The 144,179-nt window shown below is 40.9% G+C and overlaps 2 protein-coding genes across 2 annotated transcripts; both read right to left on the minus strand.

Moving 5' to 3' along the window:
* Positions 1-1,666: 1,666 nt before the first annotated feature.
* Positions 1,667-51,545, minus strand: STK24 (serine/threonine kinase 24). The gene is made up of 10 exons (XM_054399949.1): positions 51,318-51,545; positions 29,932-29,988; positions 25,713-25,821; positions 25,448-25,605; positions 18,820-19,005; positions 18,402-18,547; positions 15,274-15,397; positions 13,971-14,039; positions 5,751-5,887; positions 1,667-1,703 (listed from the first exon to the last, which is right to left on the minus strand). Exons 2-10 carry the CDS (start codon positions 29,965-29,967, stop codon positions 1,667-1,669), a joined length of 1,002 nt encoding a protein of 333 aa, XP_054255924.1. The 5' UTR covers positions 29,968-29,988; positions 51,318-51,545.
* Positions 51,546-82,056: 30,511 nt separating this feature from the next.
* Positions 82,057-107,986, minus strand: SLC15A1 (solute carrier family 15 member 1; the record flags this gene model as incomplete). Its single annotated transcript, XM_054382695.1, has 22 exons — positions 82,057-82,242; positions 83,506-83,613; positions 84,596-84,742; positions 85,214-85,310; positions 85,416-85,526; positions 86,133-86,182; positions 86,607-86,756; positions 89,220-89,345; positions 90,315-90,396; positions 93,106-93,194; positions 93,320-93,352; positions 93,454-93,498; positions 94,753-94,842; positions 95,782-95,868; positions 97,957-98,039; positions 99,130-99,213; positions 101,673-101,763; positions 102,006-102,105; positions 102,254-102,373; positions 105,072-105,213; positions 105,305-105,384; positions 107,967-107,986. Coding segments are annotated over 22 exons (2,121 nt in total), but the record flags the coding sequence as incomplete, so codon positions are not given.
* Between the last annotated feature and the right edge of the window lie 36,193 nt (positions 107,987-144,179).

Below are 144,179 nucleotides of genomic sequence, written 5' to 3' on the forward strand. Positions count from 1 at the left end.
TTGCAACTGCTGTTTCAGCCTGCTCAGAATTTTCATAGCTCTGTTAGCATGACAGTGACCTCTAACAATAATTAAGGCTGTTAATATGCATAGAATAATAAGGGCTACCATGGTAATACAAAGTCCTGGCAAGATGACTACACCGGTTTCCATAATGTTTAGAGAACCTGGGTCTTTTCATTCCAAACCTCTTATATTTATTTCCTATAAAAAAATTAAACCAGTAAATTCTCCCACTGTCATGCAAAACATAAAATCATTGATTTCTTTATTAAAAACAAGGCCAAAATCTCCTCTAAGACACCAGAATAAGAAGCACCTGAACATAGCCTTGGTGAAACAAGCCAAGGTAAATCTCAAAGTAATACTGTGGAAAAAAACCCAAACAGTTACCTTTTGAAGTGTGTGTAACTAATGTTACATTTAAGAACTCTGAAACCTTAAAGACAGCTATCAAGGAGCACTCAGAGGAGCAGGGGAAATTTCAGAATTTCCAAGAAGTAACCTCTTTGGAGTCAAGCAACATGACAGAAAACAACACTTGGGCTCAGTTTTCAAGTCATTCTGTCTGATGTCTATTACTTTTAGTAAAGAGATGCAGCAAGACCAAATGTTGAATCTGTGGATATTTTTTTCTCTTGCACTGCAAGACATTCATTTTAATGATAAAAACAGGCATGATGAAGAAACACTTGCCACTGCTTTAGAGCCAGCATCAGAATAAATAAAAGTAAATAAAGATTTGTGCGAGCATTCAAATGTGTTCAGGTGAAAAAAGATAGATTGTATCTGAACTTCACTACAAGCTTCACAAATAGATATCTCTTCCTAAAACTGAACAATTTGCATTGGCACAATTTAAAACTGAACATCTGAAAGAGCTCATTCTTTAGGGAATTCTTCCCTAAGGAATGATTGGGGAACCAAATCATTCAAATGTAGAGCTCTGAGAGACAAGGTCTATTAAAACAACCAGAAGTAGTACCATAATTAGAAAGTCACGCTCAGAATATAGATTAAAAGGAAGAGATACTGGAGAAACAATAAATTGTGTCTTTGCCAAGGTACAAACAGAACATTCCATAGTACCGGATTGACTCTTTCAATGGCAAATCCTTAACCTATAAAAATCAAACCAAGTTTCACTTACCACATAATTCAAAATTTACATGTAATAAAGGCAAGGCAATACTCAGTTATGGCCTGTCAAATATTTACCCCACTAACATTATCTACAAAAGCACTTTACCATTTTGTACACAGTGATTCCTTATGCACGTTGAAAGGCTTTCAGTTATAAAAGACATTATATACAGGTCTGTACACAGTTCCAACAAACATACTCCATCTCCAGTGGAATTCTTAAAGCAAGATACCTGAGGTTTCTCAATATCTCCAATTTCTCTATCACAAACCTAAATATACGTTTCAGATTTTACAAAAAGACACCTTCCTGGAATATGTGCATTATCATAAAAAAAAATAAAATTATAGCTTTAAGGAGTTGAAAAATGCTGTCTCCATCCAAGAGGCTTTGTTTTCACTCCTGCACATCTGGGAATGTCCTTCCACTAAAGAACATTCCCACAACTGAGAGGCAGAAGCATGCCTTCGGTGCAGATGCCATGGGATCTCTGTTGTCTTATAAAAAGCCAGGAACGCCACATCAGTAGGATGAAGTGCTTCCTCCAGCTAATGAATATCTGAAAAGGAGAAGAAATAGTTACTGTTGTGGCTTTCAGAAAGGTGATCTGCAGCAGTGATGTTCCAGCCTTCTTTCTTGCAGAATTTTACCCACCACTGCTGTCACAAAGAAAGAGGCCACAGAGCTGCACACCCTGTAAAACACAGCCTGTTGGAACTGTGCTGTTTTTCTCAATGATAGCAGCAACCTGTGTTCAAGTGTGTTACTGGGAAGTGTAGGAATTCCATATACTGGGGGCAACGTGCAGTGATTCCAGCTTCCCTACTTGCCAACTTTACATCATAATCTTTCCAGAGTATTATTGGGGCAAGAAACCTGTATTTCTTGGTCTAAGCAGATTCTTAAACCACCCAAAGAAAGAAGCACACACTAAAATCATGTTAAGCCTTTCATAAACTTGATCAAAACTGGAGGGGGAAGGTAAATGGATTCACTCAAGTTACTGGACAGCTCCTCCAAGAGTAATTCAGACAAACTTGGCAAACTCAGTTTTAACCAGTTGCAAGGGCAATGGAAAGCTCATTAGAAACACATTGTTGAAGAGCCATCTTTGATAATTAGCTTTCAGATTGAGAGGACATTGAAAGTGGATACAATGAATGACTTAATGCTGTAACAGAACACATTTCTGGTAGTACTCAAACAAGAAGGAAATACTTATTTTAGAAGTTCAGCATCCTCAAAAACAGCTCTATCCATGAGGGATACCTACTAAGGTCTGGAATGGTTCAAACTTCTTTTTAGGGGAGGATCCTGCTATTAATTACTTTCACTTGTTTTCTGGAAGGAGTGCTAGTCATGATCATGTACTAGCTGAGTATCATCCCTGGAATAAGAGAAAGTTCACCCAGAAATGACCCATCAGCAAACATTCTCTGTAAGTTTTTCTTGCTCTCCTTCAAAGTAAATTAAGAGCCTGCCCCCACTGTGACAAGACGTGATGACCCAGAAAAGTGGCAGTAGTCCATGGAAGCAGAACAGAAGGAAAACAAAAATGCTGAATCTGTAGATAAAGGTTTTGAAATCTGTCTCCTAGGACAAAAATGATGACTGTTGCTGTTGTGACAGGAACAAGGAAGATCATCTCCAGTACCCACAAAAGAAGTGCCCAGTGGAAAGGCTGTCTCAGTGGGTCATTTTCAGCTTTGATTGCAGCATCAGTAATTAAGCACATCAGTAGGAAAAGGAGCACCAAGCAAAATGTGGGCCTGCTGCTAGATGAGGTGGGTGACCTGGTGACAGAGGATACAGGGAAGATATAGTTACTGAATTCCTCCTGTGCTTCAGTCTTTACTGCTAAGACTGATTCTCAGGAATTCCAGTTCCTGGAGGTAAGAAAGCAAGCCTGGAGGAAGGAAAACTCCCTTAGTCAAGAAGGACTGGGTTAGAGATCATCTAGACAAACTGGTCACCAACAAATCCGTGGAAGGCACCCACAGGTGCTGAAGGAGCTGGCTGAGGTTATTGCTAAGCCACTCTCCATCATTTTTGGAAGGTCATGGAGAACAGGGAAGGTGCCTGAGGACTGGAGGACGGCCAGTGTCACTCCAATCTTCAAAAAGGGCAAGGAGGAGGAATCAGGAAACTATAGGTCAGTCAGCCTCACCTCCATCCCTGGAAAGGTGACGAAATAGCTCATTCTGGAGGTCATCTCTAAGCATATGGAGGCAAAACAGACTATCAGGAGTACTCAACATGGATTCATGAAGGGGAAATCATGCTTGACCAATATGATCACCTTCTGTGATGGTGTAACCAGCTGGGTAGATGAGGGGAGAGCAGGGGATGTTGTCTACCTCAACTTTAGCAAGGCTTCTGACACTGCCTCCTGTAACATCCTCATAAATAAGCTTATGAAGTGTGGTTAGATGAGTGGAGAGTGAGGTGGATTGAGAACTGTCTGAGTAACAGAGCTCAGAGGGTGGTGATCAATGGTGCAGGGTCTGGATTAGGGCCTGTGGCTAGTGGTGTTCCTCAGAGTTCAGTACAGGGGCCAGTGTTGTTCAACACATTCATCAATGGCTTGGGAGAAGGGACAGAGTAATCACTCAGCAAGTTTGCCAATGATACAAAACGGGGAAGAGTGGCTGACACACCAGAACACTGTGCTGCCATTCAGAGAGACCTGGACAGGCTGGAGAGTTAGGCAGAGGGGAAACTCACAAAATTCAGCAAGGGCAAGAGTCCTGCATCATACATCAGCACAGGCTAGGGTTGACCTACTGGAAAGCAGCTTTGTGGAGAACGACCTGGGAGTGCTGGTGGACAGCAAGTTAGCCATGAGCCAGCAATGTGTGCTCGGGGCCAAGAAAGCCAATGGTGTCCTGGGGTGCATTAAGAAGAGTGGCCAGCAGGTTCTCCTTCCACTCTGCTTTGCCCTTCTGAGGCTGCACCTCAAGTATTGTGTCCATTTCTGGGCTTCCCAGTTTAAGAGGGGCAAGGAACTACTGGTGAGAGTCCAGCAGAGGGCCATGAAGATAATTAGGGAACTGGAGCATCTCTTTTATGAGGAGAGGCTGAGAGACTTGGTGCTCTTTGGCCTGAAGAAGAGAGGACTGAGAGGGGATCTTATCAATGTATATAAATATCTAAAGGGTGGTCATGAGGATGGGGCTGAGCTCATTTCAGTGGTGCCCAGCAATAGGACAAGGGGCAACAGGTACAAACAGGAGCATGGGAGGTTTCACTTGAACTTAAGGAGAAATTTCTTTACTTTGAGGGTGACAGAGCACTGCAACAGACTGCTGGAGAGGTGGTAGAGTCTCCTGCTCTAGAGGCTTTCAAAACCCACCTGGAAGTATTCCTGTGCAATGTGATCTAGGCATACCTGCTTCAGCAGGGGTGTTGGACTAGGTCCAATCTAGTCCTGCCCTGGAGAAGGTCCTTCTTCCAAACCCTAGCATTCTGTGATCAAAACTCACTGAGATTCCCAGTTCCAGGAAGGTCTTATGCCTGGCTGATAAAAACGTGACACAGAAATATTTGACTGATAAAAAAATGGGATCACTTTTGGAACACATAACAGAAACTGAGATGGAAGCTCCAGGAACTCTTTCAAGCCTACCAGGATCAATAGAAAGGAGAATCAAGGAATGACGTTTTAATACCAGAGATGCTTACCAGCCCAGACAGCAAGAAATAATCATTGCTTGCAGGTTTCTGAGCACTGACTGAATGACAAAGTGTTAACTTAGCCATCCCCTGCTTTAACAACAGAGATGTGAATTCATAAACTTTAACAAGCTGTGATTAGAGATACTGTAAGAGAGATACCAGCTCAAGGTCATCTTTTCCAAGATAGGATTCTAAGATTAATCATTGACACAGTTTTTTTCTTGTACCAAGCAATCCAACCTGTATGGTGTAGATTCAGGAGAGCTGTGGGCTCCATTCAAGGATGCATTTAAAATTTCTTCAAGCAGTAATTCTAAAATGTACAGCCCTGATCTGTTCTTGTGCAGCATTTAAAAGAACAGCAAACTGAGTGTTGGTAAGAATCTATTCCTAATCTAGGCAGTCAGAAAATCTCTTATGAGAGTGGGCCTTTTGAAGTAATAGAAAATGTAGAGTTTCAAGGTACAACCAAGAGGCCATAGAGACTATCTCTAATGAATGAACAATGAACCACTTACTAGGTGACTGCAAGAAACACAAACTAAGTGAACAGTCCATTTATCACAGTGGGTGAAGAAATGAAGAGTGGCATAAGGCATCCTCTGCAACATACACCCAAGATACAAAAAAGAGCATGAATGTCCCTTACAGGAACTGCAAAAGGAAAAGGCTGCCCAGCCTCATCTGACACGCAGTGTGCATAGCAACAGGATGAACATACCTATGGGGGGCTGTCACCTGCAGCCAGGCATCAGAACTGCTAACAGGATTATCTTTTTTTCTACTAAGCAAATACAATTGTACCAACTTTAAGCACAGGTGGTATGTTTCCTCTCTTTCAAGTAGAAATTCTTTCAATTTAACCATAGTCAAATATTTGTAGACTCAGATCTGCACAGCTCTGTAGGTCTTTGTGAAACAGCTTCATTACCTCTGAAGCCTCTGCAGGAGGTGTGACACCATGTTATCTGCAATGCCTGGGCAAGCCTCTTCAGCTAAATAAATAGCCTTTCTCAGTTCTTCTATGGAATCTGTGTTACCACCACACATTTCACTCTTCTCTTTCAACTGAAAGAAAAGCAGGAAGAGATATATTAATAAGATATTCATACATATTACAGTATAATGCAGAAGCTTGTTAGGAAGTGGCCAACAGTGCTCACAATGTCAAGATTTGGCTTTCATTATTCACCTACACATCCTGAAGACCTTTGATCCTGAACTTAATCTTTGCAGTAGTTATCAGGGTGGCATTCATCTTTGTAAGTCTTCGATTGTTCACATACCCTTTTTAGTGTGCCTACATCCAAAGCTATGACAAATGCACTGTTTACCTATAGCTCCCCAGTTTCAAGATGTGCTGTTTATACATACTCACATATAGCTTTTATATATATATATATATACACACACACACACTGCAGGTGCACTTGTGAAAGCACAGTTAGAAAAAGTTTTCATCCTGACAGCTCTACCAACAGACTACCCTGAGCACCCTCTCACCTCCCCACTGAAGCGAAGGATCCCATGATTAGGCAAGAACTGAGGGCTGAGAGTGAAGGTCTCACTTTGTAAGAGCTGGCATAAGATGCTGAGTATGACTGGCAAAATGCTTTCTCAGAACTCACTACAGAGCATTCAAAAATCTCAGCTGGGTCTGAGCTGCTTTGGAAGAAAGCATCATGTCACTTGTAGTAAGAGTGAATGAAGGCATGGTCTTCTTTCAGGGACTGGACTTTCCCAGCAGGGTGGATGTCTGTATTTACAAGTTGTACTTATCACTACAGCTGTTGTCAAGAGCTGCTTTGCAGCATCCTCTGAATAAAGATGGAATCAAAAGTTACTTGTCCAGGAAAAAAATAAAATCAAAACCAACCAAAACAAAAAACCCACTGATGGAAAAAAAATACTCAAGTTGAAAGCTGATGTGGCTTAAAAATGCTTTTTGGACCAAAGCTGAGTTATTTATACAGAATTGAAGAACAGTGAAATACTTTTTTTTTTCTTTTTAAATACTTCTCTATGAATTATTCAACAGAGTCATCTCTGAATGCTGGACCTATAGCCAGTCTGTCTTTATGTCGTTACAGCCAGCAATGAAGAAAGCTTAGCCTGAACAAATAGAAAGTTTGTGCCACTTTCTGGGCTATAATGTGGGCATGTATACACTTTTGGCCCTGCTTAAGTATAGCACAGACAACTGTCACATGGAATAAACATGACCCCTAGAAGGCAGCCAAAATTAATAGATCAAGACAATTTTGAGTTCACGTGTAGTACAAGACATTCCAAAGGGAACAAAGTGGCAGTGAAGTTCTTCTGAGACGTGCAAGCACTACAGCAGCCTTTCAGAACTTTCTGAAGTGGATTTTCAACAGGTGTCAGGAACTACAGGAGTTGATATCAGCACTGATGAAAGATTTTTCTTTAAAAAGGAAGAGCTTTGTAAGGAAAAAAACCCACATTGGGAAGCACTGGGAAACAAAGGGGGAAAAAAACCCATATTGTTGTAGTTCCACATTTAGTGGTGGCTTTTAGGTATATTAGAGGACCCTCCTGAGAGTAACTCAGCTCTCAGCAAAAATAAAAAAATTGAGAGAGCTCTGTGTGTGTACAACAGCTGAGGTACAACCACAGCAGTATGAGAGCCTCTGTACTCTTTGGCTGCTCGTTCTCTCTTCACTGCATCCAGGATGCTTAAGAGCAAGATGTTGAAAGGGCTTTAAACTAGGCTTGAAGGACGAGGGGGTTAAACACAGCAGTACTAGAGATGAACCAAAGGAGGCTGAGGGTGGTAAGCCACAGACAGGGGCAAGACCAGCAGCCCAGCTGAAGTGTGTGTACACTAATGCACACAGAATGGGTAACAAACAAGAGGAGCTGGAAGTCTTGGTACAGGAGGAAAACTATGATGTTGTTGCCATCACAGAAACATGGTGGGATGACACTCACAACTGGAGTGCTGTAATCAAGGGCTACAGACTCTTCAGGAGAGACAGGAGAGGGAGAAGGGGTGGAGGAGTGGCCCTGTATATTAGGGAGGCCCTGGACATCATGGAGGTTGAGACTAAGGATGATCAGGTTGAGTCCCTACAGGTAAGAATTAGGGGGAAGGCCAACAAGCCCGACATCCTGGTTGGAGTCTGTCATACACCACCCAACCAGGAAGAAGAGGTTGATTTAATTTTCTTCAAGCAGCTGGAGGCTGCCTCAAGATCTCCTGCCAATGTTCTTGTGGGTGACTTTAACCTTCCAGACATCTGCTGGGAATTGAACACTGCAGAGAAGAGGCAGTCTAGAAGGTTCCTGGAGTGTATGGAGGATAGCTTCTTATCCCAGCTCTTACATGAGCCTACCAGGGGTGCAGCCCTGCCTGGCTTGCTGTTCACAAATAGAGAAGGAAGGGCTGGTGGGAGATGTGGTGGTGGGAGGCTGCCTGGGGTCCAGTGACCATGAGATGATTGAGTTTTCAATATATGGTGAAACCAGCAGGGGCAGCACCAAAACCTCCACCCTGGCCTCCGAAGGGCAGACTTTGGCTTATTGAAGGAACTAACTGGGAAAGTTCCTTGGGAAGCAGCCCTTAAAAACAAAGGGGTCCAGGAGGGCTGGACCTACTTCAAGAAAGAACTCCTGAAGGCACAGGAACAGGCTGTGCCCATGTGCTGGAAGAGGAGCCGATGAGGGAGACAACCAGACTGGATGGGCAAGGAGCTTCTAAAGGAATTAAGGGAAAAAAAGAGGGTGTATCACCTTTGGAAAAAAGGGGAGGTATCCCAGGATGAGTTTAAGGACATTGCTAAGTCTTGTAGGAAAAAAAATAGAAAGGCAAAAGCCCATTTAGAACTTAGACTGGCCACGGCTGTAAAGGAGAATAAAAAATATTTCTATAAATATATGAATGGCAAAAGAAGAGGCAAGGACAACCTCCACTCCTTATTGGCTAGGGAGGGGAATATAGTAACAAAAGACAAGGAAAAGGCAGAGGTACTTAACACCTTCTTTGCCTCAGTCTTCAATAGTGGGACAGGTTGTCTTCAGGACAACTTCAGGACAACTGAACTGCCTCCTGAACTGGCAGATGGAGTTGGGGACCAGTACAGTCTCTTGTAATCCAGGAGGAAGCAGTAAGGGACCTGCTGACCCACTTGGATCCTCACAAGTCCATGGGACCATCCTAGGGTGCTGAGAGAGCTGGCAGGTGAGCTGGCCAAGCCACTCTCCATCATTTATCAGCAGTCCTGGCTCACAGGTGAGGTCCCTGATGACTGGAGACTGGCCAGTGTGATGCCCATCCACAAAAAGGGCCTGAAAGAGGAACCAGGAAATTACAGACTTGTCAGCCTGACCTCGGTGCCAGGCAAGGTTATGGAACAGGTGGTCCTGAGTACAATCACACAGAACCTACAAGATGGTCAGGGAGTCAGGCACAGCCAGCATGGATTCAGGAGGGGCAGGTCCTGCCTGACCAACCTGATCTCCTTTTATGATCAGGTTACCCACCTGGTGCATGTGGGGAAGGCTGTGGATGTAGTCTGCCTGGACTTCAGCGAAGCCTTTGACACTGTCTGCCTCAACAAGCTCCTGGCAAAGCTGGCAGCTCGTGGCTTGGACAGATTCACTCTGAAATGGGACAAGAACTGGCTGGAGGGCTGGGCCCAGAGAGTGGTGGTGAATGGTGCCACATCCAGCTGGCAGCCAGTCACTAGTGGTGTCCCCCAGGAATCAGTACTGGGCCCATCCTGTTCAATATCTTTATTGATGATCTGGATGAGGGAATTGAGTCCATCATCAGTAAGTTTGCAGATGACACCAAGTTAGGAGCAGGTGTTGATCTGTTGGAGGGTAGGAGGGCCCTGCAGAGGGACCTTGACAGGCTGGATGGGTGGGCAGAGGCCAATGGGATGAGATTTAACAAGGCTAAGTTCAGGGTTCTACACATTAGCCACAACAACCCCAAGCAGCACTACAGGCTGGGGACAGAGTGGCTGGAGAGCAGCCAGGCAGAAAGGGACCTGGGGGTGCTGATTGATAGTAGGCTGAACATGAGCCAGCAGTGTGCCCAGGTGGCCAGGAGAGCCAATGGCATCCTGGCCTGCATCAGGAATAGTGTGGCCAGCAGGAGCAGGGAGGTCATTGTACCCCTGTACTCAGCACTGGTCAGGCCACACCTTGAGTACCGTGTCCAGTTCTGGGCCCCTCAATTCAAGAGAGATGTTGAGGTACTGGAACGTGTCCAGAGAAGGGCAATGAAGCTGGTGAGGGGTCTGGAGCACAAACCCTATGAGGAGAGGCTGAGGGAGCTGGGGTTGTTTAGCCTGGAGAAGAGGAGGCTCAGGGATGACCTCACTGCTGTCTACAACTACCTCAAAGTAGGCTGTAGCCAGGTGGGGGTTGGTCTCTTCTCCCAGGCAACCAGCAACAGAATGAGGGGACAGAGTCTCAAGCAGTGCCAGGGGAGGCATAGGCTGGATGTTAGGAGGAAGTTCTTCACAGAGAGAGTGATTGCCCATTGGAATAGGCTGCCCAGGGAGGTGGTGGAGTTGCCATCACTGGAGGTGTTCAAGACAAGACTGGATGAGGCACTTAGTGCCATGGTCTAGTTGATTGGATAGGGCTGGGTGATCAGTTGGACTGGATGATCTTGGAGGTCTCTTTCAACCTGGTTGATTCTATGATCCTAAGATCCTGTATACAAAGCATAGGTAAGAGGAAGACACAAATACCTTTTTTACCAGTAATGACTAAACCTTTCTTAGTCTAAACTGGCAAGTCACAGCTTGAGGACAAAGATGATGGAAGCAAACAACAATTGGAACAAAGGACACCTCTGGATCTCCTGCCTTCAAAAAAAGGAACCCAGAATGAGTCACTGCACACAGTACTCAGCTAGTGTCCTTCCATAATGAAAAAAAACACATCAAGGTGATAGCTGGTAACTGAAGACCATAAACAGAATCATAGAATCATAGAATCAAGAAGGCTGGAAGAGACCTCAAGGATCATCGAGTCCAACCTGTCACCCTACACCTCATGCCTATCTAAACCATGTCACCAAGTGCCACGTCCAATCCCCTCTTGAACGCCTCCAGGGATGGTGACTCCACCACCTCCCTGGGCAGCACATTCCAATGGCCAACCACTCTCTCTGTGAAGAACTTTCTCCTCACCTCCACCCTAAACCTCCCCTGGCACAGCTTGAGACTGTGTCCTCTTGTTCTGCTGCTGGTTGCCTGGGAGAAGAGACCAAACCCCTCCTGGCTACAACCTCCCTTCAGGTAGTTGTAGACAGCAATGAGGTCTCCCCTGAGCCTCCTCTTCTCTAGGCTAAACAGTCCCAGCTCCCTCAGCCTCTCCTCATAGGGCTTGTGCTCAAGGCCTCTCACCAGCCTCGTTGCCCTTCTCTGGACATGCCCCAGCAATTCAACATCTTTCCTAAACTGAGGGGCCCAGAACTGGACACAGTACTCAAGGTGTGGCCTAACCAGTGCTGTGTACAGGGGTACAATGACCTCCCTGCTCCTGCTGGCCACACTATTCCTGATGCAGGCCAGGATGCCATTGGCTCTCTTGGCCACCTGGGCACACTGCTGGCTCATGTTCAGGTGGCTGTCAACCAGTACCCCCAGGTCCCTCTCTGCCTGGCTGCTCTCCAGCCACTCTGACCCCAGCCTGTAGCTCTGCATGGGGTTGTTGTGGCCAAAGTGCAGCACCTGGCACTTGGACTTGTTGAATGCCATCCTGTTGGACTCTGCCCATCTGTCCAGCCTGTCAAGGTCCCTCTGCAGAGCCCTTCTACCTTCTAACAGATCAACATCTGCTCCCAGCTTGGTGTCATCTGCAAATTTACTGATGATGGACTCAATCCCCTCATCCAGGTCATCAATAAAGATATTGAACAGGATGGGGCCCAGCACTGATCCCTGGGGGACACCACTAGTGACAGGCTGCCAGCTGGATGTGGCACCCTTCACCACCACTCTCTGGGCTCTGCCCTCCAGCCAGTTCCTAACCCAGCGCAGAGTGCTGCTGTCCAAGCCACAGGCTGACAGCTTAGCCAGGAGCTTGCTGTGGGGGACAGTGTCAAAGGCCTTGCTGAAGTCCAGGTAGACTACATCCACAGCCTTTCCCACATGCACCAGGCGGGTCACCTGATCATAGAAGGAGATCAGGTTGGTGAGCACAACCATTCAGTTCGTTTTCAGGGCGTTGTCTTGTTTTCTGTTGTTTGGAGAGTTTGTCTGAGGTTAGGCATTTTGTTTGTCTGTTCTCTTAAATTGTTTTGCTGAACTGCACCAAGATTCAGATTACTGACAGCAACACAGAGTGGCAGCTCTTTAGGTAAGACTCCTAAATTGTATCAGAGCTCAACTGGAAAAGAAGGATGCAAAGCACAACCTTCCCCTGTGAGATTACATAAAAACAGCAGCTGTTTTTATACACCTGTCTTCTGTGCCAAAAGCTGTGAAGCCCCTGGTCCGATTGATCAGTTTTGTTCTTTTTGGATGAGTTCCATGGATTAATTCACTAATTTAGCTAGCAATAATTCCTAATGTTGCAGATATCAGCAGCTTGAATGTTGAATGAATGGAACACTGAAAATATAAGGCTTCCTCTAGACAGCAGAGACAATCGCTATGCTCATCAGAAAAAACAAAACTTTGCATTGATACTCTAGAACAGATTGGGAAAGTTGTGGCTATCTGCTAGAAGTTGCATGGAAGAAGAGTCTAAAGCATAGACCCAACAGAAGGTATCAGACCAAGAGGCTTCTTCAAAGTATGAAGATACAACAAACAAGTGCATGAAGAATAAATTTTCTGTAGCCTCTACACACTACAGAGATGAAAGTAAATGGCAATTTTAATAGGGGACTGCAGTAAAATCACATATACTTACAGGGATCAGCAAGTGGAAATTAAAAGAATTGCCTTGAAGATGAAAAGCAAGAAAAGCAACGAATGACACAGCAACTAGTTCACAATACCATGGGAAGAAAGAAACCCAGAGCAGAGGTATGTAGAAGACAGACAATAAAGGGCACGGTGGAGAGAAAACTAAAAATAAAGAAAGGGTAAAAATGGAGGATGGAGAATGAAAGACAGTGGATGGATGCTGGACCTATATCATGTGTGGTGCTGGAAGAAGAGAAGGAAGACCTAAAGGAGATGCACAGCAACCAGAAAACTCTTTGGGAGATGAAGGGTAGGTAATTCAAATGGGTAATACATAAAGAACTGTAAAAGAAAGTCTAAAAAAAAAACACAACAAAAAAACAACCCAAACAAAACAAAAAATGAACACAACATCCCTGTTTGGAGTTTTTATCTACTTTACATAGAAGAATGACAGGCTGACTGAATACTGGAGTCTGAATGACCAAAACAGAGATTGTCTCCTTTAAATAAGTTTAATTTCTTTTCTGCACTTAATACTTGCAGCATGCAAAATTTGATGATAATCCCCCGAAGCAGGATTTCATTCATTAGAACACAATTAAGACAACATCCTCTTAAGAGAAAAAATTCTCTAAATTAATTTTTGTAACAATAATTATGATTGAAATCATTATTTAAATAAATTTTCATACCAAAGCTAGGGTGAGAGGGGAGTTTTTGCTTCATGGAGTTCTATCAACTTTTTTAAATAATCACATCATATATATCTAGCTTCCCCTTTTTTTTAAGTATTTGAAAAAATATTTAAAAAAAAGGAGAATTCAGAATGGGAACAAAATACAGCTTTCAACACTGGAATTCAAAAAAGTTAAGTTCTTGCTGCTCTGGTCCACAGCCATACCACTGTGGAACACTAACAATCTTGAGATTTGTTACAGATAAAATAACAAAGGGATAAAGCTGTGTCAAAAAATGGAATACTGCAATCTAAACGTTTGCATACTTTTGTGGTTTTCATGCTCATTGCTCCAGGCAAGCATGGTTGATGTTCCTACCATGCATATTAAGTACTGTTAGAAGCAAAATGAAGATCTCAAAAGCAGATATGCACAAAATCAAAGAACACAGCTAAGACCATAATACATCAAGATCCAAAGGGGTTGTAGAAATCTATAGGTGCAAGTCATCATGTTTTTTTCTATTTTTCAGAGACATAAATCCTGGAATCATTAAGTTTAAAAGCAATAACTTACCTCTACAAATAGAGGGGATATAACTGTAGACAGACATTGTGATACAGGCCTCTTTGGGGTATCCTTTTCCTTTAAAGAAAATAAAAATTCTGACCAATTTTTTCTCTGAAAAATACATCTTCATTATATTCTGTTTCTAATCAATGAAAATCTGTTTCTATGTTGTCACAGTTTAACCCCCACCAGCAATTAAACACCACGCAGCTATGTGCTCACTCTTTGCCCTTCCCAGTGGCATCAGGTGGAGAACTGGAAAAAGTAAACTTTGTGGGTTGAGCTAATGACAGTTTAATAACTAAAATAATACTTTTAAAAGCAGAACAATAATAAATAATAAATAAATAGTAGTTATGATGATGAAAATAATTGAACAAAAAGTGAAAAAACTAAAACCCAAGAAAGACAGCTGATACACAGTACAACTGCTCACTACCTGCTGAGCACTGCTCAGCCTGTTCCCAAGCAGTGATCAGCCCCAGCCCAGCCAGCTCCCCCCATGACATCCTGCGGTTCTGAACATCCCTCTGGCCAGGTCAGGTCATCTGTCCGGGCTGTGTTCCCCACCCCCAGCTTCTTGTGCACCCACCTGCTGGCAGAGCTTGGCAAACTGGAAAACCCTTAACTTCAGATTTTAGCAACAACTGAAACATCAGTGTGTTATCAGCATTGTTCACATACTAAATCCAAAACACAACACTGTGCCAGCTGCTAGTAAGAAAATTAACTCTACCCCAGCTGAAACCAGGACACACGTATATGCAAAAATGTAAAGTGTTCTACAACAGATTGTTCCAAAGCACTGTGGAAAACAGAGGCTGGATTAAAATTTGAGGTTGTAGCATGTCAAATACATGCAAGCTCAAAAGTAAAACAAACAAACAAAATAACAACAAAATCCAACCCCCCCAATTCTACTGAGCAGCTTCAAAGCCACTTGTATGCTGGTATTTACGAGGTCACTCCCACATGGTACAGTATTTCACTTGTATTTCTCCAGTTCATCTACCTTTTTACTGTTGCAGTTTATTTACAAAAAGATTTTAAAATAAAATATTGCCAGATCTTCCAGTGGTAGTATTTCAGAAACTACAGAAATATTTTGTTACATATGTCATGAACTACAAAGGACATAGTTAGAGAATATCCAGACTTAAAGACTTACTCAAGACATTTTGTGAAAGGCAAATATTCATTTTTAGCAGAAGTTCTGAAAGTTTTACCATTTAAAGATACAAAAATTACCCCACTAAATTATTATAGCAAGAATTATCTCCTTGTAAAATACAATCAGTATTTTGAGCACCTCTTTTCTTTGAAGCTCCAAAGACTGGGCTGCTCCATTCTCTAGATTCTTGGGGTCTTTTTCTCTTATTGTAAAGATCCACTCTCCTGAATCACTCCCACCTGAAGCCTGGCCATCTGGTTCACTTAAAGGGAGGGGGAAAAGAAGAGAAGTTCTATTACCTACACCTTATTGCCCATGTTCATCCAATTTACATGCTAAACATAAAAATCTAGAAACAAGACCAAAATCAAGATTCTGTTGTGCAAGCCAGTAAGTATAACCACAAATATGAAAAGTAAATATAATTTATCTTCTGGGGAAGTTCAAAAACTAAATTCAAGATACTTCACTACACATTAGCTTCTAAAAGAAAGAGAGGCATTACAGACTGAAAACATTTTCTCAAGTCACAGAAACAAGTAACATGAAGTGTTTTATTACTATCTGAAAACTGGCTTTAATCAGAGTACCTCAAATCATTATAGAAAGTAGAAAAAAATAGAAGACTTAGCAGTTAAGATATTAGCTTAGAATACTTTTGAGGAAGACAATTTATCCCCAGCCTGTTAAAAAGGCAAATTTACCTCCTAAAAAAAAAAAAAAGGTGAAAAAACACAGTTACAGCTTGACTTTATCAAACTACATCACTATAAAACAATCTGTTGCTTCATTTTTTTAAGGGATTGCATAGTAATTTCTTTATAAGTCCTGCTAAGTTAAAAGAACAAAAATATGCTGACCCTAATCAGTCACTGCATTACATGTCTCCTCTCACTACCATAAAGATCATTCTCTAAGTTAATTTCTTTCTGATCTGTGAGTTAAGAGTGATTTGCAGGAAAGTCCTCAATTAAAACCACCAATCTAGAGGCCATTGTACAAAAGGCATTTAGGACAGCCTACCAAGTCAAAAAGCGTATCAGCAGTGTGAGAAAGTTCTCAAGGATTTCTGCTTGACGTCACATAGAACTCACATCTGTCACTGAAAGAGGCAGCTATACACTAGCAGCTGGGAATGATCAAGTGGGAATTAGGCCTTTTTCCTCCAAAAAAGGTATGGAATGTCCAGCTGGAGTGCATCTACACCAGTGCATGCAGCGTGGGCAATAAACAGGAGATGCTGGAAGCCACAGGACAGCAGGAAAACTGATCTAGTTGCCATCATGGAAATGTGGTGGGATGATTCACACAGCTGGAGTACTCTCTTGGATGGCTGCAAGCTCTTCAGAAAAAATAGGTGGTAGGGTAGATCTGTATGCTAGGGAGTGTTTGTCTTGAGCATAATGACAGCAATGAAAGGGTTGAGTGTTTATGGGTAAGAATGAGGAGGAAGGAAGGCCAACAGGACAGACATCATGGCAACAGTCTGTTACTGACCACCCACCCAGGATGAAGAGGCACACAAAATATTCTACAAGCAGCTGAGGGAAGTCTCACAATCACTAACCCTTATTCTTGTGAGGGATTTCAACTTATCAAATGTCTACTGGAACACAACACAGCAAAGAATAAACAATCTAGGAGGTTCCTAGAGTGTGTGGAAGCTAACATCTTGACACAACTAGCTGGTACATGAGCCAACCAGGGAAGGCTTGCTGCTAGACCTGCTCATGAACAGAGGAATTCTGGGTGATGTGATGGTTGGAGGCCATCTTGGGCATGGTGATCATAAAATAGTAGAGTTTTCGATTCTTGGGAAACTAAGGAAAGGGGTCAGTAAAACTGCCACCTTGGACTACCTGAGGGCAGACTTTGATCAGTTCAGAAGACTAACTTACAGAGTCCTTTGGGAGGCAGTCCTGTAGGGCACAGGACTCCATAAAAGGCTGGACATTGTGCAGGCAAAAATCTTTAAGGCACAAGAGCAAGTGATTTTTGTGAGACTTAAGATGTGCCAATGCAGAAGAAAGCTGGCACAGCTAAACAGAGCTTTGGCTGGAACTCAGGAAGAAAAGGCTATGGCCTGTGGAAGAAGGGGCAGGCCACTCAGGAAGACAAAGCTTTTGTAAGGTTATACAGGGAGAACATTAGAAAGGCCAAAGCCCAGCTAGAACTTAATCTGGCTACCATGCAAAAACAATTAAAAATATTTCTGTAAGTACATTAAGAGCAAAATGAGGACTGAAGATAATCTCCATCTTTTATTGAACACAGATGGAAACACAGTGACATTGGTTGATAGCTGACTCAATACTATCCAGCAGTGTGCCCAGGTGGCCAAGATCAACAGCATTCTGGTTTGTGTCAGAAATAGTGTGGCAAGCAGAACTAGGGAAGTGATCTGTCACCCTGCACTTGGCACTAGCAAGGCCACACCTCCAACACTGTGTTCAGTTTGGGTTCCTCAGTACAAAAGGACATTGAGGTCCTGCAGCATGTCCAGAGAAGGGCAAAAAATCTATTGTGAGGTCTAGAGAAAACATCTTACAAGGAGCAGCTGAGGAACTTCATTCTTCGAACCTGGAAAAACGAAGGCTCAGGGGAAACCTTATGGCTCTCTACAACTATCTGAAAGAAGGTTTTAGTAAGGTGGGGTTCAGTTTGTTCTCCAAAGTAACATATGATAGGACAAAAGAAAACTGACCCAAGTTGTGCCAGGGGAGGTTTAAGTTAGGATATTAGGAAAAACTTCTCCACTAAAAGAACTGTAAAACACTGGAGCAGGCTGCCCTGGGAAGTCATGGATTCGTCATCCCTGGAAGAATTTAAAAGATGTGTAGATGTAGTGCTTAAGGGCATGGTTTAGTGCTGACCTAGCAGTGTTGGGTTAATGGTTGGACTTGATCTTAAAGGTTTCTTTCAGCCAAAATGATTCCATGATTCCATAATGGGCTCTAGTAAATTGGTCCAGCATAAAAACATTCCTTGATTTGTAAAGTTGGTCTTCCAGCAAGCCACATCAACTCACCCTTTTATGAATGTAATAAAAAGGCTGCTGTGGAAGCAGAAGAGGGGAAAGCAGGCTCAGACATAACATTAAATTGTCTCACAAGCACCCCTTTGCAGTTCTGACAGCAAGATTTCATTAGTTTACCAAGGCTGCTAAGCTTAAAAGCTGTAAATCATAGAAGACTCATATATGTGCTGAAAATAGCTACTTGGCACCTACAGTTACAGAGGATATTTTAAAAACTCATCAAACTTACGTATCTGAATCATCAGAACTGGAGTCGTCATGACTTTGTTCAGACTTCCATCTCTTGTGCCTATCAATAAGGTCAGTCAGGTAGGAAGTTTTCTTTGAGTTTCGTAAAATAAATTTGTGTTTTAAGAGTTCTTTCGCGGTAGGTCTCTTAAAAAAAATTTTAAAAAATTACTGTTTTAGAGAGTGTTCAGTGACTCACTGTAAAAAGGTTAAGAAATTCAGACTTCAGTCTTGATACAAATGAGATCTTAAATATATACAGTATCTAGAAAAGAAAAAAAAGACAAAAAAACCCCAAACCCTTAAACTCAACATGCTGGTGGTGAATGTACCACTCCATATTAGAAAAGCAGAACTGCACTCATTCAAGTAACCCAGTCAAGTTCTCTACTATACATTGACAAACAGATGAAACTCACAAAGCTTGGGTCCTTGTTTAAGCAGGCCTCAACAAATTCTTTGAGGGATTTACTGAAATTTCCTTCCAGTGTTGGTGGATTGTTCTTTGGAATGAGGAACAAGACCTTCATTGGATGTAATTCTGAATGAGGTGGCTCTCCTTTTGCAAGTTCTATGGCTGTTATGCCTAACGACCAGATATCTGCCTGCAAGAAACCGTGCTTTTAAGATTAAGTTGGAGAAAGAGAAATAACAGTGTTGCTTGCTGTCATGGTCTAACCTCAGCTGACAACTAAGTACCACACAGCCACTCACTCACTCCCCCCACCCTTCCCCAGCAGGAATTAGAAGAGTAAAAGAAAGAAAACTCATGGGTTGAGATAAGAACAGTTAGTAATTGCAATAAAATCCATTATTATTATTACAAGCATAAATCGTTTTCTAAGTAATGGTAAAGCTGTTATGAACTAGCATTTTATCCACCATATTCAAGTGTAATATGTAAACATGGGGTAAAACTCAAATATTGGCATAAAGGTAAATATAACATGCACAAGATTTTCCCTCAACAAGCATCAGCTAGTACAACCATTAGAAATTTATTATATGAGACTCTAATTTTCCTGGGGTTTAACTCTGTCTTATAGATCATTATTATTTACAGATCAGAGAAATGTGGTCTACAACAGTGTTATTCAACTTTTTTAACTAAAAACGTTGACTAAAACAAGTTAAGTATTTGGTCCAAGTAGCTTCTGAAATGTTGACAGTAGTTTTCTACCACATATGCTTTGCAGACCTTCTCCTGTGAGCCCTGTCTTGCAGGCCAAGAAGATCTGACCTGAAGCAAACTTCAGATCACCTGCAGAGATAAGTCTTTGTGGTAACAATGGGGCATTATTAGTTCCAATTTTTCTGAATTTCAGTTTCTCAAGAGGAACATATTAAGGTGATGTAAATGGACAGACTTTTTTTCTGCTAGACTTTCTGTCACAGGTGGAGCATGTGTATATGTAAGAATAAAAATCAAATTTATGTGTACATGGGCATAGATATCCACATGCATACACAGAGGTATATAAACACTTTTTCCCCCCTTCATTCATTTATAGCTTTCTACTTCTAGTGATCTTCCTCTTCAAAAAATGCACACTGCAGCTGCACACTCAACTCTCTGAAGTCCAAGATGGGTTCTGGAAGCCCATTCCTGTTGGAAGCAACAAGAATAAACTTCCCGAATTCACCTGGCACTGTAATGTCTCCATTCACAGATAGGAAAGGATCTCAAAATAGGGATTAAGTACTAATTCCATGTGTATCTGACCAGACATTTCTAGGATGTGCTTCTCTGTGGCAATGAAACACCAGAACAAGCACAAACCGGTTCTCCAAATGGGGATGGAGGAGCATACTTTAAAAGACAATGATACTGTATCACCACTGTTTTACAAGATATTACAATTTTTACAATTTCAAATCTTGAACAGAAATTACTCTTCCAAGTTCAGTTAAGAGCCAGCAAATTACTGGTAACTACTATTTATTGCAGTGCTGCCATAAGGTTTTCCTCTTCCATTCTAGGGAGTAAAAATTTAGCTTGACCCTGAAGCTCCTATAAGGATCTTTCTGTAAGAGGCTACATGCAAGAGAAAAATATTTTTAAATTAAGAATTTACTTCTTTTGTTAGAAGTTAGAGTAGAAAGGATAGAGAATTAGATATGGGAAAACTGAAGTAGGAAAAAAAAAATATTTCATATGGAAAAAAATAATCAAAATAGGAGGAAGAGGTAAGAATGACTGCCAAAACAATAGGAAGGAAATAGAAGGAAAAGTTCCTATGAGGACATTGTATCAACAAACAAATAGCTCATAGAGAAGGAAATAAATGGTACAGGAAAATATAAACAAACAAATACAAAAACAGGAAAATAAATTAAAAAGAGCTGATAGATTTAATATAACTAGTAAAGTAATGTTTTGACACTTCACTATTTTTCCTCATGGTTGATAGTTTCTTCAGCAGCTAGATTTTATCAACCCCTTAAATTACTGGGGCTAAAACAGAAAACCAAAGTTGAAATTTTTGGTATCAAATACCCCTCACAGATTAGCTACTGACCACATTCAAATGGAGAATTACAGCTAACTTTTTCACACAAACCACCTGGAAAACCTATGTTCTCAAATACGTCAGTTTGAATTATTTGCTAAAGTCTGACAGAATCATAGAAGCACAGAATGGTAGCAGTTGGAAAGGACCCCTGGAGACTGAGTCCAAACACCTTGCCAAAGGAGGATCACCCAGGGCAGGTCTCACAAGAACGCATTCAGATGGGTCTTGAAACTCTATAGAGAAGGAGACTTCACCTCTGGGCAGCCTTACAGAAAAGAATATTTTCCTTCTGTTGAGGTAAAGCTGTTGAAATTTTCCATATCTATGTCAAAAATCACAAACCTTGATAATTTCTGAGGCAACAAAGACAAGTGTTGGAATGCCTTGCAAATATGCCTTGCAATAAATGTTCTAAGAAAGAATATCTTAAAGACATTAACCTGTTTGGGAGCTGGACTGAACAAAGCAAGAATGGAATGGACAAAATCTCTGTGGAAGCAAAAGAACACAGAGCTCACATATGCATAAAGTAGTCCAAAAAGCTTCACATAATTTTGAGAACACAGTACTGGGAACCTAAATTTGGACTTTTTTTGACATTGTTATGCTTTTTAGAAGAAATAAATGCACAAAATGTATGCATTTGTCAAATCCTGAAATAAACCAGCACGCTTCAAAAATGCATGATTTTTTATCTCTGAGCCTTAACAAAAAAGAAAAGATAATAATTATTTATGTTCCCATAACATACATTTCGGGAAAAAATAAAGACTATAATGAAAATCAGCAACTTCTGCTAAATATTCATTACTTTCACGTAATTTTAAAAGACATTAATGTGAATGTTACAATATCATAAAGTAATGCAACAAAAATACACTGTTTTAACCAAAAGCATTTTAAGTGCTTCACAGGGGGAAATCTCTCAAAAGTTTGTCTCTTCAATTCTGAAATCTGTGTTTGACAGAATAGATAACTCAGGTGCACAGCTGAGGTGTAACCTGTATATCTTAATATCCAAAACGGCTTCAAATGGAAATAATATACCTGAATAATAGTTCTTGCGTGAGTTACGTAGATAATACAGTGTAAACCATGGTCAGGAAACCCACCAACTAGCCATAATATTAAGGCAGCTGATAATAGTACTGAATCAACAGGAGAACTCAAGCTTTATGGCAGTAACTAGCAATGTTAGACCTCAGAGTGCACCTATCTTCCTTTACCCTGGTTAACAGTTTTGTGTTGTAACACAGGTTTTGCTTTGCCTTGCACAGCTGTGCTTTTCAGCAGTCAGCAGGAGCAAAGATACCAGTACAATCAGAAAAGCAGCAACTAACAATTTAACAGTTGGTGTGAGGCATACAGAACATGAAGAAAGATGCTGATGAACTGCATGGAAGAAGCAGATGACCTGTGTCCAAGGTGGTGTCAACAGGACACTTTCAAGCTTTTACCAGGAAGCCATCAGCAGGTAGGAAGTAAGAGGATTCAGTAGGGCAAAAAACAAAACTGTTCAACACAGCAACTACGTAATAGAAATTCCTTGCAGCTCACTAGGACAGAATCACAGAATCAATCAGATTGGAAGAGACATCCAAGATCATCAAGTCAAACCGATCACCCAACCCTAACTAATCAACTAGACCGTGGTACTAAGTGCCTGATCCAGCCACGTCATAAACACCTCCAGGGATGCTGACCCCACCAGCTTCCTGGGCAGTCCATTCCAATGGGCAATCACTCTTTCTGTGAAGAACAACTAAGATCAAGCCTAAACTTCCCCCTACACAGCTTGAGACTGTGTCCTCTTGTTCTGTTGCTGTTTGCCTGGGAGAAGAGACCAATCCCCACCAGGCTACAACCTCCCTTCAGGTAGTTGTAGAGAGCAAGAAGGTCTCCCCTGAGCCTCCTCTTCTCCAGGCTAAACAACCCCAGCTTCCTCAGCCTCTCCTCATAGGGTTTGTGTTCCAGACCCCTCACCAGCTTTGTCACCCTCCTCTGGACACGTTCCAGTACCTCAGCATCTCTCTTGAATTGAGGGGCCCAGAACTGGACACAGTACTCAAGGTGTGGCCTGACCAGTGCTGAGTACAGGGGAAGAATAACCTCCCTTGTCCTGCTGGCCACACTATTCCTGATCCAGGCCAGGATGCCATTGGCTCTCTTGGCCACCTGGGCACACTGCTGGCTCATGTTCAGGCGCCTGTCAACCAGTACCCCCAGGTCCCTTTCTGCCTGGCTGCTCTCCAGCCACTCTGACCCCAGCCTGTAACGCTGCATGGGGTTGTGGCCAATGTGTAGAACCTGGCACTTAGATGTGTTAAATCTCATGCTGTTGGACTCTGTCCATCTGACCAGCCTGTCCAGGTCCCTCTGCAGAGCCCTTCTACCTTCTAACAGATCAACATCTGCTCCCAGCTTGATGTCATCTGCAAATTTACTGATGATTGACTCGATCCCCTCATCCAGGTCATCAATAAAGATACTGAACAGGATGGGGCCCAGCACTGATCCCTGGGGGACACCACCAGTGACTGGCTGCCAAATGGAAGTGGCACCATTCACCACCACTCTCTGGGCACAGCCCTCCAGCCAGTTCCTAACCCAGTGCTGAGGGTACCTGTCCAAGCCGTGGGCTGCCATCTTTGCCAGGAGTTTGCTATAGGGAACAGTGTTAAAGGCCTTGCTGAAGTCCAGGCAGACTACATCCACAGCCTTCCCCACATCCACCAGGCGGTCACCTGATCATAGAAGGAGATCAGGTTGGTCAGGCAGGACCTGCTCCTCCTAAATCCATGCTGGCTGGGCCTGATCCCTTGGCCATCCCGTAGGTGCTATGTGATTGCACACCTCTCAAGCATAGCCAGCTTATGTAAGGAAAACGAGGCTAGATTTCGTTGTCTGTGTTCTCACATATGCATGTGTATCTTAAAATAAACAGGCTTTCTCAAGTGGTTGCTGTGCAACAACAGCAAAACTATTGTCTGTGCAATTCAGTCTGGTATCTAAATGCCAAAAGGTTCACAGACACAAATAAGCATCTCTAGTTCATTCAAATTTTGAGACCTGGCCCTCTAGGGAACAGGATCAAATGTCCAAGTCCTTTTTATGGGCACATAGCATTGTGGACTGAAATAACAAGAATTCAAAACCTGAGGGCTGAATTATGCTTTGCCCAAGTGAAGATCATGCCCAGAAACCAAACCTCAAAAAACCTCCAACCACCAGCATCCAAAACAAACAAAAATTATTAACAAAAAACACTATCCACAAAAAAAAAAAAAAATTACTCATTCTTCAAACTGGGAATTTACAGTCATTTAAGCTCTAGAGAGCTCTGATCATTATTTTTAAATAGTATCTCTAAAAAAAGGTATCAAATAGTAAAGGAAGTAATACTAATAACAGTTTAGGCCAAAGTCAGTACTGGCAAGTTGCTTACATGGATGAGAGTGGAAACAGACCACCCTGTCTCATTGTGAGAGACGTGAGCAGTCAACAAATCCCTACAAGGGAATCAGAGAAGATGGGCAAGGAAGATGAGCTCAAGGAAGAACATGAAGAATGACTGCTAATTATTGTAAAGAAAGGTGATCTTATCTCAACACAAATGAGGGTGACAGATGCACAGCTGCAACAGTGGGTCATCAGTTTGTGCAAACAGCCTTCCTTAATACAACCAGGAGGGGGAAGAGTGGGGCAGCAAGGAGCTGTATTATGTAGCCATGCTTAACAGAAGTATAAAAACTGACTAACCAACTAGATGAACTTTGAAAAGAGCAATGGGCTTGAGTTGGAGTCAGTAAACATATTCCTTCCTGGCAACTGGGAATACCCAGTGTCATGCTGGTGAGCATATGGAGACCAGTCACAGTAATCACATTTCTATTGTGATGCAATTGCATATTACAACTGATAGACTGTGTTAGTGCTGCGGTCTCAGTACCACTGTACTGCTGCTGTACCACTCTGCGAAATCAAAATCCTGTGTAATGTGAATCTGATATTAAACATTAAACATTAAACCCTCCCTGTATGGACTACCTAAAAGAAGATGGTCAGAGAGTAGCACAGATTTATGCAGCACATTCTTCCACAGATGAGTAACAGCACTTCCAAACAGCACTTTCACACCTACCAAATCTATGCTCTTCAGCAGTGTTGCTGACTATTTTTTTCCTAAAAAACAAGTGGAACTATATTAATATTTTTATGTATTTCCTATCTTCTTCTTCTTTTAAACAACCATAAAAAATACTCCTCAACAAAGTGGGATAACAGGTGACAGGATGCACTTCTCAATATTGTAACATTTCTTGCCATCTGGGTGGGCCTAATACACTAGGAAACTTCAGACAGATATAAATGAGGAAAGCTTCTTTCCTTGCCAACAGTTCTTAGCTGCTTGGTATCACCTAAACGTGCACCTGTCTAAACACAGCCAAAATTACTGGCCACATTCTGAAGACCAACCTATGCAATTCAAGTCAAAAAAGGAAAGGACTTTGGCTAATGCCTGCAAATACTTTACCTTTGAGTCATATGCTGACTGCTTTATTACTTCAGGTGCCATCCAAAATGGTGTTCCCACAAAGGTATTCCTCTTTATCTGTGTATCTGTCAGTTGTCCTGCTACTCCAAAATCTGCTAGTTTTACTTCTCCTTGTTCAGATAGCAATACATTGGCAGCTGGAATAAAGAGGAAACAGGAAATTATGACATTTAACACTGGAAGGGTGCTCGTTCATATTGCATGAGCTCTTCTAATATTATTACAATACAAATAAAAAAATTACCTTTAATATCTCTGTGTATTTTCTTTTCTGAATGCAAATAATCAAGTCCTTTGAGTATCTCCCTCAGTATCGTAGCAATCTGGGTTTCATCGAGTGAGCCAGGTTCTAACTACAAGACACAAAATGTTTTAATGTATAAATTATATATATAATATTATATATATATATAAAATTTATATATGTAAATATATATATATGTGTGTGTATAAAGGGGAAACAGAACACAAATAGCACTGTTACTATAAACAGACTATAAAACTCCTTCAGTCACACCTCAAAACCTCCAATCTGCTAACTTTGTGACATGAGACACAACTCAGAATATTCTTTTTTTAAAAAAAATACATAGTTCCAAACTAAGCTGCCTTATGAACAATAGGCAAATAAATGTTTTATTTACATAAAACACTTTTAAAAGTTTGGTCAAGGCTCCATAAAGACAGTTTCAAGTTACTGCTTTGCTTTGTGGTCAGGTCATAGACATATACACTGCGTTTGAAAAGCATATACACTCTGATTATGAGCATTATACTGAATTTAGATGTCCAACTCCACCAGCCCTATATAGACCCAGCCCTTGAAGCCTGACAAAGAAATTAAGGCATACAAGGTACCACATCAGCCACACAGCCTATTACTATATACTACAAGGAATTTTGTGAAGCTGTTTAAATACAACTGAAACTGCTAGTCTGACAGAGCATTGCATATTTTAAAAGTTAATTTTTCTCATCTAAGCCTGAAAATTGTTCGAACTAAAGGTTCCAAAACATTTAATTCTTATGAGAAGAAATAGCAGTGGTAAAAGATCTCAGAGCTCCTTTCAACTGATATAAATTCCAAATGTGTGTACACCACTAAATCCAAAGGTGCAGGGGAAAGGACACTACCCAGAGAGGTTCCTTAACCAGTAAGAACCTGTAACTCACTTGACAACAGCAGTCACTGAAACACAAAACAAAAAGTTGTATCTCTGAAGCTTCACTATGTGACAAAAAAAGCAGTTCAGGTAAAAAATTTTCAGGTAAAAATTTAAATATCACATTAGTCAGAAACCCTCAACTAACATGGAGAAACAGAAGTAAAATTCCATGTAATGCAGACATCATACTTGTTTTACCTGTGCAGCTTTTCTTGCAGTCTTTTTTACTTTTCTTTAGCTTTGAGAATATACATGATATTGCCACACTCTCTGAAATCCACTAAGACTTTCTCAAGGCTTGGCTCCAGCTAGGCTGCAAGCACCAGTTCAAGAACTGGTAGTGTGATACAGCACATCTAATGAGGTAAAACCTCTTTTTGTCAGATGTTAGCTCATCTTCGTGGGGAAGAAGTTGGTGAAAAGAGACTAAGGCTGAGAATTTTAGCAGTTGGTTCCTCAGCCACAAAGCTAGATTGTTGTGGCAGTTTAGGCTGGGTGCCCCCCTGCCACTGCTGCATGAGATACACCTCTGGTGTCCTGGGTGCCCACCCACAGAGGTGGACACAGGAAACGACGTATTTCTACCCATAAATCCTGCACCCTATAAGGCCATCTGCAAAGTCATTCTTTTCCTCTTTCTTCCCTCTCTGCTCCCACGGGAGATGTCCTCTCTTATCGGGTAATGCCGGGGGAGTATCCTCAAGGCCTCTTAGGCCTGTCTAGGCCTAATGCCAGGAGGAGAATGGAGGGGGGGGCAGTCTCAGACCTGGCCAGCCTGAGACTTGCCTAGCAGCGGGAGAGGGAAGAAAGAACCCTGGGGGGTTTGGGTTTACCCTCAGGTGGGAAGAAGGGAAGGATTGGGAAGCTTTGGGAATTAATGTAACGGGCTCTGTACGCTTTGGGATACTCTTTGTCACTATGCTTTGTAGTTGTAGTTCTCTGTAGCTTCACCAATTGCTTTTTCCATTTAAACTTTCCATCACTCTCCAATCCGTTTGTGTGAGTCTCATTCTTTTGTCCCTTTCGGGGCAAGAGACGATCTGTCTGGCCCCAAACCAGCACAATTGTACTTAAAGATGAACAACAATGTCACATTTAATGCAACTACTTGGCCTTTCTCTTGTGAGGCATGATTTTCAAAGCAGCCAGTGCAAATTCAAGTACAGAAAACACCAGACTAACATGGTATGTATACACTTCAAACACGGAATTCCTGGTTCCTATTCAGTCTTGCCTTGAGTACATGAGAAAGTGTGCCAGCTGACCAGCAGATTACAGCTGAGAACCATAATGTGGACATTAGAACTAGGAAAACATGCAGCAGAATGTAACTGGAAAATTAACGAAGCACACCCAAGATGCTTAATACAGAGTTACACGATGATTTCAGACCTGGGGCACAATTTCTTCATTAACATTTTAGGATATGACCAAAGATTTAGTACTATTTGTAGGCAACAAACTTAGGGAATAAATACACTGTCATCATGCAAGTGAAATGTGTGTGATTAAAAAATAATAATAATTTTTAAAAAACCACAAAGACAAGAAAACATGATAACATCTGTTTTCTTCCTGCTCTTTTATATCTTTTTGAAGCTGAAGACAGTAATAACTAATTTATGAAAGCAAACTCGGTTTCTAATTGCACTTCTGTCAGGAAAAAACTATCACAATAATAAACTTTTCTTCAGCAGATCTTTATGGGAAGTATTATCAATTCCTACAGAACCATAGAACTCCTTCTAACAGGATGTGGAAAATAAACGGATTCCAAAAAGTAATTACAATTAAAATATGGCAGCACAACTACAGAAAATCCACATTTACTGCCCTTTCCCGTCCTCTGGATGTCAGCAGCAGAATTCCTCTAGACTGGCATTTTTCCTTTCACTCTTTGATCAAGCATTTATTAGTTGCTCCAGCTGAGAACAGCCAACTATGCTACACAGACATTCCATTTCAGTTGGCATGACAATTCTCACATATTTAAAATATCCATTTGTATGTATTTTTAAGCCCTCACAATAAGTAAGACAGTGCGTGGGGTTTGCTGGCTTTTTTAAAATAGCTCAAGTGACTGGACAGTATCCAGGCACAGCAAACAATCTGCACAGAACCTTCTGAATTTTGATTCAAACCTGGATACTCCAACCCAGGTGCAGAATGTGGCCCTTGTTCATGTTGAACTTCATACAGTTGGTGACTGCCCAGCTTCCTAGTCTATTCAGGTCACTCTCTAAGACCTCTCTCCCTTCATCAGAGTACACAACTCCTCCTATTTCTTTGAAACATAATTTTTAATACCAATCTAAATTGTGTTTCTGTCTATTTAGACTTCAATGAGACTTCAAACGGAAACTTTTGTTTGTTTGGTGGTGGGGAAGACACATTAACGTGTATACAACTTGAGAAGTTGTGGTGGCAGAATTAAGAGAATTTTTAAAAAACACACAACTATTTGCAGCCGCTAGAGCTCGCTGGCTGACTAAAGATGAGCATTCTATATTCTGCTTCCAATATTACGTTGCTTAGTGCCCCGTCCATCTTGTCGTGGGTTGAGGCCTATGTCCTAACCATAGAGAGGATTCCTCCGTACAAGGAGCTGAACCATCCAGCCCAGTGGGTGGCCACAGTAAATGATGTTATTCCATCCCAGAATGCCTGCATCTCCCCTTCCTCTATACAGGAAGAACACAAGCTGTCCATCCTCCTGCTTCTTCCTCACTCTCTCTCCCCTCCCAGAGGGCTCCCTTAACTTTGCGATGCGGGGGAGCGGGGCCTGGAGCTGGCAAGCTGAATTTGAGCTGCATCACTTGGGTCTGGTATGGGGACATAGAGTGGCATGGCGGGGTGGGCATCTGAGCCCTGGATTTTTGACCTGGTTTGGAGAGAGGTTTTATAAAGCTTTGGACTAAGGAGGTCTTTGGAGAGCTGTGGCCTAAGTGGACTACGGATTTTGTGTATTTTATATGCTTTGCACTGTAGTATGTAGTTATGAATAGCATTTCCATTTAAACTTTGTGATTCTATCCAATCCTGTGTGGAGCGTTTTCTTTAACTCTTTTGAGAGGGGTTAAGGAGCTCTGCCTCGCTCCTTAAACCAGGACAGATCTATACAAATAATCAGCCTTGTCTCTTAGAAAACAACATTTTCCTGGCATTGACAAATGCTTTTCTCCTTTACTAGAAGCAAACTTTGTCATGGCCAAACAACATACTATAGTTTCCAAAATTATAACATAGGAGAATAATTAACCGAGGTAAAATGACAAAAATCATACATAATTTACTTACTAGATCAAGTGCAGAGCCTCCACCTAGATATTCCATTATTATCCATAATTTTGTATCCTGCAAAACAAAAACAAGCAAAAAAATATTGTTTAAAAAAAATACATCAATTATTAAGTTAATGAAACCTGTTCCATTTTTCTTGCTCAAGAAAGAATTTAGAGTTCCGAAAGACAACCAAAGTTTAGCTGCTCCTCCAAAATATCTTTGGATTTGTGTGCGTCTGAGAAAACTTACATTTTAAAACTCTTATTATAGACATTCAGAGTACCAAATAATAATTACAAGAAATATATTTCCTTTCCTTAGAAAAATATGTCCTTCTTTTGTTGATTATTTGTACAGATACTGCAAAATATTTTCTTTAGACTGAATCCTGTCTAGGTCAAATTACATTTAACATTTATTCTTCACATCTCTGCAATTTTTCATTTCCTTGAACAGTCATCTATCTCTGAGCTGAGGAAAAATACTGGTAAATTTTCTCCACTAATGCTTACCTATCAGATATATGGTACAGAATTTTGGAAGATCTTGTTCAAGAAAGATAAAGCAAACTAGTAATAGACATTATTTAAGATGACTAGAGCAATTTGCCAGCCTTATCAAATTGCATGGTAAATCTTGATACATACAGGCACATTTAGCACAAGATATTCAAGACAGGATCATAGAATTGTTTTGGTTGGAAAAGACCTCTAAGATCATCGAGTCCAGCCATCAACCTAAGACCACCACGGCCATTAAACCATATGCCAAAGTACCATTTCCATAAATTTCCTGAATGCCTTCAGGGAGAGTGACTCTACCACCTCCCTAGGCAGCTAATTCCAATGCCTGAGCGCTCCTTTTGTAAATAAATTTTTCCTAATATCCAATTTAAAGCTCTCCTGATGCAATTTCAGGCCATTTCCTCTCATCCTATCATCTGATACTAGAGAGAAGAGACCAACCCCCACCTCACTAAAAGCTCCTCTCAAGCAGTTGTAGAAAGCAATGAGGTCTCCCCTCATCCTCCTCTTCTCCAGACTAAACAACCCCAGTTCATTCAGCTGCTGCTCATGAGACTTGTTTTCTAGACCCTTTACCAGCTTCATTGCCCTTCTCTGGACACACCCAGCAACCCAATGTCCTCCTTGTAGTGAGGAGCTCAAAACTGAACACAGTATTGGAGATTCAGCCTCATCAGTGCTGAGTACGGGGGCACCATCACTTCCCTACCCCTGCTGGCTCCTGATACAGGCCAGAATGTCTTAACTCCATTATGTTAAGAAATAGACCAAATCATGTGGAGTACTGTGTCCTGCTCTGGAGCCCTCAACACAGGAAGGACATGTAACTGTTAGAGTAGGGCCAGCATAGGGCCACAAAGATGATCAGAGAATCACAGAACCCTAGAATGTTAGAGGTCGGAAGGGATCTCTGGAGATCATCTAGTCCAACCTCCCTGCCAAAGCAGGCTCACCTAAGGCAGGCTTCACAGGAACACATCCAGGCAGGTTTTGAAAGTCTCCAGAGAAGAAGACTCTACAACCTCTCCGGGCAGCCTGATCCAGTGCTCCATCACACTTACAGTAAAGAGTATTTTCCTCACATTGAGGTGGAACCTTCTATGTTCTAGCTTGTTTCCATTGTTCCTTGTCCTGTATCACTGGGCACCACCAAAAAGAGACTGGCACTTTCAATTTGACACCTACCCCTCAGATATTCATAGATATTGGGAAGATGCCCTCTCAGCTTTCTCTTCTCAAGACTAAAAACAGCCCCACTTCTCTCAGTCTTTCTTCACAGGAGAGATGTTCAAGTCCTGCAACCCTCCAGAGGGCTGGAGCACTTCTCCCACAAAGACAGGTTAAGAGAGTTAGGGTTGTTCAGCCTAGAGAAGAGAGGTGCCAGGGAGGCCTTACAGCAGCCTTCCAGTATTTGAAGGGGGCCTGTAGGATAGCTGGAGAGGCACTTTTTACAAGGGTATGTAGTGACAGGACAAGGGGTAATAGCTTCAAACTGGAAGAAGCTAGATTTAGATTAGACATTAGGAAGAAAGTCTTCACCATGACCATATCAAGGCACTGGAACAGGTTGACTGGAAAAGTTGTGCAAGCTCCAACCCTGCTAGTGTTCAAAGCCAGTCTTGACAGGGCCTTGAGCAACCTGGTCTAGTAGCCCATGGCACGGGATTGGAACTAGATGATCTTTAATGTCCCTTCCAACCCAAACCTATGATTTCTTTCCATTGTTAGCATCATCTCATTCTCAAGCATGGTAAGACAAGCAGTTTGTTTATCTTTTCCTTGCAGTACCAGCCTTGAAAAGTGTTTTAAAGCAAGGTTGTAAATCTACCAGACAGATATTCAATTGAAATAACTGCATGGAACACACAGTGGATTTTCTTTTAGTTTTTATGATTATCAAGTTACATTATCATTTGTTGGCTTTAACTTTCTGTACAAAACACTCAGAAGACAGTTCTAACATAAAAACATAGGAGTCTCTCAGACAAAGGAGCACATGAAAAGCATCAATACTCATTTACTTTATCCTGCAAAATAAAACTTCATGTAACAATCACAGCCAGGGCAGGTAAGACTAATATTAATCTATAAAGATCAGACCTTTTGTAAAAGTCATAAATCTGCTGTAGAACACGGCTTTTTCTAAATCCCCTGAGGGATTATAAAAACGTTAGCACTCACTTAAGCCTTTTAGCCATTACTATAGGTGTAGTTCCATCTGCATCTGTCGCATTTCTGGTCTCAGGATGCACCTTTGGTAGGAAAATGCACACAGCCCTCCCCATCTACCTCCACTTACATGAACTGTACTGTTTTTAGGTAAGACCTTAGGTCAGAGTTCCTTCATCATCCACTACCTTTAACACAGAGAAACAGCTAAATTTAGATACCTTTCTTCAGGAATCAACTAATATTATTTGACAAACGTAGTCTTGTTGAAAATATTAAGTAATTTAAAAATATTAGCTATCTTAGTATCTATACAAGCATTGTGATGCTTACTTTCTGCAAACACCACAGATACTCTATGAATTACAGCTTGTAGCACTAAAATACCTGTCTTGCAGCTAAGTGCTTCTCAGATATTTCCTGTCCCTTTGAGGCCCTACATCCTAACAATTCCAGAATGTTTCTTAAAAATGTCTAATAGTAAGCAATTTCATCTTCAGAAATCTTCCTAAACTCAATTAAAAATTTATATACAAATTTTGCTTCAACCTGATGTCTTTCAAAGCTACATGATACTCCCTGAATATTCAAATTTTCTGTGCCTACAAAATTTACATTTAACTTTGACAGTAACTCAAACACAAGTATGTCAATTGCATCACTTCTTTTTATTTTAATGGAAATGCCTGGGTGGGAAAGAACAAGTTAGAACAAACAAATCCCTCCATCTTCTCAAAAAAAAAAAAAAAAAAAAAAAAAACACCAACACCAAACCGAAAAAAACCAAACCAAAATACCCAAACACCTCACCAGGAAGTCAGTAAGAAATTCATCTTCCCTTTTCTATCATCTTAATTACCTTATAATTTAACAACGTAATAAAATTTCCCTAAAGATAAATTGTCCATGAAGCTACTTACTAAATTTTCCAATTGAAAATTAGAACTTAGAGGTAGCATAAAATAGCTTCCAAAAAAAAAAAAAAAAAAGTTAAGAACATATTTTTAATAACATAGTTACACAGTCACATAACACAATTACACAACTACAGATTAAGACAATTAATGGTGTTTATAAATCATCATTTATCTTTTTCAAGTCTTTTCCTGGTTTGTTTAGTCTTTTATCTGCAACTTTCTTTCATCATTAGCTGTTGAAGCCACATGTCTGAATTTACAGTCTAAAAGCCATGGATCAAATAAACTCAGTAACACTACATTTTAAAACAAGTATGGACATGCAGAGAACACACATAGACAGTTTTATCTGTATCCAAGTGTCATGCTAAGCCATAACACTCTATTATCATCATGGTATCTTTGCACCTGTACCTTTAGATTCAAAGTGGTTTTAAATTTCCTTCGGTTCCCCCTTCTTGCCACAGAAATAAATACTCAACTCATGGATGTGAAAATGCAAATAAACACTTTCAGTGAGGCAGTTTTAATTAATTGTTTAATCCATATTCTACCTTAGAGCCAGCAACCTATATATATACTTATTTTATACCTTGTAACAAACAACGGCACAAAGCAAGCAGAGCACGACTATTAACCGGCTGTAGCATCACCAGAGCAACATGACTGCTTCTTTCCTTCCTTTCCAAAGTATCTCTGGCATGCTTCACATTCCACAACACCTACTGTCACTTTCCTTTTTTAAAGCTGCCCAAATTATTTTCTCACTTGTACTTAACACATTCTTCCATATACATTCCGTACTCTCTCTCAAACAGGACACCAAAAGCAGTAAATTTTCTTCCACAGCCTCGTTTAGTAACTGCATATTACACATAATCACTTAAGTTTTCAATAAGATATTATGCTTATATAGTGAGACTAGCAACATTCACTGCTCCATTGTAAGACGTGAAACAAAACTAGCTCCTCTTCTTTTAAGCATCAGTCACAACATCGCATTGAATTTTCTTCTAAATACAGCAATGCCATAGTAAGCCATCAATCCAAAGTTAGGATTGCTATTTCTCATCACATAGATTTCAACATAGATGAGCACATTAATGAAGGCAAATGGAACATTTCCTTTTTCATAGTAGGAACAAGAGGTTTTCCTCTGATGCTATGAAATTGAGAAAAGGAACAAATTTGGAATCTAAAAGAAGCTCTGATACAGAAAGGCAAGGTTTCTGCAAATCCTTTCCAAACTAGTTTATTCTTCTCAAGGTCCAACTTCTGATTTTAACTCTGAAACCACACTAAAACCTTACAATAGCATCTTTACATCTAATAAAGACATTAAGTCACCAGGAAAGTATTTGTAAAATAAGTGCAGTTACAGCAGGCAAAGATGTAAAAATCAAGGACTGTATATCCAGCCCCATCAAAAATTAAAAAAAAAAAAAAGTCATCCACTAAGAAACTCCACAAGAGTCTTAGAATCACAATTTAACTGAAATCAGAGAACTACAGAAGATATATAGAGAAATAAATAATCAGGATTAAAATATTTGTTCTAAGTCCTTACGAAGTTGATACAACACCTGTATAAACATGAGAGGCCAATCTTTAGCTTTTTGTTTGGGAGGGTTTTTTTATTTGTTGGTTTGATTTTTTTTTTTTAATGAAGAACACAGTCATACATTTCTTAGTACTGTAATATTATATAGGAGAGATTGACCTAAAGCAACCAAGCCACAGTGCATATTGATGAAAATGCTTCTAAATCACCTTTCTTGAGGGAAGGAGAGGTTGCAGAGGAAAGCACAACAGAGTATCATGAGACTGCCTAGAAGGACTTGGAAGTAAGAGCATCAAGTGACCTATACACATTCAGTATTTAACTGAAAGTCTTAAATCAAGGAAGTCAACTAATGCAAATTTGAAAACAGTAATACAACAGTGAGCATATTTGTTTCCAAGTGAAATAGAATCCCTCCACCTACTGTGAGAAAAAAAATTTCCCACCTTAAATTTATTGTGAGAACAGGTATTCCCCACCCTAAATATATGGCAAACAATTTGAAACAGAATAGAAGGTATTTGTAAATATGTATAAAAAGCTTCTTTAGTTCTGGAGACAAGCCATCCCCAAATTCCACTCAGAATCTATACTTACAAGCACTTTATGTCAATGACCACAAGCTAGAAATTACATATGTGACTGAAATAACACAACAGATTTGCTAATCAAAATAAGAACTGGCTTAAGTTAACGTATGTACTAAAAGTTTTACCACTGTCTGTCAGATTAGTAGAGAAATCTACACTATTAAAAGAGAGAAACGGAACCTCAACTTATCTGAAAAGAACAAATTTGTTCCAAAACTGATCTTGTACTGCACAATGTGATGTGTGATATTTTGTTTAATAAAAATTTCACTGGATATATACCAAAGTAACAGGGGATGGGGCAGCAGGGGGAGGAAGAGGCTTATATTTCAATACTGGTATATATTTAGTATTAATATTCACAGTGATTCACTAGAGTAAGAAACCAAAATTAGAAGAACCATTAGATACACAATACAGGCAGCAGGATAGCCACTCACTGAGCTCCTGCTACAGGTTGTTACCACTCCTTGTGAGGATTTGTCTTCTGTTAACTTTAAATATAGAAACACCCAGGGAAGTTTGACAGCTGTGGCAACAAGAGGCTTTCTCCAGCACTTGCATGCTAATTCTCAGGTGCCTGATTTGAAAAACATGATGCAGAGGTCATGGGACTTGTCCTCTGTATCTACTTTAGGCAACCTTGCCCACTGATTCCCTGTTTTGGAAGTTAAGAAGGATTTTTTTCCCCAGGATTTCTTCACATTTGTGCTTACAACTACGCGTCTGAAGACCATGCAGCTCCACAAAGCCACCAGGTGGCAGAATCCCATAATGCCAAAGACTCCCTCACCACCCCCTCAACAAAGATCTGGCACAAAAAACAGATGCGCAACACACCAAAGATAGAAGCGTAGAACCACCTGTTTAGAATGGATCTGAAAACATGTATCACACTGACACTCTTCATAAGAAAGGAAGAATTTATTAACCAAAGAGAAATACATCTGAAGGAATATGATCACTCCTATATCTGAATTCTTCAAAATGTTTTCCTTTCCTCACAATCATTGAGTACAGCTTCAGGCATCATTTTATCCATTCACCATCTCCTTTCAAAACCAAGACACACATCACTATTAGAACAAATGCCATCTCCTAAAGTGAGTTCTTGCACAGTACAAGGTGTCTATTACTGTTATTCAGCAAATACACGGTTTTGGCAAGGAATGCAGACAGCTCCACCTCATGGCCTTAACTCTTGTAATTTCTTGACTAGTTATAAATATACCTACACACATTAGTGGTTCAATTTGAATCTAATCAGAACTAGATCCAGCGCTGCCATAAGTCGACATGGCACAACTAACAGAATTTCACTATGTGCTTTTGTTCCATTCTTTCCAGTATGAAATCCCTGGACATAGGAGGTAAGCAATCCACCCTTGAACTTCAAACAGCCTATCCAGATGTCATATAATGTCATATAATAAATATTTTGACAGATGAAAGGGATGTGACAAAGAATAGAGTTACTGATCATGAAAGAAAGTTATTTGCACTGTAGTTTCTCCAAAGTTTGAACACCGTGCATACCCAATTCTGTTAGCATAAGCAGTAAAAAACCAAGCCCTTTCCATTGTAAATGGACAAACTGATTCTACCACTCTGTATCTAGGGTCCTATGATTGTTTAACAGCTATCAAGAAAGCCTATAGCATTTCTACAAGCTTTTGGAATTGTCTTCAACTCCAAAACTGAAAACAGTTCAGAAGAAAACATCTATCTTTCACTGCCAATTCACATCACCTTTCTAAGACAGCGTAATTTCTTTTTAAAGGCAATCTCAGTAAGCACTACTTTTCTTCCAAGTCTGTTAACCAAAAAACCCATTACTCAGCTTCATTACAAGGAAAAAGAATGTCATCATCATTCCAACACTTCCTAGAAAGCATATTGAATTCCATCATGCAGTTAATCCTTCACTTGAACATTTTTTGGCAATCTATTAATTGGCTAATGTTCTTCCATCTGTATTTCCATCTATTACTAGAGGGGGAAGGTATTTGTTTATTTTATTACAGATTTCATTAAATAAAACCAAACTGCAATATTTCATAAAGACGCTTGTTTCAGAACACCTGAAATTCAGGTGCTGTGGATAGAAAACTGTTACTTTGAAGAACAAGGGATACCGGTTTATGAGAGAACAAGGCTAAAGACACTCAGGTTGGCTCAGCCAGCAAAAATATTTTCTGGATAAATTGTCCTCTCCCTCCCTTTCCCTCCTTTCCCATCCTGTCACAGCTAACAGCTCAAGTTCTAGAGCAGAGTCTGCAAGCAACGTCCAGGGTTCTTGGAAAAGTGAAAAATAACTGAAACACCAGTGTTAGCCATTGTTAACCACAGAAACTAACATACTGCTTTGGGGGTTCTGGAGTGTAAGAGAAGCAAAAGCAGATGTTATAAAATACAGACTAAAATGATCTATTTATCAGGAAAGTAGGAGCAAAAATCTAGCTACACTGAAGCATATCATCTGGTGTACTACTAAAGACAGCAGTTAAAATTGATTTTGCTTCTTAAATGAATAATTGAAATTTATTATCAATTTGAAAGGCTTCAAAGAGAAAGAACACTGCTTTGAATAGCAGTTCCCTTGAGGAAAAACTGATGAAACAGCAAGTAGATTTACTTTTGAAAGGAATTCTTTAAGTATTTAATGAATGAAAGAGCCTACAAATAATATAACACTTCCCACATATAATTACATCTCTCATTTTATTAGAATGTACAAGCATTAACAGATATTGTATTGAATAGAAAGCAGACTAGGAATTTTTAGCCCCATTTCTATTCCTCCTTGCTGAATTCCTAGAGAAGTAGGCAAAAGACCAAATTTTTTTTTAAAAACATACCCAACAAAACCACTTTCAGGTTCACTCACACTGAAAAGCCACTCAAATTAAGGAAATAAAAGGTGCTTTTGTTTCCTTCACATCTGTTTACAGAGAAGGGCAACCAGTTTATAAAATTAAACTATCTTTGTGCTTGCCTTGTTTTACAGGCACAGAATGAATCTGGTAAGATCTACAGAGGCTACAGGGCAGGGTGCTACTGCTCATTTTGGTGCACTCAGCAATACCTTGCAGAGATAAAAAAAAAAAAAAAGAAGTGTTAGAATAATTCCCAGAATAAGATTTGCCATTTTCTGAAAATTTCCTTCTTTGAATTTTAATACTTGTTTTGACTCTTAGAACACCAGAAGAAGGGATATAGAAGCAACACATCATGGAAAGATTATCCATTAAGAAAAAAAATCCAAACTCCCACAGTTGAACAAATACAAGTGGAGAAGATTACAAAAGAAAATCTTCCAATGAAACTAGGGAATTCGATTAGTCTAAAAGAAAACTCAGCATTTTGGAAAAAACAAAGAATCACCACACACACACACAAAACCCCCAAAAAAAACGCAAGTGCCACACAAAACGAATAAAAATACCCCAAATCCATTTAAAAAAAATGTAAAACACCACCACACATATGAACTGTCAAGCAAACCTCAAGTTAATTGATCTATCAACATAGCCAAGACCTGTACACATTTAAAGTCTGGACATTCTGCAAGTTGTTCATAATATCCATAGGTAAATCTCTGCCAAAGCTATGTAAGTGTAAAATTAGACAGGATATTATTTTATAGGATGAACCTCTTCTCTACTGTCTCAATGTATTTAAGTTAGAATCTTTTTATTTATACAGTAGAGCCCACTACGGAGGTAGCTAGGTGACAGTTACTAGAAGTAATCTGCTCTCAAAAAGCTCTTACTTAGCTTTAAACAATTCAAACCAAGAGCTAAATAATGTACTTTCATCATAAATGGAAAAAAAACCAAGGCAAACTTCACAGGACTTAGTAACAGATATATCTTTAATGGTCTGAGTGCCAGGTCTGCTGCTTTCCAAACCCTCACCCTTGGGGAAAAAAAAATAAAATTATCTGCTCAGCAAACATACAACTCATTTACTAATGGTTTACTACGAATAACTTGTTTCTGGGATAACGTTCACTAGCGATTCATACACGCAAGGATTTATGTGGCAATAATATGGATATTAAGAAATCATTCAGAGATCCATGCGGGGGGATGGGAGGGAAGCCTTTTAAAATTGTTTGGAGAAAAGAGAGTTTGATGTTTGAGTGGTTTTTTCCCCTCTAACTTTAACCTTAAGCATCACGAATTGTGAAAAGCTCAAGTTTGAACCTCATCCAAAATATGACAAACAAAAGAAGGGAAAGATGGGAGCATACATCTGAGTATAAAACCAGGAAGTATAAAATGTCTTTTTCCCTTATACTGGGGGCAACATTCTTAAACAAATGGACAAGGATTACTGGCAGCAGTGAAAATCTCCATGAATATTAATGAGGTTGCAACCAGCTGATAAGGTCTAAGAGTTTTTGAGAATTTTTCAGAAAGGAGCCATGAACAGAAACCTTTAGGAGATGGTAATGCTGTACTAAAGAATATTACCACACTGGGGTGCAGGACTGATGAGAAGTATTTTGTCTGGGGAGCATTTCTGAGGCGCTTACCTCCTTTGAAGTCTCTTGGCGTCAGGAAGAATGCTAGCTGTCCTCGGGCTGCCATCCCTTTGAGGGGAGGGAGATACAGATGAGCCCAAAGGTTCTCTTCTAAACACAAGTCCTTACTGCAAGCTGGCCAAAAGGTCCCTGCAATCAAAGAAATCATTGTGGTTTTGCATGTGGCGCATTTATGTCCTTTAATCAAGGTTTGTCAGCCATCTAATATGTTCAACCACAAATGAAAAATAAATGCAAAATGCATCTGCTGCATAGCCAATGCAGAACAGAGACTAAGAAAAGAGAAGAACTGTTCATTCCAGTTTGAACACTATGAGCTCCATGAAAAACACAGGCAACATGATTTTTCAGACTACGCAGAACCACATCAGTATACAGTATTTGATGCGTGTATATAGGTATAAAAAGAAGAAATCTGTTTCCTTTGGAATGATTTTCCAACACACAAACTCCTCCCTTCTTCAAACCTCAAGAAAAAAACATTGTATTTTCATTTCTAGACATGTATACTAGTCAATGTACTCTACAATCCAATGCTACAGTCACTCTTCAACAATTATCTCCTGAAATTACCACAGCAGTTTACAATTAATCCTTAAATGCATTCTTTTCGCCATAAGCTAGTTGTGCAAGTGCTTGCAAAGCCACTCAATAGGAAAAAACAATGGAAGTTCTGTTACAGCACCGCTAAAAGATTCCTTCTGCAGAACATTTAGCAGACTCTTGTGTTTTGCATGCCAACATGCTAAAGCCACAAGCTCCATGTTTTCCTTAGTGTGAGTCATCTCCAACAATGTCCACATTCACAGCCTCTTTGGCACATCTCCTGAGCACATGCCCTTCCACCACAGAGATGAATCTTCATAGCCCAGCTGTCACAAGCATAGGCATGTCATATTAAGCATATGATTTCCCAGAGCTTCAAGCTAATAAGCAATTTTGGTTTATAAGTTTTCTATCAAAGCATATTACAGTAGAAGCAAATAGGCATATATTTGTTCTGGCTGCAAAACCAGTTCCTAGCTAGTAAGAAGAAGCAACTTACACAAGAACTGTATACATTTCACTTCCTAAAGGAGAATAGAACACACTGAGTGTGCCGAGTCCATATTCTTTTTTTCTTCCCACATGCCTATGGCCATTTTTCCTTTTCTGCTTCAAATAATAGCAGTGTGAGAGGGAAAATTCCTGTCCTTTACAACTATAATTCTTGTGTTAAGACTTTTATTACCTTGTGGGGCTGCCAATATTCCCCACTTCCCTGTCTACACGGCAAATAACTACTTTATAACCACACCTATCCAGATTACCTTATGGGAAAAAAAACTAAATGCAATCTGTGGCAGATCTTTTCCCAGGAAGTCCATTTAAAGAGGCATGTGAAGATTAATGAAAGACTTAAATGGCTCTATGACAACTCCAACCTTTCACCTATTCACCTCTTACAGATAGTCACAGAGAAGGCAAGAAAAAAATATAACCCATAATCAAAGCTCCACATGGAACTGAACTTTACAGAGCGATATGCAAAATGGTTAGTAATAAACTGTACAAAGTCCCAAAATAAGAAACTGGAAGCAAAAATAAACCAGCATTAGTTTACAGAATTTATTCATCCAGATAAACTGCATTACAACAAAAGCAGAACAAACAAATGAACCTTGTATCTGATGAATCCTGAAATTACGATTTTTTTTCCAACAAAATGTCAACCTACTTACACCTACATATCTTTTCACTGGATTAGTTTGCATCAATAACACTCATAGGTTTTATGAATTATTCCCCTCTCTAGACCAGAGCAAATCTTTCAAGAGAAAATATGAGGCCTTCACTTCCATTATCAAAAATATAACTACTTTAATGCTGATGTCTACTCCTGTTTGCCAATTAAATTCAGAATGTAAGGTATAACTCAAATTTATTTCTCCTTCACACAAATATCAATCCACCCATCAGTTTAATCCTTTTTTCCCCATTTGTATATATGACTTCCAAGATCTTCTCCATCCCTGCTCTGTAGCCTCTAAAACTTTACAGCTCTTTTCCTTTCATCTTCTGCATTCACATAGCTATTAAATTCCACTGCTTCCTTTACAGAATATTCATAGGCAAATCCTTCAAAACCCTTACTACTAAGGAAGTTGTATTTATCAGCCCTAGAATCGGTCAAGTTCTTCAATTCAAGATTTCTGCCAAGCTCATTGATGTAATCTGTGAAAAAAAAATTTTTAATCCCTCATTCTTTTGTACTTTTTCTATCTATGACTCTTATCTTGACATGTAATTACCACTAAAAATAACTTCACACAGTCCTCACACTATCATTTCCATACTGCCTCCTTCCTCCTTGTTTTTATTTCCTTCTTACAAATTTCTTTCAAGGAACTGTTGAACAAAGTAGGGGGGGAGAAAAGCCTCAGTACCTCAAATGACCTCTTTTATCCCAACTGTTATGCAATAGCTTACAAATTTAGTAGCACAAGGAAAAAAATAGATAGAAAGAACCTTAAGAATGTAGTTGAAAACAGTGGGTCCTAAATACAGGAACTGCAATCTTAGAACTAAAACACTTCATAAATGTATTCACCATGGAACCTTCCTTACGAAGTTCAAAATTTTTTACTTTAACCAACTTTTTTTCAAGTACCAGTTTCTGAAAGTTCTGCAATTAATTATTTTAATATACTTAGTAACATGCTCTGTAGTAAATTATAATATTCCAATATAATTGTAAAGAATGAAACATTTCTGCTTTTATACATCCCCATACAGACCATATAAAGACCTAGAAGAATTCATTTGACCCAAGTAAGTGTACAAATGTCAAAGTTTGAAATAAATCTACTGAGCAACACAAACTATCTAATGTTCACATGTAAGAGCATAAGATTACAACAGTTTTCAGCTGAAATAGCAAATGTTTTAGAGGTTCATGAGAACATCACTAGACTGGCAACCATCACTACACTGCCATTAGTCACATTCATAGATTCATAGAATACCAGGATGGAAGGGACCTTAAGGATCATCCAGTCCAAGCTTTCAGGGTAAGAATACAGATTAAATGAGATGGCCCAGCACCCTGTCAAGCTGGGCCTTGAAACTGCCTAATGTAGGGGAATCCACCACTTCCCTTGGGAGTTTATTCCAATGTTTAATAGTTCAAATAGTGAAAAAAAAAATTTCCAGCATCCAGCCCAAATCTACGCAGTAGCAACTTGGACCCATTATCCCTTGTCTTTACCACATGACTCTTAAAAAGGGATTCTTCCTCCTCACAATAGCTACCCTTTATGTCCTTGCACAAAAGCTTTTGTGAGCAAGCCTATGTGGGCAAGGAGATGTAGAACCAGCCCACAGAACTACTCTACCTAAACCTGGGTACAAACAGACACACATACATGCTTTTTTCAGCACTACCATTGGCTGATCAAGTATCATAAACAAGGATTTGGCAATGCACTCCCATAAAAAAAATTTCACCCTTCTGAACCATTAGGGTAAAATGCCCCCATGGAGAGAGAGAGAGAAGAGTAGTAAAAGGCCATTAGTCTTCTACCTACACAGTATGTTGAACCACTGTGCTGGAAGTTTAAACAGCCTCTGATGCTATACTTCCTTCCAAAAGGAAGTGGCAGGAGAAGACTTCTCAGAAATTTGTTTCCCAGGTAAACCATGTCATTCCACAAAGAGATCCAATATAATTAAAATGGAAGGAACGTGAAAGTGGGATGGAGGACAAGACACTGTTGCTGCATTAGATCTGCCTAAAAGCAGATGACAATATGCACAAAAGATTTTATACCATACAGAAACCAGCAACCAGAGCAGTAAAGAAGCAGCTTTTAAGGCCATCACAACAAGTATAACACAAACATACTAATTCAAAGAAGTCATACTTTACATTGAGCTTTCCAAATTTTGGTTTAAAATAAGATCAGAATAACACGACATGGTTAAGTACCTAAACATTAAGTAATATGAAATGTAGTCACTACAAAACCTCAGGAGTTTTGAGATATACTAGTGATGCTTCCCAACTTTGATACACTTGTACAGTAAGATTTAGCCATAGAAGACTAACAATGCAGACCTAATTATACCGAAAAACAGGAAAATTCTTGAAGTAACCATTGTTTACTAGTCAGGTTTTTCCACAGATACAGAAAATTAGGACAACACGATACAAATTCTAGAAAGCGACAATAGTCCTTTGGACTGCTGAAGGAACGTGGTGGAATAAATAGTTTCTAAACTCACATTAAAAACAACATCTTTCAATAAAGACAGTGCAAACAAGGGACTCTGTTCTCATTAAAAAGCACAGCAAATGGCGATAAGCAAAGAAACAAGTAGTAAAGTCTATGGGTAACAAAGGCTGCAAGGTAACAACAATCTCTGAAATAAGAAGGGGCCAAACTTTTCAATATGAAAACAGTGCCTCACAGCAAAATCACTTGTGCTAGAGTTCATGGGTTCTCTCATGTTCTTTTGTCTTATTTATGTTCATTATGGGCTGTATCAGTGGAAGCTTTCGACCTGCTCCTTAAATCAGTAGATAGACTGTCAGATCTAGTTTATTAGAACCACGACAGAAACGTTCTTGCTGCCTCTTTCAGGGCTGTCCAGCTAGAGGTAAGATTCACATTTACTACAGACAAATGAAGGCAACACCTGTTCAACTCCTCTGGAGGCTAGTGCTGCCTGGGACATCGTAAGAAAAGTAAGAACACCGGAACAGGGACTGCCTCCCAGGAACCCATGCCTCATTTTGTTCCCAATACTGTCACAGTAAAAGAGAATTTGTAGTCCTAGACCCCTTCTCATTTTAGCTGCAGGAACTCTTACAAGATAGGGCAATTCCATCCAGCTTTGGTCAAGCGAACAGAGAAAGCACTCGATCTTCCCACCACCTCAAGCCTGACAAAATGCAATGACAACAACTTGGCTCAAATTGTAGTAGGCAAAATGAGAGATAGTTACAGTTTGTTTTGGTTTTATCTTTTATATTTGAATGTGCCTAATCTCCATTCAAAGTTCAGAGAGTGTGGTTTGTAAATAAAAGTCATCTGAAAGGGTACTAGCTGCTGCTGCAGGGCTGCACACACAACACAAACACCAAGAAACTACTGACATTTCACTTCTCCCTGTGCTGAGGTACAACCTCTGTTGCAGTGGTTTCTACAGTCCTAACGTTAAGCAGGAATCTCTGCTTTGCTTTCCCACCCTGACAATCATGATGTAACCTACCACAGGCTACCTGCTTTATCAAGTGACAACAGAACACACCAAGCCCATTAACTTCTGTCTGACCCACAGCATACATTTAAGGTCCTATCAGTTCAGAGATGCACATAAGTGTTAAATCAAACTGGTTAAACCTTTAAAAGTTAAAGGACATGGAGGTGAAACTTACTGAAGCCAAACATAAATACCCACATTTGAAGTTACATTACCTGGATTGCTGTGGTAAGAATATTCAACATATTCACACTAATGTCCTTGAGTTTCCTAAGTGTGCAAGCTTAGGCTCCTTTATATCCAGCAGATACTGATTCAAAAAATAGCTGCAAGTGACATAAAATCCACCTCATATAAATTTTTCCAATATTAACGCTGTAAGTTTAAAAAGTGTGTTTACCAAGCGTGCTTAGCTTGACCACTCAGCAATTACTTCTTGACATATTTTGGCATACAGATTAGAAAGCACTGAACTATCATCATTTAATCATATACACAGAGTCCCATCCAAACCTCCTAGATGGAAAAAAAAAAAAAAAAAAAAAAAAGAGTCTTTCTCTGTAATACAGGCTTTCCAAACCTTGTACAGTTCCTGAAGCTCTTTACTGAACACATTAGGCTCCCAGTCACACTAAACTGGCCATGTTATTCCAAGAATGGTCTCCCTGATGTCACATACAACCAAAGACCTAACCAATACGAGATTTGTTTTGGCTTAGTCATAGTGTTACTTACCAACCTCATATTTATTTGATGACCTAAAAACCTTCTGGATTACTTTCAATATCATTGCTTTTCAAAAATAAGTATTTCTATACTTCATTTACTTGAACTTGTTGTTCCACAAAGCTTAATTAACCAAATTTCATAAAAGTTACTTTTTTTTTTTAATAAGGGTGTACTGTGTCATTCATAACATTTAAGCAAAAGCCATTTTCTGTTTTCTTGCAGTCTTTATAAACACCAGCTTGACTTACAGCAGTATTTATATATATATATATATAAAAAATATATTATATATAAAATATATTGTATATATATAATATATTTTATAATATATACTATATAGTACATTATATCCTAGATGTTGAATTAAAATCCATCCAGGTATAAAGACTACATTGAAAATTATCAGCAGCTATCCTTTATGAAGCTTATCACCATTGGTTCTTCTTATAACCTATTTTTCCTCCAAAAAGGATTCTTAAAATACTTTTATGGAATGGGAAGCTGTCTGAGTAAAATAGGAGAGGAAATAAACTGGAAGTCTGATTCTCCTTGGGTCAAGAAGTTTAAACAGTTCAAAAGGAGATCTCAAAAGCTACAAAAGTGTGCTAGGAAAATACATCTGAAGGAAGAAGAAACAGGATCTTAGTATTTTTAAAAATATATACCACCAGATTAGCTCAATACCAGTTCAATGTCATCTGTATTTAATTATATCGGTTTTTGAAACTACTTTGTGATCATCTTATATATATTACATTCATATGTATAGAAGTCTATGACAGGGAATTGAAGGAATTTTTAATATATATTTACATATATAAACACACTGATCTTAACTTCTATCCATACACATGTATTAATCTCAGCCTTGAAAGTGACATACATATACATGTATGAAAAAAGTCAACAAACTTTATTCTTCAATCTTTTAAAGACAAATTAATTTCCTCCGACATATTTATAAATAATACAAGACCAAAAGAAATATGAAAACGTTATGAAGTTATAATAAAGCAGTAATTTAAAGTTATTAACAAAACTGAAGAAACATAGAAAATAAAACAAACTCCAAATCACTTGTCCTAAAAAGGACAAGAGAAACAACTTCAGAATCAAACCTAAGCAAGCTCTTCAAAAACTGGTAGAGTAGCATAAGATGACAAAGATAGAATTGACAGGCTTCTAGACAAAACCTTTTAGAATAAGTGCCATAACAATACTTTTAAAGAATTACAGTATGGCAAAACTCAGAAGAGTTAGTGAACAAACTTAGAATAAGGAAAAAAAAACTAAACTAACAAGAAACCCAAAGAATTCCCACTCCATTACAAAGGAGGCAGTGGATGCTGATACTTAAAATCTAAAGAACTAAGCAGACTCAGAGAAGTTTCATGAATGAGTGTTACACGGATCTAAATAGAATTATAATTCTTCTATCTGAGGAGCATTTAATCAGATCATAGATGGAACAGATGAACCTTTCACTTGGAAGACATCAATGACAGATACAGTTCCCAAATCAGAGAGATAACAGAGTTGCTACCTATTTCATTAAGCCTACTTCATTAAGGAGTATTTTGATTACAGCTTTTTAACACATTAAGGCAGTTAGGGACCAGCAGTGCCTCTACTGTATATGCACCCATACAAACCACATTGCTGCAATATGCTTTAAGAGCAACATTCTAATTACCATCTCCTACAGTAGACAAAAGCCCTTTGTCTCAAGAGAATAGGAAAATGAAGACATTATATTTTAACATGTGACTCTAGAAAGGATTGTTTGCAATGCATTTCTGTTGCATGTAAAGACCTTAGGGTTTCTGACAAAAAGATGTTCCTCAAATTAATGGATATGCATGTACCTAAACTGATACCCATTTCACTACTGCTATTGCACTATTTGAATAACTCTGACCAGAGCAATTGCAAACCTTCAACAATGGACATAAAGAACAAAGTCTAGAGGGAATGGAAGCCTTGCTCTATGCAAGCAATAAGCTGCTTTTTATATAAGACTTGCTGTGTTAATGCAGCAATACCTCGCACAGACAGATATGGCTTGGTCTCTAGATATGAAAAAATATTTGCTTCAGAGCAAATATATTTCTGAAAAATGAAGTTAGGACACACAAACAAATAAAAACAGAGTAAGAATATTTTACAAAGCTTTTGGGTATATCACCCTATTCTAAAAAGTAGCTAAAATGTTTAGGGTTTTTAAATGTAAATTTCTAGACCAAAGTAACTGTCATTAACTCATAAAACAATAATAGCAATATCAAATTTTACTTTCATATATGCCATTCAGTAGATATCAAGAACTTGACACTACCATCACCTGAAAATACTAAGCCTCAGGCAAGTACAGCTGTACTACGCAAGCCTTCTCAAAAGTCCAAGCAGCAGGTCCCTTACTCATGTAGCTTAATGGAAGGAGGTGTGGAATGACTCAGTGCCCCAAATGGCATAGACATTTTTCTTTTCCAGTATTTTGAAATTTGTTATACCAAAGTGAATACCAAAATTTCTCATAAAGATGCTTACTCCTACTTAACAACTGACATGGGAGTACTTAAGAAAAAAAGTTATTACATAATAAAATAAACTTTTGCAGCTCACAGAAGGATATGCAAGAAACCTAGGCAAACAAAGACTGATTTAGAGCCATAAGGAAAAAGAAGGAAAAAAAAAGAGAGAGAAAAATTATCATAATTGCTATTTGTCTGCCAAAAATATAGAAAAATCAATTTAAGAGTTTTCTATGAACGGTACCTCTTTCTATTCAAGATTAACTGGACACATGGTTAGCACAGATCACACTACCATTAACGCGATATTAATATCCTCCTTGTAATTTAGGCTAAACTGTCCAGTCATGGAAGAAATGTTTCCTAATCACTCAAGACATGGAAAATTAATGTGTGAAATGTTCCTGGTGATGTATTATCACACTGTCAGAAATAGCCTCAAATGACTGTCAGACCCTTAGAACTACATATGGCAGCCCTGGCTTACAAATACAACAAAGATCTACAGCAAATAAACCAAGATTCCTAGCCAAGAATATTAACCAATTCACTTGAACATTAATATGGTCCTTTTTCAGTGTATGTGTGTATATATATCATTACTACACAACAAGGTCTGACTCTTCCTATAAAAGGCTAATTGAAGCACAAAATGTTTCCTTTGCAAAGCTTCTGTCCCTTCACCTAATAATCATCATACAGTAATTTTTAACAGTATAGAGGAATGAGGTTTATGAGATTTTTGTTATGAAGACCAGAAGTCCTGTAGTACTGTCCTGCAAAACAAGAACTGAAGTAATGAATAAACATGAATACCTGTACATTCTACTAGCTGTAGAAAGAGCCTTACCTTCCTCCCAAAGTAACCAAGTCATACAAAGTCATTTGTTAATGCAGTATCTTAGGAAACTGACACAAGTTCGTAAATTCACAGGCTACTGCATTTGACAGGAAGGATGAAGAGGGTACAAGTATTTTCAGAGGGTCCCCTTCACAACAATAAGGACAAATATCACTAATGACACTTCCATCCTCTCCAACCCAGTCAAGCTGTTGATCCCTACAGTCTCCTCTTTCATTCAACTAGGAAAAGCAAAAGTGGCCATAGTACCTCCACAAAAAGTTTCCATTCACACAGCTGAATTTTGGACACTGAATTTTCTTCCCCATCCACGTTGTTGTAACACATTTTTAAAACTATAAAGTAGCATTCCCCTCAAACTTCTATTTTTTTTGGGTTTTATTTCACTCATCCTGTGACATCTTACTATTCCTCCTTTAAAATTAACAGATCTGAAGCAAAGAGGCAGCCTAGGAGTGAAACAGCACTTTTGCCTTTTTCCATATTTCAATTAACTACCAAACCTAGACCTAGATATTTCAGAAGGAATAATAAAAGTCATGATGAAAAGTTTCTGTGCTCATTTATGTGCTTCCTGATGCTTCTGAGATCCATACATAACTTTTGAGTCCAGTACTGGTGGCAGGTTATCAGGTCTGAAAAACTTGTCTGTCCCTTTAGTAATGCATCTCCTGGTTTCAGAAAAAAATTGCCTTTTTCCCTTGGAAACTAACCAATCTCAGAAATCCAGAGAGAAAACAGATTCCTCCTTTCAGAACCTTCATGTTTTTGCTGATAAATAGAATGCTTTCACAAAATCCAAAGCAGACTGAAAACTAATTAATTTTCTGCCTACTTGTATCATTAAATGCCATCAAGAGAACAATCTCTTACCTAGACTGTCATTTCATTGTCATAAAAGAGCTATCCAGATGGGGACAAGTCTGACTAAAGAAATAAAGTAGTACCACAAGCTTCTAGATATTTTCACTACCTTCTAGAGGTAATAAATCAATATATCCATCCACTTAAAATCAAAAACCAAACCAAACAAACAAACAAAGAAACAAAAAGCAACACCAAAACACCTCTGTCTGGCACAACTAAAACTGAACCCTGAAATCACTTAATATGGTAGGGAAGGAAAGCAGATTCAGAAGGCAGTTAATGAAGACCTCTTCCATTAGCCTCACTTATGGCTAATGTGCCATTTGCTAATGTGCAAGTAAGTTAACTTTCAAATTTTAATTTTTAAATCACTCAAATGAAGGCTAGGTGCAGTCTCCTTCAAAAAGCAACCTAAATTTTGCCACTAATCAAACCCTGACAACTTTAAAGCTTCACAGAATAGTTGGTACTACATTGGTTTTCACGTTTTGACAAATCAGATGGAGACTTAGGTTATATGATCTCAATTTTCTCAACAACAGTGCCAATTACATTGTCCTAATATTAAGAGGTTATAAAGTTATGACTTAGAGTTTAACATACTGATGTTAATTTAAATTAATGGCTTTTTGTAGAGAAACAACAAAAGACACACACATTGTTCTCCTATTAACGTTCTGACACGCATTTCACAAAATACAGTAACTCGTTCTTTCCTTGGAGTTGAAAGGACAAAAAACTTTTTTTTTTTTCAACTGAGGCCTGACTGAAACTTTGCCAACAAAACCAGGCACGACTGGATAACTTGGAAAATAATTACTTACAAAATCCAATCACCATGATTTATGAGCATCTTACCTTTAAATAGGATCCATAATATTTAGTTACGTATGGACTGTCACACTGACTCAGCACTGTGATTTCTTGTTGGATGTCTTCTATTTCATCTTCTGCTTCTTCTAGGTCAATAATTTTTATAGCAACCACTTTTTGAGTCCGATTGTCAATTCCTTTAAAAACTTCACCAAAAGAACCCTTTCCAATTTTCTCCAGTTTTGTAAACAGTTCTTCTGGATCTGCTTTCAGAGTCTGTTAAGAAGATAAAAGTTACTCAGTATTTACCATTAAAATGAAATGTGCTATTTTTAAAGGCAAGAAGCACTTCATACTCCACATATCCATATTTATCCACGTATTCTTTTTTCATCTCCATAATTATTATCTTTTTCCTACAACCCTTATATGCACACACTGCAATATTTATGCCTTCCTGTACATAAAGTACAAATTTAACATTACCCCCTTGACAGGGTTTTATCCTATCTGACATCAGAAAGTGCTGCTATGCCAATTTCTTTTTCTTTGCCAATAAACAGCACCTAGGCTTCATCGATAAAAGATCCTTACAAAGATTTTGTTTCTATTAAAACAAAAATAGATCAAGTATCACTATCAAAAAAGTAAACACACTGTCAACCCTTTTCTCTTGAAAATGGCTCCTTCCCAGAGTCCAAGGCCCTAATCTCTCAAATTTTTCACATATCTCATCCTCTTAAAGAATTTGTTCTCACTCTTTAGTGCACAGACTACTATTTCATTTTGGTTTAGGTGGCAAGCAGTCCTCTTCAATTTTCTTCTACTAAGGATTGCCCACATGAACTGCCATGTTTCTTCCTTATCCCTGACCCCAAGGGTTTCTGGATCAGGATTTATGTTTCATTTTTCTTCTCTCAGTTGGGTAAACTAATCCACTCCTTAAAAAACATTGATGTGAACAGTCACATGAAAGTTGTGAGCACTAATCCAAACACACAAATCTAAGACCACTATACCATATCTGGGGTTTCTTCACTGTCAGGTATTCAGCTACCGACTGCTACTTTTAGACTTCTCACTTTCAGTGCACACACGGTTAAGTTCCAGCAAGGAGCATTCATAGCTAATAAAAATATATATAAATTACTATTAAACTGGAAAAGTCATAGGAAGAGAGAATAGTCATGAAACGGGTAAAAATAGGGTAAGACTACTTAAAATCCTTCTGTTAAGAAATAAAACACTTCAAAAGACTTGTTATTCTTCAGTTTTGGGCCCCTCACTACAAGAAGGACATTGAGTTACTGGAGCATGTCCAGAGAACAGCAACAAAGTTTGTGAAGAATCTAAAGAACAAGTCCTATAAGGAGTCACTGAGTGAACTGGGGTGGTTTAGTCTGGAGAAAAGGAGGCTCAGGAGAGACCTCTTTGCTCTCTACAACTACCTAGTAAGAGGTTGTAGCGAGGTGGGGGTCAGTCTCCTCTCCCAAGTAACTAGTGATAGAACAAGAGAAAATGACCTAAAGTTGTGCCAGGGGAGGTTTTACATTGGATATTTCAAAAAAATTCAGGATATGGTTAAGTGAGCATGGTTATGTAGAGTTTACAGTTGGACTTGATGATCTTAGAATCACAGAATGGAAAAGCCCACTAGATTAAAAGAATAAGGTCCATGCTAAGAAAAAAAAAAAAAACATTGTTGATAGAAAAAAGGCTCATTCAAGAAAAATCCAGTAATGCTTAAATAAGCACAAAAGCACACAGTCTTTACTTAGCCAAAATTTGTAGAAAGATAGAGGAATGGAAACTTTGACGTTATCCCTGACAAGCATTGAGCCAACATTTTCTCTTTTTTATTAAATTCTTAATTGTTACTCAATTCAGCTCACACAGCATCTCCCATCTATACTTCTATTTCTGTTGCCATGTGTCAAAGACTATGTAATTATCTTGTGCAGTCCTGAAGGAAAGATATTTTAGAAGATCATTTTTCTGGAGCTATTGTGAGTACACTACTACTTCTAATACTTTAAAGTCAGCTACAGATACATCACAGTTTAAAGATAATCATCCCAGGAATAGATCACTGGTTTGATCAGTCCAAATCAAAAATACTCTACTAAGTATACTGGAAGACTTCACCAGCCCAAAGAAGTTCCCCCTGATTTACATCTTCTTGATCCATCTTTTTAATCCATGTCAGTTTCAGGAAACAGGACATGGAGTTTTATCATCCTTTTGCCATTAAAAGGAATAGAACAAAAGATCCAAACTCTTTCCACCAAAAGAAGCTTGTTCCTCCCCAAACCATTACACACCTCATATACAAGATGCTAATGTATATTTCCACTTGGAAACCAGATCAGGGCACTTCATGTTTTTCAGCAAGCGTAGTTGCCTTTTACCTACAGAGTAGCCCCTACCAATACTTCCAGGAAAATTATATTTAAGAGATCACAAAACTAGAAATGACATCATGCTGTAGGGGTTCTTCCCATGTCCCACAGAATGCTCATTTTTCAATATTCAAAACAGTTTTCTCTGAGAATTCTTCATGAATGAAAAGAACCTTAACATCTGCATCAGATATTTTCCCTTGTGGAAGGCAATTATCGGACTCTGCCTTCATGCATACTGTGTTAGAATATGAGATGACGTGCTGTAGAGAGCTGTGCACACCTAATCCACCTACACAAGCCTTCTAGTTCCATTCACTAGCCACAGCAACTCGGGCATTAGATAATCACAAAGGCATTTGGGTAAGGTCACAAACCAACACCAGTCACAGCTACCTAAAAAATTCCTTTTATGTCTGGTGTTCCACCTCCAGACACTAAAGAGCCAGCACTATTCAAAACCACAGTGTATTACAGTTGTTTACATGGAAAAACATACAAGGGCTACCTGCCAGCAACTCTTCAAGATCTGTTGGCCAGATGTACTGACTCCTATTGTCCTTTTCTCCCCCAGTTATCTTTAACAATCACATATTAAAGTCCAGTACTTCAAAACACCACAATCTTCAGAGACTTGCAGAACAGCTTCATTTTTATAGTGTCAGACTCTTGAGATTCTAGTATTAGGCAGACAGTTTCATAAAACAACTGCAAAAGAACATTTTCCCAGTTATTTTTTCGTTAGTAATTCCAGAAAAGGAGGAAAGAAGTCCTGAGAAGCAGAGAAGACTTGTTATTGGTTTATTTTTCACAACTACAATTTTGCAGCTGTTTTGAAATATTAGTTGTTCAATGATAGCTGGAATTAATATAATTTAAATTACTATTAATAATAACTCCTTCTCAATGAAAAAAAAAAATCCTTTTCCTTCCCAAATCACAACTTCTGTAAAACACATTTCTTATTTTTAAAACTTTTAAAAAGTTACTGGCCCTGAATTTTGTTCTGAGCAACATGAGGTAATAGATGGTTAAATAAGCAGTGCTCTCACTCTGCAAGAAGGCCTGAATTTTCTTCTCAGAAGACCAGGTGTTTGAAGTGAGAGCCTCAAAACTACTGGCAACCTGCAACCTTTATGGAAAACTACCAGTTGGTCTCTCTTCAATGAGCTGCTCCATTTCAAAAATTGAGAGATCAGAACTCCAAATACATAATGAACTGCTTGAATTTGAAAGTACCTGAGTTGCCAATTCCCATTCATTTTTTTCAGTATCACATCTGGAAAGGATTCTCACCAAATCTATTTTTGTTTGTTTTAGTAAATACTTTCAACAGAGCCAAAATAAGTAAATAGCTTTCTAAGTATTCTTTCTATATGACTGAATAGATAAAACATTTTCCATAGATTCTGTCACTACAGTCTTGCTGATTCTCTTTGCAAGCTTTCACTAAGCATAAAGCATGTAACTGAGCACACCAAGTATTGCTAGATACCACAGAACATCTGCTGCAAAAGGATCAAGCTAATCACCTTGTTTGATAAGGAGCTAGATCTCCACCACCAAACCTTCCTATCTCAGTATCTGCTTTCAGCAATGCAGAAAAAAGTGCTTTTTGCCATAATCAGAGTCACCACTCACCCAGTGATTTGCATAACCTCTCTGTACTTGTTCCGCATCAGATTCATTACTTTGACCTTAAATGGGAAAAAACCCTCCAATAATATTGCACTTAAAATTAACTCTTCTCAGTACCTAACATCACTGTTTTCCCCTTCTACAGGCTAGGCATAGCCTGATACAGTGTCAGATCCTCTTTGTTCAATTTGGCCCCTGCTCAAACTCAGCTGTGACCAAAAAAACCCACTTGCCTCTTTCTAATCCTCTGCATTTCTAACTAATAAGCTTCCAGCCTATTGCAAAAGTTCTGTGTAATAATTCATACTTATGATACATTGTACTTCATACTATTTATTCAATAATGCAAAACCTCAAGGTTGTGTAGTTCTTCAGTAATGGCCTCTCAAGTATAACAGGTGCCTTTAAATTTTGTACCATCAGCAAATTTTAGCTAAGGTCACTTTTCAGTCACCAACTGCCAAGAACTATTCCAGAGAAATTGGCAATATCATCCACTCTTACACCACTTCTCCATTACTTTCCTCATAGCAAGGCCATCATACAACTTACAATGCACTTATTTTTATGAATCTCTAATTCTCATATTCATCAACTGCCTCTATAGCTCAACGGAAAATGTTACTGAAATTCAAACTTTTATCCATAACCATTTTTACCTAGGACAGAGCTTTAACTGAGTCTTTTTCTGAATCTCATTTCAAGTTATTATTTCTAACCTCCTTCTACGAAGAGTGATTCATCCAGTTGTTGTAGAAAAGGGTTAAAACCCTCTATTTTTTCTCTTTAAAAGAATTACAAGCCATCTCTATTCAAGTTCTCAGGTTTATTTTGGCAACTGATTTTACTTGCAGATCTCTAATTCCTCTGCCTGCTCTTTTGAAATTGACAATCATCTTTCAACAGCTTGCTTTGTACACTTTTCATTTCACCAAATCAATTTCAATTAGTCAGTCCAAGCCTCATTGCCTATCAAGACTGAGCCCAAAATACCATCATGTAAAGAGGTTCAGAGATTTCTGGTGAAAATAAAATACCACATGGTGAACTGGCTTTTGATTGTTAGTGATCACTGTTGTCTGCTAACACAGCTGGAGGTAAAAAGAATGTTTTGAACCTTGTTCACCTGCGTGCAGATAAACCTGGAAGCACACTGCAATAGGACGTTGCAGAGAGTAATCTTTACAAATTTAAAGACTGCACAACTAATGGAAGGAAAAAAATAATCCATCGAGATAATCACTTCTGGCTCTGGAAATCCTTCAGCAGTAAAATTTAGCAGAAGCTACGGAAGTATGTCATAGAAGTATTACTAATTACTGTATTCTTACACTTTTTCTTAGACATCTGTGAATGACCACTGTAAAATACAAAGCATGACTAGATTGGCTCCTACCTCACTCAGCTGATATTCTCAAATTCCTTGCATCTAAATCAGAACTTCAAACACAAATTACATTTTAAAGCAGAGTCAATGCATGTTCTGATATAAAATTAAGTACATTTGAAATCAGAGAGGAAGCCTTTAAGGCCCCTGCTGTTTGAGGAATTGTCTTTGTGGTTTCTTCCTCTGCCCTGTAATTACTCATCACCACACTTTCACATTCTGAACAAGACACAGACTTCTTTCAACTGCTAAAACCAAAAGATAAAAATAGAGGGAGAAAAGAGAGCCATGACATTGTTTATGATACCACTAGTATGAGTTTGGTCATTTGTTAACATGTGTGGAGATTATCTGGTGTTCTTTTCAGACAAAACAATCACAGAATGGTAGGAGTTGAAAAGGACGTCTGGGGATCATCCAGTAATTTGAAGTTGACAAAAAAGTCAACTTCCTACAGAAATTTGTTTCAGAAGATCAGAACAGAAATACTGACTACTTCATATGCAGTCATTAGAAGCAACTGAGAGGTTTAAACATCTTAAGTTAGGTGCATAACCTATCACATTAAGGAAGAAACCAAATTTTATCTTCTCAATAAGGTACATCAACTTCTTGCTCAAACTTTTGTACTACTTACTCAAGTACATCTATTTAATACAGAAACAGGATACACAAGCCATTTGTTTTATAACCACACCAGAAAGAAGCTCTAAGTGGTAATAGTGGGAGACTCCCACCCTGTGAGGGATGAAGGTCCCTGTCTGATGACCTAAGCTGCTGTCTAGGACAGCTTGGTGCTTGCCATGGACTCAAATCTAGGACATTCTGGAAAGACTGCTGAAGTGTGTTCAACACATGGACTATTACCCTCATACTACTCTTGTCCATCAGGTACCACTGAAGTAGCCTGAGGAGACCTGGAGCATATCAAGCATGACTACACAGCCCTGACAGTGTGGGTCAAGACCATGAAAGACCAGGTGGTTTTCTCCTCAGTCCTAAGAGTGAAAGGTTCAAGGAAGAGCGGACAGATCAGGGACCTGCTTGGAAGAAAACCAGGGGAAACAGTCCTAGAGACAAGAAAGATCAAGGAGAGTGTCACGTCCTGCTCAAACAGACAGAAGAGGGAAAAGGGAGTGACTCAGGTTTGATGATTCCCTTGGGATGAATTAAGGAGACTTACACCATAGGTCCACACAAAGGAGATTTATTTGTTAACTACCAAACGAAAGTTATATGGGTATATATGGTGTGTCTATGAGAAAGGGAGAGAGAGAACAGGTAAAGATCCAGATCACCAGCCAGGGTTCCAGCAATGCCTCTCCCGGTCCATTCCTTGGGACCTCAGTAGTGGGTGTGCAGCTGCTAGTGTGTTCAAGTCCTTTTTACTCTCTTCCAAGAGGGGAGTTGCTTCATGGCTTTGTGATGTGTCCACTAATTTGTATGGGAAGTGCTGAAGCCAGTGCCTACCAATGTCCGCATGCACAAGAGGGAAGGGCAGCATGAACCCTTTCCACCAATTGAGCCAAGGGTTGAAGAGACCCTGGGTTTTATTACCCTTTGCACAGTGTGCAGCAAACCTCTTATCTCAGTGGAACGTATGCAAATTTGTCAAGGGGGCAAGGCCATCCATTCTCCCATGCATTCCAAACCCTCCTGAGTTGGCATATTTTGTTCCTTGTCTTAACTGCAAAGCACATATTTGTCCTAACTGCAAGGCTACTGCCTCACACAGTGTTTGAGACATAACTCATTTGGATCAGAGTCTGACAGAGAGATGGTTTGGTTTCAAGGATAACTTCCTCAAAGTTCAAGAATGATCAATCTGACATGTAGGAAGACAAGAAACGATGGCAGGGAGACTGCATGGATGGAAAAGGAACTCCTGACTAACCTTAAAAAGAGAAAGCATACAAGAGGTAGAGACAGAGTCAAGTGACCTGGGAGGAACACAGAATCACAGAATTAATAAAGTTGGAAAAAGCCTCTAGGATCAAGCCCAACTGTCAGCCCAACATCACCATGCCCACTAAACCATGTCCCAAAGTACCATTACAGAGGCATATTTGAAACTCTCCAACACAACTGAAACTTTTCCTTACCTTTCTTGTGGAAGCACCTAGACCTACAACCAGAAGTCATACCTAGATCCCTTGTAACTGTGGCACTGTACTGTCTGAACAAGGCAGTGTTCAGTGCCTTTAAAAAGGCAAACCACCTGTGGGGTTTTTTCACTTCAGCGTCTGAAGCTGTTGTGAGTCATTTTATCTTTCTTCAGAAGGAGTTTAAAGCATTCTTATTGTTATTACCATAACATAAGGCTCATTTTAAAGTAGGTTTATAAAAACTCTTCTACATAGCTATTTCACACAGATTTCTGTACACGGAAAAGCTAAGGTAAAATACTGGTTTTATGGTTCTCCAACTTCAGAAACAATACAAGCAAATCAGATGCAGCTTAACCTCAAAAATTTTAAGTCGAGAGAAGAGAAAGATATTTAGAGCTCTGAGAATTGTAGTCATAGCACAGAGTCTAGATGAGGTCCCTAAAAAGTGGTGTTCCCCAAGGGTCAGTAGTAATCAACACATTCATCAACACCCTGAATGAAGGGATAGAGTGTACCCTGAGCAAGTTTGCTGATGACATAAAACTGGGAGGGGTGGATGACATACCAGGAGGCTGTGCTGCCACCCAGCATGTCCTGGACAGGCTGGAGAGTTGGACAAGCATAGGGTACTGCACCTAGGGAAGAATAACCCTATGTATAGGTTAGTGGCTGACCTGCTCTGTGGACAACAGGATGACAATGAGCCAGTAAGGTGCCCTTGTGGACGAGAAGGCCAATGGCATCCAGGGATGCATCAAGAAGAGTGTGGCAAACAGGTCAAGAGAGGTTCTCCTCCCTCTCTACCCTGCCCTGGCAAGGCCTCATCTGGAATATTGTGTCCAGTTCCGGGCTGCCCAGTTCAAAACTGAGAGGGTAGAGCAAAGGGCTACAATGTGGGGACTAGAACATCTCTCTTATGAAGAAAGGCTAAGGGACTTGTGGGGGGGGAGGAGGATGGGACCAGGGGTAGCCTAGAGAACACTGAGAGGGGATCTTATCAATGCTTACAAACACTTAATGGGTGGGTGCCAGGAGGATGAGGCCAGTCTTCTTTCAGTGGTGCCCAGTAACAGGACAAGAGGTAAGAGGCACAAACTTGAACATAGAAAGTACCATCTAAACAGGACAACGAACTTTACTTTGACTGTGGTAGAACACTGAACAGGCTGCTCAGAGAGGTGGTGGAGTCTTTGTCTCTGGAGAAAACCCACCTGAATGCCATCCTGTGCAACCTGCTCTAAGTAAACCTAAGGATTGGACTAGATGATCTCCAGAAGTCCCTTCCAACCCCTATCATTCTGTGATTTAATAACTATTTGTTTTAGCATGTATTGTTAAAGATTACCTTAAAAGCAGCTGCTGCCACATATCCAACAGCTTATTGTACTGCAGTACAGTGTTCTGCAGCTTCATCCCTAAAGATTTTCTCTGCCAGTCTATGTAACCCGAACTTTTGGTTCCAACACACTCCCAATGCTTCATTACAGTTCACCAAGCACACCTAGCATAAACTTACAAACACCGTATTTTATTATTTAAAATACAGCTTACCACAGCCTTGAAATGGAGGCTATTCTGAAAATTCAAGGTCATATACACTTATGCCATGCCAGCCTTGCAGAAATTGCATGCATTACAGACAAACCAGCATTCCCCCCAGCTCACCTCTATAAAGTATAAAGAAGAGATACAACATACAGTCAGTTTAGTAACAATGCACCTTCACACCACACGCTCGTATCTACACAAAGCCCTTCAACCAAGGACAGCTTAAACTTTGAGTCTAAACTTACTTGCATGCATAGAAATTTAGGTCAAAACCCTGTTTTTATTCAGGTTACAACATGCCCACTTCACAGCAGACAGCGAATCTCAGATTTTGATAACTTTCCAGTACCATCCTACATTTCCTCCACAGTTTTTCGTTCCTTTGGCTCATTCTCCACCCACTCACCTTTTATGCATCACTCTTCAAACATCGATCAGATATGTTGTTCAGAGACATATGCATTAATCCTTAATTCCTCTGCTCTATTTACACTCTACTCTGCTCATGCCAAACAGCATTAACAAAGCATTGTCCCTGCATGTGATTTTTTAGTAGTCAAGAATTCACTCCTGTTCACACTAGGATACTGACTGCTCTCTTGTGTAAGTACAGCAAAGAATGTAGGAGAAAGCTGCCTAACTTGTCATTGACACTGCTTACATCATTTGTTGCAGAAGCTGGTAGGTGGAGAGGAAGGATCACACTACAGGAAAAGAAAAGATAGTCTCGTGACCTAGGCAATTTAATTATAACTCAGAGAACTAAGCTCTATTCCTTTCCTTTCTACATAGAAGGTTCCAAACCATAAGCTCTATTTTTTTCAATCAGATGCCACACATTGTACGTACCTTACTCTGAACAATTATCTGCAAGTAAAAATCAAAAGAGAATCATGTACTAGAAACAGACCACTATAAAATGACAGAAATGGATATGGGCATCTTGAGCTGGGCACAGAAAATCAGCATATAGTATTCATATTGCTGACAGACTTCATACACCTATCTATCAGTGGGTCTTTACCTTGGTATTTGGGGTTTTTCAGAAACTTTGAAAGTAATACGATAAAAATTAGTAAGTAACACCATCCTGAACGAAAAGAGATTTGAAGTAAACTCACAAATTAAGTGGACTAACAAAACCCCTGAATATCTACCCATTTAGTGCAGCTAGCAATATTACAAATTTAAAAACAAGTCAAGTTAATAAAAAGTGCAGGTCCTTAGAGAGATCGTGCAGTCACACACATAAGCAGCACATACATACTGCTGAAACAACCTTCATTCACTTCTGAACAGCTACAACCTGACTACTTTATTCTAAAATATTGCAGATTCTGCTTCAAAGTAAGCAGTCATCCCAGTTCTAACACGTTTCAAAAGGATTTTTAAAAGCAACGTTAATCCATCTCTAGCCAAAACAAGAAACCCTTACATCTTAGTGTTTGACAGTTGGTAAACTGCTCATATTTGGAAGGTGAACTTGAACACTCAACAGCAGTACCTACAGAACAATAAATTAATCAGCTCAAAGTGAGGGCCTATGTACTCTATTTGGCATAAAAGTATTATGCCTGAGCATATAATTCATGCTATGCCTAAACATGTAACATTTTAAATTCAAATCTCAGGTTATGAAATGGAAAAGGATTCATGACTTTGAATCTTGACCCATGGGAAAAACTAACCAGAATAAATCAATACTTAAACCAAATAAAGCACAAACGCTTTCAATCCAGGAGATAAATAAAGAAAAACCGTACATGCCATTCATAAGTTTTTCTTTTGTAGGTCGGGGCAGGAAAGTTTTCAAGATGATGTGGGAAACATTAGAATAACAACACACCAGTACTAACGAACTTAAATGATTTTTTGGCAGCAATTTGTATTTGCACTAAGAAAAACAAGGGAGGGGAGAAGTCATCTCAGTCACCAGAAAACCACACCAGTTATTTCAAAAATATACTTAAAACGCAGAACCAGCAGCTAACCAACTCTTAGTGCCAAACACCGGGGCCAAAGGCGATCCCTGAACACCCACCTCAGCCAGCGCTCCTGCTAGCCAGCACCACAAAGATGGGCACTGCAGCATGCATTGAAGGTCAGCATTGTCAGGTCCTATTTTTATGTATGCTTCCCGTAACCATGTCAAAATTATGGGACCGAAAATTGCCCACCAAAACACGTTTCGCTTTATGAATTAAAACAAGAGCTACTGGACCTGGGGAGAGGGGAACGAACCATGAGCACCCCTCCGCTCTCCACATTTGCAGCCAAACAGTGACTACTGAGGAAGGAGAGAGGGAGGGAAGAATTCACTAGGCGGAGGGACCGCATCAGGCATTACGCGAGGTGCTTACAGCACGTTTCGTTTTCACGGATCCCCTTCCTTCCCCCCAGCCCAAGCCCCGGGGCCGAGTCTGACCGAAGACAGTCTCCCCTCGCCCTGTGCCCCTACTCCAGAGAACTCCCTTATCTACAACACACCGCGCCCGTTCACACGGATGCCCCGCTCCCCACTCGAGGGGAGAGGCAGCGAGGACCCATCCCTCGCTCCCCGCCCCGTTGGCCTCCGAGGGTGCGTGCCCGCGCCTGCCCTTGGGGCTCGCCCCTCCTGCCGCCCAGGGCGGCGCGACGGAGGCGGCTAGTCCTCACCTGCATCCCCGGAAGGCCCGTCTGCACGGGGGAGCGAGCCATGGCGGCAGGAGCGACGGCAGCAGCACGGACGTGGTGGGGAGAGAGCCGAGTTTCCTCAGTCTGCTCCAGGGGTCACGCTTAGCTCATCTTCACACTCACACAGTCTTAGTCCTCCTGCTCCTTCTCGCCCTTCCCCTGATCGAGTAGCGCCTGTGCGCCGGCGGTGGGAAAAGAGCCCGTCCCAAACTCGGGGTCCTCAGGCCCCGGTCACGCACGCGATAGCCGCGGCCTCCTCATCCCTCCTCTTCCTCCTCCCCCGGCCGCGCGCGCAGAACACCCGTTCCCAACGGAGCCCCGCCGCGGCTCGATGACAAACCTGAGGGGCGGAGGCAGCGGCAGGCCGCGGCGGCGCGCGCCCGCCCGCCCCGCCTCTCCTGCCCGGCTACCTGCGCGCTGCCGGCGGGGAGGTGGCGGCAGCCTCTGGAGTCGTGGAGCGCTAGGGCCTGGGCGCCGTTCTGTCATACGTACCGTGGGGTACGGAGACTCACCAGCCTTAGTCGGAGACCCCAAAATACCTCTGGCGGTGCCGCCTCCTGAGTGTCGCGATTGCATCGTCCTCGGGGCAGGAGGTGTTTCACCTTTCGCGTTTTTGGTGGAGGCAGCCCGCAGCTAAGAGAGCTGTTTCTCCTCTTCGGCTGCCGGTGGGGCAGGACAGGTGAAGCGAGGCGAGCATCACTGCTGGCTTAAAATAAGGAAACCGGGTGAGGCGATAGCTCAAGATGGCAGAAACTCTAGACATTTTCTGGTGTGTCCTTTTCCTGCCTCCCCTGCACTCGGACGCTTTGAGAAAGGTCACAGCAGTCCTATCGCTCTACTCAGGTATATGGTTTCAGGAAGCACTTGATTTCCTGTCAGAAGCTGCAAAAGCAGTAAACCAAAATGACAGTCATGTTTTCACAATACTTCCTAAATGGAAGAAGAGCCGGTCAGCAGTCAGGCCTCCTCCACAAGAGAGAAACCCCGGACCCATGCTAAATCCCTTGAGAATTTTATATGGTTATAATCCCTGTGTTTGGCCTATTTGAGACTAAAGCGCTTCATCACACTATTGCCAATGCATTGTGGAATGCCCTAAGATTCCTTCCTTTTTATCCCCACAAAAAGCTAGGCAGTTTGACGAGTATTAGAACTATTGAAACTTGTAGGCTGGTGGGTCTGGGATCCAACAGGACAGCAGTTCACTGTCTTTTCAACTACATTAAAGGAAGGGGTGAACATCCACCACAGCATAAATTACTTTTCAGTGGGTAATTCTCTAAAAAATTTGTGCAAATCACTTAACTGCAGGAAACATTAAAATTATGGTTAAAACTCCATCTGAAGTTTTTCCTACAGTCATAATACTCTTTGTTGTCTAATATGGGCTGAACTAATGCTACATGATCTTGATTTCCTAGAGGTTGTAGAAGTATAAATGTCTCTAAGAATTCTCAGTCAAACTCAAACAGCTTTTTTTCAGGCATCTATATGTATGCACACATACAGGCTGCCTTTCTCTCAGAAATTAGACTAAATACACCAGGTTTTGGTAACAGTGAAATATGGAAAGGATGATGGACAGAAATTGTGTAGAAAATTGAAGTATTGGGATTCTTTTATTAGTTGTTCATGAAGGAGTTGCTAGTTTCTGTAATAGTTGAACGGAGATTAAATTATGGTGGTTTAAAGTTCAGGTAATATGAAAATGTTTCTATTGTTTACTGGTCTATTGTTTACTGGTATGTAATTTTCTAAGAAATGTAAGAGCTTTTATTTGAGTTTTACTTCAGTCAAAAGTCATACAACAGTCACAAGAACTGGTATTAAAATGTTCTATTTAGATTGTTTTCTAAAGCATTTTTGCAATTTAAAAAAAAAATAAAATCAGAGCTTTAGTATCTCCATGGTTTGCAGTAAATTTTTTTAGCTTTCTGTGGAGAATGTCAATGGACTACAAGTGAACATTTTCCTTTGTCTCATGAATACCATTGAGCTTTTGCTACCTCACATAATATTAAAAATATTTATTGAGAAAATGCCAGGTTTAGCATTGCCTATGTATCTTTCTTTTTGCTCTCTTCTAGATGGTAATTATGGTAACAGATTTTAACAGCTGGTTTACTTTCTCTGCACATTCAGTTGCAGAGAGAAAATAAAAAAAATATAAGAGTGTTTTATGTATTGCACCCTCAGCAAGTTTACAGATGGCACTAAGCTGAGTGGTGAGGCTGACAAACCTGAGGGATAGGATGCCATCCAGGGGGATTTGGACATGTTAGAGTGGAGGGTCTGTGTGAGTCTCATGAGGTTAAATAAGGCCAAGCACAAGGTTCTGCACCAGGGTCAGGGTAACACCCAGTATACATACAGGCTGATGGATGAAGAGATTGACAGCAGCCCAGTGGAGAAGGACTTGGAGGTACTAGTGCATGAGAAGCTGGACATGACCCAGCTATGTGTGCTCACAGCCCAGAAAGCCAACCATATCCTGGGCTGCATCAACATAAGTGGGGCCAGCAGGTCAAGGGTGGTAATTCTGCCACTCTACTATGCTCTGGTGAGACCTCACCTGGAGTATTGTGTCCAGATCTGGAGTCCTCAGCACAAGACATGAACCTACTGGAGTGGGTCCAGAAGAAGCCCATGAAAGTGATCATAAGGCTGGAACACTTTCTGCTGTAAAGAAAGGCTGAGAGAGTTGGAGTTGTTGAGCCTGAAGAAGAAAATGCCTCAGGGAGATCTTATTGTAACCTTGCAGTACTTAAAAAGAGCCTATAAGAAAGGGGACAGTCCTTTTAGCAGTGCCTGATGTGAGAGGACAAGGGGTAATGGTTTTAAACTGAAAGAGGGTAGATTTAGACTAGATATAAGGAAGACATTTTTATAAAGAGGACAGTGAAATACTAGCCCAGGTTGCCTGGTGAGATGTGAGATGTTAGATGCACCAACCCTGGAAACACAGAAGGTTGGTTGGGGCTTTGAGCAACCTGATCTAGTTAAAGATGTCCCTGCTCACTGCAAGGGGGTTTGGACTAGATAATCTTGCAAGCCAGCCCATTCTATCATTCCAAATTTTACCTTTTGTATTGTAAAAGGTATAAAGCTGTTATTTTCTGTCTAATAGTGCATTATTTGTGACTTGAATGATTTTCATAAGGAACATATACTTGATTTACTAGAATTCTTGATGGCTTACGTTCCTAATTCCCTTTTTACATTTAGTTTGTAGATTCCCAGCCTCAAGGCACATAAGCGCAAAACTGTTCCCATGTGCTACGTGGCCTGTAAGATTTCTCCCCTAGACTAGGGCCACTGTGAGGTCTTTCTCTTGCTTGTAGGCTCTTTGAGTAACAATAATGGATTTATTTCAGTTCTGCATTGTGTGTTCAGCAACAGGCTGTGCCTGAAAAATGACTGTTTGAGACAGTGGGGTAAGCTCTATGAGCAGATTTGTTTGTTAAATTCAGGGAAACAGGACCAGATTCAAACTGTGTCATAAACCACATACCAGTATAAGTTAAATTCTAGTGAAGTCAGAACAATGTATTAGAATATCTCATTTCTGACATTTGTATTTTATGCTATATCTTATGTTCTGATATACTTCCAATTTCTTACCTGGACTTGAAGAAATTTTAAGCAAGATAGTTTTGAATCTAATCTTAAAATAATGAATGCGTTTCTGAGTGCTGTTAGTTTTGTAAACACTAATCTAAATTTCAGCTACTACATTTCAGCTCCATCCTCACAGACTAAATAAAAGGAGCCTTACAAATTTTCCTCTCTTTTTCTTCTTTTTCAGGGAAAAAATATTTTGTGTGTTACACTGCAAAGAAAGGCTACTCTTGCAGAAATCTTTATTAAAAATAGAATGCATACATGTAATGATAGCTTGCCATCCCAGTACAATGACAGAGGCTTCAAAGATAAACAGTGCTTATCATGAAGGTGGTTCCCTGTTGTATCTTTTTGAAGCCAGATGCATTCAGCATGCAGAGATTTCATTTATGTGTAGACTTCTCAATACCTGGTTTGCTTTCAATTTGAAATGATACTTCGAATGCATTGAGATTTTCTGCTGTGCTGGTGCTACAGGAAAATAGTTACAAAAGAAAAATACAATTATGTCATTGTAAAGGCAGTGACTGCAAACTTCTGTTTATAAACTACCTGTGAAGAAAAGCCATTTTCCTTCCTGACCAAGACTGAAACTTCTCAAATGACCAACGTAAGACCATTCGCTCTAAAAAGAGAGGTGCACTATAAAATTAACCTTTTTAGAATTTGTAGTATGCTATAATTAATTAACAAAAAAAGAAACCCCTGTTTTGAAATACACTACAGAAAAAAGTCTTGTAGATTGTAACAGGTGGGATATTTCTCTACAAAATGTAACACAAGAAATGTAATAGTGAACAAATAGAAGGCACAAATTGACCTGAGGAAGACAGAAGAATGAAGAGGTTGAATGCGTGGCAATAGCACTTGCAGTAAGGTAAGGCTATGGGATTATGGAGAATGCCCCACAGGCAGAGCCAAGTTTGTCCATCTTGTGTGGCAGCAGGGGTGTCCTGCCATCCTTAGAACAATTAACCTAATCACAGTACCATACTGTTCACTGCTCAGCTTGTTACTGGATTTTTTTTCTCACTTCTTTATCATCTTCATCCACCTCTTTCTTTTGTCTTTCCTGTTTCCTTTTTCTATGCTTTCTTGACTGAGTTACTAATAAACTGTTCTAACAACATGTATAAAATTGTGTCATTCCTTCTCTTAAAGGTATATGGTAGGTTCCTAGTCTTATCCTTTTTTTAATTATCTTGTTGACAGCTTGATGAGCCATGTACTCCAAATTAAATTCTCAGTATTTTGTTGGTAAGGCTCCATTTTGAATGATTTATATGTTAAATGTATGACACTTGCCTGTATCATTAATGCAAAGCAGCTTTAACAAGGCTTTTCACAAATGGACCTTAAAGAGTTTATGTGTTCCTGAGGTAAAAGGAGAGGTTCTCACATGAGTCTGTAACTGATGATAGGAAAGGAAAAATAAAGGCATTTCACAGCAGAGGGTGTTACCAGTAGTTTGTCACAGGAATCCATCTGGTACCAATCTTGCTCAGCATATCCATGAATGACCTAGAAACGAGATTAAATCAAAATGACAAAATAGTCTCACATTGCCAAGTATCATGAGGTAAAAACTAAAATGAAGTACAAGGAGTTGCTGAAGAATCTCTGAGTGACTGCTGAGTGACATACCAGCAGATGGGAGATTAGCATTGAAAACTATGCTGGAGGAAAGTATGCAGGAAAGGAGTTTAACTTTGCATACTGGAGTTCCTACCAATCCAGAAGGAAATGTTGTCTGTCTCTGGTTTCAAAACAGTCAAAAGATAAAACTGTGTTTGAAGTTATTAGGAAAGGACTATGGGAGACAACAAGGTTACACCTCACTATAAATCCGTGGTGCAGACTGTAGCTTGTATTTCCAAAATAATACTGTGACACAGGAGAAGAGACCAGAAAGGGAAGAAAACTATGCTCAAGCTAATTACATACATTATAATGACTCAGCTCAGAAAAGAGAATTTTCATGAGGGTAGAAGTGTTCTGTAACCTCATGACCTGGAGAAGATGACTGGGGAATGAATGGACACTACCTCATAAGAAAAGTGATCGGACAGAAACTTTGAAATGAAGTTGGTAACAACATGAATTAATAATGGAGGAAAAAAAATAGTTTTAAAAAAATAGCAGGTTTACAGAATTGTTCATACAATAGCCACATGATAGAAATAACTTTCCCTGGTATCCAAATGTCAATCTATAGTCTTTACTAAGACAAATTAAGAAGAATAATAAGCTTTGATGAATTAGAGAAAAAAACAACAGGAGTCTGGAGAGCCTACAAAGGAGTGATGAAAATCAATGAGAGAAAGTGAAGGTTTAAGCTTCACGTGTCAGAACAGTGAGATAATCAAATAGCCTACCCACATAGCCAGCTGAGTCCCATCCCTTTTATTTTGGATTGTCATCAGAAACAGAATTTCTCCGAATGATTAGAAATAAGCTATTAGTCTGCTCTTTTGACTTAGATGATGGCAGGATTAAACCCTCATATTACTGAATTGATATAATTATAGCTGAATTGGCACATTACCCTTTAGAAGCTTGTTTAACGTATTATTTGTTTACATGCTAAAGGTTTATTTAATTACAGTTCAAAACCAAAATTGTCCAGCCATTTCTGAGTTGGAGAACAGGTAGAAATTCTGTTTATCTGTCACTGAAGATTTTCATTTTGGTTCTAATTTGCTCTGGGATAAATGGGACTTGGTTGAAGGGATTTTGTTCAGTCACTGAGGGTTGATAGAGAATACTGCACTAGATCTTGTAAGATACAAAGCTGGATATATGATCTGCTAGTGAACTATGCAGGAGCAGGCAGCTGAACCCGCTAGGCCCAGGGAGTCACTTTCTGCTGGAACAGAGGTCAGCCATCAATAACTCTGAGTAGCCTTGACCCTCCTGGAAGACTGACTAGGTAACACAGACCCTATGTCAGGGTTCTACTCATCCATCTCCTACAGCTGTGCAAGGTATAAGAAGTTTATTTCCCAGGCTACCATCCATATCTTTCTTCTTGCACTTCATAAATGACACACCAGCTGTTCAACTTTCTCACTACGCTCTCCCATCAAGAATTTTACAGTCAAGATTTAAAATAGTTTGCCTAACTCTTTATGGCTTGAGTGTTTATGAGGTCCTGATCCAAAATTGCCATGAGAAAGAGGAATTTACACCCTCTAGCAGTTCTTCAGAAACACTTTTTAGCACTAAATAATTTATTTTTTTTAATACAGTGATTTTCTACCCTTGTCCAGTTCTGTGGCTCATACATGGAAAACTAAGTCTTTGTTTGAGCAGACCTCTCAGAAAGGAAAGCAGAAAGTACTGGGCATTGTTCTGAAATGAGAACCTACAGTCAGGATGATTCAGTGTGCAGAAATTAACTATAATTATATCTGTGGGTTTTCATTCACTAATTTAGCTATTTCATATTTCTAACGTTTGTTCAGAAAGCTTTTCTATAAGGCCTCTTTAAGGATATTTACAAGACAGGTGTTCTGACATTCTTCTCCTGTGCTGAAGGAGAAATTCACGTTTACCTGTTAATAACAAAAAATACCCTTGTGTTATCCAGGACTGAAGTTTTTCCTGCCTTTAATTATTCTTCCTATACAAAATTAGTTTCTAGTGTGCTTTCAAACTATGCCTCTACAAATATTGGGGGGGGGGGGGGGAGGTACCCACTAAAATTTGAAAGTTTGTTTTAAATTTTTGGTGGAAAGGGGGTCTGTTCTACAAAGCTCACAATGGAACCCTTCTTCCTTTCAACATGCCATGAGTAACCCTGCAGCCATGTATTTATACCAGCAGAGGAGCCTTATGTAGCTTCAGATGTATGCAAATTGCCTTCTACAGCTGGACTCAGCTGTGCATTCAAGTTCTGGGTCATCAAGCCATCTTGTCAGAAGATTATTTTTGTCAATTACAGAAGCAGAGTTTCAAGTTCAAATAATGACATTCCGCTTTAGGGCTTGTGAATGCCGAAGGGAAAAATATTGTTCCCCCCAAAAATTCAGTGTTTTGATATTTTTGTAGGAAACTTGATGTTCTATGTGTATTTCACTCCCTGCAGCGTTGTACTTCATACTGTTCATAAAAAATTGCAGGTTTTTTAGATTCTTATTAATAGAAGAAAAATTCACTTTCTTATAGTATCGAGAATCATATAGATAAGGAAGGATGAAGCACAAAATGGAAAAAACATCTTGAGTGTTATGTGGCCTTTATTAATAAGCAGAATATAAGTGCCTAGAAGTATTTTAGTGTTCCAGACAGACAATTAAAATTAGATGGGGACCTAGACCTCATTAAGTAGCATGAGATTGATTATACTGCACTGTGCCTCTGCCCCTGAAGAGCATAATTTCATTAAATATTGCTTTTTATAAATCTTTCCTTAAAACCCTTGCCACACAAACCAAACATATGCAAACAGAAGAAAACATCCCTTCTCTATCTTCTTCTCACATTTCACATTTTGTAATGGAGACATCTGTTCTTATCTCATATTAATGTCTATGTACACAGCAGACTAGCAAAATCTCCAGACTAAATGGATCCATTAAGGGTGACCCTTGAATCATTATGAGATGCTCTACCTATAACTATGTCCCTAGACAGTCCCTGTCATCACAGATCTAAAACGTTTGCTTGCAGGCTACAGTTGTCCCAGCAGAAAAAGTTGCACTACATCGCATTGGTAACTGATAAGCAGTGGTCTTACAATCAGCTTACAATTGCAGAATTTTCACATTTTACCCTTTATTAATCTCACGATATTCTTACATTAATCTCATGATACATCTGTAAAATCTTGTCTTCACAGAAGAGAAAGTTTTTCTTCTATTTGACACAAAAACATATGAATTCCTGCAAGTTTCAGTTGTCTGTCTAGAGTGTTGGTAACAGATGAAAATCATTGTGATGTGTTGGGTTTTTAGGGTGTTGCACTTAATCCAGTTTAACTGTGGTCTGATGCCAAAGTACTGATCTTGCTCTTCCTTTCTCCCAGCCCTGTCTCCTGTCTTTGCATTAGCAATCACATGCCTGAGTGGTGATTGGATCAGTTCACTGATCCCACAGGAAATATATCCACATTCTGCTGGATTAGTCTTCTGTAGCAGCAGTCTCAGGGGACACTCTGTGTGTGGGAGGGAGGCCAACACATCTCATTCACTGGTAGCTCATGGTTAGCTTAGATGAGGTAGAAAGTGAAACTCCATCCAGAATGTCCTGTATGGAGTGGGATGCTCGCTCCAGCTCCTTTATATAACAAAATCCACCTTCTCAGCTTGTAACAATGAATGCTCACACCTGTGGTTTAAGCCCAGAGCTGCATATACAGAATGGTCAGTCTCTGCAGAGCCCATACAGAAGCAAACAGTGAAAGGATGACATCACTATGATTAAATCTCCCTGCTAGGTAATCAGAAAATCTCAGAACTTAGGAACACTAGCCGGCAGCCTTCGTAGCCCCAAAATTTAACACTCGCATAAAAAGCCACAAATCATAGATAGCCCCAAAACTGTAAGCTTGTTATTCAGGAGGGCTTGTATTAGGAAGGTAAATTACATGTTGTAAGCTGTTTTCTAACATTTGAACCTCACATCCTCCACAATAAGTATGTGTGTGGGACAGTTACAGCCTGTAATAACTGTAATAACAAAAATGCAGGTCCTCTGTATGTGTGATCCCACACTCCCCATCACTCCCATCACATGGCCTTCTAAAAGCAGTTACCCGCTAAGCTCCTGTAGTGCTCACATTGCTGTGACATGCTCCATCCATCTTCCACCTCCTCCTTCAGACCTCCTTTCATTCACAAAAATCTGCTGCCCTCTCCCACTTGCGCCAGACCTTTGGCAAGATCACAATGCCTCATACTTCTTTGGCATCTAGGGTTGCCATCTCAATTTTCCTCCCATCTTTTTCATGAAAGCAGGCTTCCTGGGGATTTTGGACTGAGCATATCTCTTTTTCCAGCAGAGACAGTGGGTATCTGATGCTGTACTTGCAAAGAAGAGCAGATTTTGCTGCCCCACATCAGCACTGATATTCTTCCCTGCTCTGAAGTAAATTTACGTGGCTGTAGGCTCATATTAATATTGCAATGGAGTAGAAGAGTTGTACAGACTTCCCATCTCACTGTCTCTTGATGGGGAAGGGATTTGCCTCAGCTGCTTGTAAAAATGATCAGAGGGAACTGCAGAAGGCTGCACATCTATTTTTTTTTTCTGATGAAGTCTAAGTGGTAAATAGATAAGCACTCAAATCTGCTACCAGGAATTATCTGTATTGATTCTGTATCTTCTGAATGCAGTAAGAAATAGAGATGACCCTGCTGGGTGCTATACATGCAGACTTACTTGGGCTAAATGCAAATTTCTGTTATACTCAGATGCAGAACTCGCCTAAACAGTTTGTTCTTCCTGATCACATTCTAGTTTCTTATCTTACCACTGCAATTGTCTTACAGATCTACTCTCAGTTTTTCTCATTCTGCTTCTTGCACCTAGAACATATCCTGTCCCAAGTGCACCTTCCTCTCAAACTCCCTTGGTGCAGTCATGACTTTCCCCACCCTTCTCTTGAGAAGCTCTGCAGTGCTAATGCAACCACCTGCCTGGATCAAATATGCAAAGGTGCTGCATTTGCGTGCACTGAAGGGCTCAGGCAAAGCATACTGATAGTAGTGGAAAAGATTCTTATCAGCTTCACTGGACTTTTGATTTCTGCTGTTTGTAAGCAGTACATAGGCTTCTCACCCCACGATGTGTCTTCTTTTGTCATTTGTATAGAGGCTAACACCATAGCCACTGATTTATTTCCATGAGCAATTTTCCCAGTGATTATAATGCAGTCCTGTGCACATTGATTTGTATTTATGAAAGTAAAATAAAAATTTCTAACATATTTCTAGCATATTTCTTTTACATCTCAAGGTTTTACCATGTGGTGTTCTGTCATTCTTCCAACAGAAACTCAAGACCATGAAGTTACATTCTGGCTGTTAAAGAAGGAAGCTCTTTTAAAAATAAGCATAGTGGTTTTTATACATGCAGATCCTTGGCCCCAACTTGAAGATCTGGTTAGAAGTGCCTTGGGAGCTGGACTCTGTTAACCCCTCCCATCCCAAAGCTTTGGTACTCAGTGTCCCAAACTGTCCCATATCAGCCCATTCCAAACTGACACCAGGGTAATCCAAATCTCTCCTCCTTGCAGTCCTGCCTCCCAAAGCTCTCCCATCTAAGTCACAATTCAATGCAAATATCTTCTGCTTTGAGGTTCTTCTCAAGATCAGACTCAGCTCACAGTCCTCTCAGCCCTTGCAGCAGAAGCATACATAGCTCCACAAGCTATGGAGGTTCTTTGTTGGCCTCCCAAGGGCTATAACAGCCCTATACCCCAAACTCTTTCCTAAGCATGTCAAGTTTGACCCTAAAATTTGCAGGATAGATTAAAAACCCTGCTTGAGAAGACATCAGTGTTAAAAAAGGGTGTTTAACAGAGGTCTAAAACTGAATGTCATTCTGGAATGTGATACCCTTCCAGAAAACTCCTTTAGTGTATCTCACTGTCATGGCCTCACCAAGTGCAATCTCATAGAGCTGGGGCACATACCAAACATGATTGTGGCTTTCTTTTTGCAGACAGGCTGAGCTAAATTGTTATACAACAGATTTCGTCTCCCCAGTTCAAGAGAGCCAGAGACCTGCTGGAGAGAATCCAACGGAGAGCCACGAGGATGATCAGGGGATTTGAGCATCTCCCATATGAAGAGAGACTGAGATCCCTGGGGCTGTTTAGTCTTGAGAAGAGAAGACTGAGAGGGGATCTCATCAATGTCTATAAATATCTGAGAGGTGGGTGTCAGGAGGAGGAGGCCAGGCTCTTTTTCGTGGTACATGGTGACAGGACAAGGAACAATGGGTTCAAACTAGAACATAGATGATTTCACCTCAACATGAGGAGAAACTTTTTCACAGTGAGGGTGACAGAGCACTGGAACAGGCTCCCCAGGGGGGTTGTGGAGTCTCCTTCTCTGGAGACTTTCAAAACCCACCTGGATGCATTCCTGTGTGGACTATCCTAAGTGATCCTGCTCTGGCAGGGGGGTTGGACCTGATGATCTCTTGAGGTCCCTTCCAACCTCTGCTATACTGTGATACTGTGATTAAGATCTTGGGAAGCAGGAGGCAGGAAACGGAAATCAGTGCACCCTCAGTCTTTCAGGTTCAAGTGTATATTCAGTGTTCACTGAAAAGTAATCTTTTACTCAAGTGATGTGCATCCTTATATTTAACCTGGTGCTGTTTTCTCTGGGGATGAGTCTGATGTGCTCTTAGGAGCACATTTTGCTTTATTTGACTGAGATCTTCTCAGTTACAAAATCTCACCCAAACCTGCTTATGGCTTTGCTTCTTTGAGCAGCTTTTCATGCCTGGAGTTCAAGTCTTGTGGTTAAATTGGATGAAGTGCAACACAATTTTTTCATTGAGAGTAGAGCATGGGGTGCTGGAGCATGATTGTCTTTATTCTTGTCCTTCACTATTCAATATCAATGTCTCTTTTTATAGCACCACTTAGGTTTTTGGCAGTTTTAGCAAACTTTTAAAGTTTTAAGGAGAGATGACTTCCACCAGCTCTGCCAGGGACCATTCCTTGCTTAAATCCACCCAGGTGCTTTTCTTTTCCTAAACATACAGCAGCCCTATGGTCTTCAAAAGCAGTACAGAACTATGCACAAGGTATTGTCAGAGCACAAACTGAAGCTTGTCATAAACGCGAGTGAAAATCATCAAGGCAGAGATGCAGGAAGGTTTTCTGGGAGCACCCCCAGGCACACCTCGGTCTCTCGCCTCTGCCGTGGATTTTTCTGCCACCTGGTGGTGGGAAATGACCTGACGCTCCTGGAGAACAGGAGCATTTGCTGTGGACCTCAGGTTGACCTTTAGGGAAGATTTCCTAAGAAGGAAGCTGGAGGTGATGAAAAGAAATGGTTAAAAAAAAAGTAGGAGAGCGTAGTATAATTTATCCCTATTCTGCACTCACAGCCCAGAAAGCCAGCTGTATACAGGGCTGCATCAAAAGAAGCATGACTAGGAGGTTGAGAGGTGATTCTTTCCCTAAGCTCCACTCTGGTAAGACCTCACCTGGAGTACTGTGTCAAGCTCTGGAGCCCTCAGCAAAGACAGGCATGAACCTGTTGGAGTGAGTCCAAAGGAAGGCCACAGAGATGGAACACCTCTGCTATGAAGAAAGGCTGAGACAGGGGGTTGTTGAGCCTGGAAAAGAGAGGGCTCTGGGGAGACTTTATTGCAGCTTTGCAGTACTTAAAGATGGGGACATTCTTTTCAGCAGGACCTGTTGTGACAGGACAAGAGGCAATGGCTTTAAAATGAAAGAAGGTAGATTTAGACTAGATGTAAGGAAAAAGTAATTTACAGGGACGCCGGTGAAGAACTGGCACAGACTGCTTGGAGAAGTGGCAGATGTGCCATCCTTGGAAACATTCAAGTTCAGGTTGTCTGGGGCTCTGAGCAACCTGATCTAGCTAAAGATGTCTCTGCTCACTGCAAGGGGGGGTTGGACTAGGTGATCTTTAAAGTTCCCTTCCATTCTGAAACGTTCTATGATTCTATATGACCTAGAATCAGTAGTCACAGCCTGGCACTTCTTTGCAAAAAGCCTGATCTGAGCAAAGCAAAAAAAAAAAAAAAAAAAAAAGGTTTCAGTTCTGCAAGCTTCCTCAAGACAGGTTGGAGATGGGTCAAAGGTTCCCTGGTTTCTCCTAGTTCTTCCAGACTTCCTGAACTGTAAATGTGACACAAAGCAGCACTTTAGTTCTGCCTCTCACAACCGGGATAGCAGCAAGTTAGAAGAGGAAGCAAGTTCATCAGCTGTGCATAGCATCACTAGGCACTAGGGCAGCCAACTGCTCTGAAGCTGATGTAGTAGAGAAATAGTGCAATGAATACATGAAATAGAGACAAACCAAAAAACCCTCAGATGTCAGCCTGCATTTCTGTAGCTGTGAGGAATGTGATGGTTAATGACCATAGCTTGGTCCCAAATGGGGAGGACATGGCCTATAATGGTAACTTCTTGCCCTGTTGCTACAGAGAATAACATTGCCATTAATCTCTTAGTCCTGCTCCCTGCAGAGCAGCGAAAGTCCAGCATGTAAATGCAGAGGACCTGAAGGTCCCTTCCACACTCATTTCCATGCTCAGTTTGGCCAGTGACTGGCTAGAAAGCAGCCCTGAGGAGAGGGATTTGGGGTGCTGGTGGATGAGAAGCTCAACATGAGCTGTCAATGTGCACTTGCAGCCCAGAAAGCCAACCAGATCCTGGGCTGCATCAAGAGAAGTGTGGCCAGCAGGTCAAGGGAGGTGATTCTCCCTCTCTACTCAGCTCTGGTGAGACCCCAGCTGGAGTACTGTGTCCAGTTCTGGAGCCCCTATTACAAGAGGGATATGGACATGCTGGAACATGTCCAGAGAAGGGCCACCAGGATGAGCAGAGGGCTGGAGCACCTCTCCTATGAGGAGAGACTGAAAGAGTTGGGGCTGTTCAGTCTGCAGAAAAGAAGTCTCCGAGGTGACCTTACTGTGGCCTTCCAGTATCTGAAGGGGGCCTACAGAAAAGCTGGGGAGGGACTTTTTAGGATATCAGGCAGTGACAGGACTAGGGGGAATGGAATAAAGCTGGAAGTGGGGAGATTCAGGCTGGATGTGAGGAAGAAATTCTTCACCGTGAGAGTGGTGAGAGCCTGGAATGGGTTGCCCAGGGAGGTGGTTGAGGCCCCATCCCTGTAGGTGTTTAAGGCCAGGCTGGATGAGGCTCTGGCCAGCCTGATCTAGTGTGAGGTGTCCCTGCCCATGGCAGGGGGGTTGGAACTGGATGATCCTTGTGGTCCCTTCCAACCCTGACTGATTCTATGATTCTATTCTCAAATGCAGTTCCCACCTCCCCATGCTCCCCTACAGTTTCAGCACTCTGCCAGCATGGAACATCCATGGTTCTAATTTTTGTAAACTCAGCAGTGTTGCCCCCCTACCCTCTCATCTTTGTGGTCAGATTTAAGAACGAATGCATTCAATATCAGTAATTTAGTTAGGCAATTCCAGAACTGGTCTCAGGCTGAGGTAATGCTCTGCTGAGGTAAAGTATTGGCCTGAACGAGCTGCACCAATTGAATTAACCTTTACTTGAAACATTTTTTGTAAGATAAGACCTTTAGGAAATAGGACTCCCCTCTAAACAGAAGGTGCTTCCATTTTTTGCATGGCACAGCTCGAGGATCACTGGGGTTGGGTTTGTTTAAGTTTATCAGGCTCAATAAAGTATTTTTCCCAGCTGTAAGGACTGGTTGTTCAATCTGGACTAAAAAAGTTCTGTGGGCTAAGATGGAAAGAAGCTCTGACAGGGACATGCATTACAGGAGAAGGATGAATACAATTTCACATCAGCACACAGATGAGATTTCATCTTAATCTCATGAGGGTTTTACTTGCCACTAACAGCAGAAGCAGGTCAGATAAGGGGTTGCAATAGGAGCTTGAGAGCAAGCTCTATTTCATGCTTAGCTCTTGCATTGTTTTTATTCTTTTTAAGCTATTCAGCTTCCACAGCTTCCATTTTTATTTCTCTCTCACTGTTTTGATTGATTTCAGAGCATCTTCACTGTAAAAGATATGTAAAAGACCCTCTCAGCAATCAAGACATACATTTTGGCGTTGTGATGGTTTGAAACTGTCTTTTTAATTTTTCCTTGCAAAGTTCAGAACAGAGAAAGTGAAAGAATGTAAATAAGTCACTATTGGGTGTAAGAAAGCAAAATAACGATTGTTCTAAACACTTCCATTGGATAGATAGAAATGTTTAAGAACTATTACCCAAAACAAAGTAGGCACTCTGCACATTCTGCGTTCGGCAGTGGGGGCAGTTGCTGGGCTGTCTGGCTGCTGTTGCTTCTTCTCTTCTGGCTGAAGATAACACGTACTGACCTTGGCAGCTAAGTTAACAACTTTCTGATTAACAAACTCTGCTTCTCTGTCCAGGGGGGTCTGGGGGCAAGCTCCTGGGAGAGAGAGAGGCCCCTTTGGGAGGGTCCCCTTGGGGGGAAGCAAAGGGAGATCAGTTGTGCTTTTCTCTTGATTGTATATATTTGTGAATGTCGTGAATTTTGTATATTTGTACATATTCATTGCATCTCATTGTAGATTTTAGACTCTGCTTGTAAATACAGCTTTTCATTTGCTTCCAGACTGGGCTAGCCTGGTTATTGTCGGTGGGGGGGGGAATTTCAGCTCACACTGACACAGGCGTATAGAACTATCTCCATACTACCTTACAGGGCAAAGAGATGAGAGAGGATTTTTTTCTCACCTAACTTTACAGTATCAGTGGCTTTCTATCTATAAAGGCCACCTTGGACAGGGCTTTGAACAACCTGATGTAGTGAAAGATGTCCATGCCTGTGGCAAGGAGTTTGGAACCGCATGGCTTTCTGAAGGTCCCTTCCAGTAAAAACCATTCTGATTCTATAAACAAACATTTCACCTAGCATGGGCAAAATAGCAAACAGAAGATACTATCTACCTGTAAGGTTACAGTTACAAGATAATTTGTTTTGCTTAACTTGTATGGCTGTTTCAATTGTGAATAACTTAATGAGGCAGGAATTATAATAATATAGTTATCTTTATTTTCCTGGAAGCCCTGCCCCAAAACTATATACAAAACTAGTTAAATTTTATTTACAGGTTCTAATTCAGTTGGGAATTCCACAGGGATGCTTATGGGCAATTTTGGTGCAATTTCGAAAATTCAGAAAATGGAAAGGGCTAAGCTGCAAAATAGCTTTACCCCACTTAGAAATCAGAGGCGAGACAGGACCCTAGGGAAAAGTCGAGAGTGCCGGATTTTACTCACGAGGGGGGAGCAGGAATTTGGAGACGATCCCTGGATCTCTCCTTGGCAGCAGTCTCTGGAACCGCAGGTTTTATAATCCGATTTGTGGATCCCACGGCATAAATCCAAAGAGAATCGGACCCGCCAAAGTTAAAATGCCTCCAGACACGGCTCCCCGAGGCAAATCTCGTGGAGCGGCGCTGCCTTAGCAGCGCAAGAGAAGCCACACTGCTGGCGTGTTTCAGCCAATGGCCACAAGTCACGGCAGAGGCAGGGCTGCTCCAGCACGGGAGTAGGGAGCGGGAACCCAGGGTACGCAGGTCCGGGGAGAAGCCAGCTCCGGGTGCTGCAGACCAATCTCGAAGCAAATGAATCTGCGAATCTAATGAAGCTGCGCATGCTTTCTGGTCACTCTCTTTAAGCTCTTCACCAGACAATGTGTGCAGTACCAATATATAGTGGGTGCGAAGAACCCCGTCAATGACAGTTCCAGAGCCCAGCACTGGCTTCCCCACAAGTGAATACAGGTGTGGGACTTTAGCTCCCGGTGGTAGGAAAGGTTCCTTTTGACCTTTCCCCACTCAAGCCTGCAGGAGGGATGTGGTATATCCACTCGATGCCATGCTCTTTGTTCCAGTCTTTTATGAGATTGGTTTTGAAATGAGTTCCATTGTCTGATTCAATCCTCTCTGGCGTACCATGTCTCCCTGCCTTTCCAGGCCAAGGATGGTGTTACATGCAGTAGCAGGAGGTACCGGATAAGTTTCCAACCATCCAGTGCTTGCCTCTACCATAGTCAGCATATATTGCTTACCAGTCCAAGAATGAGATTGATTACATCACACTCTATCTGCCATGCTTCACCATACTTGTACTTAGACCATCAGTCACCATACCACAAGGGCTTGATTCACTCAGCCTGCTTAATAGCAGCACAAATGTCACAACCATGTATGACTTGCACAATAGTGACCATGGAAATATCAATTGATCTGTCCTGTGTCCATCGGTAGGTTGCATCTCTACCTTGATGTCCAGATGAATCTCCCCCTTCCCTTTGTACCTCTTACAGAAAGCAAATAGAAAAGGCCCAAGGTCAGAAAGAAGGTAGCACAGCCTGAATCCCAGCAAAGCAACAAGAGCCAGCAAGCCAAGAGAGCACAAAACAACTCTAGGGCAAGATACAAGGTTTTCAATACTCCAATTGAACGATTTTAACCTAGCTACTGTTATTATTGTTCAGATCAATTGAATTAGATGGACTTATTGTTATAATGTAAACTCTGAGGAGTCCACCCCTCTTGAACTGTCCAAAACATAAGGAAAATTCTGTTTGCAATTAAATTTTAGTTTCAAACTGTAACATATGCATATTCAAACAATGTACATGTGAACATTTGCAAATATCAATCTGGACTTGCTGTAAAATAGGGTAAGAATACTGAAAGCCAAGTGTCAAAGCAGCTATAAGTCTGACCAGGCCGCTGAAGGTGCCAGGAGTCCAAGCCAGCTGTTGGAGGAAGTATAGGAATGTAAATACAGGAATTCCCAAAACAGTACATAGACTACTGGCACTCTATGCCATGATCCACTTGGCTACAGAATCCTGTTAAACAGCAGAATTTAGTCCTCTCTGCTATAAACGTGCTGGATTTTACAGGTATATTAAGATGGAGAACACTGACACTAGGTCAATAAGCTTCAAGTGATGGAGCACATATGAAGAGGCAGCAGAGAGATGGTATCAAGTTTTGTTAACATGCAACCATAAATCATACTCTAACACCACTTCCATTGTTACAACACAAGTTTTATTGCTATCACTTATTACAAACATCATTTGTCATTGTCTGTTTACCCAAGTGGACATGTCATTAATATATTTAATTAAAAATATAACAGGAATTATTACATTATAATATAGTTGTATGTCAATGTTATAATGAAGCATTATATTACAGTGCACGTCCAAGTTAATGCCGTGTGGAGCACAGACAGTATTTGAATCTGAGCAATGCTAGAGTTTTGCTCCCATTACGTGTAAGAAAGTATGAAAGAATTAAAGGCACATGTGACCTGCTGCTTTCAAGTAACAGTGATGCTAGTGGGGGATCATACAGACAGCTTGGCTCCAACTACTCTTTCTTGGCATTACTTGTTTCTTTCATGATATAAAATTGAAATGCAGTATAAAAAGACGTATTTTCACAGGATTTAATAACACCAAGTGCAATTTCAGTATTTCAATGCTATGGTATTCATTTTGAGGTACATTAAGAGTGCAAATTCTGCAGGAGTTTCTTCAGGACACCACGCTCAGTAGAAGGGACTAATCCCAAGAGAGGTTGTATTAAGTGGAGTTTTTCGTAATCTCTCCCCTGAGACATTATCCAAAGGTGTTAGTGATACCCTGATTTCTCTTACTGCAGAGATAGTTAATGGGATACCATAATTTACAAACACAAGTTGAATACAACTTTTACAACCGAGAGACAACTTCACCATCATTTTCATAGATCTGCTGGGCCTTTTTGGCCTTCTTTTCTTCCTCATCAAGTTGGGCTTCAATCTCATTTGGATCAACATAGGTATAAAAATAAGCCATGATAGCAAAAATGATGCAAACTGCCACCAACAAGGCAGCAAACAACACATATTCTGCCCACTGTAAAACAAACAAAAAGCATAATTTATCCATCAATATTTGTTCCTCAAAAGAATTACACCATTTTACTGTTTGCAAAAAAGTTAATTCAGAAAATGGAAGTGAACATGCACAACAAGCATTGTATGACTTAAAGAATTAAATGTAGGTAATACATATTAAAGCAACTCAGAACTGAGGCCTATTCAACAGTTCTGCTTTCACTGAAGAGATGAAAGGTTTGTGAATGCTGAAAACGTCTACAATTCCCTGTTCCCAGAGACAAGGGAATGGACTAAGACTGAAAAGGAAATTCAACCCCTCCTTTTGGCTAGATAAATGGAAGCAGGACTACTGCCACTCCGGTTTAAAATGAGATTAAGTCAGTAGTAAAAGGTTTCTACTGGCTGCAAATCTAGGCAGAGAGCAAGACCAGAACTGTGGTTTCAAAGCGTTGCCTCTACCTGAAAACCTTCAACAGCTCTGTTTATTGCTCTGTCTGGTTAATTTAGCTGTAACCAGAATTTGTCTCTCATATCCCTTTTGATTCATTAGGGAGTGCCACTAGTAATTTAAGAAGGTCCTGCCTGCAGTTTTCATGCTCTATAGAATGATGTTTGAAACCAATGGAACCAGAGGAAGGGGTGTGGCAAGGCTGAGGTATGCAGGTGAAAGTTCATTAGTGAACTAAATTCTAGTAGATTTCAAGCCCATTACTCTAGAATTTCTGTCCAGAAGTTCACAACTTTTCCACAACAGGAAAAGAAAAAAAATATTGTAGAGATGCTAGAAACTGCTGCTTGGAAGCATTGGAGCCTGACAAAGCAAGAGTTAAGAATGGCAATCAAATTAACAAACAAACAAAATAAAAAGTGGAAACCCTTGTTGCTAAAGGATTTGTTGCTTGAAGTTTCATGTATGTGTGTACAAATACATACACATCTTGAAGTGCTGGGGAAAGGTCCAACAAAAACTTAGAGGCTTCAGTAGACAAATTACTACAATTATAACAGCCTTCAACATTAGTTTTAGTCTAAGGAGATTATTAATATTCATTGCTCTTACTTGCATACTCAAGGAAATTTAGCCAAGCACTAGTTCTACAATTGGTACACTCTTGTAGCTATCACTAACCTCCTGTATTGCAATTACAAATGCAAGTCTACCATAATATGCTGATGTTCAGAAGCTGTGCATGAGAATTACCACACAGGACACCCCCCTGAATTAGAGTTGCTTTTTCTTAGTGTAATACAATAGCACACTGATTGCTTGTGTGCTTACCTGCTCACTGAGTGTGGATGCTCTCGCCACAATAAGGACAATTATGTTACCTACAGCAACTGTCAGCAGCCACCCTGCCTGTAGCACTGCCTTCATATTTGATGGAGCCTATAGAAGTAAGAAACAAGTTTTAGTCACACAGTGCTATCACATAAATTCTGATGTTTACTGCATTCTTTGCATGACAAGCACTGGTTCTCTGGAGAGGGGAGGATTTCTTGGTATTTTGTGTGTTGTGTTTGTTGGTAGGGGTTTTCTTGGGTTGTTTGGTTTGGGTGGGGTTTTTGTTTGTTTTTTGTGGTTGGATTTGGTTTGGATATTTTTTGTTATTGTTTGGGTGCTTTTGTTTTGGGTTTTGTTTGATTTTTGTTTCTGGTTACGGTGGTGGTGATTATTTTATTTTTTTTTTTTAATTAAAAATTACTAGAGAATTAAACAGGCCTGGAAGAGGCTTTGAGGAACAAGAGATTACTAGTACTAACTCAAACACCTTTTTCTTTGTACACACAAAGTAACTAACAGGTACATTTTACACCTCAGTCTCACAGGGAACACATTAAATGAAGAAAATGTGTGCATCATAGTCTAGCTACCCACATCCTTTAACAATTCCATCACTGCAGTCTTGGAATTAAGACAAGAAATACACACAAATAATAATAATCTGCAGCTGGAAGACAAAAGGAATTAAGCATGTATAATTAAACTGCTGCTAAAGACTGTATGGAGAAAGTTGTGAAGACAGTCTCAGTACTTGTTCATTTAATTTTAGGGCTCTCCAGTTTGCTTTTACAGCAGCAGTACTGTTCCACTGACTTTGAATGGGAAGTCACATGTGAGAAGGAGCTTTGAGGACTGGTGGTTAAAACCTTCAAATTACATAATTCAGCATAGCTTTGTGGATAACACTGAACGCTAGTGAAACAAGGCGAACTTACATCAGCCTGCAGTCTTACTAGGGAGCTCTGAAGGGCATAACAATGCAAACCAAGCAGCAATATAGAACCACCACTTAAAAACAATAGATCACAGAAGAAATTAGTTTGCACCAGGATTCTTAACTGTGAGATTTCTGAAGAGCAAAACCTACCTGTGAGTATGAAAACTCCAGTCCTGTGACAGAGAAGACTACTTCTGCACATGTAAGAATAAAATACTGAGGGATTTGCCAAGCCATATGGACTGTATTTGGTGGGATATCTTCAGAATATGTTACATTAAGATATGATCCAGAACACTGAAAATTAAAATAGTACATTATGAATAGTGATAAAGAGTCCACCAAAGGCCCTCTAATTCTAGATCACTTCTATGTTCTGAGTAAATAAGAAATACTGTATACAAAGCACTGTATACCTAGTGATAAAGTAATAGTTATTTTGCAGCAGATTTCATGCAAATCCTTATTGTCTAATAAGGCTCATTATTTAGGGGTGTTAGTGGTAAACATGAATGCTTGCATTATATTATTTCCCATCATTATTTTTATAGTTAACAATAGTTTTATGTTCTGCTTAACATACCAGAATTCTATCATATATGCAATTAAGGTCAAGAGGGATAATGCTGCAAACGTGGGTTTTTGTTTTTTTTTTTTTTTTTGGTGGGTTTGTTTGTTTTTTTAAAAAAATTTTTGTTTTTTAAAACAAGAAAATATTGACTTGAAAATTAATTCTGTCTTGTCCACCCAACAGCACTAGAAACTCACCTCATTAATTATAACTGTATAGGCACTGCCAAATCCAAATGACTCTGAAAGCACTGAACAAGAGACTGAATATTTAGTAGCCATAATGTTATCTGACCTGAAAATAAAAACAAAGGTCATGGATAATTGTGTGCATAAAAAAGTTCCAATATCTTTTTCCAATGACAAGTATGACTTTAACGGGTTAGAGTAAAATGCTTACCTTCCTCCTGTAAAGAGGCTGTAATTACTGGCAGAAAAGGGCATCAGTGTTCCAAAAGAAGTGTCACCCAGAGTGACGTTGGTAAGAATATCAGGCAAATTGTTTATGAACCTTTAAAATGCAAGAGTCATGAAATACTAAACAAAAATACTTTTGATGACATACTGGACAGCACAACAAGCATCAAGTTTCCCCCTTTTGTTTCTGTCAGTTAACATTTTTGAAAAAAAAAAAAAAAGAAAACAAAACAAAACTCTAAATCTCTTGAAGTGTGGCTAAATCAGAAGAAAGCTAGGCCCACATTATCCTAAGCAGGCAGTGGGCTGATATCAAAAGCAAGCCTTCACTTACAAACAGCAAACAAAATGCATTTGCAAATGGAAGATGTAGAAGAAAAGCAGCAGCAGGATATTTCTTCCCCAAAATTAAAGCAAAAGTATGGACATAGAAACTGTGCTAGCTGTTTACAAAATGTCTAGACAAATTGAGTGAAAAGTACACTTCAAATTTCAGCCATATTGTACTAAAAGTAGATACACAAGACAGCTTAGAAGAACCGTGCCCCAGAAGTTCCTACAACCCCTGAACATTAAGTGTAGAGTCCAGAGAGTAGAGAATTCCTACAGCATAGAAAAATGTTAAGCAAGAAGAGTCCATTCAGGAAGCAGATTGAAAAGTCACACCACTGCCAAAATTTAGGAGCAAAAGAAACTTTACCTGATGAGATTTTTTCCTTCTTTTGGCTTTGATGTGACATTGTCAAACAGCTGGTGGGAGAGACCATTATCAGAATGCTTTGTTTGCATTAGTGAACATCTTAAACATGCGCTACTATATAGCGGTGAGAATAAGCAGAGGCTTCAGAGCAGCATCCCAGACCTTTCCTTTTAGAATCCTAGTAGGATCTGCCTACTAGAAAACACTGCATGACCACACATTAAATCTTGGTGAAAGGATAACTGTCAAGTTAATTCTAAGTTGGTAACTTTTTTTTTTTTTACACTTTTAAAAAAATTTGTTCAAACAACATCCTGCTCTGCTCTCTACAGCTCACACAGTTTCACTGGTACCAGACAGGGAGAGACAGGAATAAAAGGAAAGGGAAAAGTTCCTCAGAGCTCGTCCTCTCGACTTCACACGCTCCACCTAGCTAGGACATTAATGTATATCTTGGGAAGCGAGCAGACTTACCCACATCGTATCAAGGTGCGTCGCATAATTTTTAATTCCAAGAGTGTGACGTTCTCCCCCTGGCAACATGAGAGGTTGGGTTGTAACGTGATTTCCAGAAATTATGTTTAATGATTGCAACTCTGAGGTCTCAAATGTCACATAGTCCGTCTACAAAGACAAACAAATGGCTATGAGTTTCCATGCAACTGCATATCTATCTCCAGCTTTGAAGGAGTGTGACTTCAGGGGGACAGAAGTTTACGTGTGTGTTACTTCGTAAGTGCCAGAGAACGCGAGCATCTCCTAACTAATTTTTTGACATCAAGCACCAATTTAAATTGATTGTTATTTTTTTATTATTTTCTTTTGTTACACAAGTTTCAAAGTTAATACAAGCCTCCCACAAGCATTATGGAATAACTATTACATTATCTGTAATTGCAGCAAAAGTAAAGCAAGAGCTTAAGCATAAGCCCACTACTCTGTTACGTAGTCGACTTACATACTTTTCTAATACAGAGCTGCCACATCCCAACTGGCTATCCTTTCACTGGCATGGGTCCAAGCAAAGCACACAATAGGTTCATACTGACAGACAAGCATCTCAACATATCCAGTCAACTTCTGCCTAGTCTCTCTCTTCAGTTACAAGGTGTTTACGTACTTTCCAACTCAAAGACAAAACATAGCCTTCTCAAAAGTTGTTCAAAGGTTTGCTATCTTCCTACAATCATCCTTTGTATTTGTTGCTCCAGATTAGTTAGGCTTGCTACCACTACCAAGTAAAATTCTGTTTAGCCACAGCACTATCATAACTTAGGGTGCAGTGTTTTTCCAAACAGCAACACTAAGATGCAAATGTAAACTGAATCGTTATGGTTTCAGCTTAACATGAGTGACTGGTACCAGGATGTTTTAAGTATTCTAAACATTTCATTGGCATAAAACACTTAAAACATTTACAAACACATTAATTAGGATTGAAATGATCCATTTTGTTTGTAAGATTATAAAAATAATTTTATAATCTAAACCATCTAGATTATAAAGCTTCTATGGAAGAGACTGAAGCATTTTACATCCTTCATTTTCAGGTACGCACCATAGTTATATTAATTCCACATCTACATAGAATTTCAGTGGCCCTTTCTCCTCACAGCTTAGTTTCTATGCAAGGCAAATTTGAAGGATGATGGAATAAAGTTTCTCCTCTTATATGGAAAAAGGTCTGCAGGCTATCAGAGAACACACTTCCTAATACACATTATTAACGGAAAAAGTCCATCAGCTCCACATTTCACCATCAACAGGGCTATCAAGGCTGTGTTGCAACACAGCTTGAAAATGTTGGCAACAAATCTGAAACTTATTATGTGATAGAGCCACAGAAAAAGCTCCCTGTTCAAGTAAGGGTTCCCTCACAGTAAGAGCAGTGACTTATTAGAGCTGAATGGACTTTTATTAAAGAAAGAGCTGTTTCCATCATTAAGAAATGGCACCTCTCACCAAGAGTAAAATTTTCAATTAGCTCCAAATCACTATTAAGTTTCTTAAAAATTTCTTGAAAACATTCTTGCCAAAGCAAACTAGTACTACTGAGAACACTGAAAGTTACCATTTCTTTGCTCACAGTGTTTTCAAGTAACAATTCATTCTACCATTATTTAAATTAATAAAACCCCCTAGAAAATAATTACATTTTGAGCCATTAGGTAAGAATATTTGATATACAGACACTTCAGCAGTAATACATGTAATCTTTGATTTACCCCATTAGGTTTGGTTTTTTTTCATGGATTAATGGAATGGTTTGGGTTGGAAGGGATCTGTAAAGATCATCTAGTCCAAACCCCTCCTGCAGCAAGCAGGGACATCTTTAACTAGATCAGGTTGCTTAGAGACCCAAACAACCTGACTTTGAATGTTTCCAAGGAGAGAAAACACACTGGCACAACGTGTGTCAGTGTTTCACCATCCTCTCTGTAAAACATTTCTTCTTTATATCTAGTATAAATTTACTCTTTCAGCTTAAAACTATTACCTCTTTTTCTGCTGCTAAAAAGTTTGTTCCCATCTTTCTTAGAGGCCCTCTTTAAGTACCACAAGGCCACAATAAGGTGTCCCTGGAACCTTCTCTTCTCCAGGCTCAACAACCCCTCTCAGCCTTCCTCATAACAGAGGTGTTATGACCATTTTCATGGCCCTCCTCAGGACTCTCTTTAACAGGTCCATGTCTTTTCTGGGCTCAGGACTCCAGAGCTGGACACAGTACTCCAAGTAATGTCACCACTCACCAGAGTGGAATAGAAAGGCAGAATCACCTCCCTCGTCCTACTGGCCATGCTTCTTGTGATGTAGCCCAGGATATGGTTGGCTTTCTGCACTACTAGCCCACGTTGCTGGCTCATGTCCAGCTTTTCATTCACTAGTACCCCAGAGTCCTCCCCCACAGGGCTGCTCTCAATCCCATCATTCCCCAGCCTGTACTGATAGCAATAATTGCCCCAGCACAGGTGCAGGGCCTTGCTCTTGGCCTTGTTAAACCTCATGAGGTTCATACAGTCCCACCTCTCAAGCTTGTCCAGGCCCTTCTGGATGGTTATTTAATTCGCTATTCCTCAACTCACTTACCCATTCCAAAGATGTTAGATTCACACTGTGAAGTTGAGGTTCAAATTTAACTTCTGCTTCATCAGTGCCTAGGTTTATTATTTTGATTTGGGTTTGGTTAGCTGTGGGGAAGACTGGGATAGTTTTCTGTAAGACAGAAAAAAGTAAATAAAAATCAGTGTCCTAACCCAAATCACATGGAAAAAGTACTATAATTACCATGATCCTAATATTATCTCTTGTGGACAATTAACATTTTTCTAATGATCAGGATTTTCATGAGGAATGCAATTTTTAATAACGAGATTTGTTACTGTTCTCACAAGCTGCCTTACTGCTGCCTCAGGAAAGAAGTCTCTCATCCACAGCAATGCCTCCATGGCCAGATATGGTTCCTCTTTATGTCCTGCAGCATGCTGCCATTACCAAGACCACTCTGCAGTTCAAGGAATGGGCTTTTCCCACATCTTATGACTTCCTGGGTTTCCAAGTTTCTGTAACATGTTCTAACTCATTCTCCCCTAGCACTGGTGCTGCTGAGCTGGACAGAGGCATACATGGGCACTGCCTAGTGTGATAGTCCAGAGAAATCAAGCTTCTGGAGATTCTGCTCTTCAGATCTTAGAATGCAATGGATCACCTCCCAGAGGTGTTGCCAACACCTCAGCTACAGGAGAAATCTTCATCTGGTTCAGGTATAACACCTCCCTTTCATGGCAATGAAAGTTAGGTGTGATGAATTCTACGTTAAACATGTATCATCTTTGCTCATGCTGTGATAATGCTTCTCAGACTGTCATGCTTCCATTGTAATAATCAAGAAGATGAGGTCAGAAATACAAATCAGCAGCTGCCTGGTAAGCCAAACAAATCCCTGCTTTCAGCTTTTAGTCTCAGTTTAAAAACTTGGTTGCCTTTAACGCATGATTTACATTAATGGCAGATGAAATGTTTTGCAAGATGGTGTTCACTGCTAGTTATTTATTCTAGTCACACTATTGCAATATACTTCAATATTTTCCCTTTCTCTACTCTGCTCACTTTCCCCTTAAACACATTTCATTCTCTATTAACAAATAAATATCAATAGTGAACATGTCATGTGGTTGAACTTACGTCTATTTGCACCTGAACAAGGGCAGCAGCCACAAAAGCCAGAGATGCAAGGAACATGCCAACAGTCATCTTCCTCAGGGGCCTAGTACAATAACAAAACACATGTGAGTATCAAGACAAGCATTAATTCAAAGCTTCAGCTGTTAGTTTGGTTTTCTATAGTGGGAAATTCAAATGGCCACAACTAGCACATTATCACTACTTGATGAGATGGTGGTGTTACAGAAAGTCTTCTGACAAGGTGGGTGTCTCTGAATTCATAGTTACACTATCAGGAATTACATCTTTCCTGCAGCATCTTAACCTGCTACTCTTCATCTGCTAGGCTCAAATGCTGAGTGGACATAATTAAGTTTCTGACAAAGTTTGATCTGCAGAAAAAAACCCCAACAATCCAGTAGTAGTTAGCTTTAAAACAATAAAAAGTCAAGAAGTTATGCCTCATTTAAAAAGGGTAACAACTTGAACCTATATTGCTGTGTTTAAATCAAAACAATAATGAACAAAGAAGTGAGAGAAATACGCTGAATTAGGAGACATCTATTGACATTAGGGTAAGATTTAAGGGTAAATTTGAGGTAGATATTTGAAAGAAGATATTGATAAAGGACATCAAACTGTTGGAGCAGGTCCAGAGGGGGGCCACAAAGACGATCAAAGGGCTGGAGCACCTTCCCTACGAGGACAGGCTACGAGAGTTGGGGCTGTTCAGCCTGAAGAACAGAATGCTCCAGGGAGACCTTATAATAACCTTCCACAGCCTGAAGGGAGCCTACAAGAAAGCTGGGAAGGGATGGCTTACCAGGGCTTGTAGTGATAGGACAAGGGGGAAAGGCTTTAAGCTGGAAGAGGGTAGATTAAATTAGACATTAGGAAGAAATTTTTGACAGTGAGGATGGTGAGACACTGGAACAGTTTGCCCAGGGACATTGTGGATGTCCCTTCCCTGGAAACATTCAAAGTCAGGTTGGATGGAGCCTTGAGCAGCCTCTTATGGTGGAAGGTGTCCCTGCCCTGGCAGGAAGTTGCAACTACATGATCTTTAAGGTCCCTTCCAACCCAACCCATTCTATGATTTATGACATTGTCTGCCACATGTAGAGTACCCACAAATGAATGAGTTTCCAGCACAGCACACCCTTCCAATTCTTCATAATTTTATGACAAAAATCAACCCTGTAACAATTAAGAACTGTATTCTCTCTTCTACCTCTCCAGCTTCCAACTGTTAGCCACTTCATTACCAACATTAAAAACAGGGTGCAATGCCCTCTGAAGCTACACCTAGAAGCATACTTCACTGAAACTGAAGAGGAAATACCTTATCTCATGTAGTTTTAAAGCCCCAAACATGACATGCTAAGGATATGTTTTGTATTCCACAGTATGAGAGGTTGGAGGGACCTCAAGAGGTCATCAGGTCCAACCCCCCTGCCAGAGCAGGATCATTTAGGGTAGTCCACACAGGAACACATCCAGGTGGGTTTTGAAAGTCTCCAGAGTAGGAGACTCCACAACCCCCCTGGGGAGCCTGTTCCAGTGCTCCATTATCCTCACTGTGAAAAAGTTTCTCCTCATGTTGAGGTGAAATCTATGTTCAAGTTTGAACCCATTGTTCCTTGTCTTATCACTGTGAACCACCAAAAAGATCCTGGCGCCCTCCACTTGACACTCACCCCTCAAATATTTATCGACATTGATGAGATCCCCTCTCAGTCTTCTCAAGACTAAACAGCCCCAGGGGTCTCAGTCTCTCTTCATAGGGAGTTGCTCAAGTCCCCTAATCATCCTTGTGGCTCTCTGTTGGATTCTCTCCAGCAGGTCTCTATCTCTCTTGAACTGGGGAGCCCAAAACTGGACACAGTATTCCAGGTGTGGTCTCACCAGTGCAGAGTAGAGAGGTAGAAGAACTTCCCTAGACCTGCTGGACACACCTTTCTTGATACATCCCAGGATCCCATTGGCTCTCTTGGCCACAAGAGCACATTGTTGTTCCATGGAGAACTTGCTGTCCACCAGCACTCCAAGGTCTTTCTCTGTGGAGCTGCTTTCCAGCAGGGCAGTCCCTAACCTGTACTGGTGCCTGTTGTTATTTCTCCCCAGATGTAGGACCCTGCACTTGTCCTTATTAAACTTCATGAGGTTTGCCTGCACCCAGCTCTCCAGCCTGTCCAGGTCACGTTGGATGGCTGCACAGCCTGAGGGGGTGTCAGCCAACCCCCCCCAGTATTGTATCATCAGTGAATTTGCTGAGGGTACTCTCAATGCCCTCATCCAGGTCCTTGATAAAGATATTGAACAAAACTGGACCCAGTACCAATCCCTGGGGGACTCCACTTGCCACAGGCCTCCAAGCTGACTCTGTGCCATTGATGATGACCCTCTGAACTCTGTTGTGGAGCCAGTTTTCAATCCACCTCACGGACCAGCCACCTATGCCACATCTCCTGAGCTTTTCTATCAGGATGTTATGCTTCAGAAGTGAAAGTGGGTAAGCATGGGGAAAACGGAGAAATGTAAACAGCATATTTCCTGCAATCAAAAGCTTTTGTCCTTAACTGGAAAGTATTGTTTATTGTATTTTCTCTTCCTCTACTGTGGTGCCTGTATGTACCACACATACAGTATTCTGCATTTCTTAAATTTTCATTTCTTTAAACTATTAACCCCATTTTATATACTCTGCAATTTTCTCCTTAGCTGAATGCTTACTCATGTTACATTAGGGCTGGAAGAGCAGTTTAAGGAAAGAACCAAAATAAACCTCTGTTAGAAGTCAGGTTCAACTTACGTAAAATTGATCTTGCATTTCTTGATTAAAGGGTATATCACAGTATCTACAACTGGGACCATTATAATAATCAGGATTGGATTCACAGTCTGGTGAACATAAAGAGAAGGGGAAAAAAAAGTATTTTTCAAAGTCCTTTTTTAAATGAAGGGTTACATACATATATACAATCTTTGGGAAGTACTTCAAATGGGCAGCCAGAAGATTACTGTACCTGCATTTGGTCTGGCTGAATCTGAATATCTCCCTGGTGAAGGAAAAAAAAAAGTTATAATATTGTGACAACAAATAAAACTGATCTGAAATGTAGATGTTAATTAAGAGAAAAGGCAATAAGAAGTAACGTACAAAATTTCCATCCATTGTTGTGGCTTGCAGTGTCCATCTTGACCCCTTAACAAAGAAGAAAAAAGTTAAATGCCACAGTAAATCAACCTGCCAGAGTTCTCCTGATTGTTTTTATAAATAAAATGTTGGGAAAGGCATGTGATAAAATAATAAAAGCAGACATCTTGCTGAAGTATTCTTACCCTGCAATGTAAATATTTGAACAAAGCGATCCTTGTGGACCATTTGACTTTATCTACTAATTTAATGAAATGGAGTGGAAAATAATTTAGATGCAGAGATTAGCTGGAGAGGTGGCAGGGACATCCCACACAGAACACCGTCATGTGCTGTGCACAGAAGCCATCCAAGTACCTTTGTGCTGCCTCTGCCTGAGCCCAAGCACCAACACCATTGGCATGCCCATTCTTCCTTCACACAGCTCAGCAGTCAGCAGCCAAGCCAGCACTGGGAGCCTTCTGCCCAGAAAACCTGCTTATAGTTGGGTCAAGCAATGCCGATTTTCAGTCTAAGCCCAGGGTGAGACAGGATCGTGCATCACTGCATCTGTGGCCCAAGACTTTAACCAACCACAAGGTAAAACTGTCTGAGATACAAGTTATTCCTCAGGTAATGAGTGTTTAGTTCTGAATTTTATAGCAGAGTTGGTAATTTGTAAGTTCACACTGACAGTTACCACTCACTGGTACTAGACTAAAGCAGCACAATCTAGACCAAAGTTCCTGCAGTCTGCCTTGGATAAAGCTTTCAGGCTGTTTCTCTCATACACTGTCCTGAATTCAAACTTCAATACTTAACTATGAAAGCCTGCTTTCATGAACCCCTTTTCTTGAATGGGAATTATAGGTTTATACTTCTGCTTGAGGGTGCAAGTTATTTACAAGTTTGAAAGATAAGCACACTAGCACCCAGGTCATTTCAACCCTGATTCTCCAGAGCATTTATAGAAGGATCCTACACTTCATCTCATAACTGACAGTGAAAGAAACATCAGAACTAAGAAAGCCTTACATAACTCTTTCATCCTCCAAGTCCTGGCCAACAGAAGATTTGGAGAGGCCTCAGTCACTGAATCAGTCCTGGCCATGTCCAGATAAACTAAGTTTCCCCTGGCTGCAGAACATTCTGTACTAGCATGACTCAGTGACTACCTGTTCATATTAGAGCCAGGTTAAAAAGTTTGCAAAACATTGTTTTTCCCCCCCTCCGACAGGCACCTTTTGTGTCTGGTGACCTCAGAGTACATATAGAGTGACATGCTACAGCTCTAATTGCCAAACCAAATAATTTCTACTTTACCTGCTGGTCAAAAAGTGCCCAGAACATGGGGAGAGGAATGTAAAGGAAAAGCACTTTCAGCACCATCTTAATCTGAGTAATCAGTCGTTTCTGCAGCAAACGAATTACAAAGATGAGTGGGTCCAAAAAGTAAGAGACAGTTGCAGATTATTTGCAGCACAACAGCAGTTAAAGACACATATCACATCTACCCACATACCAGACTTGTGTGTTCTGGGTACTTCTGCTGATTTCTGTTAAAAAAGTACAAAGTCTGCTTGTAGGTATGGGAAGGGCTGCTGGTTAAAGGTGACACAGATATTAAAGAGACTTTTTGTCTCTTGGCACGTGTGCTGATGGAAGCACAAGATTTAAACACAGCTGTGTCATTTTTCTATGACACAGCAGCATTTGAACAACAGGTGACTGAGGAATACATTTAGAAATAGGAAAAATGCATATAGGCAAAGGAAAAATAAAGGCTAAGGTCTGTGCTGCCATTGACAACGGAATAGGGCAGGTAGGAGGCAAGGGATGTGGTTGGAAAACACGGACTCATGGTAAGGAGCTTGTATTGAAGCCAGGGAAATGAAGAATTTATCCACTTAGGCTGATATTCCCAAGCATGATTCCACAGTTAGTTCTCAACAACTGTTACAGCCCTTTGCGTTAACCATGCCAGTCAGTATCATGCCTATTTTCCCTTCTGCATTCATTAAACCAGCATATTTCTGTTTGAAGCCAGTTTAAGAGTAGCAAGGTTGACAAGGATAACATTTGCTATCTTGTTAACTCAAAAATAGATGCTTGTATTTGCTCAACAAGGGAAACAGTCTTCTCCATCTCCCTTGAATTTCCCTGACCAGCCTACCATCACCGAACATGAACTCACACAAATTTCTCCCACTATATAGATGAGCAGATAAACTGCAATCCCAGGGGGCCACAGAGGTTTGGTTGGACCATTGGCTTCTGAATGATTGAGGGGGCCAAAACTATTTTCCCAGCATGAGAGGATGCCCAGCACAGGAGCGCTTATGCGCTACTTACATCATACTTCTCACTTGCCCAGTCCAGCCAGTGCTCTCTCTTGGGGAACTCCTTGCTGCGATGCCGAAACCTGTTTGTGATGGCAAACTGAGGAGAGACAGAAATGTGCCTAATGGCATAAAAAATATTTTTAAGTGCAATAAGCTTTGTCATTAAAGAGGACACTCCTGGTTTTAGTGTTCAGAGTGCTAAAGGTGAATTACTTCTCTTAACTGTTCTAAGATAGGGGAATATTGCATTTAAAGTTTCCTGCTGAATATCCAGTGGAGCATGCACCTGTTTGTGAACCAAACAGCTCAGAGTAGTCTCAATGGGGATTGCTTTTCAGAACTTGAAGACCTGCCTATTTCAGACTTATGTACAACAATAAATAGAAGACTGTCGTATGCACAGGTTCAGAGCTGAGTGGCTGTAAGAGTATATTTCACTATGAGAAGCTGCATCTTGTACATACTCCTCATATCTTCACAGAATACATCTGGTTGGAAGAGACCTCAAAGATCATCCAGTCTAATCCTCAACCTGGTGCTGAAGGGTCAACACTAAACCACATCCCTAAGTGCCAGGCCCACAATCTACTTGAATATCCCCAGGGACGGTGACTCCACTGCTGCCCTGGGCAGACCATACCAATGTTTGATAATGCTTTCAGTGAAGAAATATTTCCTAATATCTAGCCTAAACCTTCCCTGACACAGCTTGTGTCCTCTAGCCCTGTCATTTGTCATCAGTGGCCTCACCAGTGCTGAGTACAGGGGGATGAACACCTCCCTGTTCCTGCTGGTCACTGTTTCTAATATGAGCCAGAATGCCAGTGTCTTTCTTGGCACAGTCAACTCCTATTTAGTCAACTGTCAACCAATACCCCCAGGTCCCTCTCCAAGTCACAGCTTCCCAACCACACATCCCCAGGTCTGTAGTGTTGCATGGGGTTGTTGTGACCCATGTGGAGGACCTGGCACTTGGCCTTGTTGAACTTCACACAATTATCCTTGGCCCATCAGTCTAACCTGTCCAGACCCTGTTGTAAAGCTTCCCTACCCTCTAGCAGATTGACACAGCCACCCAGCTTGGTGTCATCTGCAACCTTACTGAGGGTGCACTCAATCCTCTCATCCAGATCATTAATGAAGATACTAAAGAGGACAGGGCCCAGTACTGAACCCTGGGGGACACCACAAGTGACTGGCTGCCAGCCAGACTTAACTCCATTCACCACCACTCTCTGGGCCTGGTCAGCCACTCATTTTTTTTTTTTTAAATCCATTGCAGAATGCACTTATCCAAGCCTAGTGCCATGAGTTTCTGAAGGAGAATGCAGTGGGAGATAGTTTCACAGGACCTTCCTTTCATAAACCCCTGCTGACTGGGCCTGATCACCTGCTTGTCTTGTATGTATCATGTGATGACACTCTGAGTGATGTTGACACTGAATATAGATAAATACAGTCCTGAAGAACTCTATGCAGGAATAGAATTCTGCATAGAATAATATGTAAGGCTGAGCTGGACTTTAGGGACAACATTCTAAGAAACAGCCAAAATCACCTGTAGAGATTTGGTTTTAACAGGGCTTAGAAGACAAGGGTCTGAGCTATAACAAGGTGACAGATCTGCATGAAGAACGAAAATAATTTTTTTCCATAAATGGATTTTCATAAAGGAAAAAAAAAATCCCCTAATCTCAAAATTGAGACATGCAGTGCTGTTCACACAAATTTAGCTCACTTCCTTGCAGGCTTGCACTGACATAGCTCCTTTGACCTTCCTAATACAGCCAGGTTCAATATACCACTGCATTGTAAATAATATTCTTTAATAAGCAATAATTTTTTGCTGATAAGATGTACTAGTAGTTCTGCTCGTGACTCAGGCCTTGACTCTTACAGGGCTGCATACAGGTGCACCGGTGTGGAATGAATGATTCCCAGAAGTTGGGATAAGACTTTACACAGCACTGGCATCTTACTCTGTTTCCTTTGTGCATAAATTTACATTTACCCTACATAAATAAAAAGGCAGACTGGAGGAGTCAGTAGGAAGCCTTCTGTAAGGAAAATAAGTCAAAAACTTCAGAAGCTTTTTTCATATTACGATAGATTCCTGATTTAGACAAGTTTACTGAACAGATTTAAAATTGCATTTAGGGTTTATGGGAATAAAAACAGTACTTACGCCAATGCATTTGGAAACTCGAATCATTATATTTCCTTGAGGTTTAACTTTCTTGTACATTCCACTTCCAGCTACGAACACAACTACAATATACAAACAGAAGCCAGTAACGACTCAGGACTAATTGAAAATAGGGACAAATCATTTGGTATGGAAACTCTAACAGTGGAAGAATTAGATTGTGGGGGAATAAGCCTCCTAAGGAGCAACAAAATTGCCTACTGGCATGTTAATGTACAGGAAAAAAAAGGTTAAAAATAAATTCAGGCCAGCAGATTTATCCTATTTAAGACAAAGGATTAAATCTGTAAGCTCATAGGTAAATCCTCGGCAGGATGTTAGCTTAACTGAGGGATGGTAAAAACAAAAGCAGTTTAGGACTTTGGCTCTGGCCTTGCTGTACCAGGTTGAAACATCTTTACAGGCTCCTTTGCAGGAGTCCAGGACACTGCAGCCCATGCTACACAGAGACACATGAGGCTCTGCCTGAAATGTAGGTCCTCAGCTCTTACTCCCAGGCTTCACCCTCCCACCTGCTCAGCAGGACAGAGGCAAACCCCCTCAGCTGCTGCCCACCCTGGATTGGGTGTACAGGCAAGATAGGATGGCTGGTAGCTGAAGGCCCAACTCTAGGTGGGCTCCTGCTCAGGACCAGGAACACAAGGGGTACCGTGGTATATACTGACACTCTCCAGTTTCTTGGTCTGTGTTGCAGCAGAAAGACTCGAAGCAACCCATAGTGCAGCCAGTAAAAACACAGGAGTTTGAAAAATACTGACCCACCAATATGGCACTTCTGCAGGGTAGGAACAGTTCACTGTCCTGGACTACAAATAGTTTCCAAACCCCACGTTTCCACAGCGTGGTCACCACATCTGAAAGACTTTATTTATACACCCCGGCAGTTCAAGAAATACAGACAGTAAAGTACATAATGTGCAGAACTCAGTGATATTTGTGCCTCTCCCCAGTCTCAGCCTGTTCTACGTATCTGTCTCTTCTGTGAAAGAGCGCTTCAGGTTCATCCCATCCACCCCCTCAAAGAAAACAGTTTAAGTCAAAAAACAATCAGGCATTCTTTGGCTATTTCTATCACTTTCTCGTTATTGTGAGATCATTATAATCTAATCACGTCAAAAACTGAAGCAAGAAGATGGAAACAGTTCCACTTACTCAAGGAGACAGCCATGAGGGCAGCAGGAACTCCAAAAGCTAGTGGGTAACATTGCTGTTTGCTGTGAATGCCACACTGTTCAGCTGAAATACAAAGTAGTATTAGATAGAAGTCCTAGTCAGGGCTGCCAGAACTTTCACATAGGGTTTCTGTTCTTTACATTCTTTATTAAGTCAGAGGGGGAAAAAAAATCTCCTCTGCAATTATTGTCAGAGTAGATGATCAGTACCCAGCTTATTTTTCATTATTGAAAAAGGAAATTGTGTCACCTAAATAAATAAATAATTAAATCCAATCACAGATTGGTTGAGGTTGGAAGAGACCTCTGAGGGTCATCTGGTCCAACCTCCCTGCTCAAGCAGTGCCACTACCATGTCGCCCAGGACCACATCCAATATGACTTTTGAATATCTCCAAGGACAGAAGCCCCACAACCTTCTCAGGCAACCTGTGCCATTGCTCAGTCACCTTCACAGTAACAAGACGTTTCCTGATGTTCAGGTGGAACCTTCCATGCTTCATTGCCCCGGTCCTGGGCATCACTGAGAAGAGCTTGTCTCTGTCCTCTTTACACCCTCTCTTTGTGTACACTACAGAGGTCCCCTGAACTTCTCTTCTCCAGGCTGAACAATCCCCAGCTCTCTCAGCCTTTCCTTACAGGAAATTTGTACTTAGTTTAACACAGAAGCGAAGAATCCTACTAGAATGGTCAGATGCATATTCTTGGTGAGAAAGGAACTAGATTACAAAGTTTTGTGACAAGTTCATAAACAAAGATATAAGTAACGTAAGTGCAGCTTATGGAAAGTCTCAAATCCCACCTCCCACTGCCCACCCTAGTAGCAGTGATTGGTGATTTGACTTCATAAACTTTGTGCATACTTCCTGGAACAATGCTCAGTGTAGACACAGCTAGTAACAGGGAAATGTAAAAGATTAAACAAAATTACCTTTTATGCCATACTTCTAACAAAATAATTAGAGAGTTTGATTTGAAAAGACAGTTTGCTTGCAGCCAATTAATATCTTGATTTAGTTGTATTAGCCTCCTGATTAAACTTTTACAGGCTGTAATGATATCACTTTCCTCATCTGATTTTGTCTGTTTTTCCAAGGTAGTTCTCACCCTGTGTCAGCATGGATGTAACTTGCATGTTCTGTCTCATGTATGCCTTCTATTATTTTGGGAAAGGATAGAATTTGCACTTCTACCATGCTTCAGGGTTATACCAGAACTCACACAATATTTTCTTTCTTTCAAAGAAAAACAAGTAAAACTGACAAAACCCCAAACCAACCAACCAAACAAAAAACACCAACAAAACACCACCAAAAAAACCAAACCCCAAAAAACCCCACAACTGCCAAACACACAACTTTCCTCAAACTCCTGCCAAGAACATCCATACAGCACCATGTGTGTAAGCTTGCCATGAAAATCCACACCTCATATAGTTTTCTTTTTGTTTAGGATTACATTATTCATTATAAGCAGAAGAAAAAACAATAACATTTTTCCTTTAATGATATGAAAAACATTATTTACTTTGTCACATGGATAAAAATATTTCCATATGCATAGATGCTTCTGTAGTTTGCTTGGGCACACTTTAGAATAGTTTCCACTTCACAGGCAGAGGGCTGAATCCCCTTTTTGTCTTCCCAGCAAACAGTACAACTCTTTCTCGTTGCTGATTCTAAACACAACAGGTGCCACACTGTGTCTCTATAGAATTACAAATGCATTAGGCATACAAGATGCTGGCTTCAGCATGTCTTTTCAGATCGAGCAATTCTGATTCTAATGGCAATTCGGATCTCAAACTGGCTTGGTTTTGACAGTACCTGACCTGTGAGAAGTTGGATGACATGAAAATGATTTACAAGAACTCCACAACTCAGCTCTGGTGAGGCCACACCTCAAGTACTGTGTCCAGTTTTGGACAGCTCAATACAGGAGAGATGTGGAGGTGCTGGAGCAAGTACAGAAGAGGGCAACAAAGCTGGTGAAGGGCCTGGAGAATAAAACTGATGAAGAGCAGCTGAAGGAGCTGGAGCTGATTAATTTGAAAAAGAGAAGGCTGAGGGGACACCTCATTTCTCTCTACAACTACCTGAAAGGGCATTGTAGAGAGGCTGGTGCTGGTTTCTTCTCCCAGGTACTCAGTGACAAAAAAGAGGGAATGGCCTCAAGCTACAACTGGGTAGGTTTAGACTGGGCATTAGGAAAAAAAATTCACAGAAAGAGTGGTCAGGCATTGGAATGTGCTGCCCAGGGAGGTGGTTGAGTCACCAACCCTGGACGTGTTTAAAGGTCATTTGGATGTGGTGCTTGGGAATATGGTTTAGGGATGAACCGTGTAGAGCAGGGTTATTGGTTGGGCTTGGTGATCCTGAACGTCTTTTCCAACCTGAATGTCTCTGTGATTCCATAATTCCACATGGTGTCAAAGAACAGATCATTAATTTAAATCTAACTGGACTGCAATTCAACACTCATCCTTTACTATTAACCATTATATAAACAAACATGTGGCCTTACCTCTGAGAATTGGAGTGATTATAGTAGATATGAGACTTCCAGCATTAATGGACAAATAAAAGACAGAGAAGAAACTAGATCTTTGTTTCTCCTACAGAAAAAAAAAAAAAGAAAAGATGTTTAGAAAGGCTTAGCCAGAACCACACTGATCTGCCTAGACTAAACAATCAGCAGCTTTCTTTTTGCACAGCTTAAGATAAATAAATATCTAGCTCCTTCTTTAACTACTCAGGAAATGCTGCAGCAATGCACATCTAAATGTGTATATTATTGGAGTATTACAGTAGTTAAACATGAGTATGTGTATGCCTAAAGTTGGAAAGACATCATTACCTGATCATCATCAAACTGATCTCCACCAAATGCTGACACACAAGGTTTGATTCCACCAGTACCAAGTGCAATGAGGATCAAGCCAGTCATGGATAGAGCACTGTAACAAAGTACAAAAGGCAGGGAAAAGAAAAAAGTTCAAGTAGCACAAACTTAAGGTATAAATTGTCCCACCCTTCTCCAGGTTGGCAAAAACCTCCCACACAGTTGTTCCAACATGGAAAAAAAACATATACAAAACAACTCACATGTGCAAGTTTATATTATCAGGAGAGCCATCCTGGTTTGCATCTGTCAGGTCATTTATGGAGCTTATAGCCACAACTGCCTGCCCAACTGTATACACAAAGGACAAGGAGATAATAGTCCTGTCAAAGAAAGGAGATAATTTTAAGTCTGTTAACATAATTGCATACATGCAGAATTTTACTCATTTTCAAGATGCTTAGTGTGGCAGTTTCAGGCTATGCCTTGAAAATTTTCCACAGATCTTGAACAGAAAGTAGTAGAATGTAAATAAATCACTACTGGATGTAAGAAAAATAATAAGTGCCAAACAATCCCATTGGATAGATTGACATAAAACTTAGCTCTATAAACTAACTCTCTCTTTTCGCTTCCTCGCTCTGGCTGGTGCTTCTGCTGGCTCTTTGCTGACTTTGGCTGCGTCGCTTAGTTTTGGCTAAGTCTAACCAACAATTCTCTGCTCTTTATCCTGTCCCTTTGTGTCCAGGGAGGTAGAGGGAAGGGGAAGCTATTAGCTCCCCTGGTTTTTGTCCAGGGATGGGATCTTGTGCTGTTCATCAATTGTAAATACCTGTAAATATTGTATAGTTTGTAGATATTCATAGCATTTCATTGTACATTGTAGTTTTGCTTGTAAATACAGCTTCATTTGCTTTCAGCTGAGGTGATCTGACAATTTAATGTTGGGGGGAATTTTCAACCCACCACACTTAGTAAAGAAATATAATTCCATTTGTTTTCATTATTATTTTAGTTATCCTTGTTTAATTAAGCAAGGCAAGATGGTAAGTGGATTCTGTAGATACCACCAGGTCACAGGAGATATTTAAATACCTTTAGTGGTTGCCTTTTTACTAATCAATTCAAGAATGCCATTACCATATTTCATATAAACTATTAAACACTGAAGTAACGATTTGCAGTGATTAATATTGTTTAAGCTTTTTTTTTAGCTGCAAGAAGTAAAAAAAAAAAAAAAAAAAAAAAAAAAAAAAATCAGCTTTAAACATGGAAACTCCCCCAGATACTGTTGTCATCAACAACTCTTGCCCTAATCTCCTAATTGCCCTCATCTCTCCCCCAGCAAGCTTGGAGCGCCTTGATATAAGAGGGATAGAGGCAGCATCACTCCCACCATTCACCAAGTTTCTCATTTTAGGAGGCTTCTCCAACTTAAAAATGTTCTTCCTTGTAGTAGAGTAAAAATCTATATAAAACAGAGCAATGACGAATCTGTTGTGCTGTTTAGTGGTATTTAGCAGGTAATGTAGATGATTTTTTTTTTTTAAATAGCACTTTCATATTAGTTAGTTTAGTTTGATTAGCAGTTTAGGAGAAGATTTGTGAGAGTCATAAGCATGCTGTGAAGACAACAATTGCATAACTGGCACTGCATAGCTGGTACCCAATTAAAAAAATTTCACTCCAATTTCTGTACTATTTTCCCTAAGAATTTCACATCTAACAACATGTGAGTAGGTCCCAGCATGTCTTGAGGGACATTGCCCAAACTACACAGACTGTGGAAGATCTGAGTCTCTCCTATAAGAGTGCTTAACAGTGCGTAAATAATCTCCTCTTCCTTTTTTCAAAGTTTTTTTTTTTTTTTTAATGAACATTTAAGGCTTCCTCGTGGCAGTTTCCTGTGGTTTAGGGCATCTATACGCTAAATCCCTGCTTTTTTCAAATGCAGGTTTTTACCTTGTCAAACTGAACATTCCAGTTTTAAGCCCTGAGCCATCCTACCAAGCTTCTGTTCACAGTCTGGTAGCCAGGAGCTTGCAGCTCTGGCACTGGTATATACAAGTACCAGAGAGGGGATGCAAAATCTGAAAAGCTGCATCTTGATAAAGAAGTTAAAAGCCAAAACAGTTTTAAGAAATCATACCACTTAAATGAAGTGATTATATAACATTTTTGATGCAATCCACAAGCCGTCCAGCTATTTGCAATGAGCTCACACTGATCAGACCAGCTCCACAAAACATGCTTGGCAGTGGCTGCAGCTGTGAGCTCCCAAAGGCTGTCAGAGGAAGAAGATAGTGCAGCCTTCAGCCAGCCAACTGCACAGCTGGCTTCATCTCTCATCTCTGGGAGACCTTTGACAAGTCAGCTAACATTCCTGACTCATATCCCCCAATAAAATCTTTATTGTGCTTCTTTTTTAGGCAAAGCAAACACTATTAGAATCACATCAGTAAAGGGCAGCGAGATCAGGCTGTTGGAAATAATTTGGGTACATTTCAAAGCAATTCATTTAGTGGTACTTTGCTGAGCAGCTAGCAAATAGGTAAGAACCCATAATTCATCATTTAAAGAAAGAGTTGCAACTCAGTAAAACCTCTCACTGAACTGCCAAATCAATACCAAAATCAATAAATATTTTAGAATACTGTGTTATCTGATATTAACTGGGACTTGGAATGTATTTCTCTGCTTCATTAGCCACCTGCAGCAGGTGAAGAGGCAGTCCAACATTATAACCTCCAGTATCTATTTTCACAGCTTGGTGAATATTCTTCTTCATTTAGCTTACATTTTGTTCAGATGACAGGAAAAACTTGAAAAGCAAGGTACTGTCCTTATTAGCAGAACTCTAGCATTTGTTAGCTTGCAGTGCAGTTTCAGGTCTGAACTAAATCAATTAAAACCTCAGGCTTTGGAGGAAAAACAAACCAACCAACCAACCAACCCTGGTGTAGCCAACACCAGCTCTGAAGCTGTTGCTCGGAGCTGCTGCTTTAGGTAGTGATTTAAATGACCTCACTCATCTCAGGTGAGCTGTCATGATTTTTGGTTGTTGTCTTACGAAGCACTCACAGAAACTTCCCCAGCCAAGCGTCAGCAATGAGTGCTCCAAGGATTGGTGTCAAGTAGCACAAAGCAACAAACGTGTGGTAGATGGCTGTAGACAAATTGTCATCCCATTGTAGGAAATACGTGAAATACAAAATAAGCACCGCTGTAGGAAGAACAAAACAACGAGTTACAAAACAGTGCCAGGGCTGGGTAACCGATGGTCAGCGTGGGGAGACACAGGACACTGGACATACCTCGCATGCCATAGTAGGAGAACCGCTCACAGAACTCATTGATGACAATGAAGAAGATGCTCAATGGGTAGCCAAAGCAGCTTGGCTGGAGGCAAGAGACAGCGTGAGCTCGGCTGTGCAACACAGACTAACATCACTCACTGTGACCCAGTTCACACAAGCTCAATACAGGCTGAGTAGGAGTGGGTGGGCACTCAAGAGTTAGGAGGCTGCATGGGCTTCTGTGGAACAACACTGCTTTACCTGAACATGGACCAAATTCTAACTTTCCCTCTTGGTCCCCAGTAATCCTCAGACTCTATATCTGCCCTTTGCAAGAGTCCTTTAGCAATGCTGTATTTGACTTTCAAGCGTTGTGCTATTCACATCTGACATCTTCAGCATCTAACACTTTGAGCAATATTGGTTGATACCAAAAAATAGGCAAAACCCCAACGTTTCTGGGAAAAAAAGGGGAAAAAAAAAATCAAACCAAACAGAAAACTCACCATGCTAAACTCGCACAGCACACCAGGGTTAGAAGTCTGAGGCTATTTTTAAATACCTCCAGCTGAGACAAACATTTAAGCATTTTATTTGAAACAAATCTCTCAGAAAATCTCCCTATCCTTATAAATAATCTGCTTGATGGAGAAACCTTTATTTCTTCAGACTTGATAATAGAACTGACTTTACTCCTAACCTAAAATGGCATGGTATGAACTTTAGATTTACTGCCCCTTCACCTGCTGCAATAGGCATCTCCACAGTCACCACCATGCAGCTTGTGACACAGCTCTTGCCATTGAGAGTGTGTGGGGAGGGGGTGGGAGAAAAGGCATAAGTCAGGCACAAACCTAGCATGGTCAGTAGAATTGGAAGTTTACTTTGCGATCACCTACTTTTCTTAGTGGATAACTAAAATTTCTATTAAAATTACTAGGAATGCAAATTGAACAAGCCTCCGTTTTTACAGATTTAATTCTGCAAAAATCAGATTTTAATAAGTCTCAGAACATCACAGAGGTAAACCAGTTTTGAAACAAGCAAGAATGGCATTCTTTGTCTTCATGTTGTGAAGGTTTAGGAATCAAACCAAGCCAAAAAGGAAAAAAAAAAAAAGTAGTGAATATTGTAGAGGGAAAAGAAACTTTTACATGGGAACAGCTTGCCTGAGATGAGTAAAATCTGAGAGTCCATGTCTCCAGCAAAGCCCTCTGGCCAGAGCCTTAATGAATAACAGCACATCATGAGACTTGTGTGCTACAGTAAGCTTTATGTAAATATTGCAAGGGAAATGAAAATGAGCAGCAGGAATATCGCTGACTTCATCTGACTCAGTCATGAGGATGTCCATGCAGGCCGAACAGCATTGATCTTTGTTATCAGCTGAACCAATTACATAGTGCACATCTCACATATGGTTTGATAAGCAGGCTTCACTGAAAGAATCTGACTTCAGCTGAGGGGAATGCTATGTGGGACTCATTTAGCTTTACAGCAACCACAATTAGAGGCTTAAACAGAAGCTCATGATTCTTGATTTAATACATCCTCCATGGGCAGAAAGAGGTACATCCCAAGGAAGACCATCCACATCTATCCCCATATTTTAAAAAAATCAATTGAAAGTGCGTATTTCCCTCAGCTGAAGGCAGCAGGAGCTCTAGATGACTAGCATCAGCTTGGACACAGTTTCTGGTGTCTGGGCACCATCCCCCTAAGACCTGCAAACATTCATGCTCCCAAAGAGCCAGACAGAGAACGACATTGTGAAGGTTTGGTTGTTAGGTTATGCCATAACCCACACTGCACAATTGTTTTCTGCCTGAACAATTTGGTATAATCCACCCAGGGAGGAAATTATGTCCCCAGCTGAAGCAAAATACACCTGGCCTGCCTACAGAGAAAAAGGTGGAGTGGTGCAGTTCTGGCCTAGGGACTGGTGGGATCTATGCCCAGCAGAAATTAACAAAATCTCACTAATTTTTTTTTTTTTAACTTTATTGAGGTTTTCATAAATGCCCCCATGTTATGCCATCAAGTCACTCAATAGCTTGTCATTTAAAAGGGAGCTACACTTCCATCTGGGGCGGTAACAAGTTTCCACCAAGGTTGCATTTCTTTAAGCCACTAGCATTTATGTGTCTGGTAGAAATGTCCTGCATTCACATGCCAACATAGCAGCCACTAGTGGGTTTTTACTTGCTGCCACTGAACTGATGAAAATCTGCATGCAACAGCTGGGGCTCAGCATGAGCAGAGGCATGCAGGATAAAGCTACGGGGCATTTCCCAAGGTAATTGACCTACTTCTGTTTTTCCAAGATGCTACATGCAAAAGAATTTGCAGTTATGCCTTGATAACATGACCTATACTGTTCTTGTTTTGCACTACACTTAAACCTCTGTTACATTATACATGCACACACACATTCACTGAAACATAGAATCATGGAATCAACCAGGTTGGACAAGACCTCCAAGATCATCCAGTCCAACCTATCACCCAGCCCTATCCAATCAACTAGACCATGGCACTAAGTGCCTCATCCAGTCTTCTCTTGAACATCTCCTGGGACGGTGACTCCACCACCTTCCTGGGCAGCCCATTTTAATGAGCAATCACTCTCTCTGTGAAGAACTTCCTCCTAACATCCAGCCTATACCTCCCCTGGCACAACTTGAGACTGTGTCCTCTTGCTCTGCTGCTGGTTGCCTGGGAGAAGAGACCAACCCCCACCTGGCTACAGCCTCCCTTCAGGTAGTTGTAGACAGCAATGAGGTCTCCCCTGAGCCTCCTCTTCTCCAGGCTAAACAACCCCAGCTCCCTCAGCCTCTCCTCATAGGATTTGTGTTCCAGACCCCTCACCAGCTTCGTCGCCCTTCTCTGGACACGTTCCAGTACCTCAACATCTCTCTTGAATTGAGGGGCCCAGAACTGGACACAATACTCAAGGTGTGGCCTGACCAGTGCTGAGTACAGGGGAAGAATAACCTCCCTTGTCCTGCTGGCCACACTATTCCTGATCCAGGCCAGGATGCCATTGGCTCTCCTGGCCACCCGGGCACACTGCTGGCTCATGTTCAGCCTACTATCAATCAGCACCCCCAGGTCCCTTTCTGCCTGGCTGCTCTCCAGCCACTCTGTCCCCATCGTGTAGCACTGCTTGGGGTTGTTGTGGCCAAAGTGTAGAACCCTGCACTTAGCCTTGTTAAATCTCATCCCATTGGACTCTGCCCACCCATTCAGCCTGTCCAGGTTCCTCTGCAGGGCCCTCCTACCCTCCAACAGATCAACACCTGCTCCTAACTTGGTGTCATCTGCAAACTTACAGATGATGGACTCAATTCCCTCATCCAGATCATCAATAAAGATATTGAACAGGATGGGGCCCAGCACTGATCCCTGGGGGACACCACTAGTGACTGGCTGCCAGCTGGATGTGGCACCATTCACCACCACTCTCTGGGTCTGGCCCTCCTTCCAGTTCTTGCCCCATTTCAAAGTGAATCTGTCCAAGCCACGAGCTGCCAGCTTTGCCAGGAGCTTATTGCAGCAGACGGTGTCAAAGGCTTTGCTGAAGTCCAGGCAGACTACATCCACAGCCTTCCCCACATCCATCAGGTGGGTAACCTGATCATAAAAGGAGATCAGGTTGGTCAGGCAGGACCTGCCCCTCCTGAATCCATGCTGGCTGGGCCTGATCTCCTCTTGTGATTCTCATTGACCAGGAAGTACTGGATCCATTACTGAACAGGCAACCTAAAGGTCACATTTTATAATGCTTTCTATAGCCTTCTCCTGCCCTGTGCATGCCAGGGACAGGTCCGACACCACCTGGCTGCACAACTTTGACTTTGGCTGCTGAGAAAGCCACTAAGCTGTGAGGAAGCTGTGGGGAAAGCCTATGGAGTAAAACTTTGTCAGATAAGAAAAGCAAAGGTAGAGATAGGGTTGTTGAGACAGGTGTCATTAACAGTTCAAAGATTCAAGAGGAAGAACTAACACTGAAAGGTAAGAGTCCTGAGGGAGAGTCAGTGGATGATGACAACACAACCACACAAAGGATAGGCTCCAGGGACCCTGCTCAGTTAGCAAAGGCTCTTCAGATACTTTGTCTATGCAGTGAGCACAGCAGAACTTAGTTGGGATTTAATAAGCTACCAGAGTTCTTTGTGTGTGTTGGCCAATAACTAATCATTTCATACTCTACAGTATGCTTATTGGATTTTTTTTCCATGTGTGCACTGCTGAAGTTACCTAAACAACATAACCCAAAGAGTCAGTATACCAACTTTATAAAAGAAAACAATACTTACTGACGACTTCTTACTTGTACTTGTTACAGCTGTTGAAAGAAAACAAACACAAGTTAATGGAAACTACTAACTAATGTTTTTCTTTAAAACCACTGGAAGACATGGGGGGAAAAAAAGATCTCAAAATAATACTGTGTTGTGTTTCATGATCTGGTAACAGTAAGTAAATTTTCAGTTTGTTACATATTTGATCTGTTAAATGGTGCAAGAATGTTATTAGAAAGAACTTCAGTTGATAACCCTGTTCATTTGTACTTGTAAGGGAAGAAAAAAAATAAAAATCTTAAAAAAGAAGAGATAAAGCATCCCATCCTACTACTGCTGCTAATAACACATCATTTGATGTGGTGGCAGATCCCTCTACCATCCACAGAAGGTAAATCTTGTTTTGATTCATTGTCAGGGATGTTACCTTAAAGGCAAGTCAAGAGTAAGGAATAGATTCATGATTGTCTGCCAGGGGTGGATGCCAAGTCCTGAAAAGGAACACACTTCCCATAGCTCACACTTAAGGAGGGCTGAATGCATGGCTCAGTGGAGGCATCCATGTTAGCGGGTATTCCCACAACCTGGAGATTAAACTGGGAAGCCCTGGAAGAACAGAAGAAGTCCTACTGAGGTCAGCAAAAGCAGACAGCTGCTTGCAGACCTGAAGTCACTTCCAGCTGCTCACAGCAGGTTTGCTATCCCTGGCAGCCATCCAACCAGAGTCCTGCAGGACTGGCTTGGCTCAGGGGACAAGCTTGAAGTCTGAGCTTGCTCCGTTTCAGATAAACGCCCTATGTCCCCGTAGCAGATGTCAGCATTTCCTATAAAGCCCAATGAGCAACTTCATTATCATTAAGACAGAGTACAAGATTTGAACTTTGAAATCCGTGTTTGCAAATGAAATGTGTCCACAACAGATCTCTTTAAGAAAAATAGAGACGATGCTTGCCGAGATCATTTAGGCCACAGTCCACAACAGATGAAAATAGCTGGCAGCAACGCTACAGTGTTGTTACTTCATTAAGTTACTTTGTTGATGATTAGAAAAAATTAATCTAATTCCTTCCTTCACTGCCATAGACAACTACCTTCACAACAGAGACAGTAGTATTATGCAGGTAATTCAATAATCTGTTTTCCTAGAGAACAGATAAAATGCAGAAAGTGGTAACACACCCAAAGTACATGCAGATACTTGAGTCATTAAAATTAATGGTGATGTCCCTTACACATCTCAAGTGAGCAGATACACTGAAGGATACCAAGGAATTAGCAATAGACTATCTTCGTAACTCCTTGATTACTTCAACTTGTTGGCCTTTCCAGCACACGCATATCACACTGCCAGTTTTCCATAACACATACAAGGAACAGTTTGAGCCAGTTCACTGCTGCTAGCTAAGTCTTGAGAAAAAATATTAAGGAACTTGTAGTGGGGTTTTGTTTTGTTTGTTTTTAATCTTACTTTCCAGAGGGTGAAAGTATCATTTCTACAAGAAATCCTACACAGGGGATTTTGCACAGGCATTTTTTCCAGACAGCATTGACTGACCTCACTGTTTACAAGATACATGTTTCTCAACCATTTTGATTTTACCTTTCCATTCTTTCACAGCAACAGTCAGGAAACTCCTGATGATGTTAAAGCCAACATTTCAACACAGGCACCTAAACTAAAGAACTCCACTGTCAGGCACCTTCAGGGTTAGACCTACAAAAGCACATAGGAGCCAGCATTTTGCATCAATCTCAGTGATAAACCCGTGTTTATGAGTGGCACAGTGGCATAGTTCCTCTTTTGAGTAACTCTCAGCACCTCTCACTCTCTTCCAACAAAAAAATGATCTGCAGGACATCTTATTTCTTGTTTTCCAAAATAAAGCTTTAAACAGTTATGACTTTGTATTCCCTTAAGATATTAAACATCTTTAAAGCAATGTAAAGACAAAAGCCACTCAGTTTTGGGCTTGAGTGCTGAATCTAAATAGGTACTTACTGGTAGGCCATTGCCACCTTCTTGTGCTTGCAGACAAGGTGGGAGGCAGGCTTATCGTTCTGACACCTTCCCCAGCAGCTTCCACCAGTATGGCTCCCTGCAGCCACAGACATCCTGTGGGATGCTGCAGCTCTTGCAGCTCATGGTATATGTCACAAAAGAGCATATTGCCTTGCTCCATGCAGCCATCACAGCAATTTTACCAGGCTGAAATACTTCATGTTCATAGCCAGGTTAAATCTGTGCACAGCCATACTGTCACCTAGGTTGTTCCTGGCTCCACTGTCAGCCTACTCTCCTGACTCGTGGCACAGCCAAGCCTCTGCTGCTTTAAGCAGCTTTACAGTGCCTACACAAGAATGCTGCTGCTATCAGGACAAGCGACTCCAAGAGTCCCTGCTTCACACTTTACTGTTCCAGAAAGAGACTGACACAAAACCCATCAGACCAAACCTGTAATACATCAAACCTGATGTTACATGAACAGACCAAGCTGCATCAGGTTTCTTTCTCTTCCCTGAGCCATCACCGCTTTCCCAGCTGGCTGCTCAAGCCAGCAAGACCTGGTGTTCCTCTGGGCAGCAGCACTGCCAAGATCTGTCTGCTCATCACCACAGTTGCCTGTCCCCAGTGCACAGACTTTGCTGTGGAAGATGCAGTGGTACTTTCTCATTTTCTGAGTACCTGAGGTTCACCTGCCTGCCCCCAAGACATGGTTTCCACAGCTTAGAAACTGCTTGGCAAGGCACATCAACATGCTCAGACACTGCAGAGCCAAGGGTCCAGCAAAGTGCCATGGAGAGCTACATCACCAAAAAGCATCATTTTGCCTTTAATACTCTGTGTTCCAGTTCAGATGGGAACAAATCTTCAGGTTTAACTAGCTAATGGACTCTGCCCTTATCTGAATCTTCCAGTTGTGTTTCTATGTATTAAAAAACACTGATTATGTCAACCCAAAGTAAACACACTTGTGAAAAAGCATTATTTAACAGCTGTGACAAGCACCTCATTTAATTTGTGTTAGATTTTAAACTCCACATGCATTAAAAGTTTAAGATAAACTTTGCCAGCTAGGAGGTCAGCTCCAAGAGATCACAGAGGCTAAGGTAACACCACTTAGCTTTTACTAGAGTTTTAAAGCAGGTTCACCTGAGCTTGACTATAGCATTGCCAGAGGGAGGCCTGCCTCATGATCTGGGCTGATGAAGGAGCAGTAGCTGGGGATGACCCGAAAGAGCAAAAGGCACCCGAAGGTGTCCTCAGACTTGCAGGGAGCAGCAGCACCATTCCTGGGGCCCCGGGACCCGTGCTGCCAGCTCTCCGCGGGCTGCTTAACAGCCCAGGACAAAGAGGCAGGTCAGAGAGAGACAGCTTAAGGACGCTCACAGTGCCGAGTCCGGAGGCAGCATCCCTCCAGCGGCCCCGCCACCCCCATCCCAATCCAATCCCAACCACCTACCCATGCTGCCGGTGGGGTTTTGGCCGAGCGCTCGAGTAATGAGGAAGGATGTTGGGGGCGGACGGGCTTTAAGGGCAGCTCGGGGGCCCCGCCCGGCCCCGGTTGCTCCGGGGCGGCGCCGCCACTAGGGCAGCGCAGGTGGCGGGGTAGGGAGCGGGACGCCGACGGTGGGGGAGCTTATCGCCCGCAGCTATCTCTGGGCTCACCCGGCCTTGACCTGCCGCTGCCTTAGCGCCACGCACCGGGAAGGGGTCCACAGACGGTCCCAACCCTTCCCACCGCTCCCTCCCCTCCTTCCTCCCCTCCTTCCTCCCCTCCCCTTTCCAAGTTTTTAAATGAGGAGTGTAAGGCTGCTCCAGGCTTGGTTCTTCTGTGCCCGTGAGGGAGCACAGAGCCAACGCTAGCAGCTCGTCCGAGCGCTGTGCAGTACTAACGCCACTCGTCATCCCTTTGATGTGAAGCAGGTGAAAAGCTTAACAAGCAAGCAGATTGCACGTATGTGGAGATAGCTTTCTGCCTCCTTCCCTCCTCTCCAGCCGGGGAAATGGAGTTTCTTCAGAGTGCTGCTGCCAAGCACAAGAGAAAACACAAATTTACAAGTTGGCACTCGGTTTCCCAGAAGTTGCCTAGAGAAGCTGCAGATGTCCCATTACTGGAAGTGTTCAAGGTCAGGCTGGATGGGGTTTTGAGCAACCCAGTCTAGTGAAAGATATCCCTGCCCATGACAGGACGTTTGGACTTAGATGATCTCTAAAGATCTAAAGCAGAAAGCCATCATGAACGTTGTGTGTTCTGCCAGACCAAAGCCAGAACTGAGAGAATGCTGATCAATGTAACCCAATGTATGTTTCATACATGTGCCTGACTGCAGTATACACGTGAAATAAATGAATGAGAAGTTTAGTGTGAGAATGGCCAGAACATAAGGTCAACTAGAAGAGAATTAGGGAAGACACATAATATCAAGACTATGTATTCAGCATGTAGAAACAGAAAAAATATTACTAGGTATTGCTAAAAAAGGAGACATTTCTGAAATAATAAAACCCTTCTTTGAGACTTGCTAGTATTGTGTTACACTGGTCTGTGGTTTATGCAATCAATCCAATGGCATCTCCTACAGTGTGCCCTTAGTAATTACCTAGCTGCAAAACAGGTTGATTTCTTCTTAGGTACAAATCAAACAAGCGTTGCAGAATCTTGCAGTGTGGAATAGCTGTAGTCAGCACTTCAGATGCTAAAGAAGGTTGCTCTGACCTGTGATGTAGAGCTACAGCTGAACTTGGATTTCTAAAACTGTGTCTATATGGGTAATCTGCTCAAAGGAGTTCTACAGCTTATCAGTTACTTCTCATCTTGACTGTTAAAATTTATGAACAAATTCTTAAGGTAAAAACGAGTAGGTGGTTATAGCAATATTTATAGCACATACTCCCATAAGAAACACAAGCCTTGCTGTTTAAAAAACCTTGCTGTGTAAGAAACACAAATCCACTGCCACAGCTGATGCTAGTCGTATATCACTGCTCTGGGAGATACATATATGGCCACACAGCACAGGCAGTGTTGAGTTTCTCTACTATGGTTACTCCAGCAAAACAAGCAGTCTGTAATGCAGTAAAGAATGCTGAAATCACTGCTAGCTCATTCATATACAGAAATAATTGAGATGCTGCCATCATTTTTGAGCTGTTCAAGTATGAAATGAAGGATGTGATTTCTTCCCTGAGCATTTAGTCTCTTATCCTTTCATAAACAACAGTGGTGAACAATAATTTTGGTTTGCTCCCAAGCACACCTCATCTACCCCTCTGCACTTGATGGAAACAAAGAATAGGCCTTTTGATGTTACTTCCTAGGAAAAGATGTACAAGTAGTAAATGGAAATTAATAAAAAAAACCCCACATTTTCTCAGCAATTCAAGATAAACAGGCTAGTTAGATCACTCTGTCTTCAACTCATGTTATCTTTCTTAAACCAAAAATGAAAATAACCCCCCCCCCCAAATTACAGAAATCTCCTCGCAATGCTAGAAGAATCCACCCTGACAAGTACAAAGGTTTTAACTTGCCCCACACAATTCCTTTACAGCTACTTCTGAGGTGCTTTCTTTTAGTAAGATGATACTGTGAGGTTGACCTCTGAGAGGCTATTTTGTGGTTGTACTTGTTGGAGGGCAGAACTTGGTCCCAGAGGATTTGAATTTCCCAACAAGGCTCACTTTCTAGGAGAGCTCAGAGCACAGTAGGGCTGTTAAATATTCAGTGAACAAAGATGAAGATGTAATTCTGCTTTCTTTTACACTGCTCTAAACTCACAGGTGTGCATTTTCCAGGTATAATAGAAAACTCAGGCAATATAATTGTGAATAAGTAAATATAAACCACATTTGGTGACTGGAAAGTGCAGTATGTGATTTCTGTAAACTATGAATGTGAGATTGACACATTATTCCAAAATTATATCCTAGCACCAACTGTTTGGCTGTATGGGTGGAAATCTTAATTGGTGGGTAACTTACTCTGTCATTAGTTAAATGCCACAAAACATCGCGCAATTAGAGGTTGTAGAGAAGTCAGTAAGGTTTTCCTCGTGTCTTGTAGTTAGGATGAATATGATCATTTCAGAGAAGCTGGTGAGGTGAATCTATAATGTGGAATAGTTAATAACAACTTTTTTTTTAAGACTAACAACTTGAATTAAGATTGAAGCATTGTAAAGAAAATTAAGACAAATTACTATTTGTTTAGAATATGTGTGTTTTGCAGTATCATAGAATACTTTGAGTTGGAGGAGTCCTTAAAGATCATCTAGTTCTACTCCCCTGTCATGGGCAGGGGCACCTTCTACTAGACCAAGATGCTCAAAGTCCCATCCAACCTGGTCTTAAACACTTCCAAGGTTGGAGCACCCACAGTCTCTCTGGGCAACCTGTTCCAGTGTCTTACCACCCTTACAGTGAAGAACTTCTTCCATCTAATTCTTACATCTAATCTAAATCTATACTCTTTCATTTTAAAGCCATTACCCCTCAGCCTGTCACTGCATGCCCTGGTAAAAAGTCCCTCTCCCTTCAAAGGGTCCCTGTCTAGGTAACATCCTGATAGATGCTTTTGACTCAGTATTTTAGATCAGAAAAAAAACTGCTAATAAGCATAAAGAAATTGCAAGGGTATGCAGCTCATCATGCAACAGCCAGTACTGGCTGAGATGCTGAAAACTGATTTAGGTAGTGAATAAATTACATTATGAACAAAGACTATATAGTCACAATTTGTTTGGCTTTCAAGATAGTAGTAGCCAAACACTGACCATTGGTTTCCAGTAACTACTCCTCCCAAGATAATACATCCTTCCAAGATAAATTTATCCCCACCTTCCAGATAGAGAATCTGATGGGAAAAGTGATTAATGAATCAACTGGTGAATGCAAAAGAGAGAGGGATGCACTTCCTGATGTAACTGAGGCATCCCACTAAAGCCATGAAAATTCAGAAAACAAAGAAAACAGAATTTGTTTGCTGTGAGCTTCCCCATAGCACTTTGTCTCATTTCTTGAAGACATGGTTTGCTAGTAGAGCAAACAATTGGTGGGATGGTCTGGAGGAGATGGGGACTTCAAGGAGGGAGGGCACCAGGCTTTCTGGGAAGGGGTCTGCAGCAGGTCAGCTACATTCAGCCACCAGCAATACAGGTGCCATGTGCAGTGCACTTCCTTAAGTGATACGACTTTGATATTTGAGGTGCCTAGTTTCTGTGCAAAGATCAACTTTGGCCCCAAAATGTGTGGACTTCCTACTTCATACATTTGCTAAACCAGACCAGGGACATGCAGGGAAAGAGAAGTTTTCTACCAGCCCAGAGCGTCAGCCCAACCCAGCCCAGCTCAGTAGCATTTGGCAGGTATTCCTCCCCAGAAAAGAGTTTATCCTCTGTGGCCCAGAAGGGACTTGGCTTCTCTGGCAGGTCTGTCTGTACACATACTAAATGTGTGGGTGGAGGGAAAAGCAGGGCAGTGAGAACTAGAACAGAGACCGGTACATAAATAAAGTTCCTAAGTAAACTTTATTTACCTGGAGCAGCCCCAGACTGATGCCGAAAACCTTTGGCTGATTACCAGCGCCTGTGGCAACATGAAAAGTTACCAGGGCAGATGTAGACCTAATGAGTTAATGGTACACAATACATTGTGAAGTCCCTTCTGCCAAAGAGGTGGGTTTGGTGGTTTTGGTTTTGATGAAAACCTAACTTGAGGTCAATAACTCAGAGTGGTTTATTTCCAGTTAAATTTAGTCTGTTTGATAACATTGTCTTCTCTGTAGAACCACTTACATTCACTTGTGTTTTTGCTGGTGAGGACAGTGTGGGATGGAGTGTTAGTAAGGAAAAGAAGCCCTATGCAGATGTCTGTCGAAGGTAGACTAAATCCACTGCAAGGAATTTACCCCTTGTCCTTTTGCAAATGTTTTTCTCTCCATGATCATCCTCTTTGTATCCATCTCCATCATGACACCTTGGCTGCTTTTTTGCTCTACAGTTTTTCCCTTGGGGAATCTGAAGGGATGGTGTTTTGGGGGGGAAAAGCCTGGTGTTTTAATAGGGAACTTCAGTTATGGATGGTCTGTATGGAAAACAGTGACAGCTGCAAGGAGGTGTTAGAAATCTTGATTTTGCACTTAGAAATGTGACCATCCCTTCCAGCCTTGAAATGCCTCTGTGGGTCTAGCCTTCAGCCTTAACCTTTGTACCCATGCCGCAGCTGATAAACACAGAGAGCACACATCATGTTGTGCCTGTGCAACACATCAGGCATGAGACTGGGTGAACAGAAACACATATAGTAATCCAAGTTTTGGTGCTAAATTACCATCAGACCTTGTGTAATCTATCTCTGAGGCTAGGAGATTCTTACCTGCCAGTGAGGGCACTCCCAGAAGGTATGTGGGATAGATAAATAGGAGTGTTGGCATAAGTATTAAGGGCAGCTGGTAAAGGAAGTAGGGCAGAACAAGAGTTCCTGATTCAAACCTTTTACATACTCCTTTCTACTACAGAGAAACACATACCTGTGAACCATGTCACTGCATTTAAGAATAGAAGGTAACAACAAAGGTGTAAGCACCCTTCACCCAGATAGGAGTTGAGCCTTTCATGGGTGGGAAAAGCTTTTTTTATTCTGAATTATGTACCTCTGCCTTTCTCTGTATTAGCTTTGAATTTGCCTGACACACAGCATCATTCTTTCTCACATAAGGTAATACAGGTTTGCTAAATGTTGCTCACAGCATACTGAAACCACTCAACCATCTCACTGGTAGTTTTCTTTGTGTTTCCACAATGATATTCTTCTTCTGAGACTTCAGATTCATGTTGTGAGACCTGACATTTTCAAATGAACTTTCTAGCTTTTCATTGTATTCATTGTGCTTGCTGAAGTTTCATTACTAGCATGTTTTCAGACTAATTGTACTTAGCTTTTTTCTTAAGGGCAGCACATCAAAGCGTCAGCAGCACAGCAGCTGCTAGGGCTGTCTGGATTATCTTGTCAACTTACACAACCAGCCCTACAAAATGAATCATGTTGTTGGCTGGACAACACAAGTACAAGTTTCATGTCTTGACCAATCCGTGTTTTGACTTAAGCACATGTTAAAAGGTTGGAGTTAAACTAGCACATTATTTAGGAACTGAAGTGTGATTTGTATTCAAGTTGTGGAGATACCTAGATGATTATGATGATTATTTATAAGTGAGGAGCATTTCTCTCCCCCTCCACCCCCCATCCCCCCCAAATAAATAATCTTTAAGGTTAGATGCTCACATTTTCAAGACTTTGTACATAATTCTGGGGGTGGGAGAGGCAGTGCTGCTATACAAAACATATATGACTTCAGATGACATCAATGTGCACAGAGGAAATAATATGTTTTCACTTCAGGTAGTAGGTCAAGATTGTATAATTTTCTAGAGATGCATTTTCCAGTGTTGAAATTCTGCAGCTGGAGATGGAGACCTGACACAGTGTAGCTGTTGGAGCTCTGCTAGAAGTTTGCAGGTGGGCTGATCCCTCCTGAAATGGATTTTCATGTTATTTGCACAGACATTTGTATTTTCACCATAGAATACAAAGCTTCCTTCTTTCCATTACCTATAGCTCTACTGTTTCTCACTCAGATTTAAACAAAAACTTTAGTATTAATATCTGACAGACTTCAGTATGTAATTAAATTCCAATTGATTAATTTATTTCACTGCTTTCTTGTGCAGTCACTATAAAGCTAGTTTTTATATTTCATCCTAAAAAATCTTGGTCTATTTTGTTGGTACTTAAAGATCCAAATATCCAGGGCTCAGCTGGATTAATTCAGCCCATTGTGTTTTGAGGGTTTGGTAGGAGAAGAGGTTGGAGCGAAGGGGCACTATAGTGGAGAAAAGGGCTAGAAGAGTTTCATGTTAGGGGTCCCACAGAGGGGTAGGAACATCTACCAAGCTTAGCAAGCTACAGGTGGTATATGAGATGCTTAAAAAGAGAGCAACTTTTGTTGCACACAGCCTCAGTGAAACTCATTTGAGACATTTTAGGTCCTTCATCAGCTGAGAACATGCACCCAAAACCCTTCCCATCATCCTCCCTTATGAAGCATCTCGCAGTCTACACACCTCTTTCATCCTTCTTGCTCCCCTTTTTGCACTTTCAGGCCCTTGCCTAGACCCTCACTTCTGCAAAGTGGAGTTTGGTCTATGGCAGCAAGAAAGACTGACATGGCACAAGACGATATGGATTTGCCTGTGAAGCAACAAAAGCATCATCTGAACACTGCAGTATCTCTGAGGGCTTCCCCACCTTTTCCAGTAGCACTTTTAACCACCTATCTGGCCTGCCTTTTTTTTTTTCTTCCCTATTATTTGTCCAAATTAGAAAAAAAAATTATTATTGACCAATACTCTTGCATTCTTATTTTTGTTGTTCTTGGCTCTCTCTTCAGCAACTGATTCCCAGGAGGCAACACAACAGCACTCAATTACTTTGTTCTTGCAGCTTTTAAAACAAGGATACCCCCTTACCTTCTTAGGCTTGGAAAGCCCAGTATTTGCTATTACTTGTATTTGTTTACACTTCCTGATAATAGCTCAGGCCATTTTCCCCTTCAGGGAGGGGAAGATTTTGAAAAGAAAGAAAAGAAGATTTTTAAAACCCCCAAATAAAACAGCAGAAGAACCAGCCAGCATCAGCTCTTTGCTTCTTGCAACAGCTACTGGGTGAAAAGCATTCATTACAAAGGTAAGGTTACAATACAACAGTACATAAACCAAATAAAGTTACATAATATATTTCACAAACTGAAACTGCAGCACATAAATAACCCAGTTCTGCAGGTCAGCATAACATGTTGCTGTGCTATTCACTGCTTCCCTCAAGGTGAGTTTTCGAAGAAACAGGAGATGGTAATCTTATGAGAGGAACCACAGAGAGAAGTAAACAAGAAGCATATTCCTACTGAGCAATGCTATTATACAGAATTACATGGAACCTACTTAAGGACAAGGAAATAGCGTTTTTTTGTGGACATCATTAAGAATTTTACCAGAAGGATTCATATATCTTCTAAAGTTGGAGTAAATTTAGGTATTTTAGCAATTGTTTTTTCTTGGGGACATGGTTTTCAGGGCTTTCAGAGAACCAACTGTCTCTGCAGCCTCTACCTTCAAATAACTTTGTATCTATAGTCAGATTAATTAATTTCTTAACACAGGGTTGTGGGAAACTGGAGTGTGAATTTGGAAGGAAAGCTAAGGATTCTCAAATGCATCCTGTAGGAATGTAGAGCATCTGGTATATTTTGAGGTTAGGCCAAAAGCAAAGCCTGGGATCTTAGCAAGTGCTGCTCAAAACGGCAGAACTTTTTGCTGCTCTGGATACACTCATTGTTACAATACACCCAGCTGTTTCTTTCTTTTATGTGTTTCATATGTACTGAAACGTATTTGTCATCTGTTTGTCAGAACCAGCTCCTGGAGAACCCAAGAACTGAATAAAAGGTAACTGACAATCTACTCACAAAATAGGTTGTCTGCAGCCTTCTAGCACTGCCTTCACCAGAGAAGCAGCATCAAGTAATACAGAGATTTTAATTCTGTAATTAAACTGCCTATGATTTCAATACTGAAAGCTGCCCTGCAAAGAGTGAAGCACAAAACTCATTTTTAGCATCTCTAGACAGAAAACGTCTTGGATAGCTACATGTGAACTCATGTTTAAAAACCAGTAATGGGAGGCAGGTCCATTCCCGCCAGTGAGACTTTTTGCCTTCTTCACTTCCTCTCATGAGGCTGAAAACATCATCATCTATCAACCTCCTGGCTGAAATCCTGTTGTTGAGGGAAGGTTGTGATGAGAAGAAAAATTAGGGGTGTATCATGACCGAGCTCTTGCAGTCTCCAGTTCTCCTTGTAAGCATGACTACTAGCTATGGAAAAGGTAGTGATCACAAACCCTACCACTTATTGTTATAGTATTAAAAAAACCACCCAAACACAAAACGCCACAAAACCCCCACAAACCCAGTAAATATGGTAATCAAGCTCTGCCACTCATAATTCACTTACTGTCATGTGGTGGAAGAAGTTAGAACAAAAGCAGAAATTCTTCACTGTGAGGCTTGTGAGGCACTGGAACAGTTGCCCAGAGTTGTAAAGGCTCCAGTCAAAGCCAGGTTGGATGAGGGCTTCAGCAGCATGGTCTAGTAGGAGGTGTCACTGCCCACAGCAGGGGGTTGGAACTAGATGATCTTTAAAGTTCCTTCCAATCCATGATATTCTATGATAAGATAGCAAAATCCAGACCACAGTCTCCACTTAAATCAAACAGAAACACCAAGTACATATCATGGGTCTCCACTTAAATCAAACAGAAACACCAAGTACATATCATGGTGAATATCACCTTTTGAGAATCCTGATTATCCAGTGCTAAAAAAGAGATTTGAAGATATAGCTGAAATTTCAGGAGGATTTGTAAGTTGTTCAAACACCTTCAGTTAACTACACAAAAAAAAAAAAAAGAAACTGTTTAAGAATAATATGCTGTCCAGTCAAAGGTTATACCCAGAGCAGTATGGCATTCAATATTTAATTTTCACCATTTTCTTAACTGTCAGATTTGTGGAGTTTGTTGTCATTTTTCTACTGCAAATTTTTATGAAGAAGTGAGTTTTATAGAAGGAGCTGTTATTAATCACAGTGTAACAGGCCTAATTATTTCTTCACTATTGGCCCACTGATGCTTCAGTGAATAATCTAAACTTCCCACATATTTTTTCTGTCTGTAAAAGTGTAACAGTTATAAACTCTTGTAGATATTAATCAGATTTTCACACAGGAATTTGTCCATTTCTTTAGCTGAAAATTGTTCTGTTCTCGTATAATGAGATCACAGATTTAGTACACTGGAAGCCTTGAGATTCTCTCAACCTGGCAGCCTGTCACAAGTGGGGTTCCCCAGGGATGAATATTGGGCCCAATACAGTTTAATATCTTCATAAGTGTTCTGGGTATTGAGATTAGGAGCACCCTGATGAATTTTGCAGATGACATGAAAATGAGTGGGAAGGTTGACACTCCAGAAGAGAGAGCCAGCCTCAAGGAAGACATGGACAGGCTGAGTGAGCAGGCCAGCAAGAACCTTATGAAGTTCACTGAGTACAAATGTAGGGTGTTGCACCTGGGAATACATAACCCAGGAGTGCAGCTCAGACTAGGACCCTCCTGGCTGGAGAGCAGCCCTGTGGAAAGGGACCTGGGGTTCTTGGTGGATAACAAGCTCAGCATGAGTGAACAGTGTGTTGCAGCAGCAAAGAAAGCCAACAGGATACTGGGTTGCATCAACAAGGGCATCACCAGCAGAGATAAAGAAGTCATTGTCCCACTCTTACTCAGTGCTTGTCAGACCACACCTGGGGTGCTGCTTGCAGTTTTAGTCTTCACTGTGCAAAAAAGTTGCGGACAGGCTGTAAAGCACCCAGAGAAGGGCCACAAGAATGATCAGAGGTCTGGAAGCCCTGTCAAATGAGGAAAGGCTGACAGAAGCAGGTTTGTTCAGCCTTGAGAAGAGAAGGCTTAGGGGAGACCTTATTACCATGTACCAGTACATAAGGGCTGGCTACCAGGAGACTCCCTTTTTTACAAGGAGTCCCATGAAAAAGACATGGGGTAACGGGTACAAGTTACTCTTGGGGAGATTCTGATTGGACTCCAGAAGAAATATTTTCACAATGAGAACAGTTAGACATTGGAATAATCTCCCAAGGCAAGTAGTGGATTCCCCTACACTGGACAGTTTTAAGACTCAGCTTGACAGGCATCCCACCTAAACTACATTATCATCTAGGAAGTTTGGACCAGATGATCCTTGGGCTGTCTTCCAACCTGGCATTCTCCGAGATCCCCCAAACATGGTAAATAAAAATCTTTTAACAGATTTCAAATTGTTCAACCTATACAACAGACACACTATAATGTATATCTCTTCCTCTTTAATGGAACTAGTCCCTCATGCTGCAAAACCAATGCAGAACAGTGTTTCCCTAGAATCTATGTTGAAAAGCAAAAGAATAGAGAAGAAAAAAAAAAGAGAGAAAAAGAAGGGCATGCAAGCAGAATAAATTGCTCTATTTTTTGTTTGTTTGGAGACTGATGCAGAACAGATTAGCTTGTGATGTGGTGCTTTCTTACATCAACAAACAATTATACCTGAACTAGTGCAAAGCTCTTTAAAATACTCCTAGCCAATTATAGGTAAAAACTCTAAAGAAGAGTAGCTTAACAGGGAAAGGCTTATTATTGTAGAAAGACCTTATGACACTCGAGCATTTTAGTAAACAAGTCACACAATCATCTTCCAGAGAACAAATATAGCATAAGATACACAAATCACTTGGAGTGGCTGAGAATCAATTTGGGTATCAGAAGTCAAAGCAGATTTCTCCCTCCAGAATCACAGAATTGTCATGGTTGGAAGTGACCCCAAGGATCACCTAGTTCCAAGCCCTCTGCCATAGGCAGGGACGCCTTCCACTAGATCAGGTTGCCCAGAGCCACATCCAGCTTGACCTTAAAAACATCCAGGGATGGGGCTTCTACCACCTCCCTGGCAACCTGTTCCAGTGTCTCACCACCCTCATGGTGAAGAATGTCTTCCTAATGTCTAATCTCAATCTACTTTCCTCTAGTTTGGATCCATTCCCCCTAGTCCTATCCCCCCTGCAGATACTGGAATGCCACAATAAGGTCTCCTCAGAGCCTTCTCTTTTCCAGGCTGAACAGCCCCAACTCTTTCAGTCTGTCTCCACAGGAGAGGTGCTCCAGCCCTCTGATCATCCTGGAGGCCCTTCTCTGGACACATTCCAGCATGTCCATATCCCTCTTGTAATAGGGGCTCCAGAACTGAATGCAGTACTCCAGGTGGGGACTGCAGTTGCTTCAGATGAAGCAAGTACTAGAACAGATCCCACATTTATGTGTTTCAATACTGGAGTTAAAGATACATATTTTTAAGTTATATATGTAAGTTTAGCTTTTATACTGTTATCAGAGAGCAGTTCTTTATTAATATTGGTTTCTAGGTCATCATCGTCTTCATTTTTATGAATGTAGTACTGATCAGAAATGCTTTCTTTATTGAGTCCTGCTACTGCTGCAGTAATACTTTTCAGTAAAAGATCAAGTCTGACCAAGCAGAAAGGGTATATCTGCATCCTCTCCATAAGAAAGTGGAATACCTGTTTCATTATGTTGTACATAACAAATAACTTTGTACTCTGTAATTTCCTTTCTGATAAAATCAAGTTACAGTTACTTATCTCAGCCTCTCTGATAGTAACTGGTGTGTCTCAGTGAGACATATGGACAGATATAATCATCATACTGGAAAAGATTAATTTTATTCAATTTTTGAGAACATTTTCTAAAAGTGGTTGAGAAAATATGGTCAAAGAACATGGTATCATCCTCTTGCTCGCACACCCCTTCACCCACAGTTCCTGGAGACAATGAGCAGTTCTTGGGTTTGCATCCTACTAATTTGATTTCCTTTTCTTTCTGTTATCAGATAACACAACCTCCTAATGAAGCCTCTTGGCTATAAATAGTTTCATTAATATTCACACTGAACTTTCCTTTATGCTTCACTTGAGAACAGCTGATGATGGGTATCTGACTGAGACTTGAAATACTCTAACCAGTAACCCTTCATGAGCTTCTCTGGAACCCTGCATAATCTTCCAGAAAGTCTAATTGCAGTGAGCTGAAACTACAGATTTTTCAAAGGGCAAACATTGCCTACCACAGAAAAAATCCAGTATCTTCAGAAAACTTACAGAGAGATAGATGCTGACCCAGCAAAGATTTTCAGTGACACTCTATGTTGTTGCATGGAGTCATTAATGAAAAGGAAAACAAATCTGTAGTGTAAGATGACCCTGGTAAGGATGGATTGAGATGAAATTTAGGACACTATCATAGTACATGTGCATGGTTCAAAAGATTGGTGTCTGGGTCATGTTAAACATGATAAGCAGAACCATAACATGGGAACTATCTGATGCCGACCACGAGTATTTTCTGAGCTTGAACACTGCTGAGGCATGCTATGAAAAAGGAGCTGGACCCAATCAAGGGATTTGGTTAAATGGCTTATCTGTAAGGAACACAACTACATTTTTGGCCAAAACAAGGCCACTGGACCTAAAAGAGAATGGACAGTAGTGAAAGAGGAGTGTTCAGAGACTGGACCTTGCAGATGGACTGGTGAGAAGAAAGAACAGTCCCTAAAGGGAGACTATATCTAGTGGAAGCTGTGATACAGAGATACAGACCAACAGTATCTCTGCAGTCAAATAGCTGAAAATGACCTGGCACAAAAGTCAGGTTGAAAGGTTAGTCCTGGCAGAAGAGATATGCTGCATGTGATGTATCTTCTCCCTTCTCACAAGCAAACATCTGTTTTTCACTCCTGCTGTTACACAATGCACTTGTACATTGTGAAATTGTTGCCACATCCTCCTAACAGGTGTTGCTGCATTTTGCATCAGGGTGAAGTTGGAATCACATGAATTGTGTTTTAAATTATTTGGGATAAAGAGATGCCATTTAACTTGCTGTTTAACTTTCATTGTAGTAACTCTTTTTGCTGGTTTTGTTTTGTTTTTTAAACAGCAGTCTAACATGTTTTATAACCAGGTCAAAGAGAAGAAATAGAGATAATAAAATACAGTATTTTTTTAATTTAGTGGCTCAGTTCTCCTGGTGAAGAGATTCTTAGCAATCAAGATTTCAGTAAGGGAGAAGCTGAAGCAAGGTCAGAAAGCTGGATGACACTGTAACTTAACCTAATATTTTGCCCTCTTACATCACCAATAAATAAATAACATATAAATCAGTTATTGTAAAATACAGGATCCAAAAAATGGTTCTGATGACAACTGTACGTATAAATTGAATACAATACATACAAAAAGGGAAAGGACAATTGGATGGAGTACCACAGATCAGTAAATAACTTTTAAATATAAAGAGGACAACAAAGTATATTGTGGAATTTCTCACATGCTGATTAATTTAACTTAACTCAGTTTTCAGGAGAGCCCCAGCCAGATATCTGCAGTTAGAATGAGAACAGCTGTCAGACAAGAACTGCAAATGGTGTAAGCCTGTAGTTGTTCCCAGTGCATCATCACAAAACCATGGATCTGTTGATGATGGAGGAGACCTTTGAGATCAAGCCCAACTGTTTGCCTAGAGCTCTCAGTCCCACCACTACAACTAAGATACTACCACTGAACCATCTCCCTAAGCACCATATCCTTGCATTTTAAATACTCCCAGGGATAGCGACTTCACCACTTTCCTGGGCACCCTGATCCAATGCTTGATAACCTTTCTCTGAAGAAAGGTTTCCTAGTATCCAACCCAAACCTCCCTTGGCACAAGTTGAGGCCACTTGCTTTTGTTCTGTCACTTGTTGCGTGTTGCATGTGAGAAGAAACTGAACACAAGGCTTCTGATAGGTAGCAACATGGTGTCCTGAGTGAAGATCCAGACAACAATAACATCGATTCCTAAAATCTAACCCTGTCAGAGATTGCATGTATCTGCTTTTCCAGAAAACAGACATGAAATAGAAGAAGAGTAGCCAACATTAGCTTAAGGCAGCTAATGATTTCAGACTATTAGATTTTGTCTGGAGTATTTAGACATGAGAGAGATTATTAGCACCGAACTAACGCACACAGCCTGCATTTTGTACCACAGGTCACCTATACTCAAAATAAAGAAGTAATTAAATAAATAACACCCCCTTGCTGTAAAGAATATGACAGAAGATGCCCAGACCTTTGGAATTCAGCATCATCAGTATTGTTCAAAGTAGTAGTCAATGGGGATTAGGAGCCTGCAAGACTGAATTTCTAATCTGAATTTGCCTGGCTTCAGCATCCAGTCTCTGCTATGTCTTCTTTAACCACATTAAAGAAGCCTGGCACAATCCTGGCACAATCCACTATGCTCTTTGGCAAGATCACAATGGTATTACACACTCCTCAATTTTCTACTTGCTAAATCAAAACACTATTCCCCTAATCCCTAATCTCCTACTATATAAAGTTATTCTCTATGACTTGGAGTTTTTGTGACTCTTGTGTAAATTCTTCAGTTCACCACTTAAAAAACTTATTCCCAGTGTCCACCCAGTAGCAAAATGGTTCCACAGGTGCTGAGGGCAGGGAGTAATACCAGTGTGATACATTCTGTGTACATCTGCTTGCTGCACTATGAGTTTGCTTATGGGAAGCTCTATGTTCAGAACAATCCCTGAATCCTATTCACTAGTGCTATTTCTCCAGAGACAATGTGTACATTTAATCTGCATTTCCTGTTTGTAGACATACGACTGTGTAGGTGATAACACTAGCATACTGTGTTTAAAGATCATAGACTGGAAATATTCAAAGCAAAGAGACTGACTTTTGTTTTCATGTAATTTAGATCAGCAGGGTTTTTTTTAATTTGAATTTTGATTTTGATTTTATTATTATTTGTTTCTGGAAGACCAGCAAAAATGTTGAATAGAATCACAGAATCATAGAATCAGTCAGGGTTGGAAGGGACCACAAGGATCATCTAGTTCCAACCCCTCTACCATGGGCAGGGATACTAGAATAGTACCACTATGACACCAATACTTTTGGCAAGTCTACTAGAAGGCATCTCCATTTGATTTTCCATCAATGGTTTCTAAATGCATTTGCCAGGCTGCCTTTCAGCATCTGGACACATACTTTATCGTGATGGCCCACTCATGTCAAACTGTTGTGTGATGCTGAAGGGAGCTGAAACAGAAACATTAAGATTGGTTTGAATTAAATATGTGGAAAATATTTATTTGAAAGCATGAGGAAAAGCACATGTTGAGGGAACAGAATGAACTGATGATAACCAAGGACATTATTAGCTGCAATTAAAATGTCAGGCACTGAGGAATGTACTTGTTACATCCAGACCAGGAGGCCTGAGCTTTGATAAGGCCACAGTAAGGTGACCTGTCAGCAGATTTGAGGTCCAATAACAGTGGGGTTGCAGCAGACTGTATGTGCCAGTTTGCTGCCTGTTATTCCTACAGGAAGGAAGGCTGAGCCATAAAGATACCTGAATGAGGAAACACAAACACCAGGTAGAAACCTTCCCTATAGTTTACAGGTCATGAGGTAAGCAAGATTATGATGGAAAATCACATTGTAATAGCTGAAGGATATAAATACCTGTATGACTGTTGTGGTTTAACCCTGTCTGATAGCACATCCCACATGATGACAGATCATCTCCCACCTACTGAGATGGGGGAAGAGAATCAGAGGGTAAAATTGTGATAACTTGTGAGTTGAGATAAACATAATTTAATATTGAAAACAAAACAAGACCTACATACCCCCTTAGAAAAAAAAATGGAATAAACCCCAAGCCAAGAAAAACAAGTGCTGTCAAAAGCCTAATTTTGCACATCACCAATTAATGATCAAAATGCTGCTCTAGCCAACATCCCTCTCCCCCAGCTTTATACGTTGAGCATAACATCACATGGAATGGGATATCCCTTTGGTCAGCTGGGGTCAGTTGTAGAAGCTGTCTCCCCTCCCAGCTGCTTGTGCACACCCAGCCTACTCACTGGTGGGTGGTGTGAAAAAGAGAAGAATCCTTGACTCTCTGTTAGCACTGCTCAGCAATACCCAAAACATCCCTGTGTTACCAACGCTGCTTCCAGCACAAAGCCAAAACATAGCACTGTAACAACTACTATGAAGAAACGTTACTCTATTCTAGCCAACACCAACACACTGAAAAATTAGGAAGGTGTGCCAAGGAAGACCTCCAGTGACATGGCATTTACTCAAGATACACCATTCCTTATCTTCTATGGGGATCTCCAGCCTACCTGGCCCGGCTAGTTGGATACAGGCTTCTTGGTGCTTGTGAGCATGTGGGAATGAGAAAATATGGCTGAAGCAACCCAACATACATGACCGAGTTTGGTTTTGTTTAAAATAAATAGTGCCTTTCTTCTGCTCAAGTTGAATTTTGTCACGTTAATTTCCTGCTGCACACAGTCAATGAACTACAAAACAGTCCCTAAAATTATAGTTTGCAACGAAGGAGTAGAGATGTTTGTCCAGACCTATTTTCTGTAGTTCTTTGTTATTTGAATCTCATAACAGACCTGCCAGTGTGGTGTTTCACAACAGTACCATGGCAACAAGCATATCATCATCCCACATGCTTTCTCTGAATATAGGGACATGAACATTATTCCAAAGTTTCTGTGCTGAGAGATCTCTTTCGAAGGAACATTAGCAGCCCAGTGCTTTTCAGTCAACTCTTACTGTGCCTGGTTTCAGCTTTTAGGCCTGCAGATACTGCATACCTGATAGAAGTAAATATCCTGTGGGATTATAAGGGAGATACAAAATATATCATCTTCATGCAAAAACATGGTTTTGGTCACTGATTCTAAAGATAGAACACGACCACTTTGAACATATGTCCATGCTTAGTTTGACTTTAGACCACCTGCCTAGTAATGAGGCTTTATTGCAGCTAGCAAGTATTTCAGAAAAATGCCTTAATGCCTTCGTCTGTACAAGGCAGATTTTTACAATCAGTATCTTAAATTTCTTTGCAATTGTCTGTACTTTAATTTCTATTTTCTCCTTTTTTTTGCACCTAAATATTTGATTTGTTAAGTGTCAGCATTTCATCACAATCCTGTTCTTCAAAAAAGTAAAAGCATTTCCTTTCTTGCTGTTGTAGCTTTGCATCCATTCAGTCAATTGTTATTTTTTTTAAAGATTCTAGTTTTTCCAATTTAATAAACAAGCTGAACAGACTTGACTTTTTTTTTTTTGGGTAATAAAATTTAAATATCATTTCAGGGTCATCTCTGTCAGTTGGCAACAAATATTACCAAGTTTTAGTCACTGCTTCCTAGACATCCACCAAAACCTAGTATGATAATAATTTAATTGCAATAATCTATAATCCAAGTGGATTGTGCATTGTTAGATACAAAGGTTTTCTACAAGCATATTGTAGTATGCATGTGAGTCATCTTCCCCAGCAGATGGGCATGACAAGTTAATCATCCAGTTCTGAGCTTTAACAACACAGTTCTTCACCAACACATTGCTGCCTTGTGCTTTAAGCTTTATGAAGGTATGCCAGTGCATTCCTTCATTTCTATTTCAATTCCTATGGCTCAGAGATGACAATTTATTTTAGTGTAGGGTGTTATCTCTCCCATTTTATCTTTCTCAAGTAAATAAGTGATCTAAAAAAACCCAAAACCCCAGTCACATAATTACTGTAGGCACATTGAAACTAATTGTTTCAAGGATTCATTATGTGTTTTTGTAGTCTGCTAGCATATAGTGATGAGAAATATTTACCTGTTGAAAACTCTGGATGCAGAACAAGGATCTGTCACTGGCAATGATGACAGAAAAAAGAATTTAAGCAATCTGGAAAAAAAATCAACAGGCTGATGATGGATGATCAGAAATTTTCTTCCTTATCACGGGCCTTTTAAAAGCCCAAATAGTTATATTGACAATTCTTCCATTTCATTAGACTAATAATAAAAGGTGGGTTTCCCCAAACATGCCTTGTTATTGATTACTATGGTTAAGGTGGTTACTAATACTTCACTAAATGAAACAGAGCTCTGGACTTGTCTGTTCCCAAGCAATGTTCACAGAGTTCTCAGAATAAGCAATAAATGGCATTGTTTTGCTTAACTAAGATACTTTTCTTACAGTTATCTGTATGCCCTTGGGAACTTATTTCTCCCATTTAGAGTTCATGTCATGGGAAAAAAAAATCTGCTCTATCAGAGGTTTCAGCTCTCTTGGTAATTGTGCTAATAATGTTGACTAGAGCAAATTGATGCAGCCAACTTCTGTTTATATTTCTTTTGGGTTTCAGAGTCCAGCTTTTTGAAACACTTACCTCAGTTATTCAGTGGTTACCAGTATTTTTCTCTTTGTATGTAGTCTGGTAACTGTTCCAGACTGATAGGCATATGCTTTTGAAACAAATTTGAAAAAAAAAATCGGATGTCTCACTTTCATTAAATTGAAGATTATTTCTATGCAAAGATGGTTAAACCTTATACTGATTGTTAAAATATCAAATGGAAACTACACTCATTTAAAAGATTGTTTATTTTGGGGCAGTTCTATGAATTTTTGTTCACAATTTTCATGTCACCAGTCTTAGTTTGTCAAGTCAAACATTAAAATTTTGTGGAGTCTGATTTCACAGTGACAAATACAAAAATATTATGTAGAACTGTGTCTTCATTTAAGCAGTGGAGGGAGGCTCTAACACTACTCCCAAAGTAGTTAAATAAAACTCCACACAGGATTGAATTGAAATATAGAATATATTGAAAGATTAAATGGAAGTGTATTCATAAACTACATGCTAGAGTGCAAAAGCATATAAAATACAGAAAATCCATAGTCTGGGCTTAACACAGAAACCCATCACGCCAAAGCCTTCTCCAAACCTCCACCAACCAGGCCAAAAATTCAGGCCTCAAATGCCTGCCTCCCCGCCATACTAAGCCTCTCTGCCCCCCGTGCCATACTAAGCCTCTCTGCCCCCCCTGCCATACTAAGCCTCTCTGCCCCCCGTGCCATACTAAGCCTCTCTGCCCCCCGTGCCATACTAAGCCTCTCTGCCTCCCCCTGCCATACTAAGCCTCTCTGCCCCCCGTGCCATACTAAGCCTCTCTGCCCCCCGTGCCATACTAAGCCTCTCTGCCTCCCCCTGCCATACTAAGCCTCTCTGCCCCCCCTGCCATACTAAGCCTCTCTGCCCCCCCTGCCATACTAAGCCTCTCTGCCCCCCCTGCCATACTAAGCCTCTCTGCACCCCCTGCCATACTAAGCCTCTCTGCCCCCCCTGCCATACTAAGCCTCTCTGCCCCCCTGCCATACTAAGCCTCTCTGCCCCCCCGCCATACTAAGCCTCTCTGCCTCCCCTGCCATACTAAGCCTCTCTGCCTCCCGGGGCCATAATAAGCCTCTCTGCCCCCCCTGCCATACTAAGCCTCTCTGCCCCCCCTGCCATACTAAGCCTCTCTGCCCCCCCTGCCATACTAACCCTCTCTGCCCCCCCTGCCATACTAAGCCTCTCTGCCCCCCCTGCCATACTAAGCCTCTCTGCCTCCCCCTGCCATACTAAGCCTCTCTGCCCCCCCTGCCATACTAAGCCTCTCTGCCCCCCCTGCCATACTAAGCCTCTCTGCACCCCCTGCCATACTAAGCCTCTCTGCATCCCCTGCCATACTAAGCCTCTCTGTGCCCCCATTACTGAACCCTTGTGATGCAGCTAAAATTCAGCTCGCCAGCTCCAGGCCCCTGCCCAGGCCACCCTAGGCCTCACTCCCCAGCAATCACAAAGATAAGGGAGCCGTATTGGAAAGGGAGAGAGAGCGAAAGGGAAAAAGGGCAAGAGGCAGCATGAGTTGTCCCTTATAAAGGCTAGATGCAGGCACTCTGGGAATGAAATAACAAAAATCACAACTTCCTGTTCACCTCTTGGAACTCTTGAGCCAGCAGTGTGCCCAGGTGGCCAAGAGAGCCAATGGCATCCTGGCCTGCATCAGGCATAGTGTGGCCAGCAGGAGCAGGGAGGTCATTGTACCCCTGTACACAGCACTGGTTAGGCCACACCTTGAGTACTGTGTCCAGTTCTGGGCCCCTCAGTTTAGGAAAGATGTTGAATTGCTGGAGCATGTCCAGAGAAGGGCAACGAGGCTGGTGAGAGGCCTTGAGCACAAGCCCTATGAGGAGAGGCTGAGGGAGCTGGGACTGTTTAGCCTGGAGAAGAGGAGGCTCAGGGGTGACCTCATTGCTGTCTACAAATACCTGAAGGGAGGTTGTAGCCAGGAGGGGGTTGGTCTCTTCTCCCAGGCAACCAGCACCAGAACAAGAGGACACAGTCTCAAGCTGCGCCAGGGGAGGTTTAGGCTGGAGGTGAGGAGAAAGTTCTTCACAGAGAGAGTGGTTGGCCATTGGAATGGGCTGCCCAGGGAGGTGGTGGAGTCACCATCCCTGGAGGTGTTCAAGAGGGGATTGGACGTGGCACTTGGTGCCATGGTTTAGATAGTCATGAGGTTTAGGGTGACAGGTTGGACTTGATGATCTTTGAGGTCTCTTCCAGCCTTCTTGATTCTATGATTCTATCTGGACATACTCTCTATGGTTTCTCAAAGGCACCCTGTCTCAAACCATGACAAACTAGCTACATAAACTACCAACCCAAGAAGCTACACATGTTCAGGTATCCAGCGTCAATGAATCTCACCGGACTGAAAGAGACAAAATTTAAACAAACATAAAGGCAAATAAAACCAAGCGTACATTAGCTGAATCATGCAGCATTGTATTAAACCGGCTGCAGGGAACCTTAGTCTGTGGGTGCTTTATCCAATATTTGGGTGAAGAAACAAGAGGCATGTCAGCCCAAGATAGCCCAAGAGAGAAGGGAAGATTCTCCACCAAAGCATTGGCTTTAAAAAGTATGGTATCCCTTTAGCCACAACTGTACCACATTTAAAGTCATCCAAGCCCTCAAGCTTGATCAAAGTAGCAGCTGAATCAGCCCACACATACAAAAAGAAAGATACTTTAAGTATTCACATGAAAGATTATTTACCTAAATCCCTTTGGCCTCCTCTCTTTTGTCTTTCCAGTCTTTTATAGCGTAATCCAAACTGCAAACCAGAACCACTCGGCTGGTAAAACTCTTCGTTTTTGTCACTCACAACATGAATCAATTAAGCAAGGCATAGCATTCCCAAAGTACTTTATAATATCAGTTACATCTCTATATTTGTAACATTAAGGTGAGGTTTACTATATCCAGCCTGAGAACTAACTGCAAGGAACACCAAAACCATGTTACCAGTCACTATTGCATATGTACCTGTGGTAACAGTAAAACAGAGCACTCTCGGTCTTTTGGGAAGAAAGAAAAAAAAAAGTGTATTTTTAAGCACATGAATCTGAGAGCTGTGGTTTCATGATTGTCCCTATCCCACTCAACTCTACTTACCTTAAACCTAACTTGCCTTCTCATTCCTGTGACTTTGCTTCCTGTCCTCTGCAGTATATGCAGTTTTCTCTCCATGCTATACTGCTTACTTACTGTATGCTATAAAGTGTACTATGATTTGGGGAAGGAAATCGTACTATCACATTTTTTTACTTAAACATATGCTAGTTTATCAGCTAACTTGTGTATGCTGTTTGGCCAGCTGGAGAGTCAGTCATAGTCATATTGCAAGTGCCTCCATAAGCAATGCTATCAGTTTGAATCTACCATCTCTGCCAGCCAGTGTTTTCATTAAGCATGTAGAAACTTTTTATCTTCAGCCAAAATCGGCAAAGATAAGACTGGTCAACAGCTTCAAAAGTTACTAGGCAGAACATGAAATCCTTGAATGAATAGAATTATTTGCATAATCACCTGAAAAAAATAAACAAAAAATAGTATCTACTGGTGAAGCATGCAAGGAAGTTATTTCAGAATCACAGAATGTTAAGGGCTGGAAGGGACCTCAAAAGATCATTTAGTCCAACTCAACTGCCAGAGCAGGATCACCTAGAGTAGGTCACACAGGAACACATCCAGGCACATTTTAATGTCTTCAGAGAAGGAATTTCCACAACCTGGGCAGCCTGTTCCAGTAGTCTGTTACCCTCACAGTGAAAATATTTTTCCTCATGTTCACGTGGAACCTCCTATGCTCCAGCTTGCACCTGTTGCCCCTTGTTCTACCATTGGACATCACTGAGAAGAGCCTCTCACCTGTCAGTCTCCTCCAAGACAGAGAGACTCAGCTCCCTCAGCCTTTCCTCGTAAGGGAGTTACTCTCCTCAAATTTTCTGAAACTGTGTCCACATTGAACATCTTGCAGGTGCAAATGTTTAATGCATGTTGAAAATTTAAAAAACCCTATAAGAACATTATGAAAAAAATATTCAAGAGCATTATTCTCACCCAGAGCAGCCTAAATATTTTTAATAAGAAATAATGGAGAAATGGATTATAATGCTGTGATACACAAAGGAGAAAATTATACAATTATTATATAGACAGAAAAGAAATACAAGAAACCAAGGCAAGGTATACAAGCAATTATATTTAGATAGTTTGACTTTAGCTAATTAATAAAATAAAATGCAATCTTTTTAAGTATAAGACACCCAAGGTGCATTACAGGCATACACACAGATACCATTCCCTTAGTCTATAGACAATTCCTATAAAATGTCCTGAAAACATCCATTGAATTAATTTAGTCCACGTCTTTAGGCTCCATCTGGTTACCATGATTGCTAATGATGTTCTCATTACTGACTGGCCTCAGTATTCCATCACTGGAGAAACCAGCTGATCACAGAATCACAGAATTATTGAGGCTGGAATGACCTCTGAGATCATCAAGTCCAACCTATGACCTAACACCACCACATCGACCAGACCATGTCACTAAGTGCCACATCCAATCTTTCCTTAAACATCTCCAAGGACAGCGACTCCACCACCTCCCTGGGCAGTCCATTCCAGTGTCTAATTACCCTTTCCATGAGGAAGTTCTTCCTAACATCCAACCTAAATCTCCCCTGGTGCAGCTTCAGGCCATGCCCTCTTGTCACAAATTGCCTGGGAGAAGAGCCTGATCCCCACCTTACTACAACTTCCCTTCAGCTAGTTGTAGAGTGTGATAAGGTCCCCCCTGAGTCTCCTCTAGGCTAAACAACCCCAGCTCCCTCAGCCTCTCTTCCTTTCCCTCCCGTCCCTTCACCAGGCTCGTTACTCTCCTCTGGACCCACTCCAGCACCTCAATATCTTTCTTGAAGGGAGGGGCCCAGAACTGCACACAGTTACTCGAGGTGAGGCCTCACCAGTGCCGAGTACAGAGGCAGCATTACATCCCTAGTCCTGCTGGCCACACTATTCCCAATACAAGCCAAGATGCCTTTGGCCTTCCATGCCACCTGGGCACACACTGCTGGCTCATGTTCAGCTGTTGCCAGCCAGCATTCCCAGGTCCCTCCCTGCCAGGCTGCTTTCCAGCCCCAGTCTGTAGCACTGCATGGAGTTATTGTGGCCAAAGTGCAGGACCCTCCACTTGGCCTTGTTAAACCTCATGCCATTGGCCACCGCTCATCAGTCCAGCCTGTCCAGGTCTCTCTGAAGTGTCTTCCTCCCTTCCAGCAGATCAACACTCCCAAGCCCCAGCTTAGTGTCATCTGTGATTGTAATAATGGTGGAATCAATCCCTTCATCCAAGTCATCAGTAAAGATGTTTAATAGAACCGGGGGGGACCACCTGGGGGGCACCTGGGGGACACCACTGTCACCAGACACCAGATACTGTGCACCATTCACAACCACTCTCTGTTCCTGGTCATCCAGCCAGTTTTTAACTCAGCAAAGAGTGCACCTGTCCAAGTCATAGGCTGTCAGCTTTTCCAGGAAGATGCTTTGGGAGACTGTGCCAAAGGCTTTGCTGAAGACTAGGTAGACCAGATCCACAGCCCTCTCGTTGTCTACCAAGCAGGTCACCCGGTCATAGAATGCAATCAAATTGGTCAGGCCCATCCTGGGACCATCCTTCCCTAAACCTGTGTTGGCTGGGCCTAATCTCCTGGTTGTCTTGTACATGCTGTTTGATGGCACTCAGGATGATCTGCTCCATAACGTTGCCAGGCACTGAGCTCAGGCTGACAGGCCTATAGTTCCCCAGATCTTCCTTTTGGCCCTTCTTGTGGATAGGTGTCACATTGGCCAACCTTCTGTCATCTGGGACCTCCCCAGTTAGCCAGGTCTGGTGATAAATGATGGAGAACAGCTTAGCCATCTCTTGTCCAGCTCCTTAAGCACCCTGGGATAAATCCAGTGTGAACCCATTGATAATATGCTCAGTAGATGACGGGCAGAATCTTTATGCTTATCTCACAGCTTACTTTGTGATCAGGTGGTTTCTGACTTGTTTATGATTTCCTCCTCTTCCCTACCCAGTTCTTGTGACTGCTCAGCTGCAGAACAGGCTGCTCTTTTGATCATCTCTCCTGCTCTTTTCTCATGTTGAGGTGGAATTTCCTGTGAATGAGTTTACATCTATTGCCCCTTCTCCTATCACTGGGTATCACAGAAAAGAGACTCTCTTCATCCTTCTGACAGCCTCCCCTTGGATATTTGTAGACATCAATAAGGTCCCCTCTTAGCCTTCTCTTCTCCAAACTAAACAGACATTCCTTGTAAGAGACATTCTCCAGTCCCTTAACCATCCTTGTAACTCTCTGTTGAATCTCTCAAGCAGTTCTCTGTCCCTCCTGAACTGGGGAGCCACAAACTGTGTACAACATTCTAGATGTGATCCAACTAGGGCTGAGTAGAGGGGGAGGAGCACCTCCCTTGACTTGCTGGACACACTCTTTTTAATGCACCCAAGCATACTATTGGCCTTCTTGGCCAACAGGGCACATTGCTGTCCCATGGATAACTTATTACCAATCAGGACTCCAAGGTCTTTCTCTGTAGAGATACTCTCCGGCAGGTCAACCCCTAACCTGTACTGGTGCATGATGTTATTCCTCTCCAGGCACAGGACTCTACACTTATCCTTGTTGAACTTTATTAGGTTCATCTTTGCCCAGGGGTCCAATCTGTCCAAGTCTCACTGAATGGCATCACAGCCTTCTGGAGTGTCAGCCACTCCTCCCAGTGGCTGTATCATCACCAGATTTGCTGAGGCTACACTCCATCTCTTCATCTAGGTTGGTCCTCTCTTATTAGACAAGCTGACTTCCACTTCCATTATTTCTTCTTAACTACTGAGATGACTGATACAATTGAGGGTTGGGTCTCTGGTTTAGCCAAGGCTGTTTGTATGTCTTCAGATCCAGATACCCTCCTCTTTCCTTTGAGCATGCTGAATAGTGCTTGGTAGTTATAAGTTAAGTTGCACCTCTGGCAAAGCCAGGGCATCATATTTTTCAAATATTCTTCCATTTCAAGATCCTGCACTTGTTCAGGGGTGAAATCTCAGACTGTCAGATTGCTACCCATGACCATACTGCTGTGGGACATATACCCATGAGATGTTCCTAAATAGTTGGTTAACGTTAGGAAAATCTGGAAATGTATTCTTGAAACGTGTTAATAGGATTGTTTTGGTTACCCAAGGATATTCAAGGTATTGAAGAGTTATTGTAAAAAGGGAGAAAACATCTACCCCACAGGAAAAGAAGGGGAAGATGCCAGACTTTATTTCATCCACTGATTGAAACTTGGAGGAGAAAAAAGTGTAATTGTTACTTCTCTTCATGAGATTGCTCCTGATGTACAGGGAGGATGACAATGCAGGGTCCAACTACCAGATTAGACTCAAGCCCAATACTTGTAGAAAGATAGCAACATTTGAATAATTTTTGAGAAGGCTATGTTTTGTCTTTGAGTTGGAAAGAATGTAAACATCTTGTAATCAAAGAGAAAGACTAGGCAGAAGTTGACTGGATATGTTGAGAAGCTTGTTTGTCAGTATTAACCTATTGTATGCTTTGCTTGGACCCATGTGGAAGGGTAGCCAATTGGGATGTGGCAGCTCTGTATCAGAAAAGTATATGAGTTGAGTTGACTATGTAACACAGTAGTAAGCTTTTGCTTATGCTTAGCCTTTTGCTTTGCTTGTGCTTAGTGCTTTGCTTAGTTGCTTAGGCAATAAATGCTTTCACCTTTCACAATAACAGTCTTCTCGTCTTGTCTTCACCTGGAAACACCTTAACATGCAGCCTAAGAAGAATACCCAATGCTGCTGTTATAAATGGTGACCCTAACGTGTCTTTGCTTGGAAACAACTGTGGAGATGTGTGCTTGCGGTCCCGACGTGATCCTTGTGGGGTTGTCAGGGGACTATTCTCCACTGGGGGAGGTGGCTGCTGACATTCCCTAGCTTAGCGTAACAAGGCACTGAAAGGAAGCATGGAAAGTCTGGAAGAAATTTAAAAGCACCTCTGAGAAAAAGAAGAAAAAAGAAGAATTTGAAAAAAAAGGGAAAAAAAAGAGAGAGGGAAAAAAAAGAAGAAACAGAAAGAAGAAGAAGAAAGTAAAAGAAGAAATGGTGAAAAGAGGTCAGAGGTGAGCAGTTGGGGCAATTATAAAAGGGAGGTTTGGTTTTTTTTTTTGGCAAGCACAAAATGGGGAAGCAAATGTCTTAAGAAAAATCTATGAAAAGAAACTTTCTGCTTTGCTTGCATGGCTTAGAGAAAATGCAAAACATTGCACTGTGCAAAATACTGTTGAACCTACAACCTGGGAGAGGGGAAAGGAAAGTTTTGATTGTTGCCACTGAAGTTGCCACTGCTACTGCTTCAGATCAAAGCTTTGCTTTCACGCCTTCCCCCTCATCATAGTTCTCATAGACAAAACACAATCAAGTGCTACACTGCACAGTAAATGGTAAAACTCAAATACAGCCATTAAAGAGCTCTCAAATTTGATGTACAGAACTAAAAAAAAGAGAAAAAGAAAAAAAGAAAATAAAATATAGCACAGTATAAAGATAAACCAATGCCAAGAACAAATAAACCAACATTGTGACTAGCAAGCCTCACACAATTATAAATTCCCTCTTACATGCTGTTACCTCATACCCTTCAAGCCCCACATTGAGTGACAAAAAGAACTGTTGTGGTTGCACTTCACACAGCCGATTGCTCACTCCTACACAGCAGGATAGGAGAATCAGAATGGTGAAAGAGAAAAAAAATGTGAGTTAAAATAAAGATAGTTTAACACATAAAACCCCAAAACAAAACAAACAAACCTAAGAAAAATTAATTCTTAAAAAAACCCTAACTTCTCAGCTCTTCTCAGCACCAGCTACCTAATGCCCAGCTGGTCCCTGACCAATTGCCACCCTGGCAAACTATCAAATATTTTACTGCTGAGCACAACATCATACAGTATGGAATATTTCTTTGATCAGATGGGGTCAGTTTTCTCACCTCTGTGCACTCCTGATGCTGGGGATGTCACTCTCTGCCCCAAGCTGCCATGATGGTTAGGGTTAGGATTTAGAAAGCCATAAATCTTGCATCTCCAGGGACACTACAGTTGCAAAAGCTGTGCCAAGGTGAGCAAGGCACTGCAACATTGCTCCACATCTTTATTTTTCATATGGGCTACTGTCTACATTTAGCCTGTATCTGGGGCTAAACTGTAGCAGTTGCTGTATCATGCAATGACTTCTGGCCAGCATAGGAGGGGTATTTGGAAAAGAAGAGGAGACTAAGGGTTGAAATGAAAGTGGATTTAATGAAACAACAGAAGCAATATCAATGCCACTATACAGTACAAAATGTTATACACAGCCCAGCAGATGTATCATGGTCACAATAAATGATAAGGGAGTCTTTAAGAGCTGGAGAATAAAACGGCCAGGATCAGGAAGCTCCCTATCCTCATCAAACTTCTCCTTTTATACTGTGTGGCATTTACGATATGGGATACACCTGTGAGCCAGCTCTGGTCAGCTGCCCTGGCTGAGCTGAGGCTTCTAAAAGCCTGCAGACCATGGCAGGCCTATGATTCTGTCCCAGTAAAAGTAGGATAACACTCCACTCTTGATTGCACATCATTTACATCACACTTAAATCACTTCTATTTTTTCCTGTCCTTTAATACATATATACACACAGCTCCCTTGTCCACATGCCATTTCTCCAAAATGTTCACAAAATTCATTTAGTCCGAAACCATAGGTTCTATCCATCAGGCAGGTGAAGTTGGGTGCAGCAGGATGAGGAGCTCACAGCTGGCATATCTGCTGCAGTCCATGTTCATGATCTGTGGTGAAGATGATGATCTTGGGGATGATGATCTGAGGTGTGTTCTTCATTAATCTGGGTGATTCTTACTGTAATAAATAGAGAAATGGTAATCAGCTGTATCACAATTTTAACATCATACACTTCAGATTACTGGCTATTCTCACCCCAAAAAATCAAATCTCCTTGAGGTACACATCTAATTTTGCCAGCCTCCTTATTATCTAATAAATGCACCTAGGTCCTTGAGCAGAAGCAATCCCATGAGTGGCTTTGCTTTGGCTCAAGGCAGGAGTAATCTTGACTGTTTCACCAACATTTGTTATGTGCACCATGGGGACTTTATCCCCTTCTACAGCACATAGAAGTTCTGACTAAGCAGATTGATTGACAGATCCCCTGGTGTTAACTAACCAAGTAGCTTTTGCTAAATGTTCATCCCAATTTTTAAATGGCTCAGCACCCACTGCTTTGAGTGCAGTCTCTAATAATCCATCGCATTGTTCAACTTTACAGGTGGCTGGCATGTAATAGGGGATGTGATACATCCACTCAATGCCATGCTCTTTAGCCCAGGTGTCTATGAGTCTCTTTCAAAAATAAGTCTCATTTTCCAGCTCAGTTCTTTCTGGGGTGCCATATCACCACAAGATTTGCTTTTTGAGGCCAGGTATAATTCCACCCTTATGTGCCAATCCAGGTCTATTTACAACACTTTAACCTTAGGAACCTGGTCTACCTGCTGGCTGTTTTGATGTTGCTCAGTACTCTTGGGTACCTGGGCATCTGTGTGGCATATCTTTACCATGGGCTTGTCTAATCAGGCAACGTTATCTTGCCACAATAGGACAGCCCAGATGGCTCTGCTTCTGTATTGCCAGTTGTTTTGCTGTCATTGTTTTAACCACCCCCACAGGGCATTTGCTGCCATCCATGACTCAGTGTACAGATAAAGCACTGGCCATTTTTCTCGCTCAGCAATATCTAGAGCCAACTGGATGACTTTCACCTCTGTAAACTGACTCAATTTACCTTCACCCTCAGCAACTTCTGTGACTTGTTGTGTAAGACTTCACAGAGCAACTGAACACCTATGCTGCTTTCCTACAATACAGACTATTTTCTGTTAATCCATTTTATGTTGGAGCCTACTCAGCATGTATTACCTTCTCCCCTTACGATATTCCAAACCCTCTGTCTTCCAGACAGCCCATGATTACTTCCAAAATCCCTATTCAAGCCTGTGGAGTGATCCTTACTCCACCTAGCATGATGTGTGGAGGGATTCCTCCCTTTTAAACATCCAGTTCAACACTGGCAATCAGGACACCAGGAGGAGCTGTGCTTCAGAATTACCAATTACTTCAGAAGCAGGTCAAACTCCTTCATAGGCTGCCAGTATCTCTTTTTCCTGGGAGTGTACCAGGACTTTGATCTTCTGTGTCCTTCACTCCAAAATGCTATAGATGAACCCTGAGTCTTGCCTGGTGCTTTTTGCCAGAGACTCCAGGTAGGGCCATTTCTCCTGGCTGTGGTGCAGAGCACATTTTTTAATATCTTAGCCTGTCTGAACTGCCTTGAGGGTCACTTCATGAATAATCTCTTGCTTGATTTTTCAAAGGCCTGTTGTTGCTTGGAGCTCCATTTAAAGTCATTCTCTTTCCAAGTCACTCCTTACAATGTCATCAAAATGTTGTAAATGTTGAGGAGCTCCATTCAAGAATGAACAAGGCATCTGGGCCAGTCATAATACAGAACTTTTGCTGCTCATGTTCATTTGGACTTATTTCAGCTTCCACTGCAGTGAGTTCCTGGGATCCTCCTGTCGCTCCAGAAATACAAATGGATCCAATCCCTCTATAGTTTGAAGGCACCAAGGTGCACTGTGCATTACTGTCTACCAAAGCCTTCTGTTTCCACAGTTCTGATGTGCCAGGCCATTGAACCCACACAGTCCAATAAACTCTGTTGTCCCTTTCTTCCACCTGGCTGGAGTCAGGGCTCCTCTAATTTTGAACAGAGTGCCCACTGTCAACATACGGACTGAGCACCTCACATGGACTATAGCTCCACTGCTATTATTGTGTCTCATAAAGAAAGATCTAAAGCCCATCTAACACTGTCTGGGGGCTGCCCATCAGAAACTGGAGCAGTACTTTTCCTGGAAGGGTCCCTTTTTGTGATCATTTTACCTTGCAACATCTGTACATGTGCCTGTGAAACCAAGGTAGCTATTTCTTGTCATTTTCTCATATCCACCCCATGCTTTTGCATCAAAAAACATAGTGTGCCTTGTGGTACTTTCTCCTGATGGCTAAAACCCTCCTCAGTATAGATGGAGAGTAGAGCCTATCCTTCATCTGGGACAAAATTTCATACATCTTACTGAGCAGTTCCATGAACTTGTCAGGCAATTTTCCAGCAGCAGAGATGTTGTCCCATGGGGAAGAAGAAAAACTGTCTGCATATTGATGTAGTCAAGCACCCACATCACCCACTGATGGTGTCTCATCTTTCCAGCTAAATAATGCTAATATGTTGGTATATGATGATGACTTGTGCCACACAGGTCTGAGTTCATCTGCATTTTATGGTGTCTATGGGTCATCCAGGTCAGCAAAAATTAGTTCCCTCAGATGCTTGACATCTTTCTCAATGTTGTCCACTTGCCCTGGC

The sequence above is a fragment of the Indicator indicator genome, chromosome 1 (assembly GCF_027791375.1).
Source record: "Indicator indicator isolate 239-I01 chromosome 1, UM_Iind_1.1, whole genome shotgun sequence".
NCBI lineage: Eukaryota > Metazoa > Chordata > Aves > Piciformes > Indicatoridae > Indicator > Indicator indicator.

Excerpts from the sequence above, each read along its gene's own strand:
- STK24 (XM_054399949.1), bottom strand. The coding sequence starts at position 29,967 with ATGGAATATCTAGGTGGAGGCTCTGCACTTGATCTA. Across the intron at positions 25,822-29,931 it reads GAGGCTCTGCACTTGATCTA|TTAGAACCTGGCTCACTCGA; the intron begins GTAAGTAAATTA and ends TGTGTCTTGTAG. Across the intron at positions 19,006-25,447 it reads AGTCAGCATATGACTCAAAG|GCAGATATCTGGTCGTTAGG; the intron begins GTAAAGTATTTG and ends GGTTTCTTGCAG.